General features: G+C 37.3%; 7 protein-coding genes across 16 annotated transcripts; 6 read left to right on the top strand and 1 right to left on the bottom strand.

Moving 5' to 3' along the window:
• Window positions 1–556: 556 nt before the first annotated feature.
• LOC127524643 (basal body-orientation factor 1-like) lies at window positions 557–24,086 on the top strand. 3 transcript variants are annotated; one of them, XM_051916363.1, is made up of 27 exons: window positions 557–673; window positions 2,002–2,158; window positions 2,693–2,810; window positions 2,914–4,807; window positions 6,076–6,235; window positions 6,327–7,301; window positions 7,435–7,553; window positions 8,315–9,263; window positions 9,372–9,491; window positions 10,441–10,566; window positions 12,290–13,182; window positions 14,623–14,743; window positions 14,854–15,075; window positions 15,171–15,430; window positions 16,886–17,045; window positions 17,145–17,202; window positions 17,806–17,905; window positions 18,040–18,904; window positions 19,082–19,334; window positions 20,894–20,959; window positions 21,491–21,634; window positions 22,101–22,181; window positions 22,273–22,343; window positions 22,456–22,600; window positions 23,181–23,521; window positions 23,719–23,849; window positions 23,985–24,086. In XM_051916363.1, the coding sequence occupies exons 18-26, from the start codon at window positions 18,864–18,866 to the stop codon at window positions 23,729–23,731; spliced, it is 1,155 nt and encodes a 384-aa protein (XP_051772323.1). In that variant the 5' UTR covers window positions 557–673; window positions 2,002–2,158; window positions 2,693–2,810; window positions 2,914–4,807; window positions 6,076–6,235; window positions 6,327–7,301; window positions 7,435–7,553; window positions 8,315–9,263; window positions 9,372–9,491; window positions 10,441–10,566; window positions 12,290–13,182; window positions 14,623–14,743; window positions 14,854–15,075; window positions 15,171–15,430; window positions 16,886–17,045; window positions 17,145–17,202; window positions 17,806–17,905; window positions 18,040–18,863; the 3' UTR covers window positions 23,732–23,849; window positions 23,985–24,086. The 3 variants fall into 3 exon arrangements, with proteins under 3 accessions (XP_051772323.1, XP_051772321.1, XP_051772322.1); XM_051916361.1 differs by lacking the exons at window positions 19,082–19,334; window positions 20,894–20,959; window positions 21,491–21,634; ... (4 more) ...; window positions 23,719–23,849; window positions 23,985–24,086 and adding an exon at window positions 17,383–17,439 and having other exon boundaries at window positions 18,040–18,365; XM_051916362.1 differs by lacking the exons at window positions 19,082–19,334; window positions 20,894–20,959; window positions 21,491–21,634; ... (4 more) ...; window positions 23,719–23,849; window positions 23,985–24,086 and having other exon boundaries at window positions 558–673; window positions 18,040–18,365.
• A 1,131-nt stretch (window positions 24,087–25,217) lies between these two features.
• On the top strand, window positions 25,218–30,843 carry zgc:123321 (Protein YIPF5-like). Of its 2 annotated transcripts, none has more exons than XM_051916398.1 (6): window positions 25,218–26,538; window positions 26,612–26,731; window positions 26,879–26,989; window positions 28,928–29,073; window positions 29,204–29,385; window positions 29,930–30,843. In XM_051916398.1, the coding sequence occupies exons 2-6, from the start codon at window positions 26,662–26,664 to the stop codon at window positions 30,090–30,092; spliced, it is 672 nt and encodes a 223-aa protein (XP_051772358.1). In that variant the 5' UTR covers window positions 25,218–26,538; window positions 26,612–26,661; the 3' UTR covers window positions 30,093–30,843. The 2 variants fall into 2 exon arrangements, with proteins under 2 accessions (XP_051772358.1, XP_051772357.1); XM_051916397.1 differs by having other exon boundaries at window positions 26,859–26,989.
• Window positions 30,844–34,862: 4,019 nt separating this feature from the next.
• On the top strand, window positions 34,863–39,386 carry pomk (protein O-mannose kinase). Its single transcript, XM_051916395.1, has 3 exons — window positions 34,863–35,044; window positions 35,359–35,648; window positions 37,967–39,386. The coding sequence occupies exons 2-3, from the start codon at window positions 35,373–35,375 to the stop codon at window positions 38,732–38,734; spliced, it is 1,044 nt and encodes a 347-aa protein (XP_051772355.1). The 5' UTR covers window positions 34,863–35,044; window positions 35,359–35,372; the 3' UTR covers window positions 38,735–39,386.
• A 236-nt stretch (window positions 39,387–39,622) lies between these two features.
• On the top strand, window positions 39,623–48,462 carry wdr32 (WD repeat domain 32). Of its 2 annotated transcripts, none has more exons than XM_051916388.1 (7): window positions 39,623–40,670; window positions 42,524–42,637; window positions 42,909–43,106; window positions 44,519–44,721; window positions 45,226–45,297; window positions 45,426–45,571; window positions 45,662–48,462. In XM_051916388.1, the coding sequence occupies exons 1-7, from the start codon at window positions 40,264–40,266 to the stop codon at window positions 46,031–46,033; spliced, it is 1,512 nt and encodes a 503-aa protein (XP_051772348.1). In that variant the 5' UTR covers window positions 39,623–40,263; the 3' UTR covers window positions 46,034–48,462. The 2 variants fall into 2 exon arrangements, with proteins under 2 accessions (XP_051772348.1, XP_051772347.1); XM_051916387.1 differs by having other exon boundaries at window positions 45,223–45,297.
• A 959-nt stretch (window positions 48,463–49,421) lies between these two features.
• On the bottom strand, window positions 49,422–65,092 carry cpxm1a (carboxypeptidase X (M14 family), member 1a). The gene is made up of 13 exons (XM_051916376.1): window positions 64,719–65,092; window positions 62,625–62,734; window positions 62,398–62,537; window positions 61,745–61,829; window positions 61,406–61,556; window positions 59,046–59,134; window positions 58,845–58,968; window positions 58,194–58,390; window positions 57,456–57,635; window positions 53,218–53,512; window positions 50,601–50,740; window positions 50,401–50,503; window positions 49,422–49,955 (listed from the first exon to the last, which is right to left on the bottom strand). The coding sequence occupies exons 1-13, from the start codon at window positions 64,975–64,977 to the stop codon at window positions 49,645–49,647; spliced, it is 2,184 nt and encodes a 727-aa protein (XP_051772336.1). The 5' UTR covers window positions 64,978–65,092; the 3' UTR covers window positions 49,422–49,644.
• Window positions 65,093–67,326: 2,234 nt separating this feature from the next.
• On the top strand, window positions 67,327–84,588 carry slf2 (SMC5-SMC6 complex localization factor 2). Of its 2 annotated transcripts, none has more exons than XM_051916462.1 (22): window positions 67,327–67,428; window positions 67,989–68,031; window positions 68,393–68,479; window positions 70,603–71,006; window positions 71,812–72,042; window positions 72,161–72,194; window positions 72,307–73,295; window positions 73,429–73,508; window positions 75,864–75,974; window positions 76,245–76,412; window positions 76,750–76,852; window positions 77,520–77,607; window positions 77,691–77,832; window positions 78,005–78,104; window positions 78,231–78,407; window positions 78,669–78,763; window positions 78,903–78,990; window positions 79,991–80,098; window positions 80,218–80,295; window positions 81,401–81,487; window positions 81,583–81,651; window positions 83,307–84,588. In XM_051916462.1, the coding sequence occupies exons 3-22, from the start codon at window positions 68,443–68,445 to the stop codon at window positions 83,817–83,819; spliced, it is 3,702 nt and encodes a 1,233-aa protein (XP_051772422.1). In that variant the 5' UTR covers window positions 67,327–67,428; window positions 67,989–68,031; window positions 68,393–68,442; the 3' UTR covers window positions 83,820–84,588. The 2 variants fall into 2 exon arrangements, with proteins under 2 accessions (XP_051772422.1, XP_051772423.1); XM_051916463.1 differs by having other exon boundaries at window positions 67,349–67,453.
• Window positions 84,589–84,975: 387 nt separating this feature from the next.
• sema4ga (sema domain, immunoglobulin domain (Ig), transmembrane domain (TM) and short cytoplasmic domain, (semaphorin) 4Ga) lies at window positions 84,976–128,793 on the top strand. 5 transcript variants are annotated; one of them, XR_007933150.1, is made up of 16 exons: window positions 84,976–85,177; window positions 93,462–93,771; window positions 107,387–107,535; window positions 108,349–108,411; window positions 108,486–108,584; window positions 108,675–108,768; window positions 108,911–109,024; window positions 110,487–110,641; window positions 113,447–113,622; window positions 117,625–117,772; window positions 119,202–119,424; window positions 119,700–119,815; window positions 119,984–120,138; window positions 120,756–120,817; window positions 122,432–124,469; window positions 127,604–128,793. XR_007933150.1 is itself a non-coding variant. In XM_051916464.1 (15 exons), the coding sequence occupies exons 2-15, from the start codon at window positions 93,645–93,647 to the stop codon at window positions 123,331–123,333; spliced, it is 2,583 nt and encodes an 860-aa protein (XP_051772424.1). In that variant the 5' UTR covers window positions 84,976–85,177; window positions 93,462–93,644; the 3' UTR covers window positions 123,334–128,793. The 5 variants fall into 5 exon arrangements, 2 of the variants coding, with proteins under 2 accessions (XP_051772424.1, XP_051772426.1); XR_007933151.1 differs by having other exon boundaries at window positions 125,518–128,793; XR_007933152.1 differs by having other exon boundaries at window positions 122,432–125,666.
• Window positions 128,794–129,311: the final 518 nt, after the last annotated feature.

Raw genomic sequence — 129,311 nt, 5'->3', positions numbered from 1 at the left:
AAAATAATCAGCAAAATGCGATTGTTATCTTATTATTTTTAACTTGGACTTCAGTTAAATAGTAGCTACATGAATTACAGGACATTAAACACCTTTTTAGTTTAAGGTTATTTCACTAAATTAGGCCTATTTTTCTCTAATTTATATGTAGTTTTCTGAATATGCAGCAGATCGTCAAGACAATGGCATCATGATAAAACTTGTTTTAAATTACAGTAAATGCACATTTTGATTTTGTATCGATAGTTCTCAATAAATTAATATAAAGTAACAAATAATAATAATACTTAGGCAATGATCTTGAAATAACAACGTTTACATCACCAGTATTTCAGTACTAAGATACAATCTGCGGGCTTTTTCTTGTTTCCATAGCAACAGAGTCATAGCGTTTCGCTACTGAATGAATCTCGTTTGTTGTCTCTTCAGCTAAACCGGTGTGGCTATGGGGTTCTTGTGTTTAACATCATGTTTGGAGATAACTAATTTCGCTTGATACAGAATAGTACGTTTGGTTACTGAAACCGTTTTATACTGTTACACGTTCTAATCTAACGTGCTTGTATTTCATTAGTTTCAGGGTTAATTCAAACTACTGTAAGTGCGCATGCGCGCTAACGTCTGCGTCCGTCACAACATGGATTTAGAGGAGGATGCTGCAAACGTAAACAATGTAAGTGTATAGAGATTGCTATCAGACGTAGTACGACTAGAAATATGGTTGCTTACGTGTTTTTCATTCTGGAATGTGCTAGCTTTCGATATAATGCATACATGACTGGTCTTAACTCGCTAATCGAGACAACCTTGTGGCTACTATCGCTGCATGGCAACAAGTGAGCCGTGCTCAAAGTTAGCGCTAATGACTGTTCAGTGACTTGCTGGCACTCAACGTATGATTATTAATTTGTATGGTCAACACTCAGCCGAAAGCACAAGAACAGACTTGAATGAACGTGGAAAGCTTTGCAGTAATCGGCTAATCACTTGCTAGCTGCTTCAGGCTAAATGGTGGGTAGCAGACAGACACAGCATCAGAAAAACAAGAGTTTTAGTAGTGTTTAGTCACTCTACTAAACTTAACTGATAAATAATAAATTATAAAATCTGCCATATGTAATTGATGGCTGAAGTAAACACACAGGCACTTGCACGATGCTTAGTTGTGTGTATTGCTAATGCAGTGTGATAATTCAGAAATTATGAGAAATCTAATTGTACAAATAATAACGAAGAGGTAATTCGAGTACAATGGTTATAAGTCTCATAATAATGATAATGTAAAAATAAAATCAGAAGAATCAGATTTATGACGAAATTCAACTATCAGTTGCAGTCTTTCTTCACATGAAATAGTGAATTAAGCGAACAAAATAAAATGATTAATTGAAAATATATGTATGGAAAAGATCATCTTAAAAGAAACAAGGAATACAATATGTTAAAGTATGGATATGTGAAAGTGAATATGTAACCCTGGACCACAAAACCAGTCATAAGGGTCATTTTTTTGAAATTGAGATTTATACATCATCTGAAAGCTGAATAAATAAGCTTTCCATTGATGTATGGTTTGTTAGGATAGGACAATATTTAGCCGAGATACGACTATTTGAAAATCTGGAATCTGAGGGTGCAAAAAAATCAAAATATTGAGAAAATCACCTTTAAAGTTGTACAAATGAAGTGCTTAGCAATGCATATCCACTCACAAAATTAAATTTTTGATATATTTACGGTAGGAAATTTACAATATATCTTAATGGAACATAATCTTTACTTCACTATTTTTGGCATAAAAGAAAAATTGATAATTTTGACCCATACAATGTATTGTTGTTGGCTATTGCTATAAATATATATGTGGTACTTTTGACTGGTTTTGTGGTCCAGGGTCACATATATGGTTATAGATAGGCGAAGAATGAAAAAGATTGAGAAAAAAAATATCTTGGATATACTAATTCCTTCTAATAGATAGGTATGTTTTTACCTTTCCAGACCCCTGCAGAGGCTCCCTGCCAGCAGCAAGGACAAAATGTGCATTGTTCAGAGGCTGGCAGACCAAACACAGATCATGATCATGGAAGACCATTTAGTAACACTCAGGATTTAAGCGTGGAGCCACTGATAGACAGATCTGAGACTTTACAACTAGGTACAGAAATCAGGTGTATTTATACAGTGGGCCCCAAAGATCTGAGATTCAAACTAATTTAAATCTGGAAAATGGAAATATACACAGTTTTTGGACTAGGTAATATTATCCCTATGCTGTTAATAAAATAAGCAAATCTCTTTGTACAAATGGTCAGATGTTCTTACAGTGAAGTTCACAATGCTATTTGGATCATCTCAAATCATACTGGAGAACATAATCTTCAGGGTTTCACACAAACTTGTGAAGTTCAAGCAGCTTGAATGATATTGTAATTAAAGCAAAAGGGGATTAACCGAATACTGAGACATTCTTGTAAATTTTTCAAATAATCTTGTAACTCGGATGCTGCCAAATTTGTAGTGAATTTTTTTTATTAAATTAGAAAGATACCACACAAAAAAAATCTCAGACGTTTGAATCCCACTGTACAATACTTCATACCTCGGTGAAAGTTACCTCCAAATATGTTTCATGTAAATTTGTATAATAACATTTATAATCATCATTACATCAATTGATTTTCTTTTTCAGAATTTCAGGATAGCCATATGTCACCTGCACTTACCCTGCTTCCCTGCCTGGACAAATCTCACCTTCTTTCTGACTCCACGTTTTTTCAGCAGACAGATGCAGAATTTGTCCCTCTCCGGTACTGTTTATTTAGTCATGTTCATGGTTTTGTCTTTCTTTACCTTTTTTGTATTTTTTTTTTTTTTTTGATAATATTTTTTCTATTGTATTCATGTACACAGGGGATTTCCTGATCTCTCAGTTGTCTCTGAGAGATGTCCCAGGATTTCACATGTAACTGATGCTTCCCACCTCCAACATACTATTTATGAGCAGGCTACGCTTTCCCAGCATCCTTTGGAGGTACCAGCAGCCCTGTCAGAGGGTGAAAAAAGCTGCTGTTCACTGTCCCAGCACAGCTTGTCACCTGGAGACCATTGCAAAGGACTTGAGGATCAAGGGAGTGTTTCATATGGTGCTGCAGACCAAATCAACAGACATATGGAAGGAGAAGAGCAGACAGCTGCTCAGCAGCTTAGTGAGCGAATGTCTGCTCAGGGGCTGACATTGGAAGAGGATGTTATTGTGGCTGTTAGCAGCAGTAGTGCCGTTCCCTCTGTCTCAAATACCCAAAACACAGACAAAAGCCAGTTAGATCCTTCCCTGAATCTTCAAACAGGCCGAGAGCAGCCACAAGGAGGCTCACTGTCATTATCATCTTCATTTCAGAAGGCTGCAGGTTCAGTTATTGGCCCAGATGTGTCAAATATTACTTTTCGTGAGTCACAGATGCATGGCCATTTTCATGATCAGCTTCTGTCTACAGGACAAAGAGGCTCAATACCTGCACCAGCAAGTAAGAATCATAGTGGGAACAAAAGTGGACTGTGTGTCACACCAGCTGGTGAAGGTCTGATGCATGTACCAGGTCTGCAGAGAGCGCTCTGGAGCTCCGGTCATCTAACAGCAACAGATGGTTCATTTTTGAGCTCGCAGCCTGTGTCTCAGTCCACACCTGCGGTACCTCTCATGAGACCCCCACTAGCATTGACCAAACTCTCACTCATACACTCCAAACAAGAGGCTGTTGCCTTTGAGGCTGCGTCAGCCCAAAACAGTCTCTCCAAAACTGGCTTAATACCATCATTGGACCTAAGCGGTCAACATTCCTCTCCCATCTGCTCTGAAACAACAGCTACAGCCTTTGGCGGACCTTCAGAGACTGCGCAATTGATGTCACATGCCCATCCTGTCTCAAACGAACAAGTCCCTCCTCCTGTTTTAAATTCACCGGCCTCTGATACACTTCACTCTGACACTCAGCCCTCTGGTACAGAGATGAAAGATCAGGTTCCTTGTTTGCCCCTTGGGAGAGTACAGTCTCTTCCCTGTCTGAGCTACTTACAAAAAGTAGATGCCTGGAAAGCCAATCAAAGTTCTAGCAGGTCGTTTTATGATAATTTGGACCTACAGGGGTTTGATGGTGTGTCGCCCAAGAAAAAAACACAGGGTGCAGTGTCTGAGGCACTTAAGCACATGCTTTCTCGAGACATGAGTCAGGCATTTTGTGCTAATGCCAGCTCGCAGGTGACTCAGCCACTGTCCTCCTCTCATTCTGGAAGCGGCTCACCTCGTCGGGTGGATGTAGTTGGGGCGGGTGCGTGTAGAGGACAAGCATCTGAGTCACCTGTCAATCGCTCACACTCTCACTCCTCCCTGAGCTCTGTGGTGACCTCTATTCAGAGAGACACTGGCACACACAGTCAGCAAGTTCCAGCTGCACAATCTGATGTTATCATTCCAGCCACTAGATCATTGGACAGTCGGTCATCCTTACTTTCAGGTGGAAGAGGTGAAGGAGGGAATAGTTCAGCTGCTCACATGAACAAAAGCTCCATCAAGATGTCTCCTCTCCTCAGTCTCGGTCGCTTCAGTGATGTGTCATCAAGCCTCAACATGAGCAGCACCCTCTCCAGCTCTCAAGGCAGTTACCATGGTGAGCAGAGTATGAGGGTGTCAGTAGGTGCTGCCTCTTCTGTTGTGAGTCTTGAGGTAGATAATTATGCACCCTACTGGACCTCCAGACCTGCGTCTCCTCCTCACACTAAGGAGCTCAACATTGAAGACAGAATCCCTGTAAGTTTACATAGTGCTGTAGAAGAAATAGTAGGATGTACTTAAAGAGTTAGTTCACAAGAGTTAGAAATTATCTTTCGCTAGTTCTGTTACATTGTGAAAGTCAGCATGAAATCAAAATTGACCTTATTTATTTTTAATGTGCTTTTCTGTTATTATAAAGCATGATTCATCAGTGCACATTATTCCAAAGAAAAAAAATATATAATTGTTTTCATAATCTGTCATCAAAGTGCTTTACTTCTTAAACACTTATCTTTTCATTGCCTAGGCTTTCCATCACCTGGGCTGCATGGGCTGTTGGTTAATGTCAACTAATAGCCAAATAGCTATTCAGATATTGTTTTAGGCTGCTGTTGTTGGTAACAGCATTTCTAAAATCTTGCTAGTAGTCAATTCAATGCAGTTTAATTAAAGTCGAGATGTCATTTACTGCAAACTCACATTCAGGTCTCTAATCTAATATGAAATGCTCTACTTTTCACAATCACATGGATAAAATCAAATGCTATACGTTATAAATGTTGTGTTTAAATATGACATATTTAGTGTTCAGTTATGCTCAAGTAGGAGGAACATTGAAGGCAGCATTTCTCAACCTTTTTAACTGAATGTCAAAGTCAATATTCAACAGATACTGTATTTATGATACTTCTGAAATACTAACAAAGCTACTCATTTTCAAACTTATAAAACTTGTCAAACTTGTCAATATGCAGTATATAATATAATAAAAAAGAATGTGTAATTATTATATATCATAATTAAAATAATTGTAGATAATTAAAATAATTACGTTCCATAATTACAGAAGTTTCAGCACCTGAATGAAACCTCTTCTTTTTTTTTTTAAACTCACAAAAAGCCATTTCTGCCTAATAAATTATTTTAGAGCTTGGCATAACTAAAAATTATATTCATTATAAAAAATGTACATGACTTCTTAAGAAAAATATAAATTTTTAAAGAGTTTTCCATGTCTTTAAATATTAGCCTTCCAGGTTCCTGGTTTTCCTGGTTTTTGAGGGGGTGAATTAAAATAAGAAATATCTTGATTTTTAGCTTTTATTTTAATGCTTGTTTTGTCTTATTTCAAATAATTTTAAGTCATCTTTAGGCCCCCTTAGAAATTTACTGAGGACCATTGGGGTCCCCAAACCCCTAGTTGAGAACTGCTGATTTAGTGTGATTTTCTGTTTTTTCATTTGTTTATCTACCCTTTTAGATCAGCCTTTTAAAGTTATGATTCTGTTTTTATATCTCTATAGTTGTACCTCTTAAATTTGGGTATTGACCAATCACCTTCAACAATCCTAAATCCATTTACTCGACGAGGACCAATCAGAGAGCCTGAATTCTCTCCTACTGACTTATGTACCATCAAAGGCTCCATAGGAACACCAACTAAAAGCACGCAGCCATCTGAAGGTGAGCCAAAGACATCTGAAATCTTGTTCACTGTGAAAGTTTGATATTGGTGTTGTATGTTTAAACTGTATGTTTATTTTTTATGTGTAAGTTGACAGTCTTCAGAAGGAGACATTCTCCAGTTCCAGCCAGCTCTCAGCTGACTCCAGTGCTTCTGTCACACACCGCCATTCAGCGCATGAGCAAAGCCCGCCAACCAGTGACAGAAGTGTAAAGATGATATTCACTGAGGTGGATACTCAACCACTTCATTCAACATTACATCCTTCATCAAGTCTACAACAGTCTGATGCTCCACAAAGTGAAGGAAGCTTTGGCCTCCCAGACCAGCTCAGCCCAGAATCTGTGCCTCCTCCAGGTCACAGAGAAGTGGTAAAGGAGGATGACGACTCTTTTGTGGGCTCTGGCACACTGCATGAAATCAGGCGTTTGCTGGGCCGTGCAGAAAGCCTGGTTTCTGGTCGATCATCTCTGACTTCTTCCCCTGGCTCACACCGCCTCTCAGGGAGTGACACGTCCCTTGTTTCACTAGGACGAAACACTCAAGGTTATCATGATGACACATCTCTGTCAGCTGGTGGGAACCTTTCTCTACTGTTAACTCGCTCTTCATCAGATTCGGCTTTAAAAGGAAGCTTGTCGTCCTCCCAGGGGCCACAACAGACAGGCCGCACAACTATAGAGCCTGCTGCTCTCTCTTTGAGCAGAGAAGAAAGTTTGAAGTCACGTGACCTCTGTGTGACCCCAAGGCGGGCTGAGCCTGAGGGCTGTAGTGCTGCTGACCCAGACAAGGCAAAAGCACCTACAGCCACATCTGTAATGCAGATAAATGTCCCTTCGATACCAGGGAACCTTCAACAGAACCAAGGCAAGACTGAGGATGCTGCGATTGGCTCCTCCGAGAATAGTTTGTCTCATGTCTCAGCTGAGGTTGAAAGTTTGAGTGACAGTAGCAGTGAGAGTTCATTGGCTGCCAGAGTTGCCAAGCTCCTGCAGAGTGAGTCACCTGTTTCTATGGTTACAAGCCGGCCAAGCACCGCTGACCCAGAAGATAGCCGTGCCCGAGGTAAACAAACTGATTTGTCAAATAGAACGTGTCGTATAGTCATATACATGTTTTGTCACTGCCAGTGGTACTTTTCTTAAGTTGTCACTGGATTTTACATTGTGAATAAATTGAATTTTGTCTGTTTCTCTAGAATGGATCCTGATGAAGGTTTCTGGCCGTCGTTGTGAAAGTTTAGAACTAAACGCAGAGGACAGGGAGAGAATTGAAGACATCAAAAGAGAGCTTCTACTAAACACCAAAAACACCAAGGTAACATCCATATCACAACACAGTACACAGAAAGGTCTGGCGACTTTATTTTTTTTATTCTGTGAATGTCAGCATTGATTGATTTGCTGTTGTCAGATCTGTCAGGTAAAAAAATAACTAAGTAAATAAAATAAACATTCCTATCAATGCACAATAAATATGCACCATACTGGTTATCGGCCAAATATTTTTAATAATTTTATTCAGTATTGGTAGATATTGGATATTTAATTGTGCATGCTCAGTTTCTCTTTTTTTTTTTTTGCACCATCTCCCAGTCACCTTAATGTTTACCTTTAAAAACACTAATAATTTAGTCACTGTTAAATGTAATCTTTTGCAAATCTCAAAATATCCATTTTTCATACTGGACAATATAATGTTGTGATGCCTAAATTCACTTGAAACATTTAAAACTATTGTAGTTTTTTTAATTTATTTGGACAAAATAAGACTTTTTTGTTTTATATTGGCCACTTATCATAATAATTTCATATTATGGCCAATTAATTACTGATAATTATCGTCATCAGCCAGAAAGTTTAAATTTGAGTCTGAAATAATACGAGTTTTGTTTCTGGTGCGGCAGACTGCATTGTGGACAGTCCTGATAGAGAGGTAAAGCTGTTGTTTGCTCTCACGCTTGCAGTGTTTCTACTGACTCTCCCACTCATCACTATCTACTTCCCACAGTCCTCCCCAACCCTAGCTCTCATCAGTAATAACACATCTTTTTTTCGTTCTCTTGCTTTGTTTCTCAGTGGAGCTCAGATTCTGAGGGCAGTTCTCAGTCGAGTGCTGGTCTTGGATCTCAGCTGGCGAAGGGCTTTGGTGGACTGCGTAACATGGAGAATCATATCTCAGATCAGCTGCAGAAGGCTAGTAAAATAAATTTGGACACAGTTCCAATTTACACACCTTTACAACAGGATCCAGGGGCCAAAGTTCACCAGATCGCCCTCAGAGAACGGCTCAGCCCTCAGCCTTTTACTTCTATTACTATAGCAACCAATCGACGCACTCCATCTCCACAGTCACTGCCAAACTGCCCTGTCACAGGTACTGCAGAATTGGATAATGTTGGTTCCGAGCATGAGAAGTTAGAGCGAGAGATCCACCATAGAGTGGGAACACAACTGAGACATCAGCCTCTCATTATACCAAATGTATCGGACAGCGAAAAAGAGACAGAGAGAGAAGGACAACATAGAGAAGAGAAGGAAAGAGAAGAAATGACTGATGACAACAAAGAGAATGCAGTTACGAATGATTCCAAGAGTGTCCAAAGAATGCCTCAAATGGATTATCCTGTCACAGCCAGTAACCAGATATTATCCAGTGCAGCGTCGGTCTCAACCTTTGGCTATAAGTCACACCTCTCTCATATGCACGTCACCTTATCACCCAAACCCAAACATCCATCCAGTCCTGTGAAATACCACTCAAGCAGACCATCCAGTCAAAACACCAGTAAAGATGTCCCACTTCAAAAACATTCACGTATGGTGTCAAGTATGACAGATGAACATCTGCAGTCCATCCACCGAATCTCAAGATCAAATCACGCCAGTTCTTATGAACCCAGAGAGCCGGTTCAAGGCCTGAATGCAGGAACAGTCAGTGTACACTTACAGGCCAGATACCCACAAACCTTTGTTCCCTCTCAGAGGCTGGCTGGGACATCCCGAACTCTTTCTGTCCAAGCGGCAAGTAAGACAGCATTGATAAAAGCTTTTCAGGTGCCATTTGAATAATGCTAATTCATGTTGGTAAATTAATCAATTGATTTGTATTTTCCCCCATGTACACTTTCTGCAGCTGTCCCTGCACTATTGCCATACAAACCTCATGGCAGCTCCGAGCTGTTCTATATCCAGCAGACAGATCCAGAGCTTTCTCCTGGTCGCTCTGATACAACTGTAGAAAGCTCTCACCCAGGTATATCACAGAGACTGTACTCAGTTATAACATTACCAGTTTATATGAATGTGACCAGAGTTGCTGTTTTGGACAAATTATATGGCTACTTACCTAATAAATATATAAATGGACATAAATAGTCTAAAATGAAACTAGCTCAGTTTTATAGGAAATTGTTTACTCAGGCTAATGGCTAATTATACCACAATGCTGCATTTAATAAAATGGAAGTCCTCCTGGGAGCTGTGTAATAATGAGTCGGCATGAAATGAAAATTCACTAAATGCATGTTGATATAATTATTTTGATTTAGTTAACAGTAACAACAATAGGATTTCTCCTGTCATTTAGTCTGCATAAACCCTGCCCCTTTCTTACAATTGACTGCAAGTTTGCATTCATATCTGCCTCCATCCAATCAACAACAAATGGATAGAACCAAGTCCCTGGCCTACAATTTAAAAAAAAAAAAAAAATTCACTCTGATGTACGCCATAATATGGAAAAAACTACTTCTGTTTAAAGAATGCTCTACTTCAGATTTATCTATCAATGATGTAAGGGAGAATGTAGATTTTTTTTTTTTACTTCAACTATATTTCAAATAGCTTTTAAATTAAGATACAACATTATTTCATAAACTACTACCGTTTATTAAAAATATCCAAGCAACAGAGGATATTACCAATTTTACATATATTTTTCCATATATAACCTGCGATTGTGTATATGCGTGGTTACTTGCACCTCTACTGGCCCCTCCTCCAGAGTCTTGCAGATGGTTCATGCTCTCACCCAGTCCTGCATTATTCATGGTCTTTGTCCATGAGAAAGGCAATCCAGGAACACAAGCCTCATTTGATCCATTTGCCAAACCCTTCTGGGGCCCTCTGCTTCAGTGCTTTTTGAGTATCTGTTTGCCCTCTGTCTGATCCAGCTCTCTCCTTCTCTCTCGCTCCCTTTGCAGGTTCTGACGATGCTCTCCCTCCACACTTTAATATAGACGTTTTAGGCTCTAGAGAGCTAGAAGACAACATAATTGCACCAAAACACAAGGAAGGCATCTACAGTAAGAGGGCCAATATGAAGAGAGGTAAGATGCACATCAGTGTTTCTAATAGCTGTACAATATTTTTTTTTTGAGCTCACTCAAAGAATTTAAATTGTCATCATTTACTCACCCACATATTTTTGTAATATAATATATTTACAGAATTTCCTATAAAATGAAAGCATATAGTGGCTGTCAAGCTCAGAAAAGCACAAGAAACAAACCATAAAGTGGTTTATCCTACTCAAGCACAATATTTCAAGGCTTCTGAAGCCATACAAGTGGAATTTATTTGTATGAACTACATTAATGGTTGTTTTTTTTCTCTTTTGTTGAACTTGACAACCTCTGGATAGGCTTCAAAATGTCTAAGGGACCATTCACACACATTTAACTTGAGCTCATCGTTTTTAGAACAGTGTCAAGCGTGAGACACTGCAAAATACGGCTGTCACTAATTTTTTTGGTAATCGAGTAATCGTCGATCATTTTGACGATTAATCGAGTAATCAAATTTTTTTTATGGTAATAAAAATAGATCCAAGCAAACAATAGCTTTTAAAATGACACATATAATACATATATAATAACAATGAGGCAATAATTTTTGGTTCAAATAAAAGGAAGTAATTACATGGTTTTATAGGAAACACTGTTAAAATACTAATGTACATAATATAAACAATCAACTTGTTTATATTAAGTATTATGACAAATTCCTGCAGATGGCACCAACTGGTGATGGTTGTTGTCCTACTTTACAGGAAATCAAATCCTTGTTTAATATTGGCCAAACAATATTTAATCCAAATATTTACCTAATCTTTATTATTTAGGAACTTCTTTACGATAGAAATGCTACATCCACTGAAATTTCTTTCTTTCAAGAATATGTGGACATCAAAACATGCAAACTCTGAGCGAGGGTTTAAACTTTTTTTGTAATTGCGATGAACAACCGTTTGCATATTTAGATGTATTCTCCTGTTTTGGCGTTGCTTTATAAATAATTTACCTTACAAATCTGATGAAATGGTGCAGGTTGTGTTCCCAGATGAACGTTATAAGCAACCCAAACTCACAGCATATGCAGAGATGAAGTTTGAGACTCGCTCCATGTTGTAATTGATAACAGTTCATATGGAGCAGCATTTACTGTGAACAGAGCCGCTCTTAGTCGCACCTAACATACATGCATGCAAATAATTATAGCCCATATATATTAAACCCGCAGGGCATATATTTATTTAGTTGAATCGCTGCCTTTGTGAATTCACAATAGCACTATGCTATAGTATGTTTTTTAAATGGCTAATAATGCGGTTCATGGATTCTTGTCCACTGAATGCGCCATTTCCGTTATTTTGCTGTTTACTCGGCACGGGTAAATTGCAATCGAGGATTTTTTTTAAAATCTAGTACTTGAATTTAATCGAAGATTTGTGACAGCCCTACTGCAAAAGACATGATTTCAATGGTAAAACACATCTGTCTTCCTCATGTTTAGATAGAAAAACAATAGAAAAGTATTGCAGTGGAATTGAAAAATGCGTTCTGTGTGAATGGACCTTTATTTATGTTCCATGGAAGACAAAAGTCATATGGGTTTAAAATGAAATGGCGAATAAATGATGACAGAATTTTTAATGTTTGAGGTGAACTATTCCTTTTAGTTTTTTACAATTTTTTTTTTTTGTTGTTGCTATTATTTGTTATTACATATAAGACATCAATATATAAACATCTTTTTCTCTCCCACTGTCAGTTTCAAGTGTGTCTGGAAATGGTCTTCCAGAATCAGTAGCCACTTTTGCTGTCCATAGTGACAGGACTGCTTCTGAAGTTTCTTATGTCTCTAAGAAGAACATAGAGACTGTTAGTATAAATGAGCAGTATAAAGATGAGGAAGAAAATTTTGTCCCTCTTCACATGGAGGCAGACTACAGTACAGATGATGTGCATCTTCACAGCAGCTCCATGCAGGAGCCTAAATTGCCACTAGAACCACTCCATTTACCTTCTCAGCCAATCAGAAAGTCCTACAGGGGGAGCAAGAAAAGAACGGACCGAACACCTCATGATGTTAACATGGAGATCAGCAGTTCTCTGGACCAGCTGTGGCGTCGCTTCAGTGAAAAATGGAGCATGGATGAAACACGACTCACCAATGAAGGAGAGATGTCTCTGCTAGATAGATTGGAGCGTCTGTCTCGTCTCATTCACAATACCACTCCAACAGACCAAATTATACTACAACCAGATGGCAGGAATGGAGACTATGACAGGAGGAGTGATCGAGAGGATGGGACCACAGAGGGAGGAGAGCAAAGAGAAAGAGTCCAGTTAGAAGCGGCTCCACAGCAAGCATGGCCTGAGCATGAAGAGAGTCAAGAGAGAGTGCATCGCTGTCCTGCCGAGAGAGATGAGTCTGCAAGTGTGTCCATGGAGACGAGCAGTAGCCTGTCCACCGTTGACACAGAGCGGCTGCTGCGAGCTTTTGGACCTCACCGAGTCTCCAGTAAAGGACTGAAAAGCAGTGACAGCTTGCTCAGACTTTACAACACCATCAATACGCAGAAGACGGACCGAAGGAAACCCAGTACTAAACATGTTGCCGTCTCTGTTGCTACCAATGATGTGAGCACGGATGACTCCACAGTAAGCCTATGCTTGATTGAATTTTTCATACAGACTGTTAATTAGCTTTTTTTGTTCAAAGATAGTCAGCAAATTGAAAAGAAAGCTGTTAGATTATTTATATTGTTAAAAGCGTCTCAGCATAAATCTCAGTATTTTTAAGCCTTTTAACCATATTAAATGGGTCTTTGATGAATAAATTTTTTAAAAGTGTAAAAAAACATAATGGAGATATAGTTTCATTAAGTGTTATCAATGAGATTATGTGGTTTTTATAATCAGTTAACACTGCTTTTGTCATTTATTACATGATGGACAAAATTTGTCACCAAAATTTCGGTTTTACCGAATTACATTTTTGGTTATACCGAATGACGATATTTTCAAACAATGCTAACAGGCTGATATCTAGCTAGTTAGCTAGCTAGCAAAAGGACAATCAAACATTTTATATTTAGTTCAAGTTTTTAAAATATTACATTTCCATGTTTTATAGCGGTTGTACCAAATGACGTTTCGGGACATGCGTATGAGCAAGTGTAAACATGAATTTTTCAGTAGAGTTAGTTAATTTGCTTCACGACCATGTGATCCTTTGCAGGTGTCTGAATGATGGCACATCCTGTCACATGATATTGACCACATGACTTGATCCAGAATGGTCCCTTTATATTGGGTACTCTGAATGACATCAATGAAATAAATTTTTCCGGACATTCTTTCTCATAACAAAGCAACGACTTCTACACATAATTTTAATACCATTTTGCTCTATGTTGATATATGATGTTATAAAATCATGCCAGAATAAAATATATATATATATATATATATGTATATGTATATGTATGTATATATATAAATGTATTATATAAATGTATTACATTTTTAGATATTTTAATCACAAATGAAATGGCTGTATTGGCCTTTGGACGGTTAAACCGAATGACCTTTTGACACTTCAAAATCTTAAAAATACCTTTATATGTAGCAAAATATAATAAAAGCTTTTGGATTTGATAAAAGAGATCTAGTTGTACTACCTTACATACTTTAGATGTCATATCTTTGTTTTTTATTATTATTAAGGCCTTTGGACAAAAAAATGACCCATCACGTTATTGACCCAAATATAAATGAATGTTTTTCTATATGCTCTTAGCTTTTAAAAATCACATAAAAGGCTTAGTTTGTTCAAAAAAACAATCATTTCCACAAACACATTGTAGTTCAGTGTAATTTAAGAAGTAAAACAGAGTTAAAATATTAATTATTTTCAGTTTTCTTCACTGATATCATGATACATAGTAGTAAACAGCAGTATGTACTTGCATACTCTACTGTTCAAATTTTTGGGGTCTGTAAGGAAGTTTTAATGTGTTTGAATATCATATATATATATATATATATATATATATATATATATATAATAAAATATATAATCTTTTGTTGTTCTTCCAGGTCTCTGCTGACTCTTTGTCATCTTCAAGCACTTTTTCCCATCATTCTCAAAGAGGTGTCTCCCACAGCCTCAATTCCAAAAGGTCAAAGGTCAGACAGCTCAGCAAAGGTGTACAGGCAGGTCAGTCACACCACACTGGTCCACTTTTTAAACAAAACAACCTGTGTAATTTAGACAGGGACTAACTTCAACAAAAAATGTAATGTGGGATATTGCACCCTTTTTTGCAGGTGATTTGGAAATTGTGATAAACGCCACACGCAGACACACTCGGGACGTAGGAACCATCTTTCCCTCCCCAGGTGCTTTCAAAAATGTTCATTCATCAAACACGTTTGGCAGAGGCATTCAGAGTGGCGTTCCCATCCCCACTGCTTCCACAGCTAAACCCACCCAAAGCCTGACCGCTCTGAAGAGAGACAACAAGAGTGTCCGGACCCATTACCCAAATGGTGCATATTACATATTCACAGATAAGGACGTTTTTCTGCAACTGATCTGTTTTCTTATTTTGTCTTACTGTAATATATATCACATTCTCTTTAAGGTGTGTCATGGTTTGTCTCAGCTGATGAGCTGAAGTGTGACGGTCGCAAGGAAAACCTGCCACAGAGTGAATCGGCACCTTACCTAAGCCAAGCCTGGTTTGAGCCTTACAGTAAAACCCGACCCTGGAGAGAACTGACCAGAGAACCTCTAAGAGAGAGACAGAACCAACAAGAGCATGAGAGGCCAACAGAGTCTAGAACAGATAGCGAGACAGATATCAGCGACAAACCCTCGACTCTTCTTCGCCTTTCACTACAGGTGTGACAAGCAACTAATTTATTTACCTGCCAAAGTGAAGTTTTAAGACCCGTTCACACCAAAAATGATAACTCTAACTATAAAGTTTTAATAATTGAGAATAGCAGAGTCCACACCGCAGCTGTAACAATAACAGCATAGAGGAATGGTATTCTTGGTATCACTTTCAAGACCTTTTTTTTTTCCAGCTGATAAACGTTTAAAAATCATTGACAGCCAATCACAATCGACCCAATTTTAATGTGCTTGAGCATTTAAAGTGGTAAAATGACAAATTATATATAGACGGTTTCAACGTAAACAAACGTTACTGGCCCAAACTTAACTTCCGGTTGACTTCCACAAAGAATCAATAACAACAGAGTCCCTCTAGAGTAGATTATTTCTGATTACAAGCAAAATAAATAACAAGTAAATTACATTAGCTAGCAAGTTAAAACTATGTCTAGCCAGTATTATTTTGGGTTACCAGAAGAAGAAAAGAACCATTACTTGCGACAAAGTTACACTGCCAGAAAATGTTGAGACAAGAATGTTTTTCTACAGACCTGAATACCTAGTCGAGAAGGAATGTGTATATACAAGGGAGGCATTCAAGGCATATTGCAGCTTGGATGCCTATAACAAACACAGACCAGAAGTTAACTTCGTGCCAGGTGCATAACCGTGGCAATTCGCGTGCGTCCGATGAAACCGTCTATAATAAACGGATTATGATTGTGCATTGGTGTGGATGCTAATATAGTTATCACTATCTACCTTATTTTGCCACAGTGATGTAAGCTATTTTCTGCGAATGTGTAAGACTTCGGATTCATTACCTGCTATATGTAAATTACTTGAACAGTAACAAGTGCAGTAAACACTAAAACTATTTGTGCTACAAACCAGTGTGTTTATAATAAATTACAATAATATGATAAATACCACTTTGCAACATCAAGCAGCATAACAAACTGTTTTTGTACAGCTAAAATAAAAGAAGCAATTCGCACTGGAAGCCTTGCACATTTAAAGGGTTAGTTCACCCAAAAATGTAAATTCTGTCATTAATTACTCACCCTCATGTCATTCCAAACGTGTAAGACTTTCATTCATCTTCTGAACACAAATGAAGATCTTTTTGATGAAATCAGAGAGCTTTCTGAACTAAAGTCTTACACGTTTGGAACGACATGAGGGTGAGTAATTAATGACAGAATTTTCATTTTTGGGTGAACTAACCCTTTAAGTAACAAATGGTTGCGCCCGCTCGTACGTTAAAATAAGGTGGATCGTTATCTTTATAGTTATCGTTCTTTGTGTCAACTGGCCTTTACTCTGATTTGGAGCTTGGACCTTATTTGGAGCTAGTGTTCATTTTGGACCCTGGCTGTGTGGTTTTAGAGAGTACATGGATGTTGATTGTTGAATTTAGTATAACATTAAACATTTGCATTGATGGTTTTCCTACAGGAAGCTCTGGCGCTCCATCGGCCGGAGTTTGTGTCTCGTTCACGGGAGCGAATGAAGCGTCTGGGGTTGCTGGTTGAGGAGAGGAGGTTACAGGCAGTCTTCAGCAGAGAGAGAGAAGAGCTCTTCAACTGCCCTGGACCATCACGTCCACTCAGACCAGGTGACCTTATACCCTAAGATTACTTAGGTATTGCTTGGGTAAGATTACTGACTACTTAGTATATATTTGATGTAAACTAAAACATGCCCCTTTCACCAGCGCCAGTACCCCATAAACGAGTCGTTCCAAGAAGAGAGATGGTCCAACGATCCAAAGAGTAAGTATCCATTATCACCCAGACTATTTTCAAACCATCTAGATGGTTTATGTGGTGGTAATAGATAGAGTACGTGTTACCTAAACATGTAAATATGGGTCATTTAACTGAGTTAAACAGCATTCAATGACTTTTAATGTTTCATGTGCAAGTTGTATTGTGCCTTCTACATGCTTTCAGTTGGGTAGAGAGGAAATCACACAGTCAGAGAATAGACAGGACAGGCAGACACATGAGGTAATAATATGTGTCATAATGTGTGTGTGATTGTGAGTGTGTACCTACTTAAATCTGACACAATCTCCCAAAATGTACTTTTTGGGATGTTCTCATTTGCAAAAACAGTATAAAAAGTTTTTAAAATTGTAAAAATGCAGAAAGTTTTTGCTTTGGATTAGGGTGTTTAGATTTAGATTTAGATATCTGAGTGTGTATCTATCTTTTTTTCAGGAATATTTGATGTGATTCAAGTTAGGCCCAGTCAGAGCAGAGGCATATGTAGCCCACCTGCAGTCTAGTTCAACAATTTTATGTGGATTTTATTGACGTCGACTTTTGGGCAATTATGCATTTTAATTGTCAAATAAATATGTATTCCCTCAGGAAATACGCTCAACTTCCTGAGGTCCAGAAGAGAAAGGAGGAGGAAAGGAGACGGGCAGAGTACCGCTCCTTCCGCCTCAACGCTCAACTCTTTAACAAGGTATACCGGCAGTTCTGGGCTAGCAGTTGTACACAATAGGCTAGTTTTTTAAATCGAGGTTGTTTCAAGAATTTCAGGAATACACATGACCGGTTTGATTAACAATTCTAATGCACTGCATCTTTCTTCTGCAGAAAGTCACCAATCGTGTGTTGGGAAAGAGAGCTCCCTGGCAGTGAGGTCAACTAAAATATACTCAATTTCAAAAAGCCTTACTGTTCTGTGAATGTGACAGGTTTTTTTTATATGGGTTGATATTTTATAATGGTTGTGTGCACTCTTATTTTAGGTGTGAGATTTTATTTAAAATAGTTGTGAATGTGTATTATTTATGGAGTTGCAGCTATGGATTGTTTTATTATGACTTTATATTACAATTGCAAAATTAATTTTTATTATGTCTGTCTTTGCTAAGTTTAGTAATATTTTTTATGAAGCAAATAAACAGCTATTTGTAAGAGCTTTTGTGTGTGCTTTTTATGTGGCTAATCAACAACAAAAAAAAGCTTGTTTTCAGTTTATGATTAGAGTTATGCATATAACATTCAAAGAGAGAATGAGGCCACAATATAATGGTCATGTTCACTACAAAAAGATAAAAATAATAGCTTTTTACTCTAAAAAGTAGTTCATTACAATATGAAGTACATGTACAGTATATTTTTGTACTGTAGCCATCTGTACTATGTTATATGGAGTGCTGCATAATTGATATCAGTGAAGAGCTTTTTTTCCCACATTTCAGTTGTTCACACGTTTGATACAACATTTAAAAGTTTTTACATTTTTATTTTTGCAAATATTTAATTATTTTGAAACCTTAACAATAAAGATTATTTAAGTTTTATGGAAAAGAAAATCCGTGTGGAAACAGTGTATGTGACAGTCTCTATGGCAACAGGTGTAAACAAACTAATCCTGCGCGAACAGATCGCATTGAACACTAAAGCACAGAGAGATGCCTAATAAAAAAGGAAAGAAGGGAAAGAAAGGAAAAGGGTGAGTAATAAAAACATTACCCTGCCTGTTGATTCCTATATTTTCTTGCGTTTGTTTGAAAAACTGCGATTGCGACTGGTCTTAAGAATTTGAAAAGTAACGTTATATCTGACAACAGTATTTTACTTTGTGATGTTGATGATGATTCGCCTTTCTTTTTTTTTCTTTTTAATATAGAAAAGGTAAAAAAGATGGCAAGCAAGAGTCAAAACGGGATAAGGAGTCTGATATAGAGAAGGCTAAAGCAAACATGGCTCTGTGGGAGGCCAGGTGTGATATGACCGAGAGTTCTCGCGTGGAGTATTCTGAAGCCGCGCGACGACTGAACAAAGCCAACCAGCAGCTCACTGATCTACAGTACAACACAGAGAAGAACACCATCGAGATCATCGCTGTTCTGAGGAAGAAAGACCTGCAGAATGAAGAGAGGGTATTTTTAATGCATTTGATTTTTAAAGCTACAGGACATGTGACCAATGTAAACTACATTTGATTTTAAATCTTAAAGGGTTAGTTCACCCAAAAATGAAAATAATGTCATTTATTACTCACCCTCATGGCGTTCCACACCCGTAAGACCTTCGTTATTCACAAATTAAATTAAGATATTTTTTATTCGATGGCTCAATGAGGCCTCCATAGCCAGCAATGACATTTCCTCTCTCAAGATCCATTAATGTACTAAAAACATATTTAAATCAGTTCATGTGAGTACAGTGGTTCAATATTAATATTATAAAGCGACTAGAATATTTTTGGTGCGCCAAAAAAAACAAAATAATGACTTATATAGTGATGGCCGATTTCAAAACACTGCTTCCTGAAGCTTCGGAGCGTTATTAATCAGCGTGTCAAATCAGCGGTTCGGAGCGCCAAAGTCACGTGATTTCAGCAGTTTGGCGGTTTGACACGCGATCCGTATCATGATTCGACACGCTGATTCATTACGCTCCGAAGCTTCCTGACGCAGTGTTTTGAAATCGGCCGTCACTAAATAAGTCGTTATTTTGTTTTGTTTTCTGCCGCACCAAAAATATTCTCGTTGCTTTATAATATTAATATTGAACCACTGTACTCACATGAACTGATTTAAATATGTTTTTAGTACATTAATGGATCTTGAGAGAGGAAATGTCATTGCTGTGAATGCAGGCCTCACTGAGCCATCGGATTTCAACAAAAATATCTTAATTTATGTTCCGAAGATTAACGAAGGTCTTACGGGTGTGGAACGGCATGAAGGTGAGTAATAAATGACATTATTTCCATTTTTGGGTGAACTAACCCTTTAATCTCTTATTGTTAAAAGGATAGTTGTGAGAACCAATGAGTTTTGTTCTCACGCATTAAGTATGGTTGATCAATGTTTATATGTGAATGAAATCCTAATTTAAATCTGTTCATTATATAAAGTGATAGTGTCTCTTCAGAAGACTTGGTTCTGTAGACTATGATATCTTTATGAACTTATTGGATCTTCAAAGTTTAGGTTGCATAGACTATCAATTGAGGCACAGAAATCTTTTAGGTTTCAGTAAAGTCTTGATGAAACAGAAGTTGCGATAGTCTTTTCTTCCCTATTGTGATGTAGTCAATATCCAAGTAAAACGCCTTTTCGACTAGATTTTTTCCATCTGAAATTGATTGGTTGGTTGTGTTTTGTTATTGCTGTGATGTCATGTGAGTGACAGGTTGCCCCGCCCTCATGTTAGTTATCAGAGAAGAGAAGAGATGTTGCTGCGAGAGCGAGGGGAAGATATTTTGAATAAATATTACAAGGGCACATGAATTAAAGAAAAAAAAAAATATGTGCACGGATATATCATTTCTAAAAAATACCGCAGTATTCAATTTCATGATGACTTTAAAAATATCTTCATTTGTGCTTTGAAGATTAACAAAAATCTTACAGTTTTGGAATGACATGAGGGAGAGTAAATTACAGATTTTCATTTTTGGGTGAATTAACCCCATAACATGTGTTCTCAGATCACTGCACTGGAACAACAAATACAGCTTGAGAAAACAAGAGCCTCTCAGGAAAAAGAGAATTTGGTAAGCCTTTCCTCATATGGGAAAACAGGAATAAATTAAGTTATTGTGCTCATCTTTATGGTTCGAGTTTTATTTTTCCCTTTAATCTGTTCTTAATACAAAGATTGCAATATCACAGAAAACACGTAATCAATAAATTATTTTTTTGAAATCATAAGAAATGAAATCCACTCATCCAGTTTAAGTTAAAAAAGAAATAGTCATCCAGTTAAATAAATAAATAGAGTTGTTCATTTTAAAAATGTCATCAGCGTTATTTTAGTATTATTTGCAGTATTTAATCATCTGAATTAGCTTTTTTTATGCTTTCATTTTAACTTTAGTTTAATTTTTAGTCATTTTGTGCTATATTGCTGTTATTTTTTATTTCAGTTGCAGTTTTAGCCAAGGCAACATGTCTAATTTTCGTTTTTTTATTTAATATTTATATTTCATTTTATTTCAGCTTCATTTCAATTACCAAATTGAATTTTAATTCAGTTTTATTATTTATTTTTTAGTTAACAATAACAATACTGATTGACATTACAGGTCACTGAATACACTCTGAAGATCAATGAGCTGGAGGAGAAATTTAAGAAGAGATGTAGTGAATTCAGCATGATTCAGGAGGAGCTAAAGATCATCAATGACTTCCGTAGGAAGAAGCCCCAAATGGAGCAAGAACTCAAAAATGTATAATGCAATCTATTGATTTTATGTACACATTATACAGAAGTATTACATCTGTTTTAACCTTTGTGCTGTGTTGAAAATCCGTTACCTAATTTATTGTTCCCAGTCAAAAATGATCAGCCTTTTAAATTGCTTGTAAATCTTTCATTCTGCTATATTATCAGCAAATCTTTGATTCAATCTTGTTGTCAGCTTGTTTTCTTTCAATTAGCACAGATTTGGTATTTCATTTTGGAACTAATTGATCGTAGACCTCATTGATCTGAGCTTATTCACCCCAGCTTTTGAGTGAGAAAAGTTCATTCAAGCGTAATTACCTAAAAAAAAAAAAAAATGAGGTGCATAATCTCAGATCAATGAGGCCTACGATCAATCACCCATAAAGAAATACAAAAACTGTTCTAATGGTGTTCTAATAATGACTGGAGGACAACGTAAGGGATAACGCCACCATTGTTTTGTACAGATGAAAGAAACAATGGAAAACGCTGATCTAGAACACAAGAAAACACTTGCAAGAATGGAGCAAAAGTTCTTCAATAATAAGGTATATATACTGAAAAAATAAATAAATAAACATTTCAACAAAATCTTTCTCATTCACTCTCTCAGCCTCTCTCCTTCTACTCTCTCTTTAGGTTCACCTAGAGAAGGAAGCTGAGCAAAAGATTGCTGTTCTGGCAGAAAAAGCTCACAACGAAGCCATCATGTAAGCTTCTTCTCCATCTATCTCAACACCACTAAACATTTCTACCTGATGCCTGTGAGATACATTTTACATGAGATAAATGAGATGACATCCTCCATCTTGGCCTCATCAGACAGCTGGATGATGCATCGCGCTCGATGTTCAAGGAGAATGTGCGTTTAAATAAGGCATTGGGTTACCACATCAAAGAGGTGGAGGATCTGCGGAAGAGAAATGCAGCGCTGGCAGAAGAGAACGACATCCTAAGTCTGCATAAGGTGACAACACAACACCATACCATCTTTGCACTGTAGTTCACCTACACTACCGTTCAAAAGTTTGGGGTCAATAAGATTTTGGAAAGAAATTAATACTTTTATTCAGCAAGGATGCATAAAATTGATCAAAAGTAAAGACTTTTACATTATTAAAAAAATTGTTCTCTTTCAAATAAATGCTGTCCTTTTAAACTTTCTATTCATTAAAGAATCCTGAAAAAAAATTTAATCACAGACAACTGAAAAAGCCATTAGGCATTAGGAAGAAACACAGAAACTAAAAGTTAAAAATAATAATCCATTATTTCATTTATTTTATTAAAGTATACTGTATTGATTATAATTTATGTATATTATATTCATTAATTTTTTTATTAATTAAAATTAAATTAATTAAAATGATTACATTTATTATTACAACACTTGTGCACCCACACAAACACTCGCATACATATACATGCATACATACAAATAAAATAAAATTTAAATTTTTCTTACTAGACCCTTTGAAAAACCAGTCTACTATAAAGCTTGCCTATGAAGCAGCAGACATTAACCCACAATTTCATTCACCTTGCAGGATATGAGTCAGGACACCTCAAATGACACCATATCTAAGCTTACAGCCCAGCGGACCACAATTTCTGAGCTGAGAGCAAAGGTGTTGACACTGGAGCAGACCCTGGCCAGCATGGTGGCTGAGTTTGAGAGGAGGAAGGCTGACATCAAGCAGCGTGCTGCGGTCAGAACTCAGGCCGGTGGTGTAGAGCTGGACAAACTGCAGAAGCTCCTGAGCGTACGGGACAGGGAGTTGAGCCGATTGAAGAGAGTAGCCCGCAGCGTCGTGGAGCAGTGCTCAGACACAGAGATCCTCTTCCATGAGGCTCTAAATCATGTGAAGCAGGAGATGTTAATGCACAGGTGCACTCATTATTCATTATTGTTATCGATAAAATCCCAGAAAATATTGAAATATAATTTTTTGTCAATATCACCTCCACCCCTTCTAACTCATTCTAGAAATAAAAGTTAACAAGCAAGAGTTCCAGGCTCCATTTCACTGCAGAAGCCATTTGTAGATACATTATGTTATAAGATACATTATGTAATCCAGACAGGAAGAAGAGGTGAATCGTAGCAGGCGGATGGATGAGTTCTTATCAGGGAAAAGGGATCATGTTCACACCATCAACAAAACTCCCCACAGTACTAACAGCATTTCCGTTGGTATGGAAGAGGCTGAAAAGGGGTAAGAGTCTTAAACTTTTTTGTGTTTTTGGACTATTTTTAAAATCCTGATGAAATGATAACTCAAAATGTTATTACCTGAAAGATGCTTTTTCCGTAAGCAAATCTGTCTGTAATAACAGTGTTATTTCATCAGCAATCTGAAGAAAGCCAAAATTCACATATCAGAGATGACCTGGGAGCAAAAAGAGAGAGTTCTCAGACTGCTCTTTGCCAAAATGAATGGCCTGAAATCAAAGTAAGTACTTGCTAGCAGATACTGAACTGTATTTTGGATGATAAACAATTTAGCACAAATGTTTGAATATATGTAACCTTTTAACCTTATTAGGCACATGAAACTACTTTAAGATAAATGGTAAATTAGTCATAATTAGTTTAATTTGGTACAATTAACCTTAAAAAAAAAACAGTTGGTGAGACAAAGAAAGTGATAATGACCATAGCAAAAATAAATAAATAAAATAAAATATAAAATCCCAAGCTTATTTGTACTTCTCAGTTTAAGAAAAGAAGTTTAAGGAATTGAAACTGACTCAAAGGAGTAATAAATGTGTATTTTCATGGCACTTTTGTTTTCTAAATTTCTGAAGGAAAGCAATTCATGCTCCGGCGCTGGCAGATTCTGAATGGAACCAGTGTAGCAGCAATCCAGGGTGAGACATGCCAACAGATGTATGGTTTTCTGGCTGATAAACAAGATATCAACTTATCAATGAAAACATTTTTCTATTGTAATTTTAAAGTGCCCCTATTAAGCTATTTTATAGGCTCTTCATTTTGTTTTGGGGGTCTCCTACAATAGGTTTATACATATCCAAGGTCAAAAACACTTTAATTTTCTCACAATATACATTGCAGCATCACCTTTTTTCTCACTGTCTTTGAACCGTTTTGATAAAGAATTCAGTACAGCACACCGGAAACGTCTTCTTAAAATGTCCCAATTTGTGTCCGATGTGCATCTCAATTTCCATTCTCATGCACTATTCTATGCCATATTGTAGTATAAATAGTGCAAGTAGTGTGTTAACATTGAAATTCCAAAAAAAAAGTGCATTTTAAATACCTGAAAAAATGAAATGTGGATAATTCAAGCACTCAACTGTCACATAAGTGGGAGGGGCTATCAGACTCCGATGTTGAATGACAAGAAATTCATACACTACACAGTTAAGTACATAAGCATAAGTACATAGTGTATAGTGCATCATTTGAGACACAACTATAGTCTCATAATGCAGTGATCTGTCTGTCTTTTCTGCAGGAATGAAGAGGAGGAATCCCATGCGACCTTTTTAACCCAAGCAGCAGTTTCCAGTATGAGCTCCAGTGATAATTCCAGTGCTCTGCCTGACCTGTAGATCACCTGACCTCATCACAGATAAGAGAGCTAAATAATGTCAAAGTATAAGTTGGAGATTGCATATCAACTATGAAGTACCAAGAAGTTTTCATGATTGTCTATACCACAACTTAAAAGGACTTTTTTTTTTCATTTACATGTAGAGATGCCCGCGTACCAATACTGATAATACTGGAATTAAAGATTACACAAATTGCGTAAAATAAATAACTGTTTTCAGGAAAGACTTAAAAAGGATTGGCATGACACAACCCACAATTCTAAGTGGCTATTTTTTTTATTGCAAACAAACAATTTAAACTGTATTTAATAAAACACAGAAAAGAAGTTTAGCAGTTTACTGAACATGGCCATAATTTTGAACTTGCTGATGGTTTATATCTTCTGGTACAATTTTATAGTAACTGTTTCATATACAATGAATAACATATTAATTAAATGTAACTAAAATAGTTTTTGAGAGATGATACAATTGTTATCATGCAATCTGATTTTCCTAAGTATTGATGTAATTTTGAAAATGTAAGAAATACTGTACTACTTCATGTTGGTGGCTCATATTAAAGTAGGCATTCAACGGAGGTTGCGATATTTTTTTCTTTTCTATTATGATGTATATATACGAGTGAAACGGCTTCTCGACAAGAAAAAATGTTGGGCAGGAATGGATTTTGTCTATCAAGAATTGATTAATTAAAGATTTTGATTAAAGATTATGAGAGCACATGAATTAAAAAAATGATGTGCATTGATAAATCGCTAAAAAATAAGAATAGTAAATTTTGATTTAATGGTGACTTTAAAAAGGGGGAAATGTACTGTTCTTGTTCCTTTTCTCATACACAAGTACTGTATTAAGGTGAACGTTATATGCAGACATTTTTGTTTATTGTATTTGCAAACATTTAGCCAACACACTGTATTAGTTATAACGCATTATACATAATCTATAATGTTTGTCACTTTATTTTAAGTTTATCTTCAAAAAAAATTTTTGTCCTACCTATATTTCTCTAGCCATTTTACAAGAATCATTTTCATGAACAGATACAGAATATATAATTTAATTGTACAGTAATTGTACTGAACAATGGGTGATCAGCATGTTATCAATCAGTAGATTGGTCGGATCTACAGATCATCAGGATGGCGTTACAACATGACCTCTCAGCACAGTGACAGTGCTGCTCAAGTAAATATAGAAGACTATTAATAGGATCATATACACACGCAAAACAGCTGCTCAGTGACCAAGAAAAGCCTCAGTACAAACAAACCAAGATATTCAAATCAAAGCCAGACTGACTTCAAACGACATATAAAGGTAAGAACATGAATTCAGAACTGGCTCATATCACAACTGAACTTGTAGACACATGCCTCATTGTTTTAAACAGAATGGGAGACTTTCAAAAATTTGAACAAGACTTCTATCAGTCTGGATACTATGTGGACGGTCAGCAGGAAGAGGAATATTGCTATGATCCAGCCTACGTTAATCCAAAATACCATGAAGTGTAAGTGTAACATCGCTAACTGCATACATGTGTCTAATATACCATTTATTAATGTATATCAGCTAACTTGTTTCTGTGTGCAATTTAAGTGTTAGTTGTGATTCATTGTTTACCATCTGATTATCAGTGATAATTCCGCATGCTTAGATGAATATACCACTACAGCATCTTATACTGGACAACTGTATCAACCTGTAGCGCCACCCGAGCAAACAGAACACATAGACTCATTTGAGGAAGAACCACCACTCTTAGAAGGTAATAAAAATTCATTTATAATAAAATATCTTTAAGCTGAAGTGTGTAACTTCTGCACTACCAAATGGAAAAGAAAAAAAATTCCAAAACAGATTTCCGAATATGCCCCCTAGTCATCCATTGAAGTCGGCATGAAATGTAAGTTGCCATTTTTTCTCCCTATTGTGACGTATATCTGAGTGAAATGGCTTCTCGGACAAGAAAACATGTAGGACAGGACTTGATTTTGTCCATTGGGAATTCATTGGATCATTGTAGTTTGCTACTGCTGTGATGTCATGTGAGTGACAGGTTGTCCCGCCCTCACGTCAGTAAACTCGTCATCAGTGGTTGTTCAAAACAAATAGGGGGAATTTTTATAGCAACAAATAGAATTTTTGAGAAAAATAACATTATTTATGACTAGGGTTGCAAAATTCCGTGAATTTTCAAAGCTGGAAACTTTCCATGGGAATTAACGGGAATATATGGGAATTCATGGGAATAAACAGGGAATTTGCAAAATTGCAGGTTAGCCTATAACAGGATACTTAAATGTAGTTGAAAAAAACATCTTGCAGCATAATTTTGGTTAAAACAAACAGATATAATGCAATTTCAGTTGATTTTTTTACCCTGCACATTCCTCAATCACATTCACACAGCACAATACTTACTGCAGGGCTATTGAGGCCACACCCCCTACATGCACTGTGCATTCCCCCAGTCAATAACATGCACATTTGATCAAAAATACAGAAAAAACAGTAGTATTGTGAAATATAACTACAATTTAAAATAATGGTTTTCTATTTTAATATACATTAAAATATAATTTATTTCTGTGATGCAAAGCTGAATTTTCAGCATCATTACTTCAGTCTTCAGTGTCACATGATACTTCAGAAATCATTCTAATATGCTGATTTGATACTCAATTATCAAAGTTGGAAACAGTTGTGCTGCTTAATAACCTGTGATACTTTTTTCAGGATTTTTGATGAATAAAAAAGTACAGCATTTATTTAAAATAGAACTCTTTTGTAACAATACACTACCGATCAAAATTTTGGGGTCAGTAATTTTTTTCTCTCTTTTTTTTTTTTAAAGAAATTAATACTTTTAATCAGCAAGGATGTGTGAAATTGATAAAAACTGATATTAAAGTGATATTGTTAGAAAAGATTTCTATTTTTGAATAAATTCTGTTCTTTTTAACTTTTTATTCATCAATGAATCATGAAAAAAGTATTACAAGTTCCAAAAAAATAAGCAACACAACTGTTTCCAACATTGATAATAACTGAGTATCAAATCAGCATATTAGAATGATTTCTGAAGGATCATGTGACACTGAAATAAATAACACATAACAATTGCTACAATACAAATATATTTATTTTTCATATTTACTAAATTAGAATTAATTGAATACGAAAAATAAATAACTGTTATTTCATGTTATGACCAAACAAAATGTTTATATTTATGTTTTTATATGATACATTTTATATAAATATTATACATTTATATACATTTCCCAAAATTTCCAATTAATTCCCATAAATTCCTGTAAATTCCCATAAATTCCTGTTAAGTTTCCAAATTGGAAATTTACCGGAAACTTTCCGCCCTTTTGCAACCCTATTTATGACAGAGGGTTCAACTCTTGTCCTCAAGATCTATTTTCCTGCAGAGTCAACCTTGACCAACTCACCTGTCTGTAACTTTCTAGTAATTATGAAGACACTGATAAGCTTATTCAGGTGTGTTTGATTAGGGTTGGAGCTAAACTCTGCAGGAAAGTGGATCTCAAGGGCTAGAGATGAGAACCCCTGGCTTGGGATAGTGTTTTAAGACTGAAAACTTACATATTTCAGCTTTAAAAACATTCTTGCATTATTTAATTTTTGCAGAAAATGTAATACGAAACCAAAATGAAAATATGTTTTTTCTCAGAATTGGGCATTAACTTTGACCATATCTGGCAGAAGACTCTGACTGTGCTAAATCCACTGAAGCCTGCTGATGGCAGTATTATGAACGAGACAGACCTCACCGGGCCTATTCTCTTCTGCATTGCTCTGGGAGCCACACTATTGATGGTACAAACTACACCTTGAACCTTTTGCGAAACCATAACTAGAGGTACACGGTGATTTATATTGCACAGAAGAAATGAAAACATAATGTCCAGAGCACCTACCCGTGTATTTGTGTGGATTCTCTCCGCAGGCAGGGAAAGCGCACTTTGGATATGTGTATGGCATCAGTGCTCTGGGATGTGTTGGGATGCACATGCTGTTGAACCTGATGAGCAGTTACAGCATATCCTGTGGATGTGTGGCGAGTGTACTGGGATACTGTCTCCTGCCAATGGTTGCACTCTCTGCCTTTGCTGTTGTTTATTCACTTCAGTGAGTATACATAACTCTACATTATTTATTTTAATTTTCCATACACTCTTAAAATAAAGGTTCTTTATTGGTGAATATGGTTCCATAAAGAACTTTTAACATCCATGGAATCTTTCCATTGCACAAAAAAGGATCATTATATTATTAAGATATCTAGTTCAGTCATGAAACTCTAGATGGCACAGGCTGATCAGTCCTTTACATGCAATCTGCAAGCTATCTCACCATTAACACATGTTACAAGCTGATTGGCCTTTGCTGATTCTGCAGCCAATGAGATTGCTTGCTAAACATTCAAATAGTCTGGTTCAGTGTTCGTTGTTTGTTAGTCCATCAGTATTCCTTTGAAACCCTTCACCTCCCCCAGCTCCACCTGTCTACATCTGCTACATGATTTGAGTGTTTATTCATGCAGCAGCAGCTTATCCTACATGCTTACATCAGCTTTCAGTATGAAAACCCCCTTTTAGAACCTTTATTTTTAAGAGTGTATAATTTCAGATACATTGCATTTGAATAACAAAAGGCATTTATTTTAATACAGAGGGCTTTTGGGAACGCTGTCGGCCATGTTTGTGGTTGGCTGGTGCAGTCTATCAGCTTCTAAGATCTTCAGTTCCACTCTTAACATGAGTGGGCAGCAGCTGCTGGTGGCCTATCCCTGTGCTCTTCTGTACGGAGTCTTCGCTCTCCTTACTGTCTTTTGATAACTAAGAAACTACCACTCTAAGATCAGATGAAAGTCCAATTTCATGTGCACATAATGCACATAGCCTGTCAAAGTGGCAACAAATTAAAGTTACTGTAAATCAGAATTATCAGATCTATTGTAGAACTTGATGAACTGGGTTAGCAGAATCATTTTTGATATTGGAATGCACACATATATGAACTCAGACACATTAATATAATTTCTAAGCTGAATAATGCAAAGAAGGCTAAGCTCAACCTTATTCATATTATATATTCTTGTTCATTATTGAATATGTGTGGAGGAAGCGGCTGTTTTTGTTTGACTTAAAGGGATAGTTCACCCAAAAATGAAAATTATCCCATAATTTACTCACCCTCAAGCCATTGTGTATATGACTTTATCTTTCAGCCAAACACAATACAATCGGACAAAAACACATCTCTTCGCTTCAGAAGGCCTTTATTAACCCCCTGGAGCCGTATGGATTACTTTTATGATGGATGGATGTGCTTTTTAAGCTTAAAAAATGGAACCATTCACTCCCATTATAAAGCTGAAGAGTCAGAATATTTTTAATATAACTCTGATTGTGTTTGACTGAAAGAAGAAAGTCATATACAGCTAGGATGGCTTGAGGGTGAGTAAATTATTTTTGGGTCAACTATACCTTTAATTTATAAAGTTCAAGTTAATTGCTTATGCATAATCATTCAAAAATTCACACATTCAAGAAAGTATTAAGAAAAATAAAAAGGTTGGTGTGACTTTTTTGTTTTATTGCATTAAAACTTAACAGAGTGTATATATATATATATAAAAACATCTTATTTTCTAAAAAAAATCACAATAATTTTATCACAAACAATGAAAGGTCAAAATAAAGAAAAGGCACCCCAAACACAGGCAAAAAGAACATTCCAAGCAACCAGTTGACTTTACAGATCCTTTCAGTTCTTTAATTCAAAAATGCTTTTGCAAAAAGTTAATATAAAAATATATTTACAGAACTACAATATACACAAATATTGAAAAACACATAAAAGCAAAAACGTTGGCCGCTGTTCATCACTTTCACTCGCTTTAGCCTGTTGCACATCCACCCAGGGTGACGCCCTATTTTGTAACCCAGCATCCTCTGCTGCAAGCCATCTCATGGTCTTTTAGGCCGGTTCAAAATATGCGAGTCCTTTGAGAGACACATATTTATTAGATATTATAGATCAATTGTTTAACAGTCCTCAATAATATAACAACTGGCAACTAGTAACTTAGTAAGAGTCATAATTATAAATCTGAAATTTGCCTATGTTATAGAATTAGGAGGACAATTAATACAAATTAATTTAACATTTTAATTTTTCAAAAGTAAATAATATAGGCCTACAGGTTAATTATAATAACAGTAAATTGAAAACACTATGCCAAAACATCTTGAAGTGAAAAATATGTATTCTAGCAGTCAAGTTTGAACCTTACTGAATGTATTTATTTAAAAATAAAAATGTTGATCTAAAATTAACTTTGTACACAAACATAAATTGCATCACACAAGAACTTCTTTACAAAATTAAACATTTTATTTAAAAAAAGAAGAAAAAGGCCTGGCTAGTGAAGGCAAATAAGCCAACAAATATCCAGCTTACATATAAACTAAATCAATGTTGTTTTACAGGGTTTAGTTATTTTATAGATTTATTTGCTACTGATTTTAAAATGCTTAAATAAGAAATAATAAAGAATGAGAATAAAGAACACTTGGAAACACTTCCTGGTAATGAAATATAATAATTCTTATAATAATAAACAATCCACTGATAATTGGGAATAATTATAAATAAGCATTCTATTGCCTAATTTTCCTCTGAATGTGGCAATTATATGACCTTTGTGTACATTTCATGAAATCAAATTCAGTAAATCAATTTGCATAAAAATGCCTCGAGCTTAATTATATAACACTTTGCAGAAGAGTTCTATACAGGCTTTATTTTTCTAAGCACGTAACTATTTGTTGTGATTTTGGGATGAAATATAACCTGGACATGTTCTTGAAATGTAAACATAGCCTCTTTCTTACATCAATTAGTCAGTCATTAATCCTAAATGCCTTAATAAGGGTGATTGAGTTCCTTTTTCCAGCTATAGAAACTCACACTTCCATTCTCCTTTTCTTCTCTCATTCATTAAAATCCGTTTACAGCTGTTTTAAACATCAATAAATGTGTTAAGTAATTCTATTGCGCTAAATAAAACTTACCCCATACATTTTGGACAGGTTGTTAAACAACACCTGTCCCGCGCTCACTTTGTCTCTCACGCCCCGAATAGTTCCGTTCTTGCTGAAGATGTTCACGCGTTTTCCGGTGAAAAGCTTCTCCTTGGTTGCACTAGCGTACATGAGCAGCTCGTCCGGCTCGCTGCCGCTGTCGTCCGGTTCTGGTCCCACCAGGCCGCTCAGATGGCTGTTTGCCTCCGAGATGACGGGCGAGCTCGCGCGCTCCTGCTCTGGCTCTGAGCTCACAGTAGTGTCCGTGTCCGCGGAGTCTTCGAGCGCGTGCTCTCTGAACACCTCCTGCAGGACGCGACCGCTGTGCGCGGACGCGACGCGGAACCTCACTCTCCTCCTCTCTCCTCGGTCCTCCTCAGCATTGGATGTGCGTCGCTCCATTCTTTAAAAATCTACATTATACAAATTTTGTTTGCCTGAAATTAGAGTGTGCTCCTGGTAAAGTGCATTGCCATGACATTAAAGGTCTACCTTGATCTTCAGATAAAGGGTTTGTGGCATGAGGGTGTTAATTCGACACCACATTCTTTAATATTTAATAAACGTTATCCATGGAAACTGTGGAAGCCGACTTGTGTTCTCCTATGAATAAAAGATAACTCACGTGTGGGTCAAAGAACATAGTGTGTATAACTAATAACAAAAGCACCTAAAGTGTGAAATGGGTTTTTACCCACTTTTGGGAAAATTGTTTGGCTGGAGGCCTCTTAAAATTCATCATTTACTATGTTAATAATGGGCAGATCCATCTTGAAGTATGCTATAATACCTTCCATAATCCATACTGATATATATATATATATATATATATATATATATATATATAAATAAAATCCTGTGTTTTAATTTTTTTAATTTGCACTACCGGTGCTAGAAGTACAAAAACTGTGTGGTAGTCTATAGGAAAAGTGTGGCCCTAAAAATAATTTTGGGTACTTAAAAATAGAATTCATTGCATTAGATACAAAATATCAAACCATGTGGCATCTGCAGACAAATACTAGCTTTTCTCTATTTTGTGCTGTATTTCCTTAAAATAAATGTCCCTATTTCACAAAAACATTTATACATGTTGGGGCCACTGTGTATATATATATATATATATATAGGCTACACACACACACACACACACACACACACACACACACACACACACACACACACACACTTTTAGACCTTGTATTTTCGAGTGTTTGGGTAGTTTTTGTGTTACCCAGCTCCTGGGTCAGACGTGATAACCCAGTGTTTGGGTAGTTTTTGTCACTAAAAAACTACCCAAGGCGTGTTACCCTACTTTTACACGCCTTGAGTTGTTTATCGCAGGCTTTTTGCGTCCTCTTCAGGAGAGAGCAGTGCAGCTCCGACAAATTGGTGCATGTCTTCGGTAAAATACAGGTTTGTGTACGTTTTATTTTATCTAAAAATTCTTTATTTTTCTGTATATCATTTAATTTTATGCAAAGCAACATACAGGGGCGCGATGTGAGTCACCTAGAAGAGTGTCGCGTCAGTCTTTTCGCCTGATGCCTTGCATAAAATTTTATAATTTAAAAAGAAAGTTACAGTATATAAATTCTTATGATGTTAAAATATGTTCTCAGAATTGTACATTGATTGTTTATGGACAGGTTATGCAGTCAGTCACAGCATTTTTCGGCTATGAGTGAAACGCAGGGCGGTGGTCTAAAGTTAGCAGTTCAAACGCCAAACGCGAGTCATCTCCGGCACGAGATCCAGCGGCGTTACGGTGGAAACAGGACAACAGATACTGATCGATTACACTTGAATAACTTCTAAATGTTTAATTTTTACTTCTAATATTTTTTAAACAAGCTTAAATTAGGCAATATGTATTAAAAGCTATATAAAATATGCTATACTGTAAAATATGATCGAAAATAAAGCAATTTTCATGCAAATCAGTGGTTGTGTGTGGAGTATTTAATAAGTTTAAATTATGCAAACCATTATGCTGGGTTAAATTAACCCAACTTGTGTTCTGTCCTATATTTACCCAGCCCTTAGGTTGAAAACAACCCAAATTGGGTCGTTTTTAACCCAGTGTTTTTTGGGTTTTTTTTAAAGAATATTCCTTAGGTACTTTTTATATAGAATATCATTTAATCCATTTAACTCCAAGACTGTTTGACCCAAAGATGTCAAACCAAATACAACATATTAATTCAGTAGCCTATGAATCACTTCCATTATTTATTTATTTATGCCTTTGAAAACGTTGAGGGGAGAACTGAAACAGAGGTCAGAAGTTCAAACCTAAATCTCAGTGGCACCCTTGGGAAGCATTTTGATTGTGCCAAGGGTTCCGCTCATACTGAAGTGCTACAAATTCTGCTGAAATTTGTTTTTGGAAACTTTTCCCTCTCTACATCAGGAGTGTTATCTTTTCGCCCTCAAGATTGGGCTCTGGATTGCGAGGTTGTTTCACCGCGATGGCGCTAGATGGCGCTATGACTCCAGGGATCCAGTGCGCTGCTCTTCTAATAATTCCATAGAGCGAGACAATCCGGAAAAACACAGCAGAGAAATTGGACAGCGTGGAATTTGAACCACCAACTATTCAACACTTGCACAGAAGAGAGGAATTGCATTAGCATCGCATGAATTGAAGGACACTGTCTGCGGCTGGTGAACCAGTACACTTATACTAATGCAAACTGGTGTGTTAAAGGCATTAATTCACGAAATCATATTAGACAAAACTCTGTGCTAAATGTTTTTTCAGTGCTCAAATCACTAGTCCGTTTAAAAATGCAGCGAGTAGCATCGTGAATTTAGACAAAATGCATTATAACAGATGACACTCCAATATAAGGCACTGAAGCACTCCCAAAATCTCTCAAAAAAGCATTTTAAAAATCTTTATAGGTGTCATCTGTTATGGTGTTACCTTCAAACAACCCAAACCTCTTATATATGTTCTCATTTCCCACTAATATTTGTCTGAAATCTCTTCATATGTTTCAATCGATAGGTTAAGATGTCATTATGGGTGGCACTGCTGTCTATGGCATCACTGGGGCGAGGTGTGGACTGCCCGCAGTTTTGCTTTGCCTGGCAGCTCTCCTTTGCGCCAATCTGCTGCTGTATTTCTACCTAGATGCCCTGTATCAGGACACTAACCCTCTCTCAGCACACACACAGTGCCCGCTTCGCTACTTTAAAGTGGGCACAATGACCGCCTGTACTCCTTGGCTACGGTGTCCGGAAATTCGCGCTGAGGTCCGCCGTGTGAAGCTCATCGGACAAGGAGCTGTAAAGAAGGTGAGAAGATGCAATTAGCGGTTGTTTTGATGATCAATTAATCTGTTGATTATTTTTTTGATCTATTAATCGAAAAATGATTATTACATATATATAAACTTAATTAAGCCCACATTTGAATCCATTATTTAAAAACGTGCCATTTGAAGGAAATAAAAACAAATATAGTGAAGGCTATTTACAATTAAAGGGTTAGTTCACCCAAAAATAAAAAATAATGTCATTTATTACTCACCCTCATGTCATTCTACAACCGTAAGACCTTCGTTCATCTTCGGAACACAAATTAAGATATTTTTGATGAAATCCGATGGCTCAGTGAGGCCTGCATAGCCAGCAGTGGTACTTCCTCTCTCAAGATCCATAAAGGTACTAAAAACATATTTAAATCAGTTCATGTGAGTACAGTGGTTCAATCTTAATATTATAAAGTGACGAGAATATTTTTTGTGCATCAAAAAAACAAAATAATGACTTTTTAACAATCTTTTTATCTAGTGATGGCCGATTTCAAATCACTGCTTCATGAAGCTTCGGAGCTTTACGAATCGAATCAGTGGTTTGGAGCGCCAAAGTCATGTGATTTCAGCAGTTTTTAATGGTTTGAATCACTGAATCGACACAAAAGATTCGTAACACTCCAAAGCAGTGTTTTGAAATCAAATTTAGTTGAACATAAGTGCTCCTTGCAATAGTTGTAAACACGACAGCTTTCTTATTCCAAAACGACTTTTTTCCAGGTGGGTCATTAAAGAATGTGACACACACACACATATATCCCAGAAATCCTGTAGAATTCAACCAATCAGGTGGTGACTTTGAAACTCCTGAAGTGTTTCTCATTTTGTGTGCCTTAAGCATCAGTTCATGTTCAGCCGGCGATCCGTAGACTTGACTGAGACTAGATTTTTCCATTGACTTTTGGATTATTTCAGAAAATAAGCTCTCTGACCAACAAAAGTTTATGACTCTTACATGTTTTGTTTATCATAATAATCTTAACAAATGAACACAGCTTTTATAATTTTTGAGGCCTAAATACAATCACATTTTATATAAACAGTAAATTCATCATTTGAGAGGAAATATGTCAATTTCTGACAGAAATTGTGACAATTGAGTGAAGAAGAGACCGTTTCATTCTTACCTTTATAGTCCAAAATGTCCATTCAGCATAAACTCGAAAGTACAGTCAGTAATACTAGGATGCATCCAATCATTGACACTGCAAATATGCAAATTTGAACGTTAACCCAGGGTTTAGGAATGTATAGTGTGAAACGTAGCTTATGAATACCCAGGATTAAAGGGGTCCTTGATTATGATTTCACTTTTTTAGCTTTAGTTAGTGTGTAATGTTGCTGTTTGAGCATAAACAACATCTGCAAAGTTACGACGCTCAAAGTTCAGTGCAAAGGGAGATATTTTCTTTTACAGAAATCGCTGTTTAAGGACTACAACAAACAGCTGGTAGGGACTACAACGAGCTTCTTTCCGGGTTGATGACATCACTAACCCCAAAATTTACATAAACCCTGCCCCTGGGGTGAGGCCATGTTGGGCTGCTTTAGAGAAGAGGAAGAGTTGTTTTCGTTGAGTGTTGTTGCCATGCTGTCATTTTACGCTGGACTGCTTCACAAACGAGGATCAGTTCAACGCTGGATTTTCACAAAAGATTAACATGACGGCACATGCTAGTCGATGAGTTGAATCAACTCTACAGCGACTACATAAATTTATCGACTAACCATTCAGAAACGTCCAGTTTCATTCTAAAAGTTGCAACTTCTTCCTGAGTCTCTCCATCAGTGTCTGACTCCTGTTTGAACAATGTAAGGCTGAACACCGTTACTGACAATCCTTATTTTGGCTGCGTGAGATTCTCCAGCTTTGTTGTTGTTGAGCAACCGAAGCGTGAGCTGTTAAAGCTCCGCCCTCTTCTGGAAAGGGGGCCGGGAGCAGCAGCTCATTTGCATTTAAAGGGACACACACAAAAACAGCGTGTTTTTGCTCCCAAATAGGGGCAAATTTGACAAGCTATAATAAATGATCTGTGGGGTATTTTGAGCTAAAACTTCACAGACACACTCTGGGGACACCAGAGACTTGTGAAAAGGGGCATTATAGGTCCCCTTTAATTGTTAACCTCGGGTAAATTATGAGAACTGTGAAACGTGAAACAAGATAACCCAGTATTCTGTTTACCCAGGGTTTAGAATGACCCAGGGTTAACTATTTCAAGTGTGAATAGCCCTGTTGAGTTATTTGTCTTAATACATCCTTAGAGACTTACACTGATGCATAATTGTGTTTTCTAGGTGTATCTGTCGGAGTGGCAAGGGCAGAAGGTGGCGCTCTCTGTCTTGTCATCAGAGCAGTATACAGACGATTTCCTCCATGGACTGTCAATGCTACGTGCCTTGCAGAGCGCCCACGTCGTGACGCTTGTAGGGGCGTGTGAGGAGGATGGTGTGTTTGTCACGGAGTACCACCCTCTTGGATCAGCACTAATGCTCGATGCCACTCTTGCGCAAGACCGATATCAGTGGAGGAACTCTTGGCATACTCGACTACAGCTGGCAATAGACTACGTCGCCTTCCTGGCATACCTGCACAGCAGTCCAGTGGGCATCCGAGTCATGTGTGACTCCAACGACCTGCACAAAACTCTCAGCCAGTTTCTTCTCGCATCCGATATGCGTCTTTTGGCCAACGACCTGGATGCATTGCCTGAGGTAAAAAGGGGGAGCCAAGGGGTGAAATGCGGTCATCATGAGCTCACTGGGGACTTTGTTGCCCCCGAGCAATTGTGGCCTTATGGTGAGGATGTTCAGTTCTCAGATGAAGCCATGCCTGGTTACGATGAAAAGACGGACATCTGGAAGATTCCAGATGTGACACGTTTCCTTTTAGGGAATGTCCTGGGAAGTGATGTCATTCATTTCCACTTGTTTCAGATCTACACAGAATGCAAGAGGAAGGAGCCTCACATGCGGCCCACAGCACTCGAGGTCCTCAGTGTGTATCGCTCAGTCTATGACAGCATGATAGAGAGCCAATCCCAGAGAGTTAGAGATATGTTGTAGAGAGTTATGGTCATTAAAGGGAGTGTTCACCCAAACATTCTGTCATCATTTACTCAAAACCTGAATGACATTCTTCTGTGGAACATAAAAGAAGATATTTTGAGAAATGTTCCATATAGTGGATGTCAATGGTCACCAAAACTGTTTGGTTACCAACATTCTACTAAATATTTTATTTTGTGCTCCACACTAGAACAAAATGAGCATGATTAAATTATGACAGAATTTTCATTTTTGTGTATATTATCCCCTTGAGAGTTTAAGAAAGTAACGATACCAATGCAGTACAATGGGTTTTGTCATACTATTATGTGGCACTGAGAAGAATATGCAGCAAATGTATGACAACAACATCCAGCAGAGGATGAGATGCAGCATCTCAGGGTTTCAGATTTGAATTCAGCTACTTCTTACTATAGTATATACTAAGTTCTTACTTATGCTGACTAATACGTTTTGCATAACTATACCTCATAAAAGTTCCTTTCAGTTTAGCGAATAGAACTTACCTTACTGATGCAGTGATTGAAGTGATCTTATTTTAATTTTAACAAGATATTGATTATCATTCTAAACACAGAACCTGCTTTGTGGATATTTTTGTTCTCTCTCAGAATCTGGAAGCCTTTAATAAATCATTTTCTCAAGAATACGCTAGGATGTTGTTGTCAGTTGTACGCTTTCGAAACACTGCTTCATGAATCCTTTGTTTCGAATCAGTGGTTCGGAGCTTGTTTCAAACTCCCCAAGTCACGTGATTTCAGAATTTGCGTCATACTGTTTTGAAACGCTTCGAAATATAATTATTTGTAAATTACATTTAAAACATTACACTTTCGTGAAAACATTTCCAACTGATTTGTAAAAGGTATTATCCATTTTTGGACTGAGCTGTCATTGCATTTACACCGTTTTGACCAGCAGGTGCCGCCAGCCTGTGATGTTTCGATTGAATCAAGCTTCGTTTCTTCACTAGTAATGTGAATCGAACATAAATGACTCTACTCTAGATTTTTTAGAAATGGATTTTGTAGCTCTCTTTGATGGCACTTGTTTTATTGACGCCTTGTCTTATTTTCCTACTAGAAAATCAAATGTAAGTCAGTGAGTAAACTTTCACTCAGTGAATATAGTAAATTGATAGTAACCGAAAGCATTTCTGATATAAAAGTAAACAAATGCTTAAAAAAAGTTAACACAATCCCAAAGTTAAATAAAAACTTTTTCATTTTTATATCAGAAAACGCGCGGTGTGCTTTTTTTTGTATAAAAATCGTAAAAAAAGGAAAAGAGAAAAAAAAAACACATCTATGGATTTAATTTATGCAGAGAAGGAACCGGAAATACGTAGTCTGTTGTATTCCGCACACATCCGCAGTTCTCTAGTGTTTGTATTAATGGATGTTTAAGCAGTATCTGCACCCATTGCGAGACGGCCTGGTTCGCAGATCCAGTGCCTGTCCCCCCACTGCAGGAAGGTGAGTTTGGAAGAGTCTCAAAACGGAGCCGCCAGCAACATTCGTGCAACAATGAGCTCGGGACAGCCGAGCGACAATGAGGAGCCCGAGGTGCCGCGCGCTGTTCTGCTGCGCGAGGAGGATGAGGATGAGGAGGACAGCGATGAAGACAAAGGCTCCACGAGATCATCATCACCACAAGCGGCCCGTGAGAGTGCTGAGGTGCAGGGCAGCTCGAGGCTCGAGTTGGCCGCAGACGGCGGGACGGGCTCGGGATGCAGGGGCTCGAGCGCTTGCGACTCTCTGTTCTCGTGGATTTGCAGGAGGACAATCCGCAGGGGGCCGTTCGTAGACCCCGCGCGGGATCATTACCGTACAATGACACGGCTTTATTCGTCCATGAGCCCGGCTACGGATTCGGTGAACCTCACTACACAAACTCACGGGGCTGTCTTCAACTTGGAGTACTCCCCGGACGGGTAAGCGCTGAGTCTATGTTGCCCTTGTCATGAGTCCCGTACTCGATTCAGTTATGAGTGTCTCTTCAATTATGTGCACTTTTGACTAAACATTAAAACATCTTCTTTGTTAAATTGGTCGTATGTTACCATATGTGCTGGAATACATGGCCTTGAGCAGTTTAAAAGTGTTTTTTTTTGTTTTGTTTTTTGGTATTGTGTGATGGTAACATTTTTCATTTCAACTTGCTTGATACCGTTAACTAACAATCGTCATGTTTAATGTATGAAAATAAAAAGAAATTTGTTTTTGAATTAAAATGTTCAAATACTACTCTAAAAGTAATGAACAAAGCACAAAATCAATGGCGCAGAGAGAACTGTGATGGTAATTCAAAAGTATTGGTTTGCAAAATAGAATTTTAGAATTTTATATTTATTTTAGTGTGGAAATTAAAATGTCTGGCTAGAAAAGAGGGTACAAGGGAAAACTTTAGAGAAAAAACATTGTAAAAAGGTAAAAATAAATAATAAAAATGAGTAATTGAATATATTGAAATAACTAAAAATGAATTAAATAACACAAATTAGATTAATATAGATTAGTTGAATAAATAATGTTTAAAACGAATAAAAATTAGATTAAAATAAGTGTCTTAAACAGTATCATTCAGCTAGGCAAAACTGACATTCTTGTATAGTATAGGAAGCAGTGTCAACAAAAATGAAATTATAAAATACAAATATTTCCAGAGCTGACTGCCAAGGTGAAAAAGCAGAGCGAACAGTATGGCTCACATTATGACAAAACATTTGGTGATCATTTGATGGCACTGGCCAGTTTACTTGCACAATAACTAGGTTTTAAACTGAAGCATCAATTAAATGTTTTGAGTGAGCTACTACATTTTGCAGACATGCAATAGAGCTGTGATGTCCCATAAAACAGCTGTCTAGTATTTAAACAGAATTAAGATATTAGACAATTAGAAATTTTCAGTGCTGAGAATGTTAATGGGTTAGTTCACCCAAAAATGAAAATTTTGTCATTAATTACTCACCCTCATGTCGTTCCACACCCGTAAGACCTTCGTTCATCTTCAGAACACAAATTAAGTTATTTTTGATAAAATCCGATGGCTCAGTGAGGCCTGCATTGACAGCAAGTTAATTTAGACTTTCAGATGCCCAGAAAGTTACTAAAGACACATTTAAAACAGTTCATGTGACTACAGTGGTTTAACTTTAGTGTTATGAAGTGACGAGAATACTTTTTGTGCACCAAAAAAACAAAATAACGACTTTATTCAACAATATCTAGTGATGGGCGATTTCAAAACTCTGCTTCATGAAGCTTCACAAATCTTTTGTTTTGAATCAGTGGATCTGAGCACCAAAGTCACATGAACCATTGAAATTTCGAAACACTTATGACGTAACAAAACCTCGTTTTCTGAAATCACGTGACTTTGGCAGTTTTATCTTTCTGGGCGTTTGAAAGTGTTAATTGTCTTGCTGGCGATGCAGGCCTCACTGAGCCATCGGATTTTATCAAAAATATCTTAATTTGTGTTCTGAAGATGAACGAAGGTCTTACGGGTGTAGAACGACATGAGGGTGAGTAATTAATGACAGAATTTTCATTTTTGCGTGAACTAACCCTTTAAGTCTGCTTCAAATAAATTAATTAAAGCAATGCAATAAAATGTTTAACACGTTTGCTATCTATTCTATATATTGAATCGATCCTTTTTTATTTATTTATTTATTTATTTTATTTTTTTAAGCAAAACCATTTTTTAAAATAGGGTACATCTATGGTACAGAAAAGATTCTCTAATTGACAAACACCCTTATGTTTTGTTTTTTTCTAGGTCAGTTTTGACGGTCGCTTGCGAGCAGACTGAAGTGCTTTTGTTTGACCCTGTTTCTTCCAGACATATTAAAACACTGGTGGAGGCTCATGAGGACTGTGTGAACAACATAAGGTACATGTGGACACGTTACATAATCAATTGCAGTGTGAGGGAGCGTCCGTTGCATGAGCAAAAGCTCTTTTAATAACAGCAGTGTTTAATGTAAGAACTAATTCAAAACAGTTTGCATGTTGAATACTAGGATTTGCATAATGCAAATTTTGTTTTTCCATCTCTTACACACGCAAACACACACACACACACATATACTGTCTGGCAATAATAAAGTTCATGAGGATAACCGCCATGGAAAATTGTATGGTTTATGTTGTGTACTATTCAGGTTTCTCGACAACCGGCTGTTTGCGACCTGCTCTGATGACACCACCATTGCATTGTGGGATTTGCGGAAACTCAACTCGAAAGTGTGCACATTGCATGGCCACGCCAGCTGGGTCAAGAACATTGAGTATGATACACACACCCGCCTGCTTGTGACGTCAGGGTTTGATGGAAATGTCATCACCTGGGATACTAACAGGTACGTGTAGTGATATGTGGTTAGGAGTGTTTACTAGCTGCCTTAATTAAGGGTGTGTTCACACTCGGCAGGTTTGGTTTGATAAAACGGACTCTGGTGCAATTGCTCTGTTAGTGCGGCTCTTTTAGAATAAGTGTGAAAGCTGCAATCTGGTACGCACCAAACAAGCAGACCGAGACCCACCTTATTAGGGGTCTCGGTCCACTTCGAAACAAACTCTGTTTGCTTCAAAAACTCAGACACTATTCAGTGATATTACAATAGAAAACTGGGAATTGCCAGGATATTATTTAAAGGGTTAGTTCACCCAAAAATGAAAATTCTGTCATTAATTACTAGGGATGTAACGGTATTATCAATATCGTGGCATCGCGATAGCAAAATTGTCTCGATATTATCATGGTCACATGACTGTATGAAACGATACGTCTTCCGGGCAAAAAGTGTCGTTTTTTTTTTCAGCCCGGTTCTGAAAATGGTTCTGGGGTGATGGGTGGGCGAATTGCGAGGAGTGTATCCTTTAATAGAGATCCTTTAATGGGCGATTTCAAAACACTGCTTCATGAAGCTTCGAAGCATTACGAATCTTTTGTTTCGAATCAGTGGTTCGAAGCGTGTATCAAACTGCCAAAGTCACGTTATTTCAGTAAACGAGGCTTTGTTACGTCATAAGTGTTCGAAATTTCAATGGTTCACCACCGGGGGGCGTGACTTTGGCAGTTTGATACACGCTCCGAACCACTGATTCGAAACAAAAGATCTGTAAAGCTTCGAAGCTTCATGAAGCAGTGTTTTGAAATCACCCATCACTAGATATTGTTGAATAATTTCGTTATTTTGTTTTTTGCCACACAAATAGTATTCTCGTCGCTTCATAACAATAAGGTTGAACCACTGTAGTCACATGAACTGTTTTAAATATGTCTTTAGTAGCTTTCTGGGCCTCTGAAAGTGTTAATTATCTTGCTGTCAATAGAGGCCTCACTGAGCCATCGGATTTTATCAAAAATATCTTAATTTGTGTTCTGAAGATGAACGAAGGTCTTACGGGTGTGGAACGACATGAGGGTGAGTAATTAATGACAGAATTTTCATTTTTGGGTGACTGTGTTACTATGACTCTGATTGTGTTTGGCTGAGAGAAGAAAGTCATATATACCTAGGATGGCTTGAGGGTGAGTAAATTAGGGGATAAATTAACACAAAAATTTAACTATTCCTTTAAAAATGGTAGTGTTAATGCTTAGCGAACCAAGACTAAATATAATTTAATTTTTTGGTCTGGACCAAAAGAACCAAGAAAACCAAACTACGAGTGTGAACACAACATAAGATACTGTGTGTTTTCTAGCCATCTTAATTAGGATTGCATGTATAATGACTGTGTGTCATTGTACATTCTGTGCATTTAGGTTCACAGAAGATGGCTGTCCACATAAAAAGTTTTTCCATACACGCTATCTAATGCGGATGCGTCTGACTCCAGACTGCAGTAAGATGTTGATCTCCACATCCTCTGGTTACCTGCTCATCTTACATGACCTTGACCTCACCCAGAGCCTTGAGGTCGGGAGCTACCGCATCCTACGGGCCCGCAGGGCTCCACTCAGCACAGGTACATACATAAATCATAAACAAATAAGGTATATGTGAGTCGGAAATGAAGAATCCAGAAATTTGAAATTAGGAGATATGCAGGTGACATGGAAATAGATCAGTATTCAAAGGTTCATATGTGCTACAGGCAGGGTTGGGCAAAATTCAGAATTTAAGAATGATCTTCCTTTGTTCATGAGTTGGATTTATTTTTACTTTATTTACTGTATTGCAATGCAGAGAAATTCATCACAAAGTCACTTAAACTAGGTGTTGGATTTCATTAATTAATAACAATAACATTAACTACCATTCAAAAGTTTGAGGTTGGCAAGTTTTAAAATTAAATTTTCATTTGCTACCTCAGGAACTGAACTGGAATGTAAAGACATTCTTAATTCAGCTCTGAATGGTGCAAAAACCTATAATACAGCCTGATATGCCACAGTGAACTATACAGGTTAATTGTGTGGTGAATCTTGTACCTATTTTTATTATAATCATCTCTTCTTTCTCTCAGAAGGTTCATCAGCAGGTTCCAGGTCAGGTGGTTCTCGTCACACCATTGACAGCAAAACCCATCCACACAGAGAGGGTAAAACCCAATTAGATTGAATTATGAAATTTGTACATGCATAAGTAGTTTAGTCTTTTAGTTGTTTTTTATAATTGTATACTTTTCTTTTAACCAACTACAGGTGTTCACATTTTGTCTTTTCCCAGGTTTGTCACCCAGAAACAGTCTTGAGGTTTTAACCCCAGAGATTCCGGGTGAGCGGGACCGTGGGAACTGCATCACCTCCTTGCAACTGCATCCTAAGGGCTGGGCCACACTGTTACGCTGCTCCAGCAACATGGACGACCAGGAGGTCAGTGATGAAACCTAAACCAATGTGGAACGTACAGTCTGACAGCAGAATGAATTTCAACTTATTTCTGTGTCTTTCTATGTTTCTCAGTGGACGTGCGTGTACGAGTTTCAAGAGGGAGCTCCACCTCGACCACCAGTGTCTCCTCGCTGCTCTCTGCGTCTCACGCACTACATCGAGGAGGCTAATGTCGGCCGCGGCTACATTAAAGAGCTGTGCTTCAGTCCTGACGGCCGCCTCATTTGCTCGCCTTACGGTTACGGCGTGCGCTTGCTGGCGTTCGATGAGCACTGCGCTGAGCTGACGGACTGCATGCCTGTGCGGACGGCTCTGCTGCGGGAGGTCCGCTCCATCTACTCTCACAGTGACGTGGTGCTCACCTCAAAGTTTTCGCCCACTCACTGTCAGTTTGCATCAGGCTGCCTTAGTGGACGCGTAGCTCTGTATCAACCACACTTTTAACACATACAAATTCATTTGAATTTACACTGATCACTGAACTACATCCTGCAAATGGCAGAAGCTTTTGATGTTGACGGCGGACAATGGGAGAACGAAACTACCTTAAAGGGATAGTTCACCCAAAAATGAAAATTCTGTCATTATTTACTCCCCCTCAGGTTGTTCCAGACTTGTATAAATTTCTTTGTTTTGCTGTACACAAAGGAAGTTATTTGGAAGAATGTTTATAACCAAGCAGATCTCGCCCCCCACTGACTACCATAGTAGGAAAAAATTTGGGGGCGAGATCAATGGGGGGCGAGATCTGCTTGGTTACAAATATTCTACAAACGTTCAGACAAAGGAAGATATTTGGAAGAATGTTTATAACCAAGCAGATCTCGCCCCCCATTGACTACCATAGTATTTTTTTTTTTCCTACTATAGTAGTCATTCACACAAAGGAAGATAGATGGAAGAATGTTTGTAATCAAGCACATCTCGCCCCTCATTGACTACCATAGTATATTTTTTCCTACTATGGTAGTCAGTGGGGGGCGAGATCTGCTTGGTTCATTCAAACATTCTTCCAAATATCTTCCTTTGTGTGAATGTTTGTAACCAAGCAGATCTTGCCCCCCATTGACTACCATAGTAGGAAAAAAAATACTAGAGTAGTCAATGGGGGGCAAGATCTGCTTGGTTACAAACATTCTACAAACATTCACACAAAGGAAAATATTTGGAAGAATGTTTATAGCCAAGCAAATCTTGCCCCCCATTGACTACCATAGTATTTTTTTTTTCCTACTATGGTAGTCAATGGGATGCGAGATCTGCTTGGTTACAGACATTCTTCCAAATGTCTTCCTTTGTGTGAATGTTTGTAACCAAGCAGATCTCGCCCCCCATTGACTACCATAGTAGGAAAAAAAGTACTATGGTAGTCAATGGGGGGGGCAAGATTTACTTGGTTACAAACATTCTTCCAAATATCTTTCTTTGTGTACAGCAGAACAAAGAAATTTATACAGGTTTGGAACAACTTGAGGGAGAGTAAATGATGACAGAATTTTCATTTTTGGGTGAACTATCCCTTTAAATGGAGTATTTTTGTGTGTGTATGTGTGTGAGGTCACACTGCATGTGAATGACCTGCGCGTTTTTGTCATTTTTAGATGTAATTGTTCTTTACACTGTGTAAACTCTGAACTTATCAGTCTGTGCAAGAATGAAAGCAAAGAGCATTAGTTTTTCTCCGTGATGGAGGATGAATGAGTCACGTGAGCGTTAGAGAATTGTGTGGAATGTTTTTTTTGTTTGCTCATCCATGAAGCACTGCAGTAAATGCTTAAGCCAATCATTTTCATGTAACTGTACGCAGTTCAAGGCAATTTTTGCATTTTGCCAAACATTTTAAACTTTGCAATGCCATATTCGTTTTCAGAAACATTTTTTTCTGGAAGTATGTCACTTTTACCAATTGTATTTACTTTTGGACTGCTTGTTCTTAACAACACTAACTGAGGTCTGATTTGTAGATTGTCAATGCAGTATGTACCATGTACGTGTTGGGATGAATATGACTTCTGTCAGTGGTTGATTGAATTGACTGGGAATTTTGTAATATTCTGTTTTTCATATGCTTCTGGATTCTACAAGGACAATCAGCAGTTATGAAATGTTCTGATGCTCGTGACGCACAGCGAGAGCTTTGAACTCTGGACAAAGACGATGGGAGATGGCAGTTTTGATGCAGGTTTAGCTGATGGATGAGTGTTTTATATGGCTGGACATGATGAGATTAGCCTTCAAGACTAAATAGAGGACACAATCTGAATGTTCAGCTTTTCTGGGACTAATATCAGTGGTTCCTCCGTAGCAGTTATTTAAATAGAGTGGACGTTATTAAAAATTGAAATTTAAAAGCAGAGTAATAGTAAAAGTTAACATAACTTTATTCATCCTTGATTCTCATTTGATTCACTCTATTCATGTTAACATTACTAAGGATGCAGTGCTACAGATATATTAAATAAAGACAGCTTTTTTCATAGCTTTTGTTTGGCTTGGGGAAGAAAAATTCTGTAAACTAAAAAGCTGTTTGAGATTTTTAAGAACTAAGACTTGTATTAGCATTCCTGGAAGCATGGTGAATAAGCATTGGCGTCTGACTCACTTAAACCGATCATCTGGGACGGGGGCGTCACTCGTTTTAAGTCTAAAGTTGCATTATGGAAAAAAATCACCTTGTGTGGGCTGATTTTTTGTGACACACTGGTGTAGATCATACATATAGAATAGAAAATATATGGAATTGGTTAGTTTCATATACAAGAGAGTTTTAAGATTAAATACCATTCAAAAGTTTGGGGTCTGTAAGATTTTTTTAATGTGAGTCTATTATGGCTATAATATTTAATCAAAAAATACAGTAAAAACAGTAATATTGTGAAATATTATTACAATTTAAAAGAACAGTTTTCTATTTGAAAATATTTTACAAAGTAATTTATTCCTGTGATGCAAAGCTGAATTTTCAGAATCATTACTCCAGTCTTCAGTGTCACATGATCCTTCAGAAATCATTCTAATATTCTGATTTGCCGATCAAGAAACATTTCTTATTATCAATGTTGAAAAGTTGTGCTGCTAAATGTTTGTGTAAACCGTGATACATTTAAGTAAGAACAGCATTTATTTAAAACTAACTTTATATTAATATTTTGTAACATTATTTACAAAAGTCTTTACTGTCACTTTTGATCAATTTAATGCATTCTTGCTGAATAAAAGTATTAATTTCTTTATAAAAAAAAAAAACGTACTGACCCCAAACTTTTGAACAGTAGTGTTTATAACTGATTGAAAGTAGAGGTGTGGAAAATAAACTGGTTTGTCAAGGAAATGTGTAACCCATAAGTAATGTAAAATCTTAATGACTTTTTATATCAAGCATAAATGCAAAATTTTGAATCAAGATATCAAACTCGCACTGGTTTCCCTTTCTTCTTCAAGAACTGTCCAGTTTCCATGTGTAATTGAAAGAAATGCCCTAATACTGGAACGTAGCTGGTTCTGAGGTGTAACATAATGGACATGAATGTATTTTAGCATTTTTTTCTTCAAATTGTCCTGAAGCGCCGACACCACTATGGAAGCTTGTTTCTGCCACTGAATAAAAAAATAACAATTCTGACTTTTTTTTTTTTTTAGCAATTGCGAGTTTACATCTTGCAATTCTGACTTTTTTTTCTCAGAATTGTGATCTAAACTTGGAATTGCGAATTATAAACTCACAATTCTGAGAAATAAAGTCAGAATTGTGAGATAAAAAGTCACAATTATTCAGTGGCGGAAACAAGCTTCTATACATCACTTAATTAAGACAGTTGAAGAAAATAAGAGGTGCTTTCTGTAAAATATTTTATTAGCTTTATTATGATATTATCATCACTATCGTATTCTGAGTGTAGAAAACCAGCTACAATCTCAGAGTCTTGCTCAAAAAATCTGTTAGTGGTTAAAAAAAAAACATTCAAATGTTGAACAGCAGACAATCTCAGTGTCTCTTAAATGTCAGCGTCCCTCAACCTGTGACAGACCGGCTTATTGTTTTATAAATGAGCTGCTCACTTCCGTTTAACTTTGTTAAGGCGCTGCTGTTGTTCTCGACGGCGGTTCAGAATCTTGGTGCTGATGCGGAGTTTGCGCATTCGCATGGCTCGGATCCGTACCTGGTCATCCCGGGGAATTTTTCTACCACTTGCCAGGATCTGTTTTAGGCGATCCTGTGATGTCTTGGTGAGGGTGAAGTCACAGATGGTTGCGTGGGGCTCTGACCCTACAGAGCAGTGGCGGATGCGGGGGAAATAGCCTTCTGCCCACACCGTTATCTTGTACTCACCTGGGTTCAGTAAACGCCAGTAATCACCACCTAGAGCTGCAAACGTGAATCAAACATTATTATATCCGGTATTGACAAAATTAAGTTGTTTTAAAGAGGACCTATTATGTTTTTGGGGTCTACTAGAATCAGTTTTCACACTGGACAAGTGTGTTGTGATTGGTCAACTGCTTCGAGCGTGTTTCTGAAATGTCACGCCCCTTACTAACTCAACCAGGCCTCACCCCTTTTTTTTGCATATGTCTTGGGCATGAATTTAAATAAGTGATACTGTGATGTGTACAAAACTCAAAGACTACAATTGAAAACACAATTCAAAAATAGTGCTTACTGAAATAGTAAATAGTGGACTTTGTAACTTTGCAGACCTTTTTCATGCTCAAAAGGCAACATTACACACTAAAGAAAGTTGAAAATGTAAGAAAGCATAGTAGGTCCTCTTTAATGCAGTTAATTTGGCAAAGTGATTTCAGAGGCATACCAGATCTTATGTCATGATCCAGGCCGTCCACCTTAATGACGGCATTTGCAATGCCAGCTTTAGTGTCCTTATCCCTGATAACGCCCTTTATACCTCTGTGCACCTGCAGAAGAGCGAGAGAGCAGATAGGATCCGTTAGAAAAAGGGTAGGATCCATTAGGATCATGTTTCCATACAGGACAGAAGGAAAATGAACTGACCTGCTCCATGTACAGCAGGAGAGACTCTTTGTTGTTCTCCCACTCGACAGGAAGCTCACTGGCATGTGGGAATTTATCACAGGACAGTTCTACAGTTATTTCGAAACAATTTGTGTGGAGATAACTGAAGTCATTCATGCCTGTAAAGCAAAAAATAAAATATATAAAAAAGAATATATGACATTGAAACTTCTCAGTACATAAAGCCTTTTATATAATGAGCACGAAACTAGGATTGCCTCTTAAAAATAAAATGAAGAATTATCAGTGTATTAATTCAAAAATAAAAATGTAAACAGATTAATCAATTTTCAAATGTTTCAAAAACTTTTAAATCATTTGCTTTTCATATTCCGTTTGCCAACTACTTTTTAATCCTTTTTTTAATCCATTTGTTGCTTGATAGTGTGTGTGTGTGTGTGTGTGTGTGTGTGTGTATATATATATTATCAAAGTACAATTTATCAAAGTATTTTATTTAACTAATTTAACTATATTAAATAAAGCCAAATACACTGAAAAAAAATTAACTTCAATTTTCAGAGTAGAAACATTGATTAACTAAACATCATGCATTTAGGCTTACAAATAAATTATTTATTAACAAAGCATTTATTTAATAAATATTCAAAAAAAAAAAAACCCAAAGAACTTGGTAAATGATAATGAATGAGGAAAAAGCAATGGCAAAATGATAAAGAAGAATATTTTATACAATTAAATTGTTCCATTTTAAAATGAGTTATTAATTTATTATTATTTATTGTTTAATTTAACATTTTAATACACAATTATTACATTAATAAACTTTTTTTTTTCATTTTATTTTTACTTTTAGAAAATACCCTGTTGCTTGACATACTTTGTATTGCACTCTATGTATTGAGTTTTTGTGTGTGTGTGTTGTGTTGTGTTCTTGTATACACTATATTGCCAAAAGTATTGGGACACCCCTCCAAATCATTGAATTCAGGTGTTCCGATCACTTCCATGGCCACAGGTGTATAAAATCAAGCACCTAGGCATGCAGACTTATTCTACAAACATTTGTGAAAGAATGGGTCGCTCTCAGGAGCTCAGTGAATTCAAGCGTGGTACCGTGATAGGTTGCCACCTGTGCAACGAGTCCATTCGTGAAATTTCCTCACTACTAAATATTCCACGGTCAACTGTTAGTGGTATCATAACAAAGTGGAAGCAATTGGGAACAACAGCAACTCAGCCACGAAGTGGTAGACCACGTAAAATCACAGAGCGTTGTCAGCGCATGCTGAGGCGTACAGTGCGCAGAAGTCGCCAACTTTCTGCAGAGTCAATAGCTACAGACCTCCAAACCTCGTGTGGCCTTCAGATTAGCTCAAGAACAGTGCGTAGAGAGCTTCATGGAATGGGTTTCCATGGCCGAGCAGCTGCATCCAAGCCTTACATCACCAAGTGCAATGCAAAGCATCGGGTGCAGTGGTGTAAAGAACGCCGCCACTGGACTCTAGAGCAGTGGAGATGTGTTCTCTGGAGTGACGAATCACGCTTCTTTGTCTGGCAATCCGATGGATGAATATGGGTTTGGCGGTTGCCAGGAGAACGGTTCTTGCCTGACTGCATTGTGCCAAGTGCAAAGTTTGGTGGAGGGGGGATTATGGTGTGGGGTGGTTTTTCAGGGGTTGGGCTTGGCCTCTTAGTTCCAGTGAAAGGAACTCTTAATGCTTCAGCATACCAAGACATTTTGGATAATTTCATGCTCCCAATTTTGTGGGAACAGTTTGGGGATGGCCCCTTCCTGTTCCAACATGACTGCGCACCAGTGCACAAAGCAAGGTCCATAAAGACATGGATGGTGTGGAGGAACTTGACTGGCCTGCACAGAGTCCTGACCTCAACCCGATAGAACACCTTTGGGATGAATTAGAGTGGAGACTGCGAGCCAGGCCTTCTCGTCCAACATCAGTGTCTGACCTCACAAATGTGCTTCTAGAAGAATGGTCAAAAATTCCCATAAACACACTCCTAAAACTTGTGGAAAGCCTTCCCAGACGAGTTGAGGCTGTTATAGCTACAAAGGGTGGGCCAACTCCATATTAAACCCTAAGGATTAAGAATGGGATGTCATTAAAGTTCATGTGCACGTAAAGGCAGGCGTCCCAAAACTTTTGGCAATATCGTGTATATAGTTTATGAGGACACAAATGTGTATAATAACATGGGTATTACAACTTCCTGTGTCCTCATAAACCAAATGGCTTAAAAAACATACTAAACAGTGTTTTTTTGAAATTCAAAAAATGCAGACAGTTTCCTGTGATGGGTAGTGTAGGGGGATAGAATATACAGTTTGTACAGTATAAAAACCATTACGCCTATGGAGAGTCCCCGTAAACAATATACAAATATGTGTGTGTGTTTGTGTGTGTGTGTGTGTGTTTAACTTAATTCTCTTTTCTTTTTAGCGTTGGGGTGGGAACAATACCTTTTCGCTATTCTCCTGTATCTTTATCCTATTATTATTGTAAAAGTTTAATAAATAGATTAAGCAAAAACCGTGTTGCAAAAGAATGAAGTTACAGAAATGGATGAAGTTGCACACATAGGGCATGTCTGTGTGTTTTTGATGTTTACTCACTCCCTGGAACAGTGTGCCAGTCGGCTCCATTGATGATGTTGTTGTGCTGCTGGAAGTCTTCTGAGTGACAGATCCTCCGATCTGGGTTTGCCATCACCAGATTGGCTGAGGCATAGATGGTAGCCAACCAACGGAAGAAATCATTGTCTGCAGTGGGTGTGTCCTGGCGAGGGATCCAGTCACGTGTGCAGTCGAAAGGGTAAGTGACCACCAGCTCTCCCCCGTGCAGATTAGCACTCAGTACAAACGGTATATCTTGCATCCAGCTGATTACAGCACGCGTCTCCGGGGCAACCTTAAACATGAACACGTGCAAATATATAGTATAATATAAAAATATACAATAATATACACAATTGTGAGAAAAAGAGTCAGAACTGTGAGATAAAAAGTTGCAATTATCTTTTTTTTTATTCCGTGGCAGAAACAAGCTTCCATGGAGACTCTTTAAAAACATTTAAAAATCTTAATTATTCCAAACATTTGACTAGTAGTGTATATAAAAATATATTTATATAATACAAACCCGATTCCAAAAAAGTTGGGACACTGTACAAATTGTGAATAAAAAAGGAATGCAATGATGTGGAAGTTTCAAATTTCAATATTTTATTCAGAATACAACATAGATGACATATCAAATGTTTAAACTGAGAAAACGTATCATTTTAAGGGAAAAATAAGTTGATTTTAAATTTCATGGCATCAACACATCTCAAAAAAGTTGGGACAAGGCCATGTTTACCACTGTGTGGCATCCCCTCTTCTTTTTATAACAGTCTGCAAACGTCTGGGGACTGAGGAGACAAGTTGCTCAAGTTTAGGAATAGGAATGTTGTCCCATTCTTGTCTAATACAGGCTTCTAGTTGCTCAACTGTCTTAGGTCTTCTTTGTCGCATCTTCCTCTTTATGATGCGCCAAATGTTTTCTATGGGTGAAAGATCTGGACTGCAGGCTGGCCATTTTAGTACCCGGATCCTTCTTCTACGCAGCCATAATGTTGTAATTGATGCAGTATGTGGTCTGGCATTGTCATGTTGGAAAATGCAAGATCTTCCCTGAAAGAGACGACGTCTGGATGGGAGCATATGTTGTTCTAGAACTTGGATATACCTTTCAGCATTGATGGTGCCTTTCCAGATGTGTAAGCTGCCCATGCCACACGCACTCATGCAACACCATACCATCAGAGATGCAGGCTTCTGAACTGAGCGCTGATAACAACTTGGGTTGTCCTTGTCCTCTTTAGTCCGGATGACATGGCGTCCCAGTTTTCCAAAAAGAACTTCAAATTTTGATTCGTTTGACCACAGAACAGTTTTCCACTTTGCCACAGTCCATTTTAAATGAGCCTTGGCCCAGAGAAAACGCCTGCGCTTCTGGATCATGTTTAGATATGGCTTCTTTTTTGACCTATAGAGTTTTAGCCTGCAACGGCGAATGGCACGGTGGATTGTGTTCACCGACAATATTTTCTGGAAGTATTCCTGAGCCCATGTTGTGATTTCCATTACAGTAGCATTCCTGTATGTGACGCAGTGCCGTCTAAGGGCCCGAAGATCACGGGAATCCAGTATGGTTTTCCGGCCTTGACCCTTACGCACAGAGATTGTTCCAGATTCTCTGAATCTTTGGATGATATTATGCACTGTAGATGATGATAACTTCAAACTCTTTGCAATTTTTCTCTGAGAAACTCCTTTCTGATATTGCTTCACTATTTTTCGCTGCAGTATTGGGGGAATTGGTGATCCTCTGCCCATCTTGACTTCTGAGAGACACTGCCACTCTGAGAGGCTCTTTTTATACCCAATCTTGTTGCCAATTGACCTAATAAGTTGCAAATTGGTCCTCCAGCTGTTCCTTATATGTACATTTAACTTTTCCGGCCTCTTATTGCTACCTGTCCCAACTTTTTTGGAATGTGTAGCTCTCATGAAATCCAAAATGAGCCAATATTTGGCATGACATTTCAAAATGTCTCACTTTCAACATTTGATATGTTATCTATATTCTATTGTGAATAAAATATAAATTTATGAGATTTGTAAATTATTGCATTCCTTTTTTATTCACAATTTGTACAGTGTCCCAACTTTTTTGGAATCGGGTTTGTATGTAGCCTATTAAAAAGATAGATTAACTGTATGGACACAACTGCTATCATGTGGTTTAGACTGTAATAAGAGGGTCTGGGTTTGGTTTCAGTGCGAGTCTGTCCCACATTGCCCCTCCTCCCAGCCACAAAAATGAATCTTTGCCTATAATAATAATCTCATAATCCACAGAAACGATGATAATTTGGTGTTCTTTTATTGCGTTTCTTCATATTTGATGTCTCCTTCTATCATCTTTCATGATGAAGTGTGAATTTCATTTCTAATCTGTGTATTGTGGTGTTTTTCTATCGGAGGCCCAGCACAGGGAGTTTTAGCTGAGAGGAAGTGCTCACATTCTTCACAGATCTGCTTGACCCTGATTCCCCTGTGCATAGCGTCTCCTCCTCTGTAAGGCAAAGACTAAAAGTCTATTGAAAGGGTTAAAGTCACCATCAAATCCAAACTAACGATTATAAATGGAATATTGAGGTATTTATTATAAATGATTATTCTGTGCACATCATTACTTTTTAAAATTCACGTGCCCTCGTAATCTTTACCAAAATATCTTCCCCTCCCCTGACATCTCTTCTCTTCTCTGATGACGTGTTTACTGACGCGAGGAGGTGGGGCAACCTGTCACTCACATGACATCACAGCAATAACAAACCACAACCATCTAACAATCCAATCAGTTCCCAATTAACAAAAAAAAAAGGCCAGCCCTACATTTTACCTCGTTCGAGAAGTTTTACTTGGATATAAATCACATTAAGGAAACAAAGACTATTGCAACATACATTTTATGCCAACTTTAATGAATGTGACCCTTAAATCCAAATAAAACAAACATTATGAGGATACACTGACAGAAACCACTGAAAGAGCTCAAGGCTCGGCTGTTTTCTTAGCCAAAAACTTTGACTCTTTTAACAAACAGTATAGACTATTTTTGAAAAATAATAAGACAACCAGGACTCATTAATGCACAGACTTACAGGACCAACTGGCTGCACGAAAATGATATTTTTTACAGGATTAGTTCACTTCAGAATTAAAATTTCCTGATAATTTACTCACCCCAATGTCATCCAAGAAGTTTATGTCTTTCTTTCTTCAGTCGCAAAGAAACTAAGGTTTTTGAGGAAAACATTCCAAGATTTTTCTCCATATAGTGGACTTCAACAGGTTGAAGGTCCAAATTACAGTTTCAGTGCAGCTTCAAAGGGCTCTACACGATCCCAGCCAAGGAATAAGGGTCTTATCTAACAAAACGATCGGTCATTTTCTAAAAAAAAAAAATATATATATATATATATACTTTTTAACCATAAAATGCTCTGCAATGCGCCACGCATTACGTAATCATGTTGGAAAGGTCACGCGTGACGTAGGCGAAAGTACCGATCCAATGTCTACAAAGCGAACGTACAAAGACTAAATTAAACAGCCTTCACAAAAACGTAAAACAACGATGTCGGATTTTTTAAAGGTTTTCGCCCTACTGCAGTACTTCCGCCTAGATCTTACGTGACCTTTCCAACCTGATTACGTAATGCGTGGCGCATCGCAGAGCAGAGCAAGATGAGCATTTGTGGTTAAAAAGTATATAAATTTTATTTTCTTTAGAAAATTACAGATCTTTTTGCTAGGTAAGACCCTTATTCCTCGTCTGGGATCATCTAGAGCCCTTTGAAGCTGCACTGAAACTGTAATTTGGATCTTTAACCCGGTGAAGTCCACTATATGTGGAAAAATCTTGGAATGTTTTCCTCAAAAACCTTAATTTCTTTTCAACTGAAGAAAGAAAGACATAAACATCTTGGATGACATGGGGATGAGTAAATTAGCAGGAAATTTGAATTCTGAAGTGAACTAATCCTTTAAATAATTATTCTTATATATGGAGGTTCAGAGTAGTGACAACTGCATTCTATAACCAAACTTACACCCATAAACTTTTAGGACTCAAAACCTCATTTTTGGCGAAGCCCTGCTTTGTGAACGTGTGTTTCTGTAACGTCATACAGTGTGAGAGAGACTCTTTGCTGAACATGACAACTGTTCCCAAAGTTTTTTATAAGTAGACTACACATATTATAAGCGTGTACCAAGCGAGCATGACAATGCTTACGTACTAATGCTTCGGTTGAGGTGTAGTACTCTGGCATGGGAATGTAGTGGTTGCTCACTCTCCTCTTGTCCATGGCCAACTCCTGAGTGTCCCACATGATGTTGTTGAGGTCAGGGAAGTTATGGTTCATGTCAATGCCCTCAAAGCTGTAGCGTCCAAGAGCCCAGCCAGAGAGTTCTGAGCCCTGTGGAAACAAACACATGCACAAATGCAAATAGAAGACGGTGATCACACTATAGTGAACTAGCTATACTACCGTATAACAGTGAAAACACGGAAAGCCGGAAAATTCTGTCAGTGGCGGGGAAAGATTTGACAATCTAAAGAACCTTTTGGTAACACTTTAGTTTAGGGTCCAATTCTCACAATTAACTAGTTGCTTATTAGCATGCATATTACTAGAATATTGGCTGTTTATTAGTACTTTTAAAGCACATATTAATGCCTTATTCTGCATGACCATATTCTACATCCCTTCTTTTTTCAACTACCTTACTAACTATTAATAAGCAGTAATTAGGAGTTTACTGAGGCAAAAATCATAGTTAATAGTCTGCTAATGGTGAGAATTGGACCCTAATCTAAAGTGTGACCAACTTTTTTCCAATATAAATAATCTTTTGTGCAATGGAAAGGTTCCATGGATGTTAAAGGTTATTTGTGGGACAAAGATTCCAATAAAGAACCTTTATTTTTAGGAGCGTAATGTTCATCTCACATCAGTTTTTCTGTTGTGGCTTACCTTCTCATAGGCTGTTTCATATCCGTCTGGGTTCATAGATGGCAACAGATGGATGCGTGTGTCCTTTACCAGCTGTATGACACGCTGATTGCCTCGGTTGTATTCACGGCAGATGTACTGCATAAGATTTAGCAAGAGCTCCCGGCCCAAAACTTCATTCCCATGCATCCCGGCAACATAGCGAAACTCTGGCTCACCTATATGCAAACAGTGAAATCATAAACAATAAAATGTGTGCAATTCATTTAAAATCACCATTTTACTTCCATTATGTGATGTATTTTAGAGTGAAACGGCATAAAAGGAATTGCCACCAGGAATTGTATCATCAAAAAATGAACATTTGAAATGGGAGCATTTTCTATCTTTATAAAGAGATTAGAGAAGTCAAACTGCTGACAATGTGTCTTTAGTAAAAGCATAACAGCATCTGATCAATGATGGAATGTTTATTCTGGCCAAATGAGTGATGAAAAACAGATGTGTGACCACAACATGTTACATAAAGGTATGATGAATGGGCAAAATAAAGCCTACAAGCAAAGAAAACATCTTCTTCTATCTGTGTTAAAAGGAAAATATTAGAAGGGCATGAATAATGAATTCTCTGTAAAAACATAACTGGTTACTGCTCTTAAATTGAACACTTACCAAGCTCATGTTTTCCTGGGTTATCTGATATTTCCATGACATAAAGCTTCAGTCCAGTGTAGCTCCTCCCAATAGTGTAGATCCGTGTGATATTCGGACACTCGTCATTCACAGACTTCATTAACTAGAGGGAGAGTAACTTGTGTTAGTTCGCTTACATGAATAAGCAGGAAGAATATGAAGGTCTGAAATCACTCTAACCTTCCTCATCTCATTATAATTATGGTGTCTGAAGTCGAGGTCATCTGTAGATCCGCTCTCAGTTTCAGCAAATTGCGGGCTGTCAGGATCTACACATACAGACAAATTTTGTCAAACTGCACTTTTAACTGAATGACTATTCAATAATTTAATACTAGAACATACAATCTAACAATAATGCTCTGTCTCGATGTTGCAAGACCTACAGTAGTGGTTGACAGACTTGTGGAGGTTTTTGCTGATGATAACTATAAAGTCTTGTAAATAAAAAAATGAAGAAATACACTACCATTTAAAAGACTTGTTTAGGGTCAGTAAAAAATTCATACTTATTCTGCAAGGATGCATTAAATTGATCAACTGTGACAGTAAAGACATTTATAACATTACAAAAGATTTCCGTTTTGAATAATCTGAAGGATCATGTGTCACTGAAAACTGGAGTAACAGCTGCTGAAAATTCAGCTTTGGGAATAATTCCATAATTCCATCCACCATCAATGATTCCATCACAGGAATAAATTACATTTTAAATTGTAACAATATTTTACAACATTACTGTTTTTACTGTATTTTGCAACCCTGGTAAGCATGAGACCTCCCCTCCAAACGTATGAATTGGAGTGTATGCAAGGAAATAGCTTAATGCATTTATATTCAAGATGCTGTATGCTTCAAATTATATATACAACCCGAATTCCGGAAATGTTGGGACATTTTTTAAATTTGAATAAAATGAAAACTAAAAGACTTTCAAATCACATGAGCCAATATTTTATTCACAATAGAACATAGATAACATAACAAATGTTTAAACTGAGAAATTTTTACAATTTTATGCACAAAATGAGCTCATTTCAAATTTGATGCCTGCTACAGGTCTCAAAATAGTTGGGATGGGGGCATGTTTACTATGGTGTAGCATCTCCTCTTCTTTTCAAAACAGTGCGAAGACGTCTGGGCATCGAGGTTATGAGTTTCTGGAGTTTTGGTGTTGAAATTTGGTCCCATCCTTGCCTGATATAGGTTTCCAGCTGCTGAAGAGTTTGTGGTTGTCTTTGACGTATTTTTCTCTATAGGTGAAAGATCTGAACTGCAGGCAAGCCAATTCAGCACCCGGACTCTTCTACGACGAAGCCATGCTGTTTTAATAGCTGCAGTATGGGGTTTTGCATTGTCCTGCTGAAATACACAAGGCCTTCCCTGAAATAGACGTCGTCTGGAGGGGAGCATATGTTGCTCTAAAACCTTTATATACCTTTCAGCATTCATAGTGCCTTCCAAAACATGCAAGCTGCCCATACTGTATGCACTTATGCACCCCCATACCATCAGAGATGCTGGCTTTTGAACTGAAGACTGATAACACGCTGGAAGGTCTCCCTCCACTTTAGCCCGGAGGACACGGCGTCCGTGATTTCCAACAAGAATGTCAAATTTGGACTCGTCTGACCATAGAACACTTTTCCACTTTGAAACAGTCCCTTGGCCCACAGGACACGACGGCGCTTCTGGACCATGTTCACATATGGCTTCCTTTTTGCATGATAGAGCTTTAGTTGGCATCTGCAGCTGGCACGGCGGATTGTGTTTACCGACAGTGGTTTCTGGAAGTATTCCTGGGCCCATTTAGTAATGTCATTGACACAATCATGCCGATGAGTGATGCAGTGCGTCTGAGGGCCCGAAGACCACGGGCAGCTAATAAAGGTCTTCGGCCTTGTCCCTTACGCACAGAGATTTCTCCAGTTTCTCTGAATCTTTTGATGATGTTATGCACTGTAGATGATGAGATTTGCAAAGCCTTTGCAATTTGACGTTGAGGAACATTGTTTTTAAAGTATTCCACAATCTTTTTACACACTTTTTCACAGCTCTGTCCATCTTTACTTCTGAGAGACTTTGCCTCTCTAAGACATCCCTTTTATAGCTTAAGTTAATTCATTAGTTGATAGATGTTCTCCCAGCTGAATCTTTTCAAAATTTCTTGCTTTTTCAGCCATTTGTTGGCCCCGTGCAAACTTTTTTGAGACCTGTAGCAGACATCAAATTCTCATTTAGTGGATAAAAATGTAAAATTTCTCTGTTTAAACATTTGTTATGTTATCTATGTTCTATTGTGAATAAAATATTGGCTCATGTGATTTGAAAGTCTTTTAGTTTTCATTTTATTCAAATTTAAAAAACGTCCCAACATTTCTGGAATTCGGGTTGTGTGTGTGTGTGTATATATATATATACACACACACACACACACACACATATATGTATTTATATGTGTGTGTGTGTGTGTGTGTGTATTGGCAACATGATATGGTCTTGACCCAAATATTTCAAAGTAAAGTAGTGTAATGTTGAACCTGGCATTGGGCAACCCAGCACTTCAGCCCGGAGGCAAATGGTGCCATTGCTAAACCAGGTCTGTGGGTTAATGCGAATGTACTGGGCCACTGAGGGCTCAGGAAACAGAGCCAAAACTGGCGTCTCCAAATCTTCATTCCCGACAAAAACCTGCACAGAGATTCTGAGATCAGGAAAGACAATATAGTACACATATAGAAATATTTGTAAAAGGCTTTAAAGATTTATATGCTTGACAAATTTCTTAGCCATGTCTTACAGGGAAATCTATGAGGAAGCTTCATGGTGCAGAGCTGACAAAAGTAGGTTAGCAGTACTTATAAAAGTCATAAACTTACGGCCTCCTCTGATCCATTCATGCAGGGCTGCCAGACCAATGAGTCATTACTGAACTGCACCTTATACGTGCGGACCCAGTTCAAGCTACACACACACAAACAAAGACTTTTGGCAAGACAAATATAATGAAAATAGGTTTCATTTGTAAACATCCTGTAAAAGCAGACCCTTGTGAAAAAGAAGTACATTTTAGTATACTTTTAAAAAGAGTACTTATCATGGAAATAATATACTTTAAAATAATATACTTAAGTGTGAATTGAATGCAATGTTTTCAGACACTTAAACGGACCATTATCGTTCGTTGGTTTGGACACTAATATAGTTATCATTACGGTTATCTTTATAGTTATCATTCTTGGTGTGAATGGGCCTTAAAGTTGTCAAATATGATGGTAAATATGGGTAAGAAACGAAATACCAACTGCAACTCATTATGCAAATGTTAAAATTACATCATAATGGTTAGCACACCACATGGATGAGAAATGATCTACAAAACAAAGTTGGAATGGAGCGAGTCTGCGTTTAACAGTTAGAGCTGATTAGCTGCAGGAAATCATTATAGTTATTTGCTGCTATCTAGCAAGAACTAATAAAAAAGTGTGTATGACAACTATAATGATAATGATGATCAAAGACACACAATGACCTCCAGATAGAGTTTCTGCCCTGGAGGATGACGCCAGTAAAGAGTGTCGGTCTGAGAGCATCCAACTGCAACCACTGTTCCTGATCCTCCACCCCAGCACACCACGCTCCGTCATACTCATCATCATCCTCCAGACCAGACTACAAACACACGTATGCAAATTCATAACATACTACATCAAATCTACCTTCAAAATCTTCTTAAACAAACACACACAGTGGGCTGACCTGTATGTTAAGGCGTCCTCTGTGAGGACCGAGCCCTACGCTCAAATACGAGGAAGACTCCAACTGATCATCAGAGACTTTCAGAGACTCCAAACCCAGCGGTGGACAATCTGATAGAGATTGAGACAAACAAATGTAACGCTGATGAACAGTTACTTATTAAGCCAGAGAGGAGCCTAAGAATGTTTGAATGAAAGATAACAGTGAATGTGCTCTAAAGAATCACATGACAAAATAAAAATAAAAGGCATTTTCACAGCAAACCATTTTGAGTTCTGAAAAAGAATAACCTTTCAGTGATTAGGTTCTAAATGGACCATTTTTTTTTAAAGTGTGAAGAGCATTTTAATAATCTAAAGAACCTAATTCCACTATAAAGAACCTTTTGTATAGTAGAAAGGTTCCATGGATGTTCTTAATGGAACCATCAATGCCAATAAAGAACTTTTATTTTTAAAGTGTAGGCAGCAATTTCTCTCTCTTCTCCAAGGGGGTTCATTTGGTGCGCTTTTGAAATTACTTCAAGAACTGGTGGGAATACAGGAATGCTGAGCAAACAAAAATCACACTGATTCACTGTTATTGCTTAAAACAAAGTCTGGTGAATCAGCATCATGTTTGTTGCTTAAGCATTTCTGTATTCCCACCAGTTCTTGAACTAATTACCCCTTAAGCATACAGCCTGATATCAAACACATGAGACCAGATAACAAATCCTGTTAAAATGAAGTTTGTAACACATTGCAAAGCGTTAAGCATTGTGCATAGTGACTGTCATTAAAGGAATAAGTATGTGCTGAATAGATACTACTAATATATGCTGAATAAACACTAGTGACCAGTGTTGAGGGTAATGCACTACAAGTAACTTGAGTTATGTAATCAGATTACTTTTCCAAGTAACTACTAAAGTAACACATTACTTTTTCAATTTACAACAAAATATCTAAGTTACTTTTTCAACTAACACAAGTTACTTTTTTCACATTTATTGACTGACAGCTCTCCTGTCCTCATGTTAAGAGAAATAGAGTGCAGAGGTGTTGCGTGGCTGTGTGAACATGATGGTTATTGTAGTTCTAGACTAAATGTGAACATGCATTTACTCATCTCACTTGCACAAAAACATTTAGCATTCCTCAAAATGAATAAAAACAGTGAAATGCAATCTCAGAATTTTATGCAAACCTGTAAATATTAACTATATTAAATAACACAAATATACTTTATGTATTTAATCTCACTTTATTAACCAATGTCTTTGCTGCTGACCTTCAGTGATCTAATTCAACGATACTAATAAGCAAAAATGACTTTAGATTAGATTTAGAAATAAGAGTGTTGAACTTCCTTTTCCTGTATACTATTCTTCTTTAATCCAGAATGGCAGCACAGCTGAAAGGTTTGTTTGAGTTGCACCCTCTACAGTACAGGCGTAAATATGCATTTCCTTCAGCCTGAGGCTTATTCACTTCACTATTGGTGTAAAAGGGCCTTTACATTTGCCAAAAATAGAACATTTTTTGTTGTTATTAAAAAATAAACAAGCAAGCCCAGCCCAGGTGAGAAAAAATAACGCAAAAGTATAATGTAACGCATTACTTTTCATAAAAAGTAACTAAGTATCGCAATTAGTTACTTTTTTAAGGGAGCAAAGCAATATTGTAATGCATTACTTTTAAAAGTAACTTTCCCCAACACTGGAATAAGAAGTAGTATATAATGAACAGTGACTAGTGAAACTGCAAAATATAGCCTACTTTTGTAACCTATCGGACAACTCAAAAATGTTATATCACTCCAAACCTGTATGACTTTCTTTCTACTGTGGAACATGGGAACATTAAAGAAGATATTTTGAGGAATGTTCCTAACCAATGGTTTTGAATACCATTGACTTCCATTGCATGGAAAATAAAATAAAAATGACAAATTTCTTTAAATATCTTCCACAGAAGAAAGAAAGTGCACGAAATGTGTTGAAGTGTCAATCACTTTAACATAAAATAGATTATAGTTAACTTAATTTTAAGGGGATAACGCCATGCCATAAAAGGACATTTAAAGAAAACTGCAGATTGATCATGAACTCGCCTGGTTTTACTCCATGGGTCTCTTTGTTCATCTGTTCTCCATCTTCACTGGTATTCCTCTGCGCTTGAGTGTGGTCTTCAGCGGGGTTTGCTTTGTCCAAACTTTTAGTAACATTTCCATCCAGATTAAATATTGACTTTAAATCGTTGGATTCAGATTTAGTAACATTATTACTGACAATCTGATTTTCAGATGAAAGACAGTGGTGTGTAATGCAAAGTATTATTGCACCACAAATATGTACTTTTTGCATTAACATTTTCCTTCTTCAATAACCTATATTCGTGTCCAAGACTCCAAGCAGAATTTAAAAGTCAGATATTGGAAGAACGCCCCGTAACATTATACCAGACTGCCGCCACTACCGTATATTGTAGAATAGACGCCGAGCGGACCGTGATTGTGTTGTCAATCGAAGTTTTAACCCTATAAAGCCCATCATATTTGATACATGAATTTCTGAGGCCTCTAAATAATCAACATGATCAAAAATTTTCAAATAAATAACAACATGCACTAAATTTTGCTCAGTTTGCACCTCTGAATAAAACTGAGGTGTTTTTCATCCTCCAGTGTGACGTCCATTCTCATACATGACAAGTCTGATGTAGCCAATCAAATATTATACGAAACATAAAAAGACATAGGCTATATGCTACTTTTATAATATTTGTCTTAAAGTTCAATAAATCGTTCCATTTTAACTTTTTCTGACTGTCATTTTCATATGTCAGGCTTTACAGGGTTAAAAAAGAAGACTCGTGTTTGTTTACATGTTTATGCAACTAGTGAGGTGTTAAATGACTCCATGAAGCTACATGTCTTGTTTCGGCATGTTGAACACTTTTGCATTTGGTGGTCACATTATGAAAACATATGGGACAGGTTTTTGCATAACCACCACTTTTCTTGAAAGCGTATATTATCAGTAAAACAGCGAATTTGCCAAGAAGAAGAAGAAGTAGCCTAATAATTAATCAAAAAACTATATATTAAATAATTTCCAGTGGTATTTTGGGACATATTTATGACTAAATGTTTTTTTTTTCATATAGGCCTATGACAAATATATATATATTTTAACATAAAATCTTTTTTTGCTGCTGAAATAAAGCTAACGTTACTGTTTGCTGCTCTGTGGACGCTCCTTGTGATGGGGAGTCGACTCCAAAAGAGTCGATTCCTCGACTCTGAATAGCCTCAGAGTCGGGGTCCACTCCAGCACAGGAATCGACTCTCGGTGTCGACTCTGTTGCTGTGTCCGAAACCGCTCACTTGTTTACTGATTCTCGAATCCATAGCCTATATTTTTTTTTTTTTTTTTTTTTTTTTTTTAATTAAACAATACAAAACATCAGAGCATTAAATCAAAACAGATACATGTAAAACAAAAAAAAAAAAACAAAAAAACAAAAAAAAAGAAATACATAAACACAGATAAGTTGCCAGGGTAATAAAACAACAACAATGCAATATAGGCTATGTGAACCTTAAGAGGACAAAAAGGATGAATAAAGAGAAACAGTTTTCATAGCTTTGGGATTAATAGAGCATTGGATAGTTTCGATATACCTGTCTAGATCATCTCTGAATAGAGAAAAGAGAGGTTTAGAGCCAGTAAATTTTTGTTTATGTATGTGAAATTTAGCCAATAGGAAACACAAATTAATTATGTAATATTTCCCTATATTCTCTTTAGAGTAGTCGAACAATCCAAAGAAAACATCTTTAAAACAGAAAGAAAAGTCACTTATAAAGTATGATTGGATAAATAATCCATAGCCTATATAAAATAAGGAGTGAACGAAATGAAGCGAGGAATTCGGACACTGACGAATCGCGTTAGAGAGCTGTCGCAGAAACTTTGTCACATTTATCCTACATGTAACGTTAATTACTTTAGAAATAGATAACAGTCATAGTGACTTTAGTTTGTAATTATACATATCCCAGTGCCAGCTTTAGTATTGATGGTAGCTTATAATGCAATAAATATAGATTTGATTTTCTATGGATAACCGTGTTCATAATCATTAAACTAACCATACATAATAGAAAAAACTCACATCAACAATAAACACATGAATAAGTGTACATTACTGTATGCATTTTTGTATGTATTGTATTAATTTTATTATCTTTAACTCTCCTGTCCAAGCACTTTTAAGACAATGATGTGTTTAGCGCCATCACCCGACCATTATAATGAGATGAATTCATTAAAGAATCCCTTCTTTCTCGTTTATTTAATTCTGACATAATATTCGACCACAGAAAATTAGGTATCTGCAATTAGCTAGGTAGCAACATTGATACTCATCAAGTCATCGCTAAATTAATTTGGACAGTCTCGCTAAACGTGTGTTTTAATGAGGGTATTTTAAGACTTCGCGTTGGGGAAAGATAAACTAATTAAGTGTGTAAGGACTGCCATCTTGCCTTATTTATGACCCTGTTTTGATGTAAAGTAAATGGAGTCGATGGAATCTACAGTGGGAGTCGGAGTCGACTCCAAAAAACCTGGAATCGAACACCCCTAGACGCTCCGTCTTTTTAATTTTGGCGCTCGATCTTAATGCCCTCTAGTGGCCGTTTCCGTGAACTACGTCATCCATCGCTCCTCCTACCTACAGAATGGCGGCTCCCGACGAACACAACAGGGCTTTCATCATGGTCTTGGAGTGTATCAAATAAACTTCCACAATGGCTGGTACGCCTCACAAACCATTTATGTTGTAAGGTTTTTACAATACATTTACAATACTTTTTCATAACTGAACTGCGTTGTACGGTAAAGTCAGCGGCACTTACGGGGTTTGACAGCTAGTATATTTTGGTTTACTAGTGTACTTTGTAACATTTTTTTTAAAATTATTCAACTAAACGCTGTTTGTAAAGTGTTTTATCGGACAATTGTTTTCGTTTGCTTATTAGATGCTCTTAAAGCACGACGCTTTACAGAAGTAGGTAACGTTAGCGTCTTCCAACTGACGGTTTCCTTTCGGTGAGATTGTTTGTTTATGGTTTTGTCATAAAAAAAATAAAACACCTCGTTTAAAACAATCTAGGTCGATGACTTGAACTGACGTTGAACTGTTGCCAGTACTTTCATTTCTCAAGACTAGCATACTAGCTGCTCTGTTCCCGCCCATACACATTTCAGTTACGAAGTGCAAATATTGAAAGTAAACACAAGTGAGAGGGATGCGCTGAAAGTATTTCTTTTCTCGAGGACCAGCGGCTAAAGTTTTCTTCTTTGTCTTATTGCAGACACGCCCACCTGACCTGACAAAACTGGAAGCATGTAGCACAGGTCTGTTAAATGTAAACTCTTTCATCTATTACTGTAGAGATGCTGTACTGTGCACTGTGGTGTAATGGCACAGACTTCACAAAACAAGATTTGGGTTGTCTAAACCAGGGGTTTAGACTGCACTGCACATTTTGTATGTCTCCCTCATCTAACACACCTGATTCAACTCATCGGTTCATTAATAGAGTCTGCAAGATCTGAAGTGGGTGTGTCAGATAAGGGAGACATACAAAATGTGCAGTGCTTAGAGTCCTCCAAGACAGGTTTGAAAACCCCTGGTCTAAACAAATGATAGTTTTTGTATGCACACATATACGTTCACTTGTTTTAACACTTGATACATGCATCTCACTTTGTACAGATCACTCAGAAGACTTTTAAAGACACCTGTCTGTGTTTCATCAGTATAAAATGTCAAGTTTCCTCAAGCAGCATATGTCCTCTATGGGTGAGATATAGATCACAGGTGTTCAGGGATGCTTGGTGTGTTGGGCTGCTGTTGATCTGCGTTGTTGGTCTGCTTGTGGGCTTACTGCTATGGCTACAATAGTAATGTTGAATTGATTGGCTTGCTGATTTTGTAGTCATAACCCTGGAATACACTACACGATTACTGGAACGGATTTGAAAGTGCCCCTATATGCTATTTTAAAAATTCCTACAATAGATTTACTTGCATCCAAAGTCAGTTTTCTCATAATATACATTGCAGCATCACCTCTTCTCACTTTGTCTGAAATGGTTTGATCAAGGATATGGTATCTTTAAATCTACTCTAGCTTAACCAGACCTTCAGACTCACAGCAGAAAGTCTGGACTCCATCGCAGCTTTCATTGGCCAGGGACCGCTCAAGAGTATGTCTCACCGATATGTAAAGCAACCAATCATAGTTCGTTTTGCTCCGCACCATGTTTAGGGGCGTGAAAATGTAAAGTCCTGTAGAATTCAACCAATCGGATGATGATGAAAACTCCCGAAGTGTTTCCCATTTTGTGTTCCTAATGCTGCCTTCACTTGCTCTCAGAATTATCGTAAATACGAGTTTCCTAGGTCCCTAAAAATTGCGGATGAATGCCCTCCCATTTTCAAATTTCCGAATTATCAAATTTCTGATAGCACGCGAAGGCAGCATTATGAATTAGATGTTCAGCCAAAGGTCCGTGGGCGTGACATCTGAGGCAAAGACTACTCTAAAACCCTCCTTTTTGAGGATCGGTCAGATGGCCCAGTCTGTTGTGATCGATCTACTGTTTATAGTGTGTGCCAGAAATGAAACTTCCATTACCATATCTGAATTTTGGCTCCGGAGGCTTCCTCAGCACTTCTGCACACAGTGATACAAACTAGTATTTTTAAAAGTACCAACTTTGATACCAAGGTCGGTACTGAAATTTTAAAAATGTGATTCTTTGAGCGCTGTTGAGCGGACTCGTAAACACTTCTGATTGGCCATTGTGTTCACGCGTTCAACAGATATGTCTGTGATTGGCTACAATGATCAACGCTTCAAAAACACGTTGTAAAAAGACATCAATGACACTCTTTACCGAGCGCTTACACAAATACACACGGGAGTGTTTAAAAGCAGACGTCTATCAGCAGACCGGTCCGCTGATAGACGCCTGCTTTTAAACGCTCACGCTTTCAAATGCTCCCGTGCGTTGATCATTGTAGCCAATCAGAGGTGTTTATGAATCCACTCAACAGCGCTCAAAGTGTCACATTTTAAAAGTTTCGGTATCGACTTGGTATTGAAGTTGGTACTTTTGACAACACTAATATGAATTGTGATTACCCCGATTAGCTGATTACCCTGAATCAATATCTCAAGCACGAATTGAGCAGGACGTTTCTAAGTGGTAGACATTGTTCGGGGGCATCCAGTGAAGATCAAATGCTGGCATTATGCACATTTTTCTTACAAACCTATGTAGGTTGGAGCAGGAAGTAAGGCTGGAATTACTGACGACTTGTTCTTTTGTTTGGGAGACAGTAACACATTTGATGAGCACTTTAATCTTTGAAACACTGCAGACCTTTTACATTCACAAATGGCTGTATTACACACAAAATGAAAGGTAATGTCAAAAAGGCATAATAGGGGCACTTAAAAACACTAGGCATCATAAACTTTCAGACTTTGTAATCGGGCATCATACAATGACGGAACAAAGGGCAATCACACTCACACAGAAACCTTGCTAGGAGATGTATGTGACAAATGAAAACAAATAAATGTTTGATATCAACTCCGACTACCCAAAATCTGCAGACTGACTTTGTCTACTTTGACTTTCGGCAACTAGCGCAGACTCCACCAGACTGCAAATCAGGACAAAAATTTGTAGAAAAAGTTGTGTAGTGTATTCCAGCCAACTGTAATGATGATAATGCTCTTTAATATTTGCCTGTCTGTCTGATTTGTGCCAGCTAACAATCTTAATAAACATGCTTCATCATCTAATACAGGTTTGTGAGGTGATTCAGCTTCCCTGGTGATATGAGGGGGTTGCTTTTGCACTTTTTGTATGAATGTCCCGTCTGACAGTGTTTTTTTTTTTTTTAAATAGTGAAAGAAATAATTCCACTTGGTGTTCCACGACACAACAGTTTAGATGCCACGTCTCGTCCTGTGTCAAGTAGTCCATGTCTTGTATCTTCTGAGAAGACTCCAGAACTCTTGAGTTCAGTGCCTAAATGCATCCCACCCACCAAAAACCCTGAGCTGGAACAGAGGGACAAATCCACTTCAGCCGCACTCAAAGCCTCCAACAAGAAAACAGTACTGGATAGTTTTCAGAATTGCAAAGTTGTTATGAAAAAACTACAGCCAAACCATGGCAACCTTTACCTCAGTAAAAATGGTTCTCTTAATCCTACGGTTAAAAAGGACAATCTGCGAAGGAACAGTTCTTACAACAGAGACAGAGAAATTTCTCTTGCTCTCAGTAAGGAGCTGAATGAAAACTTGAGGGTAAATGCAAGTATTAATTTCTTCTTAATGCATTTTAAAGTTATCTACATTTCTAACTTTTTTGTCAGCTGAACACTTTTGACCTAAATGGGTCTTTTGACAAATTTGACAAGTTTTATTCTACACAATAGCAAGATATAGCTATTTGAGCATACATTAAAAAAAATAACTAAATAAATAACTGCAAAAAAATTGCCATGACTTTTAAAATTGTATTAATTTCCATCACTTTCACATCCTGGAAAACCCAATAATATATATATATATATATTTTTTTTTTTTTTTTTTTTTTTTTTAAATGTAAAATTAATAATCAATTGAAGTACCTCCAGTTGATATTTAAATAATTTAAGAACATATTTTAAATTTTAAATTTTAATTTAAAATTTTAAAATTGGGATTTCCAGGATGTGAAAGTCATGGAAATGAATAAATCCTAAAAGTCATGGCTGTTGTGTGTTTTTTTTTTTTTTTTTTTTTTTTTTCTATTTCAGCTCAGATCTAAAATATTTTTATTGTCTATTTATCTTGCTATTGAATAAAACTTGTTAATGTGATGTCCAATTTGTGAGCAATTATTTTCAGTGAATGTCAAAATGGTTCTCAAATCAATCTGAATGATTCATTAGAGCATCTGTCATGAATCAGAATGATGACTTTTCTAGTCATCACAATTTACTGGAAAAGCCAATGTACTGGAAATTAATTTCTCAAAAAATGGATTTGGTTATTATAGTCATAATTGTTATAGCTTGTGGTTGGTGTCTACTTCATGACCATTAATGCTCTGATGTTCTGTGTTGAGGTTGGAGGAGGTTTGTTTCAGTCAGCTGTGAAGGATCGGAGACATACACTTCCTCAGTCATCTAACTACAGGCATAATCCTGAGAGCAGTAATTCCTACTCATTCCAGCATAGACCCAAAACCTCAGTTAACACTTTGAAGCGAATCATCCACCATCCTGATCAGAAAAAAGATAGATTGGAGAAGAGAGACCATAAAACCTCCCACTGTAGCAACATGTCCTTACAGAAGGTACAGTTCAAGCTCTTCATTTGCATTGAAAAATGTTATATAATGATGTATCACCTTTGTCAGAGTGACTAGTGCATGTTAAACATGTTTTCCCCTGTTTTCATTGGTTGCGTTACAGGAATTAAGCAGCTCTCACCAAAAGACTAGTCCAGGTAAGGATTATTACGCTTTGTTGTATTACTGATAGTGCCCAGCTGTTTATTTGATAACTTTTTAAACTAAACTGGTTCACTTTCTATGTCAATTACCCCTTTTTGCCAACAGAGGGCAGGCTGTCCTCATCTACAAAGAGAAAAAGGGACAGTAGTACAGACAGTGAGAAGGAAATTAAACGGACTTGTGTTGATTTCCAACCCACCCCCAACTCTTCCATTATGAACTCTCCTTTAAAGTACATCAAACGTGCTTTTGTGAATTCCAGCAATGAGTCTGTGATAACTATAAAAGATAAACAGTCCCCTACAAAGGTTCCTTCATCATCAAACACCAACAACAAACCGAGACCTTCATCCTCCCTCCCCAGGCAGCTGTTTAAACCATGTAAGGACTCAAACACGGGGAGCGACAAACTTCACTCATTTCAACTTACTAAATCACCCACAACTGCAGAACCTAAAGATGCGATGATGGCACGTGCCAACAAAAATCCCAAAGCTCCACCCAGCCAGCCGCACTTGCGCAAAGTCTCTCCCAAGTCAAGCACGACGTTCGATAATATCGACACCCTCTTTACTCCAGACTACTGCTTATCATCGCCCAAAACACATAACAAAAAAACAAATGGTGAGAGAGAAATTTGTATAGTCTCCACACACACAAGCTCCTCATCCAGCCATAAGGAGGGTGTTAACATTCGTTCATCCCCCCATCAGACTGATCTAAGATCACCCAGCTTTGCGGAGCAAGCCAGTTCATGTAAGATGGAACCGGATGAAAGAGCACCGTTGAAAGTGGAGCAGTCACGCAGCCCTAAGGCTATCTTGCCTGGCCCAGCTGCGTCGGTGAAAGTAGAAGGATCAAGAGAACAGAAGTGCTGCCCCCAGTGGAAAGATCCCTTAGATATTGAGCTGGGAGACGACTCGGGTGATGAGCTGAGAGAAGGCTGCGCTATCAGCCTGAGCAGCAGTAGCAGTAGTCATGAAGATGAGCAGCTGCCATCCCTGAGGGACATCCTGGATTGGAGTGTCCGTGTGCCGGTGACTCCCGAAAAAGATGCTTTCTCAGAGCCCAACACACCGGTCCCAAAAGCAGCAGTAAGTCTAAGAATGTTCAGAAAAACACATCATGATTTCATGTGTCATTAATCAATCCTTGACATGCCTGATCTTCTTTTTTAGCAAGCACAAACACCAAATTTTCTTTTTTTTCCTTCTCCATCTGTATTAGCCCGAGGCAGTGAAAACCAAAGCCGTTAGTTATAGAAATACACTGGAGCAGATGCTGCAAGAGAAGGAACAATATCAGAGGTTGGTTTGAAAACCTGATTTGTCCCCCCCGCCCCAACTTCATTCCCAGTGTGTCTCATTTTGTGCTTGGATTGCTGTAGTGCTTTGGATATCAGTGATTGAGAGGTCAAACTATCAATGTTTAAAACACAACTTTTATTAGTGGTGTTTACTAAGGCAAGTATTGATTTTAACCCTTTTGTGCATGAATTATTAAATCACAAAGTAATTTTTTTGTTTGTTTTTACTTTTAAACAAGTGAAAAATCATGCCAATAATTTTTTTTTTCCCCCAATATATTTTATTTTGAGGGAGTTATATATATGTCCACTGTAGTGGACACCATGCGTCAAAGGTATAAAAAGTGATTCAATAGAACTCATGCTTGGTCTGAAAAAACAATGTTTTAAAACATTTACTAAGAGCAAATGTATGAATACAAATAGGAAGACTTCAGATGCAAAAGCCTCCAAGTCATCTCTCATGTCATGCCAAACCCAAAGACTTACATTCATCTTCAGAACACAAATGAAGATAATTTAGTGAAACTATTGAAAGTCCATTCCACCAAAAATCTGATGCTTCAAAAAGTTCATAAAGACATTGTAAAAGAAATCCATATGAATCCAGCGGGTTTAATAAACTTTTTCTGAAGCGACATGGTCGCTTTATATGATGAACAGATTTAATTTAGGCCTTTATTTACACATAAACATTGATCAGCACACTGAGGCCCTGTTTACACCTGGTATTAAGATGCATTTTGGTTGATCGGATCACAAGTAGACAAGGGAGACATTCCTGTTTACATCTGGAGATTTAATCCGTCTCTTTTGTCCACTTTCGACCACTTCTGTCCTGTTTCTTCAAGGGGAGGGTCTATGGGTGGGTAAATATATGGGCCTTTTCAGATCTTTCAATCTAATCGATGAAATAAGCTTGCACAATTTACATACAAACGCAAAAGGAGATGACAGAAAAACATACAGAGAGCAGCAGCTTTCATTTCTTCTTTGATAGCCACAAGACCACGCCGAACGCTGTGAGTGTGTGTTAGAAATCAGGAATGGTGAGAGAACATTGTGCTTGGTATGTTTTTCGTCTCCAAACCAAACTTGGGTCTTCAGCTGACAAAGTTTACATCCCGTCTGGCTAGCCTGCTTCCCATAATGTTTACACGTTAGGTCAGTAGGCGGGGTCTTTTGTGGTTGTTTGAACACATTCGACCACATGAGCATTTACACTACGAAAGCAATCCGGTCGAATACTTTACGACTACATCTGGAAGTGGGCGAAAGTGGACAAGCTCAAAATGTTTTAGACCCTGTTTACACCTGTATTTAGTGTCACCACTTGTGATCGGATTGACGAAAATGCTTCTTAATACCAGGTGTAAACAGGGCCTTACATAGAACACATCAAATATGGTAAACGGAAGCTCTACTTGCATGATACACAAGAACAAACCTCAAGTAAGCATGTTTACCAAATTTAATGTGCTCTTGACTTTGTATGTGTTGGTTTAAACAACTCTATTTATGTGGATTTCTTTTACAAACTCTATAAACTTTTTGATGTGTCAAAGTTTTGGGAGTCGATTTTTAATGGAGGGACAGAAATCTCAGGTTTCGTTAAAAATATCTTCATTTGTGTTCTGAAGATGAATAAAAGTCTGATGGGTTTGGAACGACATGAGGGTGAGTAAATGATGACAGAATTTTCATTTTTGACTGAACTATTTTAACGTGTTTACATTGCTTGTATTTAGAATGAGGGACTTTTCAAAACTTGTAAGTCTAAGTATTAAACTTGCATAACTCTGGACTACAGACATGAATTATACCTCAAATCAACAATGCAGTCATCAAACTTATGATTTTTGTCTGGTAGACAATAAAACCACAGAAAAATCTCATTAGTTTACATTAAAGGAGATACTCAAATCTTATCTAGAGACCACACTATCATAGAGACTTAGGTGGGCTCTTTTGACTTTAAACAGTATAAGCAACTGCCCAGACAAGGCTCTCCTGTAACCGAGACAACTGATACTAGACCTATACTAGAATAATGTGCTGAAAACTACCCAAAACACCAGTCACAACATTTGTTTTCTTCTGAAATGTAAAATTGTAATCGTAATTCACTTATATTTCTAAGTACTCTTGCTGTATTGATATCAGGCATTCTGGCTATAGTAACACTTTAGGTGTGTAAAATTCACAGATGATTTTTATTCATACCATCAGCCTCACAGACCTGTAATTATGCCATGACAGAATTTGTCAAGACGAAGCAGGCTGCATTTAGCCTACAGTCTCAGCCTAATAAATGTATAATTACTTGACTTACTTTGATTTTTCTTTTAATACACAGGTCAAAAGAGTTGGAGAGACGGTTACTTGAGTCATGTGAAGAGGATCTGCTAAATTTAGATGAGGATGTGAACAGTGAAAGTAAAGAGGAAGACATCTCACTTGAGCAAAGGTATTTTGTTAATGGCTGGCTTCATTCACACCATTTGTTTGTTTTTCAAATCCAGTGTTAAGTAATGACTCTGCACCAGTTCAGAAAGGTTATTTTCTTTTAATCTTTTTTTGACGTTTTAGAGTAGATTAAGGCAGCTAATTTAAAGGAATTAGTTTGGAGTTTAAATATATGTACATTAATATAGTTTGAATATATATATGCTATTTGGTGCTATGTAGAATATTGTATTTATTATTAATCTGTGAATAATTTTTGTTTAATTTTTAGGGAATTTTTGCAAAGGTTCTCGGTCGCCTCATGTGCCATCAGGGACATCCACCCAGGAGAGGAAGTATTCATACCTGCTAAGTTTGGTCGACTCTTCAACCACCAGACGCTGGACCTGAGGAAGATTAGCGTGACTCCGCACAACAGATCGCAACAAATCCTCCTTCAGTAAGACTGGCAATAATGTGACGCTCTGTACCCAAACACAAGTCATATCCAGTTTTCTCTTGCTTGTATGATACCATTTAAAAAGGTGTTAAAAATGTCAAAGCGTGCAATTTTTTTGAAATGCCGAAAATTAGTAAATTGATTTATTCCTTCTGTTGAGATATTATTTTAGTAATAGAAGAGATCTGTCTGTATTTTGTCATTGTTACTAATCAGATTTGTGTTTACTTTTCAAAGAATGAGAATTTGTTATTGATATTCATGAGAGAAAGGAATGAAATAAAACACAGGCTTATGTGCTGCTTGCTATATGAATGTTTTGATTCTTTTTCTATAGGGCCCGTACTGAACATGTGTTGTCTCTGATCAGTGCCGGCTTGTTGAGGAAAGCCTATTTTTCTTTCCCTTGTCAGCCTGAGGTTACACGCTGGCTTTTCCAGGTAAAATCATCCTCTTTCCTCTTATTTTCTGTGACTGTATGCTTAGTCAATAACATCTGGAAGTATGTATAGTGGCCCCAAAAAACTTAAACTACATTTAAAAATATATGAATGCTACTCAATATTTTGTAATCTAATGCAATGCTTTTTTTGGGGACACTATGTTTTGTCTCATGCATATTGTGTAAATGTTTTTGACCTGTTTTTGAAATGTTGATTAGTTTTTTTTATGAGCTGTATTGGGTAATATATTTATTTTTAGCTTACATTTTGTATTGTTAAATGAATTTATTGCACTTTTAGGGCACACTGTTCCCATGATATACATCTGACTTAAGTTATAAAATGTGCCTTGTTTCATGTTTTGTTCATGCCTGCTCTCATGGGAAACCTGCATAACCTTAGGACATTTACGTTTAAACCTGTCAAAACCTATACATTACAGTCAGGTTAATTTCATACTTATGCTTGTAGCACATATGCTTGTAGCACTCCAACATGCATGCGACTTTGCAGACTCAACTTGTATGTTACAAAAAATAAAATCAATTCAATTTATTCAATATAATTTTCACAATTAATAACAACAGGCACTTTAACAGGTAATTATCTGCTGGAAATGTATGTACAGTTTTATGTACAGCTAATACCAATAACGCTTTTTCAGATGATGTCCGTTCACCCAAACCCCATCATTTCCTCACTGATCATGCAGTCCCTGCAAACCATCGCTCTGTCTGCTGCTCAACACATTGGTATGCTCAAAATACCTCATAATGGTCAACTGTGCTGTTCCTGTCCAACTGATAAAGAACTAAAATTGACCGTTGTGTTGTAGTTGAACACCAGAGCCGAAGTTTTAAAGTGTGGGAACCCTCTATATGGGACATCACTCTGGTTTTCCTGAACATGGGGGCGTCGTTCATCAGTCTCTTCCCCCTGGAGGCCCTGCAACCCCCTTTTACTGAGGGCGACCTTTTGTGAGTTTTTTTTTTTTATTTTTTATTTTTTACCTTTCCCTCTGCAGCATTATAACTTTTGTAGTACTATTATGTTTTGGCCTTTCAAATATTTGACATAAGCCATGATTATAGCAACAGCTTCATAATAATGCCAAGTCTGCATTTTTCATGCATTTGTATGTTGTGGCAGAGAGGCCTTTCTGCCAGAAGAAACCAGCCAAGACAGAGTGATATCTGACATGAAAGACAGTGGCACTTTACCAATACATAATTTAGAGAGTGTTCTCAAGGTAAGCTTAATATTTGAAGAAATGTTTTATCATGTATAAGTTGTTTGTTCAATGCTAAATTAGCTTTAAATGTAATAAGTTATTGTCGATTTTCTTTGTGCCTGTGTTTTTATTTTATTCGTATAGTACCTCTCTCTGTGTACTGCGCTGTGTCCGAGAGCGTACACTGATGAGGAGCTGCTGTTGCTTCTGGCGGTGGTGTGTAGAATTGGACTGGAGACTCATTTTCAGCTGCTACCAACTGGAAACTTCAGCCTCCTGCTCCAGAATCTGCTCAGAAACATCACAAACTGGGATGTACAGGTCAGAAACAGTCTGTTTAATATTCACCATAGTTCTCCTAAAAATAAACATTCTGTCATCATTTACTCACCATTCCAAACAATTGTCATTTTGGAGCCGGAAATTCGTCGTCATTATATAATGAATAAAAAGTCAGTACGTTCTTCTCATGTGTTCCAAATATTAAAAGTTAAAACAGAAGACGATGACAGAATTTCAAAAGTGTCAGTTCATCATTTTCTCACATCTATCACAGCTGTCTCTCTTTTTTTATATGTGTAGATATCTAAAGCTTGCCAGATCCTGACTGATTTGTCAGAAGATCATCACAACCTCAGGAGACTCGTTTATCTTCTGCCAGATAGCAGTCGTGGAAAGTGAGTAAAAACCTGTAATGCAAAATAAATATTTATTTTACTTGTAGACTTCTTAATGTAACCATAGAGATAAGTAGGTGAATCAACATTTACTGTAAGAGCTTTCTGTATTTATTCATCATTAATGTTTCATCAACAGGCAATTAAAACGACACTTAAGTGTATCTATCATCTCAAAGCTTTTGAATCACACCTGCACTTACAAACCTTCAGGCACAGAGTTTAAGGTGAGAATAATCCAAAGACAGTTTAGCTCTATAGACCATTTGGGAGCAGATTCGTCACTTGCAGCTGTGCACGCGTTGTGGTGGCAGAAAAACAGTGGTAACAAGTGGAGGAAAACTGGCAAAATCCATGAAATAAGAGAAAAAATGTAGTCAGAATCAGAATGCAAAAAATTATTCATTCATTTTTATAGAATACTGTCGTCGAAGATGCACTTTGAAGATAAACGCAGACGTTTATGGTTGCAAGCCACAGACTGGACTGATAAAACCTACAATGATTAGTCTACTATTAAAGCATGAATATGATGTAAACAATAGATCCACATAATATTCACATGTGCAGTTCATAGGGGACATAATTTATTAGCCCTACAGTTACAGCATGAAATATTTAAACGTGTAACATTTTACATAGATAAGATTTAAACCTATAATGTTTTTATCTCACAATTGTGACTCTTTTTTTTCACAATTGTGAGTTTATATCTCCCAATTCGGACTTTATAACTCACAGTTGCGAGTTTATATCACAATTCTGAGGGGAAAAAAGGCAGAATTGTGGGATATAAACTCACAATTCTGAGGAAAAAAGACAATAATAAATTTATATCTCGCAATTTTTATTTTCTTTTCAGAATTGTGAGATATAAACTCAAAATTACGAGAAAAAAAAGACAGAATTGTGAGAAATTCAATTACCTTTTATTATTATTTTTTAATTATTTTACTCCATGGCTTCCATAGACTGCTACTGCAGAACTTTCATTTTCTGCCACCAGGTAGGCTCCGCCCACAAAATACTTCATTGCTGTTTGCAAACACCCAAATGGTCTGTAGATGCTTTATGATCTGTGATGGGTGTAATTATACCAATCATTCACTGACTACACTTGGCAGGCCATGCTTTTGTCAAACCACTTTCTTTTTTGAAGTAATGATATATATATATACTGGATGTAGATATGAGTTCATCTTTGTTTCTGACATTGTATTTTTCCAGCTATCTGAGCTGAAACCTTTCCTACCTCAAATGCGCCCCTCGTCCCTGCTGAAAGCCCTCAGGTCTGCAAGGAGAGAAGAAGATTGTGATGCCACTCTAGACCAACAAGTAAGCAGAAAGTTGTCTGAAGGCTGAGAGCTATTGGATCATTACTTTTTTAATATCCCAGAGTGATATAGTAAAACCACTTAGTTTAATAAGCTGATAAATGATCTTCTTTCATACAGGCATATTACCTCTGCTACAGCCTTTTGACTTTGACAAATGAAGCCTCCAATTTTGAGTTTTTACCTTCAAACCAGAGAGTAAGTGTCTGTTTTTATACCATTTTATAGTAAGGTAAACAATTCTCTATGTATCATAATTTTCATTGTTGTGCCGCTTTTCTACATATGCTTTTTCATTTAACAGAATTATTAATAATGGGTTTAGAAATCAGATTATGATTTTTGTGCATCGATCTAGAAGAATCGTGATGCGTCTGTGAATAGATTCCCCCCCAACCCTATTTTACAGTGCAGTCATAAAGGAGCAGTGTAAATGAATCAGTCACAGAAAGACCCTGTCAGTGGACACAGCCCCACTCTGTCTTCTGGTACCACTCTCACCCTCAGGGACCAATTATGAATATAACTTATTTTACTCTCTAAAGAGAAAGCAGTTTTGTGAATTGAAGTGAGGGGTGATTTTACTGACTTGAATGGTGATGTTTAGGGGGATTTAGTTTAGTATGCGTGAATGCATTAACTGCCTTTCTTTCCAGGTCTCTTTTTTAACATCATTTTTTAATTTAAATCTTGAATAAGATCAGTGTCATTTATTAATTTTGCAGACTTTTGACAATAGTCAATACTATGGAAGCTTGTTTCCACCACTGAATAAAAAATAAAAAAGGTAATTGCGACTTTTTATCTCATAATTCTGATTTTTTTTTTCTCAGAAGTGCGAGTTTATATCTCACAATTCTGACTTTATAACATGCATTTGCGAGTATATAAACTCGCACTTCTGAGAAAAAAGTCAGAATTATGAGATAAAAAGTTGCAGTTACCTTTTTTATTTTTTTATTCAGTGTTTTTTTTTAGTTATTTTAGTTTCTATTTAGTTCATAATTGGTCCCTGAGGGTGAGAGTGGTACCAATTCTCAGAATTGGACTTTAACTCGCATTTGAGTTTATATCTTGCAATTCTGACATTATAACTCGCAATTGTGAGTTTATATCATGCAATTCTGAGGAAAAAAAGTCACAACAAAAGCTTACTACATCAGGGGTCTAGTTTATTCTCTCAGTATTGTTTAAATGAAGTAAAGCACATCTGACTGTGCCTTAGTCTTCCTCTTGTCTGTTTTGTTTTATATCACAAGTTTCTTACTTAACTGGACTAACTTTAGCCCTCTTACACTGCCAGAATGATCTGCGGAGTCTTTCTTCTCAGCTGGAGAAGCACATTAAGTGTGACATAAGGGAGAGCGAGAAAATGCTGTACAGAAGCAAGGTGAAGAGCTGCTTCATTCTGTTCTCTGAGAATCCCTCATTCTGCTGATATCAAAGGGATTCAGATTTTTAGTGTTTTTGTCTTTTCTTTTGTAGGTAAAAGACTTTGTGGCAAGAATATACACCAAGTGGCAGGTGCTTCTCACACGAACAAGGCCTCAAGAGGTAATGTGAAAGAATACAGTCGGCTGATGCAGATGAAAGCAGTTATTACTTTTAGCTGGCTGCGAAGGCCACATTTTGCTTAAATGTGTTTTCACAATTCAAGCAGCAGGAGTCTTTTAAATTCATAATATACAGTGTATCTTCAGCTAAAAAGAAAGCATTGTGATTGAAAGCTCACAGGTGGAGTCAGTCTGGAAGAATCAGTGACATTGTTTGAAGATTGAAGAATTTGGGTCAATAGCTGTTTCCTTTACCCTTCAAATTACGCAAATTGAAATTGTGAATTGAGAATACGGCCAATGGAAACACGTCAATTTCACAAAAAACTCCCTTATATCGCAAAAAAGTTTTACACTCGCACAAGGTGGTTTTTCAGGCAATTTGAAAAAGGAATATTTTGCAAAACTGCAATGGTTTTTTTTCGCATTTACAGGTCACCTGGCGTTTGTAAAAGTTGATAGTTCTTTAAAGATGGCGCGGTATGTTTGGACAGAAAATGAGACTTCTTTATTAAACTCATAAGACAAAAGAAATACTGGATTCTAAACAACAACAACACAAAATGCATCAATTTATCAAGACCTTGAAGCAGATAGGAGGGAGAAACACCCAGAAACATCTCATACGTGGCCACTTCCAAGTATAAGGGGCTTTCCTTTGCCATTAATGCTCGGATAACACGGCTACGTCTTTTTCGAAAAAATAGTGGCTGCGATATACTTAAACCTATTAACATCCGTTGCCATGATTTTTGGGACTTCTTGAGAGAGGAAAAAATTAAGTTTTAGTCGCATAACATCAGTTAATGGAAACGCTTTCGTTTCGCAATAGTTTTTTATCGACATTTCAAAAATATCTCAGAAGTTTTGTGCAAATCTATAATGGAAACCTGGCTAATAATGTGTCTTTTTTTTTTTTTTTTATCAGTCATGCATTACCAAGAATAGTCCTGTCATTGACTCACGCTTATGTTTTTCCTAAACCTGATCACTATATTTTTTCTATAGCACAAAAGGAGATTTTTTTTTGAAGAATGTCCTGGTCACTCTTCAAGCTTGGAAAAAAAAATTAGCAAAAGCACCATAAAAGTATCATAAAATCGGTCCATATGACTTTTGTACTTTTTTCTTACAATATGATAGCTTTATTTATTCATTACATATTGTCAAGATATTCAGTGAAAATCAGACAAAGCGGTCTTATGACTTCGGAAGACTTAGGGGCCATTCACACAGAATGTGTTTTTGAATTCCACTGCTTTGCTTTGTTTGTATTTCTATACAAACATGAGCTAGACATACATGTTTGACTGTTTTGTTGGCATCTGCATTCTAAAAATTCAGCATTCAAGTTAAAAAAAAGTTCAGCTTTTAAAAGCATGTCTCTAAACTTTTTTCATTCCTCTACTTTGCGTCTTGCTTTTTAAACACAAAAACACGCTCTGTGTGAATGGCCACTGAGAATATAGTTTTCATATGCACTACTATTATCATACTGTTAATTGCATGGGGAAAAAAGCAGCCAGCATGTTCTACCAAATTTTTCCTTTTGTGTTCCATGAAAGAAAGTCATACAGTTTTGAATTGACAGTTGTGGGTGAGTAAATGACTGCATTTTCATTTTTGTGTGAATTATCCCTCTTGTGTAATTCACAGGGAAAGCTGTATGATTACTGGAAGCCCCCACCTGAGGATGAGGTGCCCAGCAGTCCACAGGGCCAGCCCCGCATCAAAGCACAAGACACTTCAGAGAGTGCAGAAGAAACTCTGAACGCGGAGTGGAGCAGTACAGAGTCAGACGAAGAAGCTGAGAGCAAAGAGGAAGAGGAGAAGATAAAACCAAGCAATGAAATTTGTGCGGAGGACATCAGTGATGTAGAGGAGAAAAGTGACGAGCCAAAGCAACAGCTGATGGGGATATGTGATGATGCAAAGTTGGAAGAAATATCTGACGAAGAGCTGTCTGAAAGTCACGAAGACTTAGAGAATGAGGACGATGATGACGACGATATCATTAAGAGAGAGGAGGAGCTTCTTAAAGATGAAGAGCCTCATGAAGAAGACAAACAGCACATACCTGTAGAAGAAAACACTGACGCATTAGAGGAGCTTGAGGACTTGTTAGAGAAAGATAAGGAGCTGTTAGAGATGAAAGAGGAAGGGATTTGACAGGGGATGTATTTGGATTCGGAGGAGTCTGAGAAAGAATAGTTGAAACTTTCTCAGGTCATTTTGAGAGAATTTTACACCACACCTTTGTTGCTATCTATTCATATGCACATAATGTAAGGATTTTTGCATTTATTAATAGTTATAAAGTCTTTCAGTGATACACATGTGATGCATGTAGTTGTTTACATCTTCTTTATAATATATGTTCTGCATTTACCAGTTGTTTTTACAAGGTTCCTCTCTTTTAAGATATAAGACCTATTATTAAATGTTTGGCCCCTGTTTCTCTGAAAACAAGACCTTAAACATATTTTTTATGTACATATATTTAATTTGTTAAAACTTAACACATATTTGGTAAACGTGCACACTGGTAGTTTCAGGATCTGCTCTTTATGCTGCTGTTAAATCTATTCCATTTATTTTTTATAGTTAGCCAAAAACCTGGGCTAATTTTATCCAGATTATATGACAATAGCAGCAAAAGCAAGGGCTTAAATCATTGTCAACTTTTTCCTCTAGGTTTCACGGATGTTTAAGCATCCCAATAGGTTTGAGTACCTAGTGGATATAGTGTATTTTTATTATTATTTTGTTGTTAGCAATCCTGTCTTCCTAAAAAAAAAAAAAAAAAAAAAAAGAAAGAAAAAAAATCACAGTGATGTTTGTCATAAGGATTAATTATTTAAAAATGCTGCATTTTTTTAAGAAGATATAAAATCCTTTGGTTATTTTTTATGAAAATAAATACTTGTTCTGATAAAAAGGTCTGAGAGTCTCCATTCGCACTCGAGAAGACCAGCCTGGTCTTACAAATGTTTACATCATAGTCTTGTACTGTTCATCTCATCCAAATGGTGGTGGTAACGAAGCAACACGTGTGATTTTAAAAAAGAAGACATGCTTCTTACATGGATATTCACAAGTGTGTGTTCTGTAGTGAGCATCAGTCTATCCTGCTCTTTGATCTATGTTTTGCAACATCATATTCAACACAGTGAATAGATTGCATGTTTTAACAGTGCCCTTTGTTTATTATAATTGTGTAAGTGTGCTTTTTCCAATAGATAGCGAAGGAATGCGGTAGCTCAAATGTTTTTGGTTTGTTTTTTTCTCCAATAATGCCGTCCGTCAGAAGCGTGTTTGTTGTGAGATGCAGAAGTGGCGCAGGAGGGCGTACAGTAGCTACCTGTGACGAGACGAGGCTCGCGCCGCGGGCACGCACTGCACAGCACAGCGACTATCACAGCTGAGTTCATTCCGCGCCTCTGCTCTTTCTCACGGTACTTGGCTTTACAGTAACTACTAGCCGATTTTCCTTCGTTTTTGGACGGTTTGTGACGAAAGCCATTTCAGTAAGTAGACTACTTTGATACTGTACACGTTTTCTTATTCTTTTTGTGATATTTGTTGTCGGTAGTGCATGTACCTTAATAGTGAGCATCGCACGAAAGTGAAGTTCTTTCCGACAGATCAGTATGAACAAGTCTCATACATAATTTTTGAGTGAAGACAACCTCATATAGACGATACAAAAAAGCTGGAAATTATAATTTCGCACAGGGGAAACATCAACGTATATGGCAAGCCGCTTTAACATTTATTCCTTAAAAAGAACTGTTTTACTGGTGCTTCATTATTAGAAAGAAATTCAATAGAATCCTTTATTCAAATTGTTATTATTGATATTTTATTCTTGCTAGTTAGATTTTTGATTGAACTTCCATTCTGACTAGTCATTTCATATAACAAGTAAAACAATTAACTAGTAAGAATAAAAAAATGTTACTGAAAACAATCAGGATATATACTAATTTCTATGGAACCCTGCACATAACATGCAAGAAAAAAAAGTAAATTGTGCAAACGATTTACTAATTTGTTCCCTTGATTTACTAAATCGTGTGCACAATTTACTATTTCGTTCTCTCGATTTGCTAAATAGTGCACAAGATTTACTATTTCGTTCCCTTGATTTTGCTAATCAAGGGTACAAATTAGTAAATTGTGCACACGATTTAGCTTACTATTTTTTTTCCTGCATGTCATGTGCAGTGCTCTGTAAATTTCTAATAAATACATAATAATAAAGTTCTAATAAATCTACTAGAATCTATTGGGATAGAAATAAGGGTCACACTTTATATTAGGTGGCCTTAACTACTATGTACTTACATCAAAAAATAAGTACAATGTACTTATTGGGTTCATACTGAATTGCGAAACACTTTTGCTGCTATTGAGGTGGGATACGGGTAAGGTTAGGGAAAGCTTTGGTGGTATGGGTAGGTTTAAGGGTAGGGGTAAGGTGTAAAGGATGGGTCAACAGTGTAATTATAAATGTAATTACAGAAATTAATTACAGATGTAATTACATGCAGATGTTTTTAAAATATAAGTACAATGTAAAAACATGTATGTACACAATAAGTGCATTGTATGAAATGATTAATTTAAATGTAAGTACATAGTAGTTAAGGCCACTTAATATAAAGTGGGACCGAAATAAGTTATGGTACATAAATATTTTCTATTAGTAAAACTAAAATATGTGCCAACAACAATTAGAAAAGTCAATATCTGAACCACAAATTTGCAATTTGTTACCAGTAAAAATTGAAAACTCGTAAGTATTGGGATAGTGACTAGAGGCAAAATAGAGCTAGCAAATGGTTACAAATAACTAAAGAATATGTACTACAAGAGAAAGCAACATTTGGAACACATACTAGTAGGAAGTGAATAGTTACACTAGTAACATAATAATAGATGCTAGTTTATTTCAGGGAATACATGTGAGAATGGCTTGCCATACAATGTAAAATATTTCAAAGAGCAGTTCATTAAAAGTTAACCATTAAACTGTGTTAAAGGGCATATGACTGAAAGATAGGCTACTTCAGGCTATTGGTACGTGATGTGAAAGAGTGTCAGGAAGACAAGTCTGCGTTTAATCAGATTAATGCATTAAGGATTAGTCACCTGACAGTGAGACTTTCCTGGGCAATTTTTCCTGGCACAAACACATTTAACTGTCCAAGTAAGATGGCATCTGGGAGAAGAAAGTCTTTTAGTGACATACCAGTAACAGAATGTACCTGTCAAGAATATAACCAAATTGAACATAATTGACACATAATTCTGAAAGTCTTTAGCCTTTAATTCTGAATCTTATGCTGAAGCGTTGCTGATCTTATGCTGTAAAATATATAAAATATTACAATTTTAAATTACAAAATATATGCTTTCTCATGGCATCAAAGTTTAAAGCTTCTCAAATGCTGTATCATTTTACACAAAGGCAAAGCAGCATCAGAGCCGTCACTGATATAGCGGCAGATGTGGGTCAGCTGCATTTTTACTATGACATTTATACGGTATTGTTTCATTAAACAGAATTTGGAGCAGATACAGAGCTGCTCAGATCAGCTATAACTCAGCTGTGTAAAGAAGCCTTTAGAGAGGAATTTATTGCATACTGCCATATGATTTTTCTTCTCTATTATGCTTTTATAGTTCAACAGAATCTCATTTTTATTCTCAACTGAAAGAGACAGTCGCTCATGTGATTCAGCATCCGGTCAATGATCCAGTGTACAATCGGGCACTATCATTGCTTATACTCAAGGTCCCATGCATGCAAGAATAACATTTTTGTAAAAGACTGCTTTCATAATTTTGCAGTTCTCATTCATATGCCAAACACTGATTTAGTTGTTATACTAATATCTTAAGCTAGCTTTATTGGTGTGCCATCCTCTATGAAAAGTTTATATATTTACTTTCTTTGTTCATTGCCTTGTAGAATACTGATGGATCATGTTTCAGTGATGATAAACTTGATAGTGGATGTGCTGTTGAATTTCTGTGGAAGATTATTAGGCAGATTTGTCTAGTTACTCGAGGCCTTGAACTGATCTGTTGTTCTAGATTGCTATTTAATATGAAATGCAGTGTTTACATGTCAAGATTTTAGTTATGCTCCTCCTTCATTCACAAAGACTCATTAATGCATGGAATATAGCATGTTGCCATCTTTCGATTACATTCATGAAATCATGAATTTAGTGTGCTTGTCGGTGCTGCTCTCTCTTTAGAGGGGACTCGGATGTAAATGTGCTCGACGTGATTGACAGCTGGTTAAAGATGCATGAAGGGTCTCATGCAGTCACTGTTGAGCTGAGCTGCTTGCAGAAACAGAGCTATCGTATTCTCTCTGCAGCTGCTTGATTCTTGTCACTTGATTCGGTCCATCCTAAAGTCTGATACCATGTACCCTGTTGTACAACTCAGCACTTTATTTTAAAATGAACTTGCAGCTGATCTTCTATTGTCTGGAATTGGCTTTTCCCCATCTCTACTGCTAGCAGAATAAGAAATAACTGAGTGTTTGACTGATCTCTTTCTGTCTGATGTGACCACGCAGCATAAGACCACTGTGCTGATCTGGAGTTGTCGCTGTGGGCTACAGTGAGCGCCAATTGATATGCTTTCATTTGCTTTTTTTAATGCCGTTAGTGCTAAGAGATTTTCCACTGGGAAGACCTTGCTCCTCATGTGTCTGACCTTTCTTTCTTTCTTTCTTTCTTTCTTTCTTTCTTTCTTTCTAGTTCTCTCTAGGACATCTGAATAATAATACTGCTGATGGTTGTGTAGTTATAATCCTGTAATGGATTTCATTCATAAACCTCTTACACTTTAACTGGATTCTAGTTTTGGACCAAACTATTATTCAGTCCACACTGTTCTCTGTGCAGTTGTTTAATTCCTGAAACTTTTAGTGATATTTAATACCACATACTGTCATATCTGCTAAAGCTTTGTTCACATAAATCAACCCCTGAAGGAATTTTTGCACAGAGCTTTCAAAGCATATTTTTGTGACCAAAAATTATTCAGACACCTTGAACATTTCATTCATTAATACAGTTTATTCATTATTGAGTTTATTCATGATCCTGTGATCATATATATATATATATATATATATATATATATATACAGTTCAAATTCAAATAGATGCTGTTCTTTTGATCTTTCATCAAAGAATCCTGAAAAAAAATCTATAACAGTTGCCACAAAAATATTAAACAGCACAACTGTTTCAACATGTTAATAATAAGAAATGTTTCTTGAGCAGCAAATCAGCATATTACAATGATTCCTGAAGGATCATGTGACACTGAAGACTGGAGTAATGATGCTGATAATTCAGGAATTATTCAGGAAGAAGTTACTTTTTAAAATTATATTAATATTTCACATTATTTAATGTGTTTTTGATCAAATGCATGCTGAGACATTTTCTAAAAACATTAAAAAATCAAAGCATCTTTCTCATTGTGTGAGGTTTCAGCTTTGCTCTTTGACGTTGTTGGTAGAGAACTGTATTGAGAGCAGAACGAGGGATGCTGATCCCATGAAGTTCTCTGGCACAGTACTGCTGATTCCTGTGCTATAGCAGGTGTGAATTCAAGCACATCTGTGCAGTTATGTTTGAGAGAGTTTGTTTTGTGTATTTCATTTAAACAGAGGAAAGGAGTGAAATAGTTTTGAATGAACAAGAGTATGGAGGCCTAGAGAGCCACTGGGAATGTTCTTTCTGAAGGGGAGATAGAGGGAAAAGAAAACAGTGCTCATCTGGTTCGTAAGCTTGTTTAATGGAATGAGGGAGAGAGAGTGTGTTTATCTGAGAGAGGGGGAGAAGTCTGGAGTGTTTACAGAAGAGAGGGACTGAGTGTGTTGGAGCTGTGGATGAAGGGAGGCGAACAGTTGGATGCTCAGGCCACTGTCCTCCTAAATCACATCAGACTGTGAGTGTGCTGGAGCGTGTATATGTGTGTGAGTCTGTGACACAATGACTCTTCCTTTTTAAGTAACAACCATTCTCTTACAGGTCAGTAACGTCCAAACGAACCAACAGTAGTAAGCAGGGCTTGACATTAACTTTTTTTGCTCACCAGTCACTGTGGCTAGTGGTTTTCCAAAGTTACTAGCCACTCAGCATTTTCACTGGCCTTAATTTTGACATCGATACCATGGGGAAAAACTGCCATATAGATATTTTTGATATTATCTCAGAATTTAGCAGCAGGTATATTAGGCTGCTGTCACTTTAAGATCTGAAACACGGATCCATTATTCTGTTTCACATGGGTTTTCTTTCTCAACTGTTGAGAACTCATATGTACACTTAAAATATAAATGACTAAGATTACATGAATACTCAACAAGACAGGCATTTTGACATTATTTTGTGTGTATTTGACTGTTTAAGCGCAATAAGCAGCGAAAAAGAACTCAATTTAGTACTGAGAGGTGGCTTTATGTGCATGCACTTTGGGTGTGAGAGCAAAATCTGTGAAAATGAGTAAGATTATGCACAATATGTGCAATCCCACACTGAAATTCAAGCCCTGTAACACCAACAATATTCATCCGGAGCAAATGAAACAAGTGAGTGAGGGGAGGCGGGTTTGTGTGTGTTTATCTGTCGGAGAGATGAGAAGGCGCAGCTGGTATTGTGTATCTATTCTGCAGAAAATGAGTTTTGGAAGCGTTTCAGATATTTCAGTATCAATATGTGTTGAAAAATCGATATTTTTGACAACACTACATTGCACTTAGTTTATTATTTCAGATGCCTTTTTAAAAGACTACAGTTTAAAAAAGGTATATTATATATAAAATTCAACCTGCCAAAGTGGCTTGTAGGAGTGACTGTGTTACACGCCACTGCTGAAATCCACCCGCATTTGGCGGGTGTTAATGTCAAGCCCTGTTAGTAAGGATATATAACAGTGTCAATATGGAGAAAAATTTTTTTAAAACTAAGGAGGTGATGAGTAGTTTTAATAGATATGTTTATTAATTTGATCAGGTGAATAGTATTTTTGATAGATACATTTATTAAATTGATATTTGCACAGTAGATGAAAACTCCAGTGGCATCAGTGGCCTTCAAAAAGCTGTTTTAGTTGAAGTTGAACCACATTTAATACTACTCACGTCATCTCGATGACCCCTAATACAGGGTGCTTACGGCACTTCATAATTTACTGATGTTAACTTGGATAATTCCTCCTTTAAATAAACAAAATGGTAACCATCAGATAGGTATGATCTAAAGCATCTTAATCACTGTCCCTAAATACCAGTGTAATTTTGTAATCCATCTAAGAGTATGTCATGATCTATAGTGTTGAACGCAGCACTAAGATCAAGTAAAAAGTATTGAGATGCAGCCTTGGTCAGAAGCTAGAAGTAAGTCATTTGTAATTTTAACCAGCGCAGTTTCTGTGCTATGATGAGGCCTGAATCCTGACTGAATTTTTTCATAAATATCTTTTTTTTTTTTTTGCAAGAAGGATACAACTTTTTCTAGTGTTTTAGACATAAATGGAAGGTTTGAAATGGGTCTGTAATTTAACAATTCATTCGGATCTAGTTGTGGTTTCTTGATGAGAGGCTAGATTGAAACCCATGGGACATGACCCAGAGATAGAGACGAGTAAATAATATTGAGAAGAGGCTCTTCTGCTACAGGTAACAACTCTTCGCCGGGACACACCAAGCCAACGTTACAGAACTAGCGGCGATGAAAGCTGACTGTGTTGTCGCCTCTCGTCGGCTGCGTCTTGGCCAAAAAGCTAAAGGACTAAAGGCGACTGTCAACTAGCACGTGCGTTCTGCGCCTGCGTGTAAGTAAATATCTGTCTATATCAGCAGATATCAATAGTCTATTTTCGTCATTCAAAAAGGGAAACCAAAACTAGGACTGCAGATATACAAACCGTCAACAAAGCAGCGCTAAGCTGAACAGCCAATCAGAGTTCTCTTTCACCGACAGCCCTCCCCGATGCTGATTCAACACAGAATCGACCCAACAAAAACCCAGACGGCGTTCGACTAGAGCCAGCGGTGCCAAACACACCGAAAAACTAAATTGACCGCCGCTCAAAAACGGCCCGACATTGCCCAACGGCTGACCGTTGACTTGGCGTGTGCGGCCTTTTCAGTAATTTAGTGGGTATTGGATCAGTTGCTGGTTTGAACCATCCTTGTAAAGCACTGCAAATGTTCTTGAAGGGCTAATTGAGGCTAAATCATAAAACGCTGCCAAAGGTTGTACATCTACAATTGTATTTCTGATACTTTCAATTTTCTCAATGAAGAAATTCATAAAGTCATTGCTACTAAACTAAACTATGTTGGAATATTCAGTTCAGTTGACTTTTGTTTGTTTGTTAAAGGGTTAGTTCACCCAAAAAAGAAAATTCTGTCATTAATTACTCACCCTCATGTCGTTCCACACCCGTAAGACCTTCGTTCATCTTAAGAACACAAATGAAGATATTATTGATAAAATCCGATGGCCTGCATTGACAGCAAGATAATTAACACATTCAAATGCCCAGAAAGGTACTAAAGACATATTTAAAACAGTTCATGTGACTACAGTGGTTCAACCTTAATGTTATGAAGCAACGAGAATACTTTTTGTGCACCAAAAAAACTAAATAACGACTTTATTCAACAATATCTAGTGATGGGCGATTTCAAAACACTGCTTCATGAAGCTTCGAAGCTTTACGAATCTATTGTTTCAAATCAGTGGTTCGGAGCGTGTATCAAACTGCCAAAGTCACGTGAACCATTGAAATTTCTAAACACTTATGACGTAACGAAGCCTCGTTTACTGAAATCACGTGACTTTGGCAGTTTGATACACGCTCCGAACCACTGATTCGAAACAAAAGATTTGTAAAGCTTCGAAGCTTCATGAAGCAGTGTTTTATCTTGCTGTCAATGGAGGCCTCACTGAGCCATCGGATTTCATCGAAAATATCTTCATTTGTGTTCCGAAGATGAACGAAGGTCTTACGGGTGTAGAACAACATGAGGGTGAGTAATTAATGACAAAATTTTCATTTTTGGGTGACCTAACCCTTTAACATATCATTTAGTTGGCTCCTAATTTCTCCTGAGCACACAGTTTATTGCACCGTTCTCATGAATTCTGAACATGAAAACTCTAGAGCATTTGCAGACTAAGCCACCCTGCTTTTGATGCTAGGTGAGAGAAGTCAGAGATGAGCTCTGGTTGAGTTTGTGATATTTGCGTAAAGTCCTGGCTCTTTTGGATTAGGACTCACACTATTCAGTTGTCATACATCATAATCACCGGCTTATTATTCAACGCAGTCACCTCAGAGAGAGCTCAGGATTAAAGGCCTGAAAGGTCGGTGTCATTGGACGCGGCGCTGCATCCAATAAAGCCTTTGATCTTCGCTTGACGTATCTCTGGGTGTCCATGTGCTTTGTGCATGTGTCACTCAGACTTTTTTATATTTGAAAAGAAGACTTCATTTCTATTAAGGTTACCTTTTAGTGCCACAGGGTGCACTGGTTTCCTTTTAACGTGCCCACGTTCCTTTGTTCCGTGCAAACATGAGAATCTTGATAGTAAGTTGTCTTTAGGCAAAATGGGCAGAGAAAATTGTGTTATTTGAGAAACCTGATTTAGCTACAGCGTCAGTACACGCTTCACCTGATCACCTGTCAGCTTAACTATGACATCAGCACTGACTAGTCATTTCTGTACCTGTTTTAACCGTCTTGTTTTTTCTTGTTTTGCAGAGTGAACTGCTTGAGGGAAGGACAGCTGTTTTACTTTTTAGTGAAGAAGAATAAAACAACAGCATTTGTGCACACCAGAGGAAAGAGTCTTAAGAGACGGCCTGAGTGACTTCCTGCTCCCTTAAGAGGGGGGGTGAGCGGCGGTCTTGTGGTACTCTCTCACCCCTCCTAGTCAGACTGAAGATGATGACCCATAGTGCATGGCTGCTGTTCCTGCTGTTGCTGTGTATTGTGTCCACTCTGTGGGGTTACCCCTTCAGACCCCCGCTAGACCTGGATGTGACCCCCAGAACTACGGTCTTCTCCAACGGTATGATACAAATTATGTTTTCTATTCTACGGCCGTCGATACGTGTCGACTCTCTCGTGAGCGCACGGACGGAAGCCAGAGATTTTAGTCTATAAAGTAATAAATATGGATATTTTTCTTACAATAACGCATCGCTTCACTTCAGAAGACTCTTATTAACCCTCTGTAGCCGTATGGATTTCTTTTACTTTTTCAAGCCATCCTAAGTGTATAAGACTTTCTTCTTTCAACCAAACACAATCGGAGTTATATTAAAAAATATCCTGGCTCTTCCAAGCTTTATAATGGGAGTGAATGGTGCCTTTTTTTAGCCCCAAAAAAGCGCATCCATTCATCATAAAAGTAATCCATATGGCTACAGAGGGTTAATAAAGGCCTTCTGAAGAAAATCTCTGGTTTCTGGTAACAGCCTTTACTGGAAGGTAGAGATTTCAGTCTATAAAGTTATAAATATGGATATTTTTCGTACAATCACTCATAGCTTCACTTCAGAAGGCATTTATTAACCCCCTGTAGCCATATGGATTACTTTTATGATGGATGGATGCACTTTTTTGGGCTTCAAAGAAATGGCACCATTCACCAAAGCTTGGAAGAGCCAGGATATTTTTTAATATAACTTAAGAAAGTCATAAACACCTGGGATGGCTTGAGGGTGAGTAAATTATGGGATAATTTTCATTTTTGGGTGAACTATCCCTTTAAGTGTTGTGATGCATTTCCAAGTGAAACGGAATATTGAATAGAGGGCAGGGTTTTATTTTAGCGCGCCTTCTCTCCATCACTCGCTCATAGCAGACTGACGGTTGGACGGGAGCGTTTAAGGATATTCAACCCTGACGTAATCAGAGAAGGAACGGCATTCCAGAGTGGAAGCAAATTTTCCGATTTTGGATTAACACGACAAACACATTTTTTCTGTGTATTAGCTTGCACAGATTAATTTTTCACCACAAGACTAATAATGTGCGCTAACAAAGCAAATAGGGTTCATTTTGATATCATGACAACTTTAAATATGATAATGATTCAGGACCATGGTAAATGTGTAATCATTCATGTGTCCATTAGCATCACTACTGTGGCACTACAGTACTTTTCTGTTGGGATCTCAATGGTTAATTTTCAAGTAAATAAAAATGGCTGCTCAGGCAGATGCAGAGAATCGGCTGTGTGGATACATGAGGGGGAGTGGGTTCATGGACTGTTTATAACTATATACTTAATCATTCAGATGTAAGCAAGGGCTCTATCACAGCCGTTTAGATGACTCGCTACTTGCCAGCTTGAATTTTGTATCTCTCTTCGCTGTTGAACAATAAAACCACTTTCTCTCACATCTGTGAAGCAGAAATGCTGGAGAGAAGGCAGAATAAGTCAACCCAAGGTTTCCTTTATCGCCAGTGTTTGGTTACACAATCGCAGAAAGGTCAGAGAGCTAAGAGACTTGAGGCCTGTGTTGAGTGTAAAAACACTGAGAGAGCAGCAGGTTCACTCTCTAAGAGTCTTCCTACCTTTCCCTGCCAGGTCAATGACCTAGAGAAGGAGCACTGCAGCAGATTTTCAATGCAGAAGATAATCGTAAACAGTGTTACTTGCATTTAATAACTAATTATGTTAAATTTGTGGATAGTAACATATTATTTACTATCTGTTACTTTTTCTGACCTTCAGATGATTGAAACTCTCTTCCAGTACAATAATGCTTTGCTTGGTCTGCAGTTTTTTTTCTTCAAAATTGAGTTATTTGTTGTGAATAAGTTAATTGCTTAAAAAAATTCTTGAATTCAAAATATACCATGTTACTCATTCATTACTTCCAAACGACTCAATTATGCATTCATAATCAGCTGTTGTTGTATGTTATTTTAGTAACAAATTAAAGAACAGACGCAGCCGGATCATTTTCATAATGACCAACGCAATCTACCAAGAGCAGCACAAATGAGGGTCTGGTTTAAGTCATGCTTCTTTGGGGTGGTAAATAATGGGGCAAATACCAGTAAATTGACTAGTGCAAACCTTAGTAAATCACCTTGAATGATTCATTTAAATACTCTCCTCCCATAAATTTTGCATCTGAAAGGGAAACTCATACAAATGCATATGCAATAAGGTCAGCCGCAAAAATAACCCTGTCCACGCCTTTTCAGCGCTATTTTTCACTGCATGTCTTTAGTAAATCCTGCAGTAGTTTTTTAACGCCCAAAGAGGGATTGCGCTGGCGCAAGCTGTTAGTAAATCTGGCCCAATATGTTCTGATTGGCGGGGTTACCCTGGTAAAACTCGCATTCCAGGGGCTAAATATCCCCGGGATATATTTGGGGTTGCTTCAACCCGCAGCAACAGTGCTAAAGTAGCCCAATTCCGTGGGAAAACTGCGAACTTGGCAGCACTGCCCATTACCTTGCATATAGTGCACAAGCTGAGAAAGAGAGAGGGAAGAAAAAACCAAGTGGCTAGAGACTCGCAAGACCATAATCCATCCCTCCATACATCAGACAGGTCTTTTCATCAAGTTACTTAGCAGCTTCTACTGCACTTACAAAAACCAATGAGCTCATCGCTCCTCATCAGTTCATCTAGCATCCATGTGCAGGCATGAGCTCAGATTATCACTGTGAGTGGAAAATGAGATGTCAATTAATCAGAGTTAATATCAAACCCCTGCTCAGCAACAGGCAAGAGATGAAAGTGTGTAAAAAGGAATACATTAAACTGTAGTGTTCTTGGCTCACTTGGTGCTCTAAGTGAGATATGATATGACCAAAAGAAAAAAGAAACCTTTTAAACCTTAATAAAGCGAGTTAAATTCACCCGACAGGCTGTTTTTAAAAATGTTTTATCAATGAAATTATTTATTTTAGATTTGGTGTATTCCTCAAAAAACTTGTTTCTGACACTCTTCAGTGTCTTTTTTTTTCTTCTTTTTTTTGGTCATAGGATGGAAAGAAATAAAATTTGTGTATCACTACCTTAAGACTGTGTAAAGGTGGTCAAAATGACCTGTAATGACCTATAATGACCGCTAAAGTGTATTATTGGCTATATAAAAGTTTATAATTGATATAAAAATAGCCATGTGTTGCATAACAATCCATGCTCTCTTTCTCCTTACATAAAATCATTCAATGTTTTTATTCAGAAATTACATTAATGGATATTTTTAATACAGTTTATCTTGAGGAAAATATAAGAATCTTTTTATCAAAAATCAAACTGAAAGATGTTCTATAACTGTTATGATTATTATTATTGTTGTTATATTTATTTTTTTATTGTTTTGTTTATAAAGATAATATTGTTAATTTTTTTATTATTATTTTAAATTTTATTACCTTTGAGTTTGCAGTGAATATACTGTTGATGCTAATATGGTGTAAATAATAATAATAATAAATATTTTATAGCTATTTGTTTATTTATTAAGCACTATGTTCTGTCATTATTGCAAATTAAACCCTGGATGTTGACCCATTCCCGGGAGTTTGATTGACAGGCGATCTAACCAATCATAATGCCAAATCCGCTGTTATGTTCGACAAAGCAGTCAGGGGATTTAGTAGATTAACGTCGGTAGACTTGAACTTGAAAAATGGTGTACTGCTGACGTCTTTCCGTAGTTGAAACAACATTCCTTCTCATGTTCATTCATGTTTATTTGATGCTATAAATTACTAGTAGAAATAGATGATCGGTTCAGGAGCCGATTGAACTGAGGCGCTGCAGCGATCTGTCACGACACATTAAAGAGCCACAAAACGGTATTTGTTTAAATTTCTTTAAAAATTACAATTTGAAATTTGAGATTTTGTTTAATATCAAAAGTAGCCTGCTCTGTCTTGTCTGTAAACGCGTTATCAGTGTCCTCTTTGCTTCGCGATGTATTTCTCACTGCGTGAGAACATGATGTGTGGCGTGAGAGCGGCTTGTCAGACAAAGCAACAGTAACTACGGGGGCGGGTCTTTGCGAACCGTCAATTGTTGTTAATAATTACGTTTTTAATACAGATGTATGGTTTTGCAGAATCATGCCGAAAAACCATTGTTTTGTACATAATTACCCGTCAGTATCCATTTAATTTGGATGTATGTCTCAGGAACCCCAAAGCAGATACAGTATCCTGCACCTCTAAAAACAATGATTACCTCTCTCTGAGGCTGCTTAATCATTAATAATTTCAGAGAGCTCTGTACTTTACACCCTAGTAACCCTCAGAGACATGAGACAGAGTCGAGATAGTGACAGGCTACCTGAGGGAGGACAGTGCAAATTATATTTGCACTGTATGTTTTGTACTCCTCACAGACACACTGAGCACACTCATTATGCTTCTGTCAAATATCAAAGCTCACACTGCTGTGAAACTGCATGAAGTGACTGGTTGAAACATGACGGTGAACGCTGAGTTCCTCGCTGGTTCTCGGGAGACCTTCACTTGTTTATTTAGCAAATACAAAGTCTCTCTCTCACAACACATGCACAAGGCCACTGGGACGGCAGACTGAATCATGTTGTGCATGTCATATTGATTTGTTAATTAGTTCATCTTTTCAGTTCAGGAGACAGAGGAAGGTGTGTGTGTGTGTGTGTGCAGACTAGATGGGAGTGTCTTGAGTAAATGTACTACTGTAATGTCAGTTGTTAAGGTCTAATGTTAGTCATTCTGCTTTTAGCGTTCAATTGCATATTCACTACATGGCTAACTGCATGTTGACATATCCTTCTAACTGAAAGGTTCGGTTAGGCCCTTAATTCCAGTGAAGACAGATTTTAATTTTACAGATTACAGTGATATTTTAGAAAATTTTGAGCTTCCATCTTTGTGGCCAGAGTTTGGTGAGAGCCCGTTTCTGTTTTAGTTTGAATAGGATCTTATCTCTGAATCCATGTTACATCATCTACTGGAAAAGAATAGAGATTATAGAGTGGCTAAACCCTCTTAATACTAATGTTTTTGGAATTAAATGTTTGAGAAATTGAGATACTTTTGACCATATAGGATATTTGCATATTGCATACTTGAAGCGGATAACTATACACTATAGAAAGAAGTCTTTTATGCTCTCCAAAGCTGTATTTATTTGCTAAAAAATACAGTAAAAATAGTAATATTGTGAAATATTATTACAAATTAAAGGATTAGTTCACTTCTGAATGTTATGAAACTTTCCTGATAATTCACTCACCCCTGTGTCATCTAAGATACTCATGTCTTTCTTTCTTCAGTCGAAAAGAAATAAAGGTTTTTGAGGAAAATTTTTTCAGGATTTTTCTCCATATAGTGGACTTCACTGGGGTTCAACGGGTTGAAGGTCCAAATTACAGTTTCAGTGCTTTAAAGGGCTCTACACGATCCCAGACGAGGAATAAGGGTCTTATCTAGTGAAACGATCGGTCATTTTCTAAAAAAAAGAAAAAAATGTATACTTTTAACCACAAATGCTCGTCTTGCACTGTTCTGCGATGCGCCACACATTACGTAATCACGTTCGAAAGGTCACGTGTGACATAGGCGGAAGTACAGAGCAAGTGTTTACAAAGAGAACGTGCAAAGATTAAGTCAAACGCCCTTTACAAAAAAAGGTAAAACAACGATGTTGGACAATTTTAAAGTTGGAGGAGAAAATGAGAAGGAGTTTTTCGCCCTACCGCGGTACTTCACACATGACCTTTCCAACGTGATTACATTATACGTGGCACATAACAGAGCATTTGTGGTTAAAAAGTACACAATTTTTATTTTTTTTTTAGAAAATGACCAATAGTTTCTCTAGACAAGACCTTTATTCCTCGTCTGGGATCATGTAGAGTCCTTTGAAGCTGCACTGAAACTGCAATTTGGACCTTCAACCCGTTGAACCCCACTGAAGTCCACTATATGGAGAAAAATCCTGGAATGTTTTCCTTAAAAACCTTAATTTCTTTTGGACTGAAGAAAGAAAGACATAAACTTCTTGGATGACATGGGGGTGAGTAAATTATCAGGAAATTTTAATTCTGAAGTGAACTAATCCTTTAAGATAGATGTTTTCTAGTGTGTATATATAGTGTATAATATATTAGACTAGAAAACATATATATATAAAATTAATTTAGTCCTGTGATCAAAGCTGAATTTTCAGCATCATTACTTCAGTCTTCAGTGTCACATGATCCTTCAGAAATCATTCTAATATGCTGATTTGAGAAACATTTCTTCTTATTATTAATGTTGAAAATAGTTGTACTGCTTATTTTTGTGGAAACGGTAATGCATTTTTTCAGGATTGTTTGATGAACAGCATTTATCTTTGTCATTTTTTGATCAGTTTAATGAATCTTTGCTGAATAAAAGCATTAGTTTCTTTCTAATAATCTTACTGATCCCAAACTTTTGAACAGTAGTGTATATTGTGAGTTTCTTGTAAGCAGTGTTGTGTACTGCAGTGGATGACAAATAAAATATGCTACAGTCAGATGGCGTTTCTTATAGCGGGTGAGTCATTTTGGTGGGCTGCTGCCTCACCTTACCTGTCTCAATGGTTGGATTATACTTCATCCAGGGAACAGGACATGCTAGTATTGTTCTGTTGCTTCATTGTTACACCACAATGGATCTTATACCAGATTGAAATACGTGAATCTGTGGTAAAAGAAGCAGGAGAGTGTATCAGCTGTCTTTGTCTATGTTTTTTTTAGGGTCATCACTTCATTGGATGTTTGAATAACAATGAAATGCCTGTTTACACCATTTTTTTTATTCCCAGAAAATTTAGATAAAACATTCTTTAAAAATTGCTATGGTGGTTGCATTGAACAATAATGTCAGAGGGTTATACCATGGTAACTAATGATTACATATACCAGTGTATTTAAATGTAAGGGAGTTGTAACATCATCCGTTTCACCACATCAAACAGACTCTTTTATGTTTTTAGAGTTGTTAGCCTGTTTTATGTATTTAGTCTATTCAGTTGGCTTATTTATTTTGAATTTATCTATGTATCTGTGGGAATGGCATAACAATTGTCATGTCGTTCCACACCCGTAAGACCTTCGTTCATCTTAAGAACACAAATTAAGATATTTTTGATGAAATCTGATGGCTCAGTGAGGCCTGCATTGAAATCAAGTTAATTTACACTTTCAAATGCCCAGAAAGCTACCAAAAACATATTTAAAACAGTTCATGTGACTACAGTGGTTCAACCTTAATGTTATGAAGTGACGAGAATATTTTTTATGCACCAAAAAAACAAAATAACGACTTTATTCAACAATATCTAGTGATGGGCGATTTCAAAACACTTCTGAATGAAGCTTCGAAGCTTTACGAATGTTTGTTTCGAATCAGTGGTTCAGAGCGTGTATCAAACTGCCAAAGTTTTAGCATGGTATCATGGCCAAAAAGATGGTAACAAAAAAAAAAAAAAACTGGTTTATAAGCAGTGTTGGGTAAGGTAATTAATTACTAGCTACTAATTATATCTTTAACAGTATAATTAGAAAAAGTATTGCATTACTTCTTACTAATTACTTCCTAAATCTCATATCAACCTCAACCAGATGAACAACACTAGGATAGTCTTGAAACTGCTCTTTTAGTTCTTTCAAATAAATAATATAAAATTGCATAAATTATTACTGAACTGAAGTATTTAAAGGGAGAAGGTTACATTACAAACATGTTTTGATATTAAATCCGCTATTGTTTATATAGAATTGTTCTATACAGTATTTATTAATACATTACACCCAACACTGTTTATAAGTGGAGCTGCACTGATAATCCCAAACTTTATGTTGAAAGAATGTTATGGAGGTTGAAGCTAAAACGCATTCCCACCGAATAACATTGTTTGCCAATGTTTCAATGATCTCCATCAGTTACTTGTAAGATCTCATGACCATGTTGCACAGACAACCATTTGTATAGCTTTAAAATCTTGAGAAGCTCTATTTGAGCAACAACAAGTAATTCCGGTTTGGGGAAATAATAGCGTTTCTTCCACTACCATGTGTCAATGACAAGCACTTTTAGGTCGTGTGGTTTGTGTCTGCGTAATAGCAGGCCTCTAGACTAATGTCAGTCAGGTTGCTGGTCTGGTTAGGATGGGCGTTGATTCATGCTGGGCCGGTGCCATTTTTACACATCTCTTGACATTTGTTTGAAGTTCAAAGCTGCTCTGCTCACCCCAACTCGGGAATATTGTGGAGATCTCTGTGCTGTGCTCACGTAAACCTTGGTTATGTTTGAGTAACCTTGGCTTGTAATTTGTTTACCGTTTTGAACTTCTGTTTGTGTTGAATCTGGTGCTAGTGGCAAAGTACAAACTACATGTGATGTGTCAGTATGACAACGTTCAATATGTGAAATGTCTTTTGCGACCAGACATCTTTTACAATGGTACACTAATAATTTGTGCAAGTCTCAGCCCAGTTGGGCTCTGTTGGTTTGAGGTTGCCCTTATGCTTCTCCAGGATAACACTACCCACTGAAAAGTGACGAATGAATGATATCTGGAGGACTGTGGGAAACACATTTTGTCATCTGATAGTGAATCAATCTGTTCTGTTAACATTGTTGGCTTTGTTCTGGGGGTGGAGGGCGATGATATTAAGAAGAGAGATGACAGCAATTGGAAAAGAGCACAGAGTGGATCATTCTGCTATTTAACTTTGAGCCAGCGGATTAGACTCACGGCTTTTCTTAAGGTTCAAGAAATTGGTTTGATAAATTAAATCTTCCAGTCTCATGACCTCTTGCCCACTAATTATTATTTGATGATTCTACGACTGTTCAGCAGAAGCAGAGTATTGAAGCAAGACCATAAGCACCAGACATTGAAGGGAACAATAATCAGAGTAATGGTTGAGTGATAGCTCATGTTTTTTTTTTTTTTCAATTGTTGATTTTTAAATTATGTCATTCAGCCCAAGAGGTCAAATTTTGGCTGGTTAGCATTGTCAAAATCCCTGTATGGCAAGTCAGTAGGTGGCTATATTCATAATGCTATTTGCAGCCATCCATGTGTGAATTAGGAAAGCCCGAAATCTATATATTGTGAAATTAAATTTCAATTTTAAATCAGGAATACAATCTGATAACAATCAATTTTATCTCAACCCATGAGTCTGTGTAATCGGCACTGCTAACAGTACTATTTGCTAAAAGGAGCTCTTGAGACTCCGCCCTCTTCTTGAGAGCAGCAGCTCATTTGCATTTAAAGGGACACACACCAAAACGTGAGTGTTTTTGCTCACCCTCAAAAAGTAACAAATTTAGCATGCTATAATAAATGATCTGTGGGGTATTTTGAGCTAAAACTTCACATACACACTCTGGGGATATCAGAGACCTATTTTACATCTTGTAAAAGTGGCATTGTATGACCCCTTTAAACATTATTACAGCCAGCATTTTCTATTAGTGTTAATGAGTTAGGTTGGAACAACAGCACTCTTTGTTCTTAGCATTTAGTTACACAGTTTAGCGATAAATTGTAGATTTCTGAACTGAGTTGTAGAACAATATGGGGATATTATACCAAAATTTAAGGCCCAAAACAATACCATTGTATTTCTATATAAAACAATAGTATTAGCATTGTATCATGTCCAAAAAGATGGTAAAAAAAAAAACTGGTTTAAAAGCAGTGTTACTAGTTACTAATTATATCTTCAACAATATAATTACTGTACTAATTACTCTCTCCATGTACTGCCCGTGAATTAGGAAAGCCTGAAATCTATATATTGTGAAATTAAATTTCAATTTTAAATCAGGAATACAATCTGATAACAATCAATTTTATCTCAACCCATGAAAACAAACGAACAAAAATCTAGGTGCGTCCCAATTTGCACTATTCTATGACGTTTTTAAGTATAAATAGTGAAAGTAGTGCGTCCACACTGAAAATTCAAAAAAGAAAAAGTACACTTTAAATACCCGGATGATGCACTAAATTAACGGAAAAAACGAAGTGTGGAATGTTGGAAACTTCATGCTCTCAACTGTCGCAGCTTTATTTACGTAGTGGAGGGGGAGGGGCTATCAGACTCTGATGTTAAATGTTGGATGAGTACATAGTGCATAAGTACATAGTGTATAAGTGCATAGTGTATAGCGCGTCATTTGGGACGCAACTTCTGTATTTTTTGGGCTGTTCAGCTAATGCGCATTCAAAAGTAAACAAACTGGCGAATGGCTCTCTTAACTATAAAGGCCAGCTGACACCCAAAAAGAACATGAACTATATAAACAATAACTAAATTAGCATTCACACTAACAGCTAATAAAGTTCTGTTTATTATGAGCAGATTCGACAGTTATGTTGTCTGACACTTTAAATGCTCAAGTGCTTCAAAATCAGGTGAATTCTGATTCTGGTTGTCAATGTTTTTATCGTTCATCAGCTGGAAAAAAATCATTCTGAAAGTGATTCCTATAATATCGTTCTTCTGTGTCATTATCGCTGTGGTGTGGACTTCCCAATTCTCACAAAATAGAGTGGTACAGTATGACGTCACTTTGTAGGCCAATCTGCATCACACTAGTTCCCTCGACGAAAACCCAACAGGATTTTTCCATAGGCTTTTGGATAATCACAAAAAACAAGCTCCGTGATCAACAAAAGTTTATGATATTACTTAGACGTTTTGTCAATGAAGATAATTTTCACAAATGAACACAACTTTTATTAATTTTGAAGCCTAAATGCAGTTGCCAGAAAGTAAAAAGCTAAAGGTAGGCTATAAATGAACTACACCACGGTCCCATCACTAAGCTTCCAAAAACTCTTTCAGTTTTTATCTAAAAACATTTTCCCAGGTCGGCACCGATAGCCTTGTGGTTAGAGCGCCTACATATAGTGCAACTGTGCCTCCAGCAACCCGTGTTCGATTCCCAACTTTCCCAAATTCCCATCTCCTTGAGGTTGAGGTTTCTTCCCAGAACTTTGAGTTAGAATTGTTTATAAGACCACAATTATGAGCATAATGAGGCTGTAAAAGTGGACTGAGCTTACCTGTTCGGCGTGATGGCGTTTAATGTCCGTGACAACCTCTGTAGTCCCATTTAACCACTTGTTAGCCTTTTTCAAGACACGTAACAGCTTCAAAAACAAGTGGGGTAATACTGATACATTTTATGTCACAGGATAAAACATAAGAGTGTCTTCAACTTGTATTCACCACAGACCTTCAGCCATTTAACCAAAATCCCATTCAAAAAAACCATTGACTTCGGGACGATGGAACCGGAAGTGCTAAAATGCTAACTCCTTTCCGCGTTTTGGCCTACAAAGTGATGTCATACCTGCACCACTCCATTAAAATCATTATTAATATTATAGTATAGTTGTCATCATCCTTGGTGTGAAGATGTTTATCAAGAATTGAGTTGGTGAGGGTTTAAATGTATCTGATGAAGAAGTTTTGGTCGTTAATAATATAATTTGTTTGTTTGGTGTTAAGACGTAAAATCTCAGAGTAGGTCATCATTTCTACCACAATCAACCTACAGAGTCAGACACAAAAACATAGGAGTGAATGAATGGGACTGCTTAAGCATTAGAGAGAGGTTTAATCAGTTGCATGTGTGTGCGAGCAGAAAGCATTAAGGAAATGCAGACGATTCTGCATGTTTGCGAAACACAGCAGTGCTGTATCAGCAGGGAGTCACAGGGCACCTTAATTAGCCTCTCTTTTTCTGTTCATCTCTGCTTCCGTCTGTCTCTCTCACACTCTGCCTGTGTCTGGCTCCCCTCTTTCTCTCCATAGCTGTATTTGTCAGCTCTGCTGTCATTGTAATGCTCTGGGTCGTCAGCCTACCTGCATAACCTGTCCTGTCCCTGCATGCAGTGCTGCCTACACACGAGAGAGACGTGTGTCCTGTGGGCTGCGTGTGGTGTTATTTTTGCAGTGCACATACCGAACACCACGTGAACACGTCATCACAGTAGTGCGATACACAACAAACAGTTGTGCAAACAAGGAACAAGAAATTGTGTGTGTGTGTGTGTTTACCAGCTCATCTTTGTGTTAAAAGGGCGTTCCACCTCCTACACTCATTACTCCAGTCTTCAGTGTCACATGATCCTTCAGAAATCATTCTAATATGTTGATTTGCTGCTCAAGAAGAAGAGAAGATTTTAAAAACAGTTGTGCTGCTTAATATTTTTTTTGTGGAAAGCATGATACATTTTTTTTAGGATTCTTTGGTGAATAGAAAGATCAAAAGAACAGCATTTATTTGAAATAGAAAACTTTTGCAACATTATAAATGTCTTTACTTTCACTTTTGATCAATTTAATGCATCCATGCTGAATAAAATAATTATTTTCTTAAAAAAAAAAAAGTCTTACTGACCCCAACATTTTGAACAGTAGTGAACATCGAAAGGTTCATTGTGCTTGGTAGAACACCACATAAAATCAACAACTGTGTTTTGTTTTGTTTTCAGTTTCGTTTTGTTTCCTGTGACTAAATCTTTGATATTTTGGATGAAAAAGGTCTGTTCTGAAATTATTCTGCAGTAAATAAGAGGCCACAAATGATTCATTAAAGGGTTAGTTCACCCAAAAATGAAAATTCTGTCATTAATTACTCACCCTCATGTCATTCCAAACCTGTAAGACTTTCTCTCATCTTCAAATCAACATCTTTTTTGATGAAATCTGAAAGCTTTCTGTTCCTCCATTGACAGCCTACGCAACTACCACTTTCAAGCCCCAGAAAGGTAGTAAAGACATCAGTAAAGTAATCCATGTGACTCCAGTGGTTTAACCTCAATTTTATGAGTGCTTTGTCTGAGCAAAAAAACATAATTTACCACTTTATTTACAAAAAATTTCACGCAACAACGTCTGCTCTCATGTCAGCACAACACTCATGTGTCGTGGTGCTCTCGTGAACACGCAGTGGAGATTAATATTTTGAAAATAAATTGCTTACTCACACTTGTGTCATTCCACATCGGAAAGACCTTCGTTCATCTTTTAAACAAAGCTCTTACAGGTTTGGAACAACATGAGGGTGAATAATTAGTGACATAATTTTTATTTTTGGGTGAACTAACCCTTTAAGGTTATCTGTAAAGGAGTAATATCAGCATGAGGTGTGTTGTCTTGCCTCCTCTGCATGGTAGACATGGACCCGGAAAAATAACAAACAACAATAAGCCCTGTCCCTTTGGTTACTGTTGCTAGGCCTGACATGATTACTAGTTCTACTAGTTCTGATGCTGCAAACATAAAGAGAGAAGCATGTCATTAAGTCAGTTACCTCAAGAATTAATAAATAACATCTGGATGAAGCATGGATTTATATCTAGTAATTATTTTCAAAAAGATTTCCAGTAAATGCCATGGAAGGCTACTGAAATGTAAAAACATGCCGAGAAGTACTTGCATGCATCTGCAACACTACAGTATGAATCTCTCAGGATTAATTTAAAAATTTGAAAAAGGGAAGCTGAAGTTGGATGTCAATAATTTACACATTGACTCACTGCCACAGGAAACAGCACATCTTCTCAACACTAAGCACCCACAGATCTTACTGAAGTGTTTACGGATCCCTTTTATGGATAAAATATTTCTTTAACTGGTATGTCCTGTGTGTTTCAGGGCTGTTGGGCTGCAGGCGCTTCAGAGGCTTGACTCTGAACTACAGTTTATTGCTTCTGGAGGAGGAGGCAGGCGTGCTGTACGTGGGAGCTAGAGGGGCTTTATATGCCCTGCAGGCTAGTGACATCTCCAGCAGCTCTCCGCAGACCGTACGTACTGACAAACACATCAGCACTTAATTACAGAGCTTGCCAGGCAGAACTGTATTGATATTCCTGAAATATCCTATTTTTATTCTTCTTCCTCTGTACAATTTTCTGCAATTAATTCAGTAAAAACTGCTTAAGATGCAGACTGCATTCAAACATTATGTGAATAATTTCAGAGTAAGGTGGTATCTATTTTTGGTTTATGCAAACTTTACACTTTTTGAGAAATGTGGAAATTTGAAATTTGTTTTTTACTTACATAATTTTGGTGCATGAACACTGCAAAGGAGAACAGAAGTCAAATTATGTGTTGCAGTATCCTAAAACTTAAACTTAAAGGGATACTTACTTACCCTTGTGTTGTTTCTAACCTGAATGACTTTCTTTCTTCTTTGTAACACAAAAGAAGATATTTTGAAGAATGTTGATGACCAAACAGTTTTGGCGACCACTGACTCCCATTGTATTTTTTTTTTTTACAATGGAAGTCAATGGGAACCGAAATGGTTTAGTTACCAACATTTTTTATTTTTGGGTGGACTATCTCTGTAAAACGTACAAATATTTTCATAGAAATACAAATCTAGTGTATTTCGTTTTTGAAGATCATTTGTAAATTCTTTCCTCCTGAGAATTCAGATTTTGCTTCACTGTGTTCCAACTAGTGCATAGTAGGGTAATGTGAGAGTTGTTTACAAACACCAGTTGGTACAATTTGGCACCGCAACCTAGAGCAGGAAGTTGTTTTGCCAGGAAAACCTTTTTACAAGTCTTGACAGTTCAAGAATTCTTGTTAATCTTGTACTTGGACAGATTGACTGGGAGGCATCAGACGATCAGAAGCAACAATGCTTGAACAAAGGGAAAGATAACAAGGTTAGTTAAGATCTCCATGTATTGTGTTATCATCTCTAGTACACGTACTGATGTAGACTTCCTCATCCTAACAGACGGAGTGTTACAACTACATACGATTCCTGCAGAGGTTCAACAGCACACACTTGTACACTTGTGGTACACATGCTTTCAGCCCTCTATGTGCATACATTGTAAGTAACTGTAATGGATACTTTTTAAGACTCTTAAAATGAGAACCTTCATATTTAGGATTGTCTAAATAATTTAGTTGTGTTTTTCAGGATGCGAGGGAGTTTAAAATCTCATCAGCCTTCGAAGAGGGTCGAGAGAAATGTCCATATGACCCTACCAAAGGCTACACTGGCCTGCTAATTGGTATGGCATCAATACATCAATTAGCAATATACATTTCGTCCTTGGTTCCTTTTATTAAAAACAATCGTATAATAATATTAAAATCTTAAAGATATTAAACTGAACATTCTTGAACTATATTTTGGCCTTCTGTTTCCCTTAGATCAGCAGATGTACACAGCATCTCAGTATGAGTTCCGGAGCTTTCCAGATATCCGACGCAACTCTCCGAATCCCACATTAAAAACAGAAGAGGCTCCAACTCAATGGCTACAGGGTCAGTCTACTGCAGCACATTTTATTAGTGAAATATTTCATCCCTCACCATCAACATTACCATATGTTTGGATCTCTCAAGTCATAGTAGGTTAATAATATTTGGACATTTAACGCTTCAGTGGCGTCCACAAGTCTGACCACCATTTAAATTTGGAAATAAAACAAAAAAAGTTGGAAAATATTTAAAATTCTAGATTATTTCAGGTCAAATGTAAGCAAATGGTTCTCCACTGTATGTTTACAAATCAAAAATGAAATTTTAAATGTATTTATAATGTAACAATATATTATATATAGACTACCATTCAAAAGTTTTTATTTGAAAGGATTTAATTATTTTATTTAGCAAGGATACATTAAATTGATCAAAAGTGACAGTAAATCCATTTATAATGTTACAAAAGATTTGTATTTCAAATAAATGTTTGTAAAAAAAAAAAAGCTGCAGTCTGTAACTTTTTTGGTTAAAAATGATCCAAAATCAATTTTTGAGCAAGTACATAACCAGCCAGTGTTCAAAACTATCTCCTTACCTTAACCTAAGCTTGTAATAATGTTTTCTAATAAGAGCAGTACTGGTGTGTTTCCATGGGAAATTTGAGCATGCAGCCATTCGTCTTTGTGTCATAACGTCACGTCTGTTTACATAAAGAAGGAGTCCCAGCTAATGGGCTTTATGGCATGTGATGATGCTGCAGGTCATTTATAGCCTTTTCTCACAGCAGCTGGTTTAATTATCATTTTGATGGTGGATTGTAATCCAGAAAGGTCCAGTTGGTCAGAACAAAAGTGGCAGACATGTTACTTACTTGTTCAGATGACATTTTCCGGTGAAAATTCTTATTTTTGTCATACTTCCAAGACGTAGCATCTGTGATTCTGAAATACAGTTTCCACACCGATGTGGTGACTGATAGCAAACATTAGATTCATCCGCACTGAGGAGCCGTGCCGATGCAGAAACCACGTAAAGATGATAATTCCACAAATAACTGCAATTGCAGGTTTCAAACAGAGATGGCGACAAAGAGGCAAAACTTACGGACTGCAGCTTTAATCATAAGAAATGTTTCTTGAGCAGCAAATCAGCATAATTAGAATGATTTCTGAAGGATCATGTGACTGGAGTAATGATGCTAAAAAATGAAGCTTTGCATCACAGGAATAAATTTACCATTTTAGAACAGAAAATGGTTATTTTAAAATCTTAAAAATATTTTACAATATTACTGTTTATACTGTATTTTTGATCATATAAATACAGCATTGGTGAGCATAAGAGACTTATTTGAAAACATTAAAAAGAAGTTGAGCGGTAGTGTAATTAATTTATTATAATAAAAAAGATATTTATTTTTAATTAAGCATTTTAATGTGCAGCATTGCATTATATTTTTATTTTACTTGTCACAATTGTGGAGTGATGCACTAACAGTAGTCTACTGTCTTGTCCCACACAGAAGCTGATTTTGTGGGCTCAGCGCTGGTGAAGGAGAGCGTGAACAGCTCAGTGGGAGACGACGATAAGATTTACTTCTTCTTCACCGAGAAGAGCCAAGAGCTCAGTCCATACTTCAGTCACAGCAGAGTAGCACGGGTCGCACGTGTGTGTAAGGTACGAGGCTACAGATCACCTCTTCACCGTCACTGTACCTTTTCTTTTTTATGTGCATCTTAATTAAATCATTTAATTGAAGTGTTAAAAATAGGTATAAATCCAAAGTGTGGTAAATATGCTTTGCATAGTTAAGTGGAACAAAAATGGTTGAGAATTTAATCTTTTCCACAGGGGATGGAACAAATGTTTTATTCTGTAATAATGATACAGATGGTAAGACATGGTCCTCGCATTTGTTTTGTTCAGAGACATCCATTGCCCTGCCCAGGAAAGTAACACACAAAAGTTTTTCACGAATGTGTTTTTAAAGTGCTAAACTGTTTCATTCTCAGCACTGTAAGGGCTCTGCCCTCAAAAAGCTCCTTTATTTGAAGTGTGGCTTTCTACAGGTTTTCTAATAGGGCTTTGCAGCATTGTGTTTGCCAGGCATCTTTCCCTCTCAAACGGCTCCCTTCCCACGAGACTCGCCTCTCTGTCTCGCTTCTCAACCCATCAGTCTAGCTTTACACACTCAGATCAAAGTGCCAATTGAACATGTCTGCAATTTCACATCTTTTCTAGACTGCTACTCTACAGTGTTTATTTATCATCTGATCTAGATGTCTAACATCTCGCATACTAGATATAAATTATGAGTGTATTTGGGTTCAGCTGACATTATTGTGAAATTAGACATTATCAGACAGAATTACGTTGCATTTTTCTTTATGGGGATGCATGTGAATTCAACTTTTCTTCAAAATGGGTTAAATCCTGAGTTTACATCTCGAAATTATGCCTTTTTTTCTCAGAATTGTGCGATATAAACTCGCAATTGCATGTTATAAAGTCACAATTTCGTGTTATAAAGTCAGAATTGTGAGCTATAAAGTCAAATTTGCATTATATAAAGTCAGAATTGCATGATATAAAGTCAGAATTGCGTGATATAAACTCGCAATTCTGAATTTTTTTTCTCAGAATTGTTTATATCTCGCAATTGCGACTTTATATCACATAATTCTGAGAAAAAAAAGTTAGAATTGTGAGAAAAAAAGTCACAATTATACTTTTTTTTATTCCTTGGCGGAAACAAGCTTCCATAGTTAACATTTTTGTGGAAAATGCTTTTTTCAGAATTCTTTGATTAATAGAAAGAACAGCATTTTTTAACATTATAATTTACACATTAACCAATTTAATGTGTCCTTGCTGAATAAAACTATTAATTTATTTAAAAATATATAAATAAAATTGTACTGACTTTTGAACACTACTGTGCATAATAGTAGGTTAGATAACACAGACTGAATTCAAGTGGATTGAGGCCGGCGCTGGTGAAGTGTGTTAAGCAGGCTGTGAGGACTGAGGGTAAAATCAGCTTCTCTGTGGCAGTTCACACAGCAGGGTCACATTAATGAGTAGATTATTGTTCATTATCCACATGCTAGTGAGACTGAATGCTGTTAATACACACTAACTGACATTGAGCTGGGGGGAAAGCCATAATTAAGGATAGTAACTCAGTTGTTGTCAGTAACTGTCTGTATGAAAGCTTTCATTTTCTTCATACTGGTGTAGGCTAGGCACATCCTTATTTTGCTGAGCCATATTTTGTTGATCCTGGAACAACATTTCTATCTGAAAATTTAGTCCTATCCCTGGCTCTAAACCTAACCCTACCCATAAGTTATCCCTAAAATCAGAGGAAAATGATAGGTAATTAACACCAAAGTAGAAACACCTAACCTTGGTTGTAAGCCTAAACTTGACATAAACTGTAAACTTGTCCCTCAAATCTGATTGGTTGAATGGAATGTTGTTCCAGGATCCACAAAGATGTTGATCCAGGAACATGTTGTACTTAGCGAAATCACTAGAAATCACCTCAATTTTTAAATCTCCAAAAAGATCTGCAGTGGATTATTATATAAGTGCCAATGTTTTGTGCTCTGGTTTCATATCACCATACATCTGCTTCTGAATATCACCAGCTGAGATGATGGCATCATAAATCAACATTCAAAAGCCCTTTTTTCCCACAGTGAATTAAAGGTTGTTGCATTATATTGTCAGTGTTATTACTGGAAACTAAGTCCTGGAGAAACCAAGAATTGCTAAGAAGCTTTGGGGTCCTGTCAAAGTCATTTCTCCATGAAGATTTATTTATCCTCTTTGGAGGCAGCATGGAAAATTCACTTTATTCCCCTGACATGATGGGGGATTCCTTTACATGCAAAACCCCCCATCCAATTTAGTGCATTTCCCTTTCCCACAGTCACACTGACAATAATGTTTGCTGCCAACAGCCATGCCAGTAACCAGTGATCCATGTAAAAAAAAAAAAAAAAAAAAAAAAAAAAAAAAAAGTGATAAGCTTTCTTCTGCTGTTTTTGCAACAGTTGAGTTTTTCTAATAGTGTTAAAAAAAATTTTTAATGTTTCTATGTCACTAGGTGCACCTAATGTTATTTTTATTGTGTTTACGTTTATGTTTACTTTTATTTTTAGGTGTAATTTCATATGCTTAATGAATACATGTTGAATGTAGACTACCTTTCAAAAGTTTGGGGTTGGCTAGTCACCAAGGCTGCATTTATTTGATCAAAAACACAGTAAAACAATAATATTTAAATTGACTGTGTTCTATTTCAATATATTTTATAATGCCATTTATTCCTGTGATGGTAAAGCTGAATTTTCAGCAGCCATTACTCCGGTCTTCGGTGTCAAACTTTTGAACAGTAGTGTTAGTACACCTTCTGGAATCTGCTGTTGCATCTTGTGATTATCTATGAGCTGTTTTCTGTCCTTTATCTTGTAGAGAGACAGAGGAGGTCTTCTCACGCTACAGAAGAAGTGGACCTCCTTCCTGAAGGCACGTCTGGCGTGTTCTTTACCGGACTATGAATTTCACTTCAACGTGTTGCGGAGTGTGTTTTTTCTGGAGGGCTCCAGCTCTCAGGACTCTGTTTTCTACGGCATCTTTGGCCTGGAATGGTAAGATCCTTCAGTATCCGTATTTGCATAATGAGGTATTTATTTACATGCAATTGTGTCCATTACATTTGTTAACTGTCATGATGAACATCACTTCTTCTGGTTCTCCTTCTTAGAAAGAAGGTTGTGTATGGAAGCTTAAAGGGTTAGTTCACCCAAAAATGAAACGTCTGTCATTAATCACTCACCCTCATGTTGTTCCACATCCGTAAACCTTTGTTCATCTTCAGAACACAAATTAGGATATTTTTAATGAAATCTGAGAGCTTTCTGTCCCTCCATAGAGATCCAACGCAACTACCACTTTCAAGGTCCAGAAAGATAGCAAAGACATCATTAAAATACTCCATGTGACACCAGTGGTTTAACCTCAATTTTATGAAGCGACATGAGTGCTTTGTTTGCGCAAAAAAACGACAATTTACAACAATATTGATCTGCAGTGTGCGTCCATGAGAGCATCACAACGCATGCATGTTGTGTTCAGACTCGCGCGTCAACACAACGCGCATGCGCGAGTGTTAGCGAGAGCACCACGACACATGCCTTTTGTGTTCACGTGAGAGCTGACATTGTTGCGTGAACATACTTTGGATAATAATATTTTTGTAAATAAAGTGGTAAATTATGTTTTTGTGTGTGTGTGTGTGTGTGCAAACAAAGCACTCGCGTCCCTTCATAAAATTGAGGTTAAATCACTGGAGTCACATGGAGTATTTTAATGATGTATTTCCTACCTTTCTGGACCTTGAAAGTGGTAGTTGCGTTGGATCTCTATGGAGGGACAGAAACCTCTCGGATTTCATTAAAAATATCTTCATTTGTGTTCTGAAGATGAACAAAGGTCTTATGAATGTGGAACTACACGAGGATGAGTAATTAATGACTAACACTTTAAAGTGTGCTGTCGTACATGCAGGGTGGCATGCAAATGACGCCTTAGTCAATAGTGATTAAAGGATTCTGTGAGGTAGCTTTGTGTCATTTTGCTGTGACTGGCGGGTTTGTTGAAATAGATTTCGTCTATTAGTAAGTTCATCTTTCAGCCTGGACACACTACTTGCTTTGGCTTATTCTGGCCGTATACATCAAATGAGGCGACAGCATTTACAGTCCACCAGGATCATCAGAATGAAAATCGCTGACACGTCCTCTGGCTGCCTGCAGCACAAAGCATGTTTTATTCATAAGCAGGTCACATTCTATCAGGAGATCAGAGATTTTGCTCTGGACACATATATCCAGGCTCATTGATAAAACTGTAAAATCCAAAATGTTGTACTTTGAAGCTTGAGGGCCACATTTCTGTTTTGGTCAGCATGACAGTTAAGCATTTTATTTTTATTCAATTGTTTCCTTTCACACATATTTTCAGAGCTAAACTGGTTATAGCACACATGCTTTACGTCTGCCATTTTGACTGACATGACAGTCTTGACGCCCTGCTGAAAGCAGAGGGGAGGTTCTGATGAGCTGCCAGGCAATCAGTCTGTGGGTTGCGGCTGCCTGAGGTGCAGACCGCAAACATATGAGTAACAGTGATGAATGACAGGACAGGCAGGACCATAATGTCTGCTACGTTAGAAAATAATTAAGAGGCAGAAGGAGAGCGAGCGAGACGAGAATGAGTGCGTCAGCTGAGCTCTGATGACCTGATCACACTGACCTCTAGCAGGGTAAGGTTGAACGACTGTTGTGTCACAATATCATCAGTTTGGGTGTAAAGTTTACATTGACGTGGGTGTTTGTTTTCCTGAGTATTAGGCAAGTCTAAATCAGACATGGGATCTCCAGTGAAAGACCTTTTCTCTTAAAGGGATAATTCACACAAAAATTTAAATTGTGTCAATGTTTACATCAGGGCTGTTCCTGGAGATCTACCTACCTGCAGAGTTCAGATCCAACCCTGATCCAACACATCTGTCTGTAATTATCAAGTGCTCCTGAAGATCTCCATTAGCTGGTTCAATTGTGTTTGATCAGGGTTGGAGCTGAACTTTGCAGGAAGGTAGATCTCCAGGAACAGGATTGGGCAACCCTGGTTTACGTCATTTGATCATATTGTTTTTTGTTTTGTTTTTTAGCGGAGACTCAGGCTCCATAAAGGTAGTTTTTATGTGTTTTACAGTTTTATAGACATTGGGCCAGATTTACTAACAGCTTGCGCCAGCGCAAACCCTCTTTTGGCATTATAAAAAATTCTGTTAGAATTTACTAAAGACACGCAGTGAAAAATTAGCGCTGAAAAGGCACAGTTATTATTGAGGCTGACCTTATTGCATATGCCTTTGTAGGAGTTTCCCTTTCAGACGCAAAATTTATGGGAGGAGAGTATTTAAATGAATCAAGGTGATTTACTAAGGTTTGCGCTAGTCAATTTATTGGTATTTGCACCATTATTTACCACCCACAAAAGCATGTTGTAAACTAGATGCTAATTTGCGCTGTTCTTGGTAGATTGCGTTGGTCATTATGGAAATGATCCGGCTGCATCTGTGTTCTTTAATTTGCACGTCGTCAGTAAATCACGCACAGAACTTTCCACTCCCATCAGCGCTTTTTTAAATTGCGCGCTCACGCTAATTTCCCCATTTTTTAGTATCATATAAATCATATATCAAATAAACCCACTGATATCTCAAATCAGTCTTGCAATTTCGCTAAAATTTGCAAAGTAACGTTACCCTGATGACGCATTCATAATCAGAAGAATTTGCAACAACTAGACATATTTCAAGGAATAATGACATGTACTATGGCAAGCCATTTTAACATTTAATCCTTAAAATGTACTAGTATCTATTTTCATGCTACTAGTACTTATTTTTTTAGATACTAGTATCTATTCCATTAGGTACTAGTACTTATTCATTTGCTTGCTTATTCTTTAGTACTAGTACTTTTTAAATATACTAATACTTATTCATTAGATACTAGTTCTTTCTTTACTTGTTAAGAAAAATTAGAACTTGTACTTTTTTAATTAAAAGTAACTTTGTAGACCAAAGACATCCTGAACTTAATAGGTACCAGTGTTAGCGAGCAAAAGACATATTGGATTACGCCTTCCACTATCTCCAACATTTGCGTACGATTGTCACATTTCTCCCCCACAGAGCAAGTTACACAGAACTTTTAAATTGTTTATGAAACAGGCATCATCCTCTGATTATTCACCATGGTAAAATTAATGAATAATGAATGAACTGTATGATTATATCCACACAAAACTGACAATACTGATAATACTTTTTTGGGGTAATTTTTGACATGTTCTGTTACTATCTACTGTCATTGTATGGAAAAGAGCAGCTTGGACATTCTGCTAAATTTCTCCTTTTGTGTTCCATGGACAAAGAAAAATCATATTGTTTTCAAATAACACTGGGTGAATAGATGTTGACAGAATTGTTATTTCTAGATGAACTATCCCATTAAGCTACTATTGGAAACACTCTATTCCCTCCAGTGTTTTTTTAACCTACAGTCACTTCTAATAAGTGCCCCTTCCTCTTTTTTTTCCACTAGGTTGTACTGATCACTTGAGGAGCTTTGTCTATGTTCCTGTCTTGCCCCCTTCACCCACTCACTGTCATCCCTCACCTCTCTCACACACTTTTTAATAAATTTATAATCTATTTTTCGTGTTTCCATGGTTACACAGTGGGTTTATGATGGTTCTATGCCGGCATGCCAAGACCTTGAGAAACAATGAGCGCAGCACAGGCTGACAGGCTCTTCGGTTAATAAACCCAAGCGTACCAACTGGAAACTGGATCAGCTACAAAGCGCTCACACCTAGGCTGATTCACCACTTTCATGAATGCAGCTTCTATTCACAAATTTTCTTTGTGCTCCCTTGAAATATATCCTAAAGAAATGGCTGAGCGTGGGTGTTCATAGTCCCAGCATTGGTTCAGGGTTTTACCTGACATCATGTAGTTTTGGATTTCTCTCCTTTGTACTACTTTGAAAATACTCACCAGAGCTTTTTTTTTTCAGGAAAAATGTAAAAGCATCTGCTATCTGCCAGTACTCCATTTCGGATATCCAATGGGCCTTTGAGGGGCCTTACATGGAGAGCAAAGAAGACTCCATCTCCAAATGGACAGAGTACACAGGGAAGGTGCCAGAACCTCGACCCGGCTCGGTAAGACCAGCAGTAGCTATACAGGATTACAGCTATACTGATCCCCTGTTTCGTCTTACACTGGCCTGATTATCCCCATCCCTGAAACTCTGCCTGCCTGCTGACTCTGATGGGGAAGCACAAGCCAGCACTTCACAGGTGGAGCTACTACAGTTCTCTAACCGCTGTGCAAGGCACAGGTAGAGCGTCGATCTGGTTTCATCCAGAAATCAGACGCTGATGAGCAATTTTATAGAGTGCACATGGAGAAAAGGGGCTTATTTCATCAAAGCTTTTGCCATGGAGATAAGCAGCAGGCAGAAAATCTCTGCTGATTGGCTGCATTATGAATTTGAATCTGTGATGATATTTCTAATGAGTGAGTCTGTATGCCAGTGAGGGTTGATGTTGTTCTCAGAAATGTAAAGGAAAGCAATTTTGGTTTTCCCTGGCCTATTTTAAGTTTTCAAAAAGAAGCCTTTCCTGTAAGATTTTCTTCTCGAAAGCTTGAACAATTTCTGTCAGATAATTAAAAAATTGTCAATTTTCAGTCAAGAGACAGAGAATAGCTCAGTGTCCTACATTCTCGATGGGTTCTTGGAAATTAGTGGGTAATCCCACTGTGCAAGAAGAAGGGAGAATTTCAGACCTTGCATTGTTTGTGTATGCTAGCCTTTCAAGGCTGTGAAAATATGGCAGCATGTACAGTAATGGCTAGAAGTGATGTCGGGAGAGGATATTTGTTTTTAATGACCCTACAAGTTTGAATCATCAGAATATTAGAAAAAAAAAAAGAAAAAAAAAAAGAAAAATATATATATCTTTTTTTTTTTAATATGAGGAACGAATAAAACACTAAACTTGGTTAAAGGGGTGGATGATTGTGATTTCACTTTTCTAGCTTTAGCTGAGTCTCTCCATCAGTGTCCGACTCTGGTTTGAACAATGTAAGGCTGTACACCGTTACTGACAATCCTCATTTTGGCTGTGTGAGATTCTCCAGCTTTGTTGTCGTTGAGCAACCGAAGCGCGAGCTGTTAAAGCTCCGCCCTCTTCTGGAAAGCAGGCCGGGAGCAGCAGCTCATTTGCATTTAAAGGGACACACACAAAACGGACTCACAGGAAAAAGCATACATCAGCTACAGCATAATCAGTTATTAATATTTTGTTAGTTCTCTCTTGTTTTTGCATGTGTTCATAATTTCTTTGTATGACAGCCAGGGAAAAAATTATGTCCGCACAATTTGGTTTCATTGCGTTATCACAAATACAACAAGTGACTCCAAGCACAACTATGCAATATTCTTAAAAAAATCTTTAACACATTTTTAATAATTAATATTTTAATAAAGGGTGCAGATGTCAATTTTCCTAGGCTGGACATCACTTTTGGCCACTAATTTAAGTGTTGTTGGAAGGTTACTTTACCTCGCTTTCCATTTCTTTTCAGTGCATCACAGATCAACTTAGAGCAAGAGGCATCAACTCATCCACCAACCTGCCAGATGACGTACTTCATTTTGTCCGTCGCCATCCGCTCATGTACAGGCAGATCCTTCCTCAAGGACAACGCCCCCTGCTGTTTAGGAGGAATGTGGACTACACTAAAATTGTCGTACACAGAGTGACTGGTCTAGATGGTCAGATGTACCACGTACTCTTCATTGGGACAGGTACTGCAGTGAACTCATCTATCAAAAAAAAAAAAAAATGGCAGTTTATTTGAGGTATTTTGATCAGCAGGGTTGTGCAGGTCTAAATAAAACATATACTATATATTTAGTGACTCAGTGACCCCAAAGGTACTTGGATACTTAAGTCAAAAACAACATATGAACTTCTTTGCTTTCTATAACAATTTCTATTAAAGTATTAAATCATTTATCTGAAATAAAATAAAGTGGTGTGACACTGGAATGTATTTCATCTGGTTTCAATGTTCCTCCAGATGAAGGTTGGCTACAGCGGGCTGTAAAGGTTAATGGTCAGCTGCACATCATTGAGGAGCTGCAGCTGTTTGAGGAGCCCCAGCCAGTGGACAGTATAGTCATCTCTGAGAAACAGGTGTGAAATGAGTGTGTCCACATTCTGAAAGTTGTAAATACATTATTATTACCCATTATAGTGTTTGCAAAACCATTAAATTCTGTTTGAATATTTATGAGTGTAATTTGATTTTATGCACTGCCCTCAGTCGGAATCTTACTACCCACTTGAACCTTTCTTTGTCAGATGAGTGTGTATGTGGGCTCGGCCAGCTCAGTGGTGCAATTGCCCTTGTCCACATGCAGCAGATACTCCTCGTGCTTCGACTGCGTGATGGCACGTGATCCCTTCTGTGCCTGGGATGGACTGGAGTGTGTGGACATTACATCACACAACAGCAGGTATGAATGCATGGTCATGGATACTAGTACCTCTGCTGTCCTTATTCACTTTTTAATTAACTGAATGAAAATGTGTGATTGTTATTGACATCTCAATGCAAGTACTCTGTTAATAAGGACATAGCTTGATTTTGTTTATGCATGTTATGGAATTAATGTGTATTGGGTAAGGCCAGAGTTGGTGAACTCTGAATATTTAAACATTAGTAACGCACAATATCTGTACCAAGTTTAGTTTTTTTTTTTTTTTTTTTTTTTTAAATTTTCTGAATCAGAATAATTTAATTATATTTTATATTTAAATACTTAATTGTGCATGCTCATTTCCCCTATTTTTACATTTAGATTACCATTGCCGTCATCTAAGGCTCATTTAAATGTTACTTGTAGTAAATCAAAATAAATATCCATTTTTTTCATGCTGTATACCATAATGATGTGATACCTAGATTCACTTGTAGCATTAAAAATCTCTGTTTCTAGTTTTTAATGTTTTATTTATCATTTAGATAATCGGACATTTATCAGTTTTCAGCTATTATATGAAAACAATTATCGGTATCGGTCAGTATTCTAATGTCGGTGTGTCCCTAATAATAACCTCTCTCTATCTACAGAGCTAATCTGACACAGGATATTCTGAATGGAAACAAGGGCTGTGAGGAAACCATAGCAGATGGTATGAAACACATTTGTTGTTATAGTCATTGTTATTGTGATGATTTAGTGTTATTTTTGTATTATTTATACGCTATTATAGTATTTATTAATATTTTGAATTAACATTTATTTTTATATTTTCAGTTTTCATTTTAATTTTGCTTTTGTCATTTTTATTGTTTTTTTTTTTTAAAGTTTCTATTTAGCTTTAATTGATTTTTATGTCACTTTTAGTTTTAGCAATTTTAGTACTTTAACTTCAACTTATTTAAGTTCAGTTAGCAACATTTGTAATAATTAATTTAATTTTTTTCCCCCCAATATTTATGTTTTATTTCAGGTTTATTTCAATTACTTTTTTTTAATTAGTTTTAGTTAACAATAACAACACTGTGATTGTTGCTTTCTAAATCAGTAGGTGGGTTTACATGGACCCTTATAATCCGACTGTAATCAGACTAATAGCACAGTCAGAATAAAAAAAGTCAAAAAAAAATCTGCTTAAAACTTTATTAGGGGCCATTCACGTCACGTCTAAAAACGTGTGGAAAGCGCAGCCGCGCTGCTTTCTCCTTCTTTCCAAAGCTGTTGCGCTCCCATGGCATCTGTGAACTGCGCTCTCCACGACGACAAGGAAGTTTCAGCTAAGGATAAATTGATTTCTAGCTAAATTTAGCTATATACTGGATATATTTATGAAGATGAGAAATAAAAACCCGCCCTGTACAGTTATAATCAGCTGTTATGATCAGCTGTTCGGCTGAGCTTTCGATGTTGTTACGGAAAGGCCGAAGCTGATCGGTTAGTTCTTGTCACATGACCTGCGGTGTGCTTGCGGCATTCTGAAAAGTTGAGATGTTTTCATCTTGCTGCAGCATGGGCTGAGTCCCAAATGGCACCCTAAACCCTCACAGTCTTCCTCTGAGTCCGCACTTTCATGATATAATGCCACTTTGACTGCTGGGTAAAGTCCTCTGCGTAGTTTGCAAACTTGCACGCTTAGCTGAAGTGTGCATCAAGGGCGCATAGTGGCCGCAAAGGGGGCGCTCGCAAGCACCCTTCTGAAACCTAAAATGATGAATGGGACACCCAACGGTCCACAAGACCGAAAGTGCATAGAAGTGTGGCATTGTCTCCTAATTAGGATCTGAAATAGATAAATATTAAGTCTGCTCTTTAAAATAAAGAAAAAAAGCAATATAGGCGAGTGGTTAGTATGCACAAACAGCGGGAAACTACATTCGTGCAGTGTGTGCGTGTCAAAAAATCTGTTCCGATTTGAAGCTGGTGACATATAAACACAAACATCAACCCTATCATTTAGTGTTCGAGTAAACATTACGTTCGGATTCATCAGTCGGAATGAATTCATTCCAGTTGAAACAAAAAGGTGTCCATGTAAACGTAGCTAGTGTAGTCTCCTTATTCCTCAATTAGTCAGCAAATGGTATATGTCAGATAAGGTGGGATGGGATGAAGTGGATATTAGCCAATATCTAAGGTTACAGGTTATTTCTCATCAGAAGTGTCCAATGAATTACCTTTACTGCAGTGATATAATCGAGCTAATTAACCCTACAGGACTCCAATGTCCCTGTAAATGATGTATGTGTGTGTCATCACTCTATCATAGATCAAGTGTTACACCGCTCACGCTCTGTGATGGCGGGCGATGACGTGCTGCTTCAGTGTGAGCTCAGCTCCAATCTGGCAACCCCCGAGTGGACAGTGAATGGAAAGAAACTGCAGGGTTACGGACTGGACTCTGGCTACCGCGTCGGCACTGATGGTCTCCTAGTCATCGAAGCACGGTCTTATCAGAGTGGCCACTACTGCTGTTTCGCCCTGGAAAATGGTGTCCATGTTCCTGTGGTGATCTACAGCTTGACAGTTCGCCAGGAGCTTCCTGCACCTCCTCCTGTGGAGCCAACGCAGCCACGCTTGACCACAGCAATCTACTGGACCTTTCAGACTTCCCAAAGTGACTCCCCGGAGGACTTCCATCCAACCCCAATGTCTCCTCGCTTCGAGTTCCTGTCCGTGAGGAACATGGAGGCCATGTACCTATCGCTAATCACAATCCTAGGAGGCCTTTGTTTTGTTCTAACAGTCGTCCTTCTTTACGTGGGATTCTGTTTGCAAGGGCGAAGAGGTAAATACTCTTTGCGGGCCGAAAGGAAGCGAGGTGCCCACATGGAGCTCAAGACCATCTCCAGCCACTGCAACGGGAAAGCCGACGCTCATGATGGCCTGCTGCAGATTGTTCCCGGAGAAGCAGCAACATCACCCAACAAAGAGCTTCCTCCTGCTCCACCTCTCCCACCGCCTCCAGATTCAGAGTACGTCAACGGACTCTCTGCCACCTTACCAAGCGTCTTACGCAAGATGAATGGCAACAGCTACGTGTTACTGAGACAGACAGATGGAGATACCACGTCTCCGCTCTATTACTCCTTCACGGAGGAGCTCAACAGGATCCTAGAGAAGAGGAAGCACACACAACTGTGTAGTAAACCTGATGAGAGCTCGGTGTGAACCTTACCTACCCTGTGGAGATGTTTTTCAATTGCTGGTGTACTCTAAAAGTGTTCAAGGGCAGTATCATTGTCTAATATCCCCTTTTCACCCAGACTAACTTTAATGGGATGCTAATAAGTAGCCGCAACAGCAGCTTTTATTGGAAAATAAACAAAACATTGGTGTTCCTCTAAAAGGACAAACTGCCTGTCCGTTTACATTTCAAATGTAGAACTTTTGACTCTCAACAGACTGAGGAATGCCCACTGGTTACAAAATAGCAAAGAACGAACACATGGAAATTCTACCTCAGCAAATTATATCACACAGCTCTTGGCTTATTTCAGCGTGCTTGTGTTAAAATTCGGGTTGGATTTGGGGATGTATAGTTAGGGACACGCAGCAAGGGAATCTTCAAAGCAAACGAGCCCATCTGGGAGAATGATTCCGTTACAAACTGGTTGGAAGAGACGTTTACAAGGCAGCATTGTAAAAAAGCTACAAGATGAACTGAGATGGAGGTTTGCGCTTGGACGGAGCAAGTCGTGTGAAAACTCTAGTGCTGTCAAGCACTGAATGTCTTTGCATATGTCCTTTATTTTAATATTTTCTAATTTATGCCAACACTGACCATATCAGTAACAGCTTGTAATACTAATCATAATTAAGAACAGCAGGGATATCAGACTTTAAATACAATGAGAAATGCACTTGATGGTACTAATTGTGTAAATAAGGCTTTTATTAATAGTTCACAGGGGTGGGAACTTGGGAAGATGACAGTATTAACCACTGAGATGCACTTTATGGACCGGTAGCATTTGTTTTTTTCCATGAGGTGCTGCTAATTCTGACAGATCTGGAGAGTATGGAATGGATTACAAGGACGGGAAGATTGCGAATGATTACGAAAGTGACAATACAATAAAACTGTGTTGTACTCTGAATTGAAAATGCTGCGAAAGGGAAGACTACAGTGTGTGGACAGAATGAGTACCTGTATAACCCTGAGAAATGGACCACTAAACACACTAAGTCGGGATCTGTATGTTTCTTGCTTATGCACAAGAACTGACATGATTCCTCATTGGATTCCTTCATCAGAATTCCAGAGCCATTGGCTGCTAGGTTTCAAGGGCAACCACAAAGCAGAGGTAAAGCTGATGCTGACCTTTTTAGATTATCCTTTTGACATGACCAATTATTACAGCACCGCTTACAGTCAGGTCTCACAGTCTTAACAGGGATTAGCGAATTAGCTGATCGTCATGAAATTGGGTTTCTGCTGCCAGTAAATAAACTAAATTCAATTCTAGTCGGGACATGATGAACAATGAGTATTGTAACATGGTGATATTGGGGGGTTTAATTATCCTTTCTCTTCCAGTAAGTCCATTAAACTGTTGTGTAAATATTCGTCCTGGAACTGGTCCAGCTTCAGCTGCCCACACTTGCGTGCAAGAGCGTTTTGGCGTATCTCCCACTACTTAAGGAGAGCGTAGCACCTGGTTCTGTCTGTTTAGATCAGAATATGCAGATTGCAGTGGAGCCGAGTGGAGAACATTAAGGCCACATGTTCAGAACAGGGTTAAGATGAGCACTGCTGATAGTGAAGTTTGCTTTCTCCCTTATACTTTGTGTTCAGTTTTTTGTCTTGTTGAATGATTCTGTTTTGTTTAGTAAAGTTGGACTTTTTTTTCACTTTCTTTTTTATTTTAAAGTGCTTTGTTTAGGGCATAAGGTACCCAAAATTAAAACAATATCATTATTTAATTATTAGCTTACCTTCATGTCCTGTGTACAGTATGTTGTTAGGCTGTGTGTCCACCAAAGCGTCCAGCAGCTAGCCTACTTTTCCAGTTGTTTTCAATGGGAGCGCCGCATTTTTAAAATGCCAGGAGCGTGGACGTTTTTTACCGGTCGCTTTGAGTTGAAGAATGTTCAACTTTGAGTAAAACGCTGCGCTCATCACTGTCACTTTTTAGCCAGCTGTCCAATCAGAGTGGAGAAGGGGCGGGACAAGTACAACAAGTACAACTAAAGCCCAAAGTATACTTCACTTTTTACGTGTACGCGAGGGTCAGCATACAGCGCGCGTGACACGAATTTCGTCATCAGAAGAGTATGTGCATACTGTATGCGCACCGCCGGATTTTTGTAACCGGGTCGCACATGCGCATTTAATTTTTTTTTTTTTTGCAGTAATTAGTTTATCCACAAGGTGGCAACCGTGCCCTGGGAGCGTCAATTCACAAGGTGGTCAAAGAAGAACTTCATAAACAGAACTGACCGAACGCATGCAAGCAACAGCGACAATGGAGGCCTACATAGATGAGAGATTGTGCGAAGAGGTTAGAAAGTACCCTCATTTGTACGATTCTAGCATGAAAGAATACAAAGCTGTTTACATGGGTTGTAACTCATGGTGAAAGATTGCTCAAAACTGCGCATGCGTCGAATGCCTGTGTACGAGTCAAATTAAGTAAACTTTCCAAGGCTGTGCGTTCGACTGTGCATGTACACTAGCGTACGCGTAAAAAAACTAAGTATACCCAGGGCTGCAGCGCTATCAAGCTGGCCTTACTTTTTCATGGGACACAAAAGAAGACATTTTGACAATATTTTCCCTCACTTATTTCCATACAATGACAGTTCACAGTGACCAAAAAGGATAGACTAAAATAAAAAATACAGTAAATATTTCAAATCTTCTGAAGCCAGATTCGAAATGTATCACATTTGATGCTAAAATGACATTGTTTCTCTTTTAGATCAAAATATTCTCATTTTAAAGCAATGAGAAATGCACTTGATTAATGGTTAGTGACTTCAAATGCGAATATAGCACACAAGACGTGCACCACTTTTATGATACCTTTATGGTGCTTTGTGATTTTTGGAGCTTGACAGATTATGTTTCCTGCCATTAATATTTCATTTTTTACTCAATCACCTCTCCCTCTCTGAATTCCCCACAATTTCCATTTGACAAATAGCATTCATGTCCATGCATACACCTCCATCATAGTCTCTAATGAGAGCAGAATAGATCTGCATCCACATCTGACCTCCACTCTCCCAGAGGGTCACAAGCTGTGATTAGATGCTTGTCGTCATGCAGCTCATATGGTCTGTGCTTGCAATGTTTACATCCTGTGAGACTTATATTCCTGCGAGAGAGGCACTCCTGCAGAATCTTTAAACATGCCAGGACAGGTTTGTGGATGAGAAATATCTTGACTACAGCCCGCATTCAAAGTGAATTTAAAGTGCACTAGAGAGAGAACGAGATTGACAGAGAAAGATCAAAAGAGAGTCTGGAGATTGCATTGAAATAGATTGGGAAATGGTCATTAAGCCCTTTTATCCTCATTTAGGGCAACTACACAAAGCACTCAGCAGTGCTCATTTCTGCTTCCAGATTCAAAACTGGCATGTTAATGTTGCTAAAATGCCATTGGCTCTCCTGGGTGTAGTAACTGAACAAGACGTGCTACTTTTGAATTCTAGACATGAGCAATTTTGGTCTGTTCATCGCATATTGCATGGTTTGAAGAGTTGATAAGAGTCATATCAACCACTTTTATGGTGATTTTGTTTTGTCTTTTTTTCATTATATACTGTTGTTTAATGGCAAGAGCTACATAATAATTCCAACTTTAGCAAATAATAGCAGCATACATGTTTGGAATGACACAAAAAGAGAGTAAATAATAACCAAATTCTTGTTTCTGGGTAAAATCAAAGTCCCTTTAAGACAAGTCATTTCACTCGGCAGCCATCTTTGAAATGTCTCTCGGGCATTCAAATACAGCTCCTATCTCTTTGAATGGGGAAAAATCAAATTCTCCAAAGCTGTTTGCCAAGCTTTCGATTAAATTTTTATATTTGAAATCACCAATAAAATCTGACAACAACTGTCTCATAAATTTTGTTTCTAAATGCTCGAATCATGACAAAAAAACCCGGTATTTTTCAGGCTAGATCAAGCTAATGCGCATGCGCAGTCCTAAATGCGCGTCTCGCGTCTCATTTTGGAGGCGCACATATATGACTGTTTCTAACGGCCGCTGCAGTGACGCGATGACTTTACCAATCGGCGATTGGCTCTTATTTAGAAGGCGGGACTTATTCCATTTATTTCCACTTATTAGTGCATACACTTTCTCCCATTCAAAACAATAACAGTGACGCGTCTTGTGTTATTCTGTAGTCTTTGGTAAAATATCCCTTTACACAAAACAGAACCTTTAGGCTCTTAAACATTTTGGGTTTATTTTTTTGACAGATGTCAAGAGAGCAGGACCAGCTTCTGTTTGATGCACAGTCCCAAGAAGTGAAATGAATGGAACAAGACAACAAGAAAATATGACATTATCAGACATTTCAGTCCTTACAAAACAATAGATCTCTTTGCCGTGTAATCCATAAAGCATAATGGAGTCACCGCTGAGGTATATGGGAGAATTATTGATCGAGTATATTACATTGTTTTGTTGCTGTACCATTTTAGCCATTTTCAATATGAACTAAATACTTAGTAAATAATTAATAAGGTTTATGCCCTGTATAGATGACCAGAAAAGACTTATATTGAGTTTAATTTGTCCCTTTTCAGTCATACATACTTTATTCCAGTACATACAGTATAATTGAAAAATGTGTCAATGGAAATATTTATTTTATAGCTTTGTACTGTTTTGTGTATATTTATTTTATTAATGTTTCAAACTGGGATTTTCTAAATTGTGATTGGTTAATGGTGCATGGCTATGCATTTTTGCAAACATTTACAATTTTTGAAAAACTATAATAGATATAATAATATAGATGATGCTGATGATAATAATAATAATATAAATGAAATACCCTAAAAATTCTAATAAAGCATGTTAAAATTCCTATTATTACAGTATTTTCCAAAATTGTAAAAATTGTTTCCAGTTGTATATGTGCTAAAATGTTACATTCCAACTAAGATTGTATGCTTCCTATTTCTTGTGTTCAGAAAATATAGTTAAATCTCCTGCAGAGCAGACCATGTCTCCGAGTCACTTCAGTACACAGTTGTATGCCTCTTCAGTCGTGGGTAGGTTTGTGTGGGCTGCCTCTGGAACTGCATTTAATGAAGCTGGTTAGACCTATGCCTGTCACCATGGTGAAAAGACCATAGAATTATTATGGATTTGCTTAGTGTTTAATTCTTTACTGCTCTCTCCGTGCAAGAAACATTCTCGACTATCTTGCCGTTTGTTCAGACAGTCAAAGCCCAAGGTATACATTTAATGTGTGTATCTTTCCTTTTGTCCAAGGGCAAGGTGTTATGTTTTGTGTTTAATTAACAGTAATCCTACAGGGACATGCTTGGGGAGGAGGCTGAGAAGTGTGAATCCATTATGTTCAACATTGGAAACTTGTAAGTCTGACATTTGATTTGTTTACATAGTAAATTCTTTTAATAAACAGTATTAAAGTTTCTGTTTGTGTCTTTTTACATTGGTATTAGATATGTGCCGGTATACGGTAGGCTAATACGATATATCACGATGATTAATATGCGCGATATTGTTATCGTGAGCACTTAAAAATACCGTTAATAATAACTTATTACAAATGATTCCGATTTTTAGAATGCATTTTAAGAATACCCATCAACCGTTTAAAATGCACAACACTGCTGTATGCTTTGTCAAAGAGGCACGCGCACTGATGTAAACAAGCCCAACGTGCATGAGCAGTGCATGGCGGAACGAGTGAAGGAGATGCGGTGAATGAAATTGCACTTTCACACTCTGATGGAACAGCAGAAATTCAGTGGTTACCCTGGAAACCCCTGTAAACAAAGCAGCTATGCTATACTCTTTGCTACTACTACAGTATTTAAATGTTTTAAACAGCCATTGAGATTTTTGTATTCGCTATTGTGTTAATCACAGTACCAAATACTTAAAGACTTAAGGCTATTTATTTTCAAACTTAAACATTTTTATATTTTA

The sequence above is a fragment of the Ctenopharyngodon idella genome, chromosome 13 (genome assembly GCF_019924925.1).
Source record: "Ctenopharyngodon idella isolate HZGC_01 chromosome 13, HZGC01, whole genome shotgun sequence".
Classification (NCBI taxonomy): Eukaryota; Metazoa; Chordata; class Actinopteri; order Cypriniformes; family Xenocyprididae; genus Ctenopharyngodon; species Ctenopharyngodon idella.
The sequence above is the reverse complement of the archived record's forward strand: the minus strand, read 5'-3'. Positions and strand labels throughout refer to the sequence as shown.

Excerpts from the sequence above, each read along its gene's own strand:
- LOC127524643 (XM_051916361.1), top strand. The coding sequence starts at position 608 with ATGCGCGCTAACGTCTGCGTCCGTCACAACATGGATTTAGAGGAGGAT. Across the intron at positions 15,076-15,170 it reads CCGGACCCATTACCCAAATG|GTGTGTCATGGTTTGTCTCA; the intron begins GTGCATATTACA and ends ATTCTCTTTAAG. Across the intron at positions 17,906-18,039 it reads ACGCTCAACTCTTTAACAAG|AAAGTCACCAATCGTGTGTT; the intron begins GTATACCGGCAG and ends TTTCTTCTGCAG.
- zgc:123321 (XM_051916397.1), top strand. The coding sequence starts at position 26,613 with ATGGGAGACTTTCAAAAATTTGAACAAGACTTCTATCAGTCTGGATAC. Across the intron at positions 29,074-29,203 it reads TGGGAGCCACACTATTGATG|GCAGGGAAAGCGCACTTTGG; the intron begins GTACAAACTACA and ends TTCTCTCCGCAG. Across the intron at positions 29,386-29,929 it reads GCTGTTGTTTATTCACTTCA|AGGGCTTTTGGGAACGCTGT; the intron begins GTGAGTATACAT and ends ATTTTAATACAG.
- pomk (XM_051916395.1), top strand. The coding sequence starts at position 35,373 with ATGGGTGGCACTGCTGTCTATGGCATCACTGGGGCGAGGTGTGGACTG. Across the intron at positions 35,649-37,966 it reads GACAAGGAGCTGTAAAGAAG|GTGTATCTGTCGGAGTGGCA; the intron begins GTGAGAAGATGC and ends TGTGTTTTCTAG.
- wdr32 (XM_051916387.1), top strand. The coding sequence starts at position 40,264 with ATGAGCTCGGGACAGCCGAGCGACAATGAGGAGCCCGAGGTGCCGCGC. Across the intron at positions 40,671-42,523 it reads TTGGAGTACTCCCCGGACGG|GTCAGTTTTGACGGTCGCTT; the intron begins GTAAGCGCTGAG and ends GTTTTTTTCTAG. Across the intron at positions 43,107-44,518 it reads ATCACCTGGGATACTAACAG|GTTCACAGAAGATGGCTGTC; the intron begins GTACGTGTAGTG and ends CTGTGCATTTAG.
- cpxm1a (XM_051916376.1), bottom strand. The coding sequence starts at position 64,977 with ATGTTAATGCAAAAAGTACATATTTGTGGTGCAATAATACTTTGCATT. Across the intron at positions 58,391-58,844 it reads CCCAGGAAAACATGAGCTTG|GTGAGCCAGAGTTTCGCTAT; the intron begins GTAAGTGTTCAA and ends GTTTGCATATAG. Across the intron at positions 50,504-50,600 it reads TCCTGCTGTACATGGAGCAG|GTGCACAGAGGTATAAAGGG; the intron begins GTCAGTTCATTT and ends GCTCTTCTGCAG.
- slf2 (XM_051916462.1), top strand. The coding sequence starts at position 68,443 with ATGTCAAGTTTCCTCAAGCAGCATATGTCCTCTATGG. Across the intron at positions 73,509-75,863 it reads GAGAAGGAACAATATCAGAG|GTCAAAAGAGTTGGAGAGAC; the intron begins GTTGGTTTGAAA and ends TTTAATACACAG. Across the intron at positions 76,853-77,519 it reads TTACACGCTGGCTTTTCCAG|ATGATGTCCGTTCACCCAAA; the intron begins GTAAAATCATCC and ends ACGCTTTTTCAG.
- sema4ga (XM_051916464.1), top strand. The coding sequence starts at position 93,645 with ATGATGACCCATAGTGCATGGCTGCTGTTCCTGCTGTTGCTGTGTATT. Across the intron at positions 108,769-108,910 it reads CTACACTGGCCTGCTAATTG|ATCAGCAGATGTACACAGCA; the intron begins GTATGGCATCAA and ends TGTTTCCCTTAG. Across the intron at positions 120,818-122,431 it reads TGAGGAAACCATAGCAGATG|ATCAAGTGTTACACCGCTCA; the intron begins GTATGAAACACA and ends ACTCTATCATAG.